This window comes from Vicugna pacos, unplaced genomic scaffold (assembly GCF_048564905.1).
Source record: "Vicugna pacos unplaced genomic scaffold, VicPac4 scaffold_112, whole genome shotgun sequence".
NCBI classification, from domain to species: Eukaryota; Metazoa; Chordata; class Mammalia; order Artiodactyla; family Camelidae; genus Vicugna; species Vicugna pacos.
Window position 1 is genome coordinate 1 of NW_027328792.1, and position 144,179 is coordinate 144,179.

Sequence of the window (144,179 nt, forward strand, 5' to 3'; positions counted from 1 at the left end):
GCCAGGGGAGATAGAATATTGTAGAAAAATGTGTAATAAGCCGAATGGAAAATGGAGGTCTCCACACAGTATACAGGCACACATTGCTCGCTGGTTTTTATGACAGAGGTAATACACACTGATGAAAAGAACAGAAAATAGATGTTAATGTGTTAATTATTATCTCTGAGTACTGGCACCAGGATAGATCCATTTGACCCTTTTTTCATACATTTATATTAAATACACACTATTTTTCATCTGAAAAATGCATTTTTAGATGTCTAGTACCACACATTGGAAAATTACACGAGTACTTACAGAAACAAATAACTAGGAGACACCGCAGCAGCGTCACAAAGTGTAGAAAGGGCGATCCTGAATAACACCGCGCAGTTACATAAGGACCCACAAAGTGAGAGCACCTGCTGTAACAGGGCGCGGCCCCCTTCCATTTGTCAGATGTGTCTTCAGGGCTGAGGCAGTTCTGAGCACGGCCAGTGTCAGTGCTGGTGTCTGGATGGATGCCACTGGAGGTGAGGGCACCTGCAAGCCGAGAGGAAGAACAGAAATCATCCTCTGCTTTTTCTGTCTTGTTTCTTTGTTACTTTTAAAGAGAGGCGGAAATAAGATAAACTGGATCTTTCCTACTGAAATTTCAGTAATGAAACCATTTTTAAAGTGATCACAACTTATATTCTGCCTATGACTGTCTTTTCAACAAAGCATCATATTTATAAAATGTTAATTAACTCAGTTAATTAACTCCCTGTTGAAACATTCTAGTAAAGAGCATGAACTGCAGTATGTAAAAGAACCACACCTGCAGTGACTAGCTCAGCTGTCTTGACGGCAGTGCAGTCAGCCCCCACCATCCCGTGGCCCTGAGCTCCTGATGCTGGTAAGAGAGCGCGCTGCTGCCTCAGATGGAAAGAAAAGGTGAAAGCATTTTCTGAAATCTACAGCACTGACAAAACATAACTGATAAATCCCAGGCTCCTTTGAGGCTGTCATTTTCCGTTTCTGGCCAACACCCGTCAATGAGCAGAACCACCCCATTCCCGAGTCATGGGACTCACGTGGGCAGAAGTTTTGGAGAAATTTCCAGGTATAGAATGTAAACCAACTATACATAAAACTCTGAAAAAGAAAAGATGCAATAATCTGATTTTGGAAGACACTAAAATATTCTCCTAAGCCTTAGTACTTGGAAAGGCTGGGCTTCTACTAAGCCACTTATTTATTTCACAGCCAATGAGCATCTCCCACAAACCCTGTTTCCCTGTGTCTGCTGGGAGCTTCAGGCACATTGATGTTGTCTATCTTATAAGTCACAAGGCAGAGGCGTGTGTCTCACGCTGGCAACTCTCACACAGGCTCAACTCCTAGCCTCACTGTATGAACTTGGCCCCATTTTCTCACCTGTTTATTTGGTACCTGTTCTTCTGTAAGCTGCCTGAAATGCTTATTGAAACAAGTCAGAAGAATGAGTGGGTAGAGAAATGGACAGATGGACAGGTGAGAGATGGGCAGAAAAACAGAGAGTCTCCAAGAGAAGGGGAGCAATCAAAATTACCTATGCAAAACCCTCTTCTAGTCAGGGAAGGAAACCACCACGGAGAAGTGTGAAGAGGCAGGTTGCTTAGGACTGTTTCCTGGATTCCATGAAAAGTCACACCAAGAGATGAGAGGGTAGAACTATAAATAATAAAAGAAAAAATCATGCATGTTTGAAAAATATATCTACATTATGTACTTTCTAAAGAATAGAGTCAAATTAGCAAGGCCCAATAACACAATCCTTGGGTATATACAGAAGTGAGAATCCCATCTCCAATCTGCAAGGCATCCCTTTGGAGCACTGAGAGTCTACACGGTGCAGTCATAAAGCCATCACCGCAAAAGCGATGCTATCCTGCACTTACGAGGAAAGAGCAGCTGTGCTCGGTCTGCCTACACGTGTCTTTTACACCCCTCAGCACCTCTACGGGGGAGGGACGCCTAGCGAGCCCCATCTCTGCAGGACAGAAGACAAGTCCAAGAGAGGCTAAGCCGACCTACCAATTCTCCATCTCACAGGACTTGTCACTCCAGACCAGGACTCGAACTCGGACCCACGTTTGTAACCACAGTACTACCGTATTTTATGTGCTTTTTGTGTGTATAATACATTTGTTTCTGGCATGAAAGGGTATTTAATAAATGATCGGTTGTCTTGTCTATCTCATTAGTTCACAATCTTTATATTTTTGAATTGTACTCTTCCCCTGGAGAAAGGAACGGAAAGAGCGGGGGTCAGAATGAGGTGGGGCTCCATTCTTTATCTGTTGCCTCATCTCATCCAAGTCCCCAAACAGGGAGAAAGAGCAAATGTTCTCTTCATCATTTAAAGAGAGGGCTCCAGTGACGGTGACTTACTCAACCCCAAAACCAAGTCTGGGGGAAGGGCACATGCAGCAACGAGAGCAGTATCACCTGTAGGAAGGCAAAAAGAGCTCAGGGGATGGCTCAATGGGTCAGCCTGATTTCATTTCAATCGATAATACAATAGCACACTCTAAAAAAACTAGAATGCAATGGATTTCCTCTTTCTTGACATCTAGCAAGTTTCCACATCTCACATGTAACATTATCACGAACTAGTGAAAGGAAGAGTCCACAGACAAGGAAAATCAATGCCACAGGCAGGCTGAAACACAGGCTGGAGGAAAGGAAGGGAAAGGGCATAGTAAAGAAGAGGGGAAATTCTGGGAAAAAGACATCATCACAAGGACCCTCAAGCATCATCCAGCAATCATATAATCATTCTTTCAAGAGAGAGTTACTTAGGTCCTATTTTGTGCAACATTGTACAGTGGGCGAAGCAAGAGCACAGCGTCCATGGTGGCAGCAAGCTGCGGAGCTCCAATACACTTCTGATCCCGGTACCTTGCACACTTGTCCTCAGTATAAAGGCAAAATATATAGTAAAATAATCCAATGTAAACTCTATGCAATGCTGAAAAAAATTAAAGAATACCTAAATACCTGGACAGACACACCACGCACATTCCTGAATCAAATGACAGCATTCTTGGGATGGCAGTGCTCCCCAGAGCGATCCATATATTCAACGTGGACTCGATCACAATCCCAGTGGGTTCCTCTGCAGAAACTGACTATCTGCTGCTACAATTCATATGGGAATTCGAGGATCTCAGTAACCAAACCGTACTTGAAATAGAAGAACAGTTTGAGAGGACTTGTAATTCTCAATTTCAAACCTTACAACTGTATCTCCAGGTGAGATTAGAGGCCATTTTTAAGTTATAATTGTGTTTATCCTTATTTTCTAAATTCTGTACAACGAATATACCTGTTAGAATAAGAAATTTAAAAAGTAAGGTATCTTTTAAAACATGCAAACCTATTCATTCATTGGGAAAAAAATATTTTGACTATAAAGAAGTAAACAAATATCTAGTGAAAAAGGACTATTTAAAAACAAGAGTGCATTTACATTTTTTGTAAATTGGAAACGGAAAAGCACAAACACATCAAGTTTCTAGGGAGAGTGTTGCAACATATTAATTGTTATTTCCAAAATTCTAATTGAACAATGAAAACTCACGAAAGAGAAAATCTTGATTGACAGCCAACTGCAAACACATGGAGAGCAAAGGCCTAGAAATCACAGTTCCTTTAACTCTGCTACTAACTCAATAGGAGAGGAAATTCCTCAGTGAGGGGACAGTGGAATCCCATGCATAAGACAGGATACACAGTACAAACTGCACTAGAATTGGGGGTGATTTCCATAGAAGAATTCTAAAGTTACAACATTGATGAAAAACTATAAAAACACTGACAGACAGATTAAAACACACAGTCATATATATTATATAAAAACATATGAAGTCTGCCCCCACGTTGCATAGAAATACAAACATATTTGTTCATTTATGGGCACTGATTACTTTATCCCAGGTAGAATATTTCAACTAAAATAGATAATCAATAGTACACTCCTCTTGTCAAAACTAGTTGATAAGTTACTCTGCCATGTATGCATAATGTGTCTAAGATAGATTTAAAATTAGTGAAAAAGATTTTTGTATGGTTTCTTGAACCCTTCTCAAGACACCAAGCTTAATTTTAAAATAAATCTGAGCAGTATTTCTATATGATCTTTTCCCTTGTGAAATGAACAACACAGTCTGTTGTCAAAATTCTTTCCTTACAATGATTCACGAGCACCGTATACTCACAAAACTGCTGGACAGCAAGGCACTATCCAGACACTGTGACAAATCAAATGAAACACAAGGAAGACAGTGACCCTATTCTGCAGGGCTTATAATCTGTTCCAACACCGGGTTTTTATTTGATTTGTTTGATTGGTTAGAAAAATAAAATCACTCAAGTACATTCTTCTTTGAGCATTATGTAAATCATGACTCTCTTTTTAGTGTCATGAGCAGGAAAGACTTGAGTATGAATTGATTAGATCAACTAGGCACAATCATCGCTGGAGCCTGTGTAATAAATAAGTACATGAGATCTAAAATAAACCTACACAGATCTCTGCAAGGAAAATGAAGAGGTGAGTTCCCCAATGAGAAAACAAACAATCAAGAAATCAAAAAAGGAAAACTTTTTCATTAATGATTCCAGGCAGTAGTGGAGCATGGTGGTGAAGATCACAAATGCTGGGGACAAACATGAGGGTCTGAAATCCCACAGCACTGGGTAGCTGTGACACTGATATTTCAGTGAAATTTTCTGCACCTCAGTCTCCTATCCATAGACTGGGGACAGCCACAGCACCCATCTCCTAGAACAGTCTTAAGAATTAAGTTATTTTTTATATAAAAGTTTAAATAAAATACCTCAGATTTTAAATATTACCCCAAAAGCTCAAGGAACAAAGAAAACAGTGATAAATTGGAGTTCATCAAATGTTAAAAATTTGCTTCAAAGGACACCATCCAGAAGGTGAAAAAACATCTGAGAGGAGAAAATTTTTTCAAATTATTTATCTGATTAAGTATTTGTATCTTCAAATAAAAGAAAAAACTCCTACAACTCAACAAGAAAAAGAGAACTCAATTAAAATGTGTATAAAGTATCTGAAAATGTATTTTTCAAAGAAAATATACAAATGGCCAATAAGCACAATCAAACGATGTTCAATATCATTAGCTGTAAAAGAAATCAAGTCAAAACCACTAGGAGAAACCGCTTCACACTTACTACAATAGGTTATAATAAAAAAAAATGTGTAACAAGCACTAATGAAGACACAGAGGAAGCGGAGCGCGCAGCCCTTGCTTTTGAGGATGTAACACAGGGTGGCCACTTTAGAAAACAGCCTGGCAGGTCCTCAGAGAGTTGAACATTTGGTTTATGAATGACCCAGCATTTCTGCTCTCTGGTCACACAAGTAAGAGAACTGAAAACAAATGTCCACATAAAAATTCCTACAGGAGTATTCACGGCGCCATTACTCTTCACAAACAAAAAGCAGACACAACACAAACGACTATCACCTGATGAATGGGTAAACAGTAGGGCCCAGATATACAGTAGAATATAATTCAGCAATAGCAAAGCATAGAGTACTGACCCAGGCCACAACCTGGAAATACATTGAAAAAGTTACTCAGTGTGAAAGAAGTCAGTCACAATAGACAGTTCCATTTACATGAAATAACTTGTTTTACATGAAATGTCCAGCACAGGCAAATCCATAGAGAGAGAACAATGGCTGCCTGGGGCTGGGGGAGGATGAGGAAGATGGGAATGACTGCTTGTGCATACAGGGCTTCCTGTTGGGGGATGAAAATATTCTAAGATTGACTGCGATGCACAATTCTGGGCTTTGAGTAAAAACCGCTGCACATTTTAATGGGTGAATTGTATTAAAACTGTTAAGGACAAAAGCACCTAGGGCCAGAACCTTCAAATAGTAAATGCAAATTGCTAACTTTTATTACAGGAAGAAGAAACTGCCCTCAGCATGAAAGCAGGAGATCGGCAAATATGGGTTAACAGAATTGGACAAGAGCATTTCACTTGAAAGAGTTGCTGAGTGTACACGAAATATTCAGAAATAGGAAAATCAGCTTGACATCACGAAGAAGCATTCTGCTTCAAATGCAGATCAAGGATTCGGCAAGCCCAGCTGCTAGAAATAACCAGAGAAGAAACCTGGTTCTTACAACAAGCACCAGAGCCAACAAGGAAATGGTGGTGAGGAAAGCAGGCAGCCAAAAATCTGGAACAGTTTGCTACAAATAATTTCTCCACTGAAAATTCAAAAATAAAATGAAAGTGATGCAATGCTGAGCTGGCCTCACGTTAAAGGGCTTCCTCTGCTGCTCGACAGTTCTGTAACCCCGAATGAGAGACTCAGGAGAATCAGCATGGCTCCTGGCAGTCCCCAAGTGACTGCCCTCCAGCACGTTTACCACCATCACATCTGCCAGGGTTGTATTGCAGAGAAGAGACCAACTTCTAAAAGGCACAGGAAATGTTTACCAGGGAAGAAAAGGCTGCTGTCAGTCCTGGGACAGAGGCAGTGTGAGCAGAGGCCAGAAGGCTGCAGGTGAACTGGAGCAGACCTGGGGCAGGAAGGGACCACGGAAGAGCAGATCTCAATTTTCTACTCTCTCTCCCTCGGGTAGGAGAGATAAAGCCTGCATCCTTCTCACCTGGAACTGTGGGTTCTGGCTGGCAGAAGTCTTACGTACAGGGAATGAATACTCAAGACTCTGTGGAAAAAGTCACGAAAGAGAGAGGGCGTAGGGACCCAACTCCACGAGCCTCTCAAATGATCCCATATTTATTGTGTATAATCAAAGGAAAACGTCATTAACAGTTGTGTGATAGTAAGCAGGAACTTGGGGAAAGAAGGATGAGACAGAGATTGTAGAATCCACCATGAGTACAAAGGCTTAGTGTATCTTTAGGTAAGTCATGGGGTGAGGGGAATAAGATACATCCTTTAGACATGTGAATTACAAAGCAGACCACCAGACCAGCTAGGTCCTTGCTTGGGGGATAATAGAGTATCTAACTGCACACAAGCCCAGCCTTTATACCTGTGGGCCTGGGTCATTGCTTTGCGATGAGCAGAGTGCTATCTAAAACATCATCTACGCAAGCAAAGCATTATCTCTGCTTTTTAAGGCAAGGAGACAGGAGTGAGGATGCACAGGCACTTGCTTGCAAAGCAGTTACTAAGCATACGTTTTCTTCTTAAATTTGACAGGCGGCTGGGATCTGTTACAATTTGTTAACCCAATCATGGGCTCCCACATGGAACCATTATGGAGGACACCCTAAGGTGACAAATCCTGGCTCTGGGTCTTTTCCTGCCAGCTTCAGCCACTCTAGCAGAGTCTAGGCACATTCCTGAATAATGATCATACAGAACCACCCACACTGTTAACTCCTGGTGCTTGAAACTTAATTTTAGCTCTACACAACTTAACGTAGAAAAGTTTCAGAAATAAAAGATATTATATTTACTTTATATCTCATCATAGGACTGATTTTTCTGATTGCTCTAAGCTGCTTCTTCTTGGTAAAGCACCTAATTCTGCAGGTGAATTCAGTACTTTCTTTGGGCATAACTAGCCAGTTTGGGCTCGCTAACTTCTATTGGTCAAATACCGATACACTTAATTGATTTCATTGTTCATCAATTTCAGCTGGGAGCAGAGGGAGTGTCACTCTGTTCCTCAGCCCACCCTCAACCCTTATCATCAGCAACTCAGGCCTCCGGAAACCAAAAAAAGCTTTTGTTTCCCTTCTACAGTTTCAACAAACCCAACAGGATACATAAGCCTGGAGAAAGAATTCAACACAAATGTTAAAACAAAAATCAATAAACCTGAAGCAACTCCATCTCCGAATCATGATACACAATGACATGAGATTAAGTGTGTCAGGCCCAAAGCATGGGTGAGCCTGACCACCTGATTTCTATTCTTCAAAGGAAGGAAAGTTTTCCTATTTTTTATTATCACTCTGTCATTGTTTCTGATTAAGCCAAAAACTAGTTTATGAAATAATTAAGCATTGAAATAACAGATTTTTGTTGTATCAATTACAGAAGGCATTCAGAGGTGTTAGGAAAAACCACCTCTGTAAAAAATGCAAAATTTCTTCCACTGTGAAGAACACGTATACAAAATGCAACAGAGAATTCAAGCTCTTGTGGAGAGGAGCAAAAGCCACAGAATCAAAGCAAAGTCATTACTATGAGTCAACTCAAAATTCACTGGACAATCATGTTCAATGCATTCAATGAAATTTAAAGGCATACTGCAAACCATACACTTAATGATCTGCAGGCTAGAGGAAGAATTTCTCTCTTTAACAGACAAGAGTAATCAATAGGGTGCCCCACCAAACAAGGACCAAAGAACAATCAGGTTTTTAACAGTTCTGATATATCAGCATTTTCTAAAGATCAAAATCCAGAAATTTTAAACATTGATTCACACCACAATGAAACAAGCACTTAAAAAAAAAGAAAAGAAAATAAGCACATAGAACATGTACATAGATCAATGAGAATTTCTTGAGACGCTGGAAGAAACAGGCTATAGTCTTTTACTTGAGAAATAAAACTACTTTTAAAGATAAATGCTAAAACACATTTCATCATTCATGTTGCCTTGAAAAATCTGAGGCACTTGTATCTGATTAGAAAAGCAATTCTGAGTAATAGTGTGTTACAATTCAGAGCCAGTTTGCTTTAGAAGAAAAGAGAAAAGAAAAGCTACCGTTTCTCATATACTGCACAAAGTGTGAAGTGTCTCCCTGCCTCTTTCTCCTCCCGTTTTCTAAGCTCATGCTTCCCAACCCTTCTGAAACAAGTATGAGAACCTCTTATTCCCGCCAATATGCCAAATGACAAAAGAAAATCAATTTATTTGTGTAAGTATATGCTTAAACCTTGAACTGGAAGAGAAAGATATCAGAAGTCTATATGGAACTTATTTCTACATTCCTGAAATCACACACACAAACGTTCACACAGACACAGACACAGACACATACCCCCTGGATTACTGGGAAATTCACAAGCTTAGGATTTCCATCTTCTAGAAGATAACTTTGTAGTTAGTTTAAAATACAAAACTGTCAGCTTTGGAAAGCCTTGATCACCTGCTAAACCATCCAAATATCAAAGAGACCCAATTAGCCTTCTCGGTAGAATGTAATTTCCCATGATGGCAAAACATACCCTAAAAAGTCCTTGATCTAAGTCTCGTGTTTATCACTAGCTATGATCGTTTTTAAGCACATTAACAGATTCAGAAACTTATGTCTCAACAGCATTTATTCTTATTGAAATAGTATACGTGTTCATTTGCCTATACAGAGACCAGGTCCCATGATGGAGTTTAAGAGCTATTTTGTGTATTGCAATATTTATTTTTAAGTGCAGAAAAGGAGGGTGGGTATTACTCAGTTGTAGAGCACCTGCATAGCATGCACAATGTCCTGGCTTCAGTCCCCAGTACCTCAAAAAAAAAAATAAATAAAATAAGGGCATATTTAAAAATGAGTAAAGTTATAAAAAAATGCAGACTAAAAACCACTGCAATCTAGGAGACACAATTACAATAAAAAAAACAAGAGTTTCTATCAATTATTGGCTATTTGCCAATCGCAGAGACAACCAGAAATCACACCTGATAACCATCACGTGTGATTCTCAGCAACCCTACTAAGTAGACACGGATGGGAAACCAGGCTCTGCAGATGAGGAGACGGAGCTCAGAGGAGCCGGGGACGCTGACCGTCCTGCTTCCCGTGACACCACATCAGCCCAGGGCAAGCGCTGACGGAGCTGCAATGAGGGGACACCCAGCTGCATGGAACCTTGGGGCACTGGGGAGTCCCAGAAAACACTAAAAACTGTTCAGTGAAAAACCAGCTCAAATATAATACACTGTGCCACATTCTCTAAACAGGGAACATGAGTGAGACCTTTTTGATGCCTCCGTGTCCTTTCTGCCATCGTCAGTTACTTGCCCTCACAGCGTGACCAGTGATGAACTGGACCCCATATGAAGCGCACTCAGATGGCAGAGCATTTGAAGCTGTTTTATGAAGTTTGTAAGACTCTGTCTGTGCCTCACACAGGCGGTCATCCATCACTTCTCACCGGTGTGGATGTACCACCTGAAATCACTCCTTTCTGCTTTTTAAAATCCCTTCATCTACTCCAGACTTTTCAATAGCAAAGCAGCAGCTAAACCACAGACAGTGGACAGCTTTTCACCAAATTTCTTGAACAGCCCATCGGACTACCTGGAAGCCCTTTACTTTTATTAAACCCACTTCCAGGTACTTCATCATTTTCGGATTGGTGGACTTGGCCTCTGACTGAGCTACTCAGAGAGCTCCCAGCCTCACATCCGTGAGAGGACCCTGCTGTTGGGAGAAATCAGTGAGAAAGGCGTACATCCCCCAGTCATGTCTGCATGGCTAGAAGTGCCACAACGTGCTAAAAATTTATACCATCATAACCCCTGGGCTCCCATGGTTTCACATTAACCAAACTCATGAGACACTGATGCAAGAAAACCAGAAATTTAACTTATTAATGTAACAGAAGATGTAAAACTATGAACCAGACTGCAATATCAGAGTTCAACCATGAGTATATGTTCTCCTCCACGGCCCAAACACGGGCAGGCAGTCACATGGCAAGTGTGGACAGAAGCAGAGCAGGAAGGATTTCTAGATGAATTCAATGGACTAAATTTCTGTTATACCAACAGATCTGCTGCCTGGAAAACAATTAATTCTAATCACGGTGCACTCTTCGTGGACAGTTGCCGAGACACGACTGTGAGCACCTGTGTAACTCTCCTTTCCCTGTCCTTTCTGGGCTAATTGATGCACAGACGTACAGAAATCGAGGGATGCAGATACATCTAAACACCCAAAGCCCATTCTGGGAGCCACAATACCATACAGCCAGGGTTAAAATACTTGCTCTGCCACTTACTAGTTCTGTGACCTTGGTCAACTTACCCTCTGTGTGCCTCAATTTCCACACTGTGAAACTGGGATAACAATCAAACCTTCCTTACTCGCTTGTTGAGAAGATTGAAGGATTCATTTCTGTAAAACGCTCAGAAAAGAATGTAGCACATTTTGGGTGCTCAACAAATGTCAAATTAATATTACAGTGGTTTACAAGTCTCCTTCCTAATCATCTTCTGTGTTTCCTGGCTAGACTAATACCCAAAGGAAATTCTTATTTCTCCTTTTATAAACTCATGGGATGAACCCTTCTGTTCCATCCCACCACCTGTTTAAACTGATGGAAGGGATACCTCCTCCCCACTCCTCTGGGCCATGCAGAGTGCTACTCCCTTCACAGCCCTGACCCCTGGCCCACAGCTAGCCCTCCTCACATTAACAGATTGAGTTGTGATTCCGGGGAGACAAGCAGGGCATGTGAAACCCTTCCTTTCCCTCCAGTGTTGACTACCCTAGGGAAGCACCCTGGATGCTCAGCTCCATTGCAGAACAGCCCTGTGCATGATGGGGCTCATTCTCTCAAGGGAAGGCTTGCTGTGGCCCAGAGATACCTGGGACAGGGTGAGTCTCTACTTCTGGGACACAGTATCATGACACTCATTTATCCACAGCCCTGAAGTTCATGGAGAACGTGGCTTCATCAGTAACAAAGAAGACATTTATCGCCTGCCTACTCTTTTGTGTCATCTCTCAGTTGGCTGCTGGAGACAACATGTGTATAAGTATTGGTTCCCCTTAGGCCCCAACATATATGAAGTAACAAAAATTTCTGTGGCTTAACGTTGGTCCAGGGCGACTGTGTAACAGTTCTGACTCTGCTGATGCTAAATTATGGGTGTAGGAATTATGGAACGTCCTCAAATATCTTTCATCATAAAATCAGCTTTTCTTATTTTCTTGTTTCTTTGTAATTACCAAAGACTATAAAATGATGGCTGCACACAAAACAGCAGCTAAAGTTTATGAGCTCTCTTGACATACCCACTGTGGTAAACATGTTACATAATTACTAATTCTCACAATTCTACAAAGCAGATATGAGTGTCCCCTTCTCACAGACGAGGGGAAAACTCAGAACGAGCTGACTCAGGATCACATGGTTCAGTGTCAGCACGTGCAGGCAAACCCAAGTCAAGAAACTACACCCCATCATATATGTACCAAATCAACTCCCACCAATTAACACACAGCGGCGGGGTCAATACTCAGGGAACTCAACACACCTTTCAGCTTTATGGTGCTCCAGAGGCAGCTTCTAGCTGTTTTATAATATCCCGGCTCACTGGTTTCTAACACTAGAAGAAAAGCCCGATTTTGCCATTGTTTGCACAGCAAGTCTGAAATGTTCACAGCGAGATAAAAGAATAAAACTATGATATCAGCAGAAAAAATTTTCCAGGTAGAAAGACATAATGGACGTTGTGCTATTCTGAAGCATTAAGCAAAGGAATCAAAATAAAATCACATTGTTTAAGCCTTATTTTACAAACAGAAAAATTAAGACTGTAAAAAGTTGCAACAGCGCCACCTATGGCTAAAAAGACCTTCCAGGTTGCCGGGAAACATGCAACACAAAAATTGACTGTAAGATGAGAAACGAGAATCAGATAACTAGAAGCTTATGTAGCATATACTGCACTTTGCTTCGGGGGGATGGAGGGGTATTCAGTATTTAATCTGATATTGCTAATACTCCTAAATATAAACAAAAGACATAGGCTCATGGAAGCTCATCTTAGAAGAGGAAAGAATCCAGTCCAGCCACTTCATTTTACACGAGGGGAGACTGAGACCTGAGATCTGTCCTCCTGGCAATCAGCAGCAAAGCTCTCCTAGGTCTCATGTCTTGCACTGTAGTAAAAACCAACAGAACTGTACTAGGCCTATATTCATAAAAGTCACGTCTGTATTTTTCCAACAGTAGGTAATCTAAGTATCTTGCAAAATACTTCTCAAAGAGCCAGGAAATCATAGAAGGGTATTGAAATACAAAAACATTTATTTACATATTAAAACAGCATGAGCTTTATTCTCTCTATTAAAAAAGTGACATGTCAAATCAAAATTTTGAAATTTTAAAACCTGAAAAGAGTGCAGAAAAAAATCAAAATTTTCTTTAGTCACAAAAGAGAGAAGCTTATTCCCTGATAATAATCAATGTGGATTTTTCTAAACTTAATGGTTCTGGTCAGAATCCCGAGAAATTAAATGTCTGATGGATGGTTACACGGCAACATGAATTCTGAGCTTACATTCTGTGTAAATAATCTTCAAGGTCGTCTGCTTAAGGCAATTTAAGTAGTCCCTGTCTCACTAGAATGACACAGATTTCATTAAAGCTTCATACTGCACTTAAAAAAAACAATCCTAGTTACTTTAAGCCATATTAATGTATATCATATATACACATATTGAATATGCATCAGAAATAAGCTACCCTTTTTAGTATTCAGAGTTGATACTTCTAAACTATCAGTCACTGTGAAAGCACATTTTTATTAAGCACCTCTACGGTGCTTTGTATACAAGGCGTCCAGCTCTCACAGTCAGACAAGGTAAACCATATTACTCAAATTTCACAAATGACGAAATATACTTAAGCCATGTAAACAACTAAGATATTCATCATCAGGAAAGAAAAGAGTAAGGATTTTACTTACAATACTCACTGACAAAGTTTTCTTTCATACTAAGACTACATAAAACAAATTCAGTGTTTGGAAATTTTTCAGTAAATAAGCACCACTAGAAAAAACAAGTAACATCATTAGCAACAGTTGGACTTTCAAAGACCACTTCTCTCTTGCACAATAGTTATTTTAAATGTTTTGTTTTTAGTTCTCACAAAGCACTAAATTAAAAAACTATTTCCTTTACAGTCATTACCTGAGAATAAAACATTTGTGAAAATGTACAATTTTAATTTATGCCACTCTGCCTCTCATTCTCACTGGTGTCTCTCCTTTGAAGACCTCATCAGGCTGAGATAGCTAAAATCGGTCATTTATGGGCTCACAGGAGTTCGGGAAAACACTCAACGGGAAGCTGATTAGAGGAGCAATTGAGAATTCATCCTGTGCAGCCTGGATTCCAGCATCGAGCTAGCCACCGCCAGCTGCGTGTCATTTGGGGCAAGCTGACCCATCTCTCAATCCCTCAGCTACAAAAAAGGAGACACTGATACCTACAATCAAACACTTGCTATGAAGTAAAATATGAGCAAAGCATTTTAGCCTCAGTTAGGCGTCCACTCACAGCGAGTTTGGTCATTATGATGATGAGGATGGCTGTTAACAAATTAAGCTCGACCAAACAGGAGAAATCACCTTAAAGGAGAAACATTTTAAGTCCATGAGTATTTCCTTTTGGGTGGACTGTAGAATATTCTATAGATTTTTTTTTAATAAACCAAATTTTGTCCATTAATTGTAGATTTACAGGTTCATGGACAAGTCTCCAGAAAAATAATTAGAGGCCTCTAACCTCTGAAAATTAAGATGTAAATTTAAAAAAAAAATCAGGGAAGAGATTATACCTCATTTGGGAGAGTATGTGCTTAGCATGCATGAGGCCCTCAATTCAGTCCCCAGTAACTCCATCTAAAAACTTTGTTTTTTAAGAAATAGAGAATTAAAGCAAAAGGATGGAGGAATACGGAAATTTTTAGAGACTCATCTCAGATTTAAGATAGGGAAGAAACCATCCAATTCTCAGAAGAAATCTTGAGGACTATGTAAACTGGATCTGAGATGTCTAGTCTTTTAACATTATTCATGAAATCATATTACCAAGTCTTAAAACTACCTGATAACCCACAGTGGTGATACTGATCATAACAGCTACCATCACGTATCGAGCTCCGGCTAGGACTGTTCTGTTCTGACATCTCTACCCCTAAGGCCTCACCAGGCGGAGAGCACTAAATTCGGTCATTTATGAGCATCTCGTGTAAGTCCTCCATTTGTGCTTCTCACTCTCCCCTCACCAGCTCCTCTGAGGGAAGCACTGTTATCATCTTCCCCACCCGCAGATAAGGCCACTGAGGCACAGACACTAAACCCGTTCCAGGCCACATTGGAATTAAAGGACGTCTGTATTTCTGCTGTTTTGCTTTTGACAAAGGAATCTGAGATATCAATTCAAAGCAGACTGTTAAATAATCAAGTCTGTCAGGTCTTCACCTCAAAGAGCAGATACTATAAATTCCTGCTGTAGGATGAGGCTGCCGTCACAAACTGACTCAGCTTGAAATTAATATCCAAGATGAAGCAGCGGATACACGTAAATATTCACGATTGTCAAGTCTGCCCACGGGTCTGGGCCCTTCACTGCCTGAAAGGGGGTGAAATCCCCACCCGTGTCTGGGAGGGAAGTGCGGCTCTTCCCGGGCTCACCCAGGCTTCATAGGCTATTTACCCCCACAGACTAGCCTCAACGGTTAAAAGCTCTCAAGATTTTTACACCAGGCAAAACTGAAAGACATTTCTGTAGATGGAGCACTTTCTCAGGCTTAAATATTTTTGCCTACACTCAGCCAGAGGGAGAAAAGAAACAGGACTCTACAAAGTCCTGACCCTCACCACTCACAGGAGTAGAATGACCACAGCAGAAGATGGCCCTTCACATTGCAGGATGTGAACAAAATAAAGATGCCCCAACAACAGGCACTCCCAGACACAGCGCTCAGCAGTCTTCTGCACAATCACAGTTGTGCAGCCCTCAACACCTTCTATTTCCAGAACACTTCATCAGCCCAAAAGAATCCCCCTATCACTAGCATTCACTCCGTAATCCCCCTCCACCCAGCCCCTTCCAACCATCACCTGCTCTCTGCCTCTGCATGTGCCTTTTCTGGGCTTTTCCGATCACTGAAATCAACAATATCTGGCCGTTTGTGTCTGCTTCCTTTCAATTAACATGCTGTTAGCAAGGCTTGTATATTTTGAAGTGGCATCAGCATCTCTTTATTTTTTATTTTTTTTGGAAACGTTAAAGATTATTAGAAGGTGGTAAGTACTATCAAAAAGAGTAGAGTGGAGCATAAGTGATTGTGTTTCAAAGGGAAAAGTGTGGGTTGAACAGTCAGGGTGGACTTCCCAAAACAGGTGGCATTTTTCATTTTCCTCTTTTTTTTTCTTTTTTATTCACTCTTACGTGTGAATAATGTTCCACTACATGGAGATACTACATTCTGTTCATCCATTCAGCAGCTATGTATGGACGAGGTCCAGAAGAATGAGTGTAAGGGGTGACTAGCATGGATGGCATTTAAGCAAAGGGCAAAATGTGTTTTCAAAAAAAAGCCAACAAACAGAGGCGCAAGGAAATTCAGTGCGTTTCTGAGCAAAGTGCTTGCTTGCTTCGGCAGGACTACCGTGCAGGGCTGGGGCGGATATTGGCAGGAATCACGGTGAGGGAGTCACCTGAGAAGACATCCCACTGCAAGCAGCTCAGCCAATCCTCCTCCCTCATCCTGTATTGTTAGAGCAATGTTTCTAGGTTACTCTTATTTCAATTAATAGCATTTAACTGCACGTCTGATCATCACCATCAGACCACATTACCTCCAAGTCACAGAAAATCATTCACTGACCGGAGCAGCACCAGGACATAATGGTGATGGATTAGGGAGTCCTGCAGCATTCCAGCCTGCAGGCACAAACCCCACATGTGCCCTGGTGATGTCCAGAAAATAAAATGCATGGAAATATCTCACTGCTGGAACACGACAGCTGCCCTCAAATTGCCCGAAAATCATGCTGGCAAAGCACTACTCAACCTTCTCAGTACAAAAAAAAAAAAAGCTAAGAAGGCAAATTTAGGCTCTTCCATTGAAAACCAGCAGCCACCACTGCCAGTATTTGAGCTGGAATGCTCCTGACTTTGAGAACCACTGCGCAGTTACTTTTCAAACGTGAAACTCATATATATATACCACGTAGATGATATTGCAGTAGGATTTTTCTTTTCAAAATTTCCAGTTGCAAAATTAGCACAAGAAAGTTTATGTTTAGGCTTTAAAAAAAAATCAATTATCCTCCATTTTCTTAATTTTGAACTTATTATTATTTTATAAATGGAGCTATGGTGCGTATTTAAAACCTTTTGATTTCTGAAAACAAGACGTTTATGACCTCACTATTTCAGAGCAAACTTTAACGATTCTTTGAGAGGTGGGGCCTGGGGTGCTCACTAACAGCTCTTTAAATACTGACAAGGATGTGCTATTAAGTAATACAAAGGCTCTAAGTCCACATTAGCTCAGAAAGCAAAGAAACCACACCAAAGACTTCCTTAAATATTTTATATATTCCTATTCTTTTGAATATTAAAGCTCTTAAAACATATGATTTTTTTTGAAAAAGACAACAGCTGTAATAATTTTCCTCTCACCAAGAAAGCAATCTTTATCAGGAATAAAAACCCCTATGGAAATCGAAATGACAGGACGTTTCTAGCTAAGTGAACATCCAGATCTGAACACAAACCTAAATCCTATCAGATCTCACTCGAAGGAGCTCTACAAAGGCCTGGGCAACCCTGGAGATTAGCTCTTTTGTTCCAAATGTTGGCTGAGCTAAGATAATCACACTAGGCATGGAAAGAGAGAAGAGGAATGTCCCCCTGGCAGCCTCCATCAGTTTTCTTCCAGCCACAAGGTGCCTCTAGGGCAGCCCCGCTAACAAGTCCCCCATAAGAAAAGCCGGCATCCACACTGCCCCTGCCGTCCCCAAGTAGCCCCGAAGCCCATATCCCAGCCTGTGAATGGTCTTCAAATGATCCCCCAGTTGGTGGCACCCTCCACCTCTTCCCCGCTACACACACACACAAAGCCACGACAGCCTTCCCAAAGCACAAATTTGATTACATCAACCCCACTTCAAACAGTTCAGAGGCTCCCTGGTAGAGTTCTAGCCCCACCCCAGACCCTGCTCGCCCAGCCTCATCTCAGTACATAGGTCCCCAGTGACCTCAGGAGCCCCCTGACCTGCTCCTACTTCCCACTTGCCTCCAGGTTCATTTTGACTGTTTCCCAAGGAAGCCTTCCCTCCCTCCAACCTCCACAATTTGTTCCTCTCTTCCTAGAACATTCTAGGCTAACTGACAACGCTAAGCTCTCAAGAAGCAAATACATTTTGCTTATTTATGTGGCTACACTCTCTCTCCCCTAGACTCACTGAAGTGCACGTGTTATGAATAAATGAATGACGGGTTGGATCTCAAAGGGACAGACATACCTGCTCTCGCCCGTCCCGACCCTTTTGTCTGTAGTATATCAGAAGCAAAACCAGAAGTACCTTTCCTGAGGGTCACTTCTGTTGACACCCTTCACTGCCTACTGTGTCAGTTCTAGTAAAACTCAACTTCTTCCAAAGCCCTACACCCCGGACTCTCTCCAGTGTCCTCCCCAGCAGGGGCTCCCTCCACCCTGGACCGCACAGGGCACTCTCCCCGGGTCCCCACGCCAAAAGCCTCCAGGCCTCTGCCCGGGCTGCCCCTGCGATCTGAGACACATTCTTGACTCCTTCTCCTGGCTGACTCTTACTCTGTCCTCACAACTGAATGTACAGCCCATTTCTTCCAGGAAGTCCTCTCTGATAATGTCCTTTAGGTCTTGTCTGGGCTCTATCTATAGCAGCAGTACATGGTGACCAACTGGATGTTTGCCCGCTCCTTTGAGACCACGAACACTTGGGAACCACGTGGGAAGGAGTGAGAGATTACAAGACAGGTGGGGGAAGCAAAAAGCAGAAATCACAGCCCAAGTCCCAAATTCAAGGATACTTTCTCAGAAAAAGGTATAAACTATTTCACACGTGTGCAATTTGGCTACTATTTTTGTGGCTTGTGGACAGCAAGAACTTGGTGTTCTAGCCCAAAACCCAGGTTACATGCAAAGAAATGTATATATTCTTATCCAAAGGAAACCAGAGCTGCTCAACAACAGTTTTCATTTAGAACTGAAAGGAAATTTGATAAAGGCAATCTCTCTCTCTCTCTTCTTTCTTTTCTGGAATCATATAATTTTAGAAGTATTTGCGTGACTAACAGACGTCTACAGCCCGTGATTCTGCACTGAAGTGTTTGGGGCTGAGGAAGCCCAGATTACATTCACTCTGTAAATGCAATCACACCAACACACTGATAGGTGCCGTGAGTGGTGGAGCTGATGTTCCAAAGCAGGCAACATTATTCTGTAAGAGAACTCTAAATAGAAAGTAAGAAATGCAATGTCCTGTACTCAATTTCATTTGCTATATGGGCCATTAACTGATAGTATATTTTGACTAATGAAACCCAAAAATAAATTGTCAACGTCGATTTTCTTCATCTGACCGTTTTATGCTAACATCGGATATTAAACTCTCACTCCATATGGAAAGCTCAGGCCTATGCTGCAGCACAGATACATCCCGAGGAAGAAAGCCGACCAAGGGAGAACTGGAGAGTTTCCCTTCAGAAGCTGCAAAGTCTGGTTTTGCACCTGTACACCATTTGCAACCACGTCATCATCAAAGGAGTTAGACGTTACCTCTCTGGGGCGAAAATCACTGCGTGCTTCAGAACCATCAAAGAATGCTGAGCTTTGTGAAACAGTCCAGAGGCGCTTAAATCATACTTTTTCTGAAAGGCTCCAAAACTGACCCACTTCACCATTCCAGGTATAACAGGGAAGTACTGGAAACAGTAGAGAGAACATGCCCTTGAATTCTGACAAGGCCCTGCTTGAATCCTGCTACAGCATTTACTAGTCACTAAATGGACCAATTCTTTAACCCCTCTGAGAAGGCTTCCCAATCCCCAAAAGGGGGCTGTCAGCGCCCACCTGGGAGGCATGGATGTGAATGCAACACGCAAGTAGGGCGGCTGACTGGTACCTGACACGGGGCCTGGCTAGTTTCCCTCCACTGCCCTTTTCCCCCTTTAAACTTGCACTGTTCCCCCGGTAACGATCAAGCCCCCGGAACAGACTGCCCGTATCTTCTGTGTATCCCTGGATACATGCCTTACCCTTAGGAGGCCAGAAAAACAACTGCCTCCTCCCAAGTCACTAACAATGTTCTTAAGAGTCTGGGTATTTTTAACTCTATTTTTCAGGGAGACTATTCCAGAATTTTGCAAGCACCATTCTCCAGGTTGGCTCCCCTCCCAGTGCCCATCCCTTCTCACCTCAGATCCTCTGTCTGACTGCCTTCTGTTCATGGGAAAGCGAGTCCGGTAAGGTGGGGCTCCCTAGACCTCCCTCCCTCCCTCACAGGTGATTGTGACTAACTTCTCCCCATTCCTCACTGCAACTCTAGCATCTGAGGAGTCTACCCTCCCGTACCCTGCAGACTCTGCACCTTCCCAAGATGCACACGTGGCCACGACCCTCCCTTCAGATTTCTTCCTGGCTGGCCCTGCCCAGCCCCTGGCCCCTTAAGGATAACTGGCATTGCTTTGAAAATGGCAAACGCCACTGACTGACACACCAAAGCTGTATGGTCTGGGCTTTCCTCCAACCAAGACACAGCCCTGCCCCCCCTCAGCCTCAGTCTGCAGCTCTCGAGATGATCTAATTCACATGCAAGGCTGTGAACACCAGCTAAGAATGACGACTCCCAACGTGTATCTCTAGTCCGGCTCCTTCACCTGAGCCCCAGGCTCATCGACCCGAGTGCCTCTTTGAAGTCCTAATTTGGATGACAAATGGCATCTTAAAAATGCCTCATGTCCACCATTTACTCTAGAATTCCATTCCTGGCAGGTATCTCCCAGACTCCCCATTTTAGTAACAGCCCCAGCACCCACCGAGGTGTCTGAGGTCACATTCAATTTCCACTGTTCCCTCCACCAGGCCCTGCCCTGGAATCAGTCCTGTTATTTCCATCAATAAGCCCATCTCAACTGTAGTTCTGTAGGGACCATGGCCGGAAACACACAAGCTCACAGCATGGTGCACTAACAGTCCTCCGTATGGTGCTCCCTGGAGGGGGAGGCATCTCCTGCTGCTGTTCACCTCAGAAGGCAGTGGATTCTCACACAGGATGTCCAGGAGAAGGGACTCAAGGTTCTCCCATGGTCTGAGCTTTGAAGGGCCCGAGGTCTGGGGGAGCTCCTAATTAGCAGACACACTTGCCAATGAGCAGATGAGGATGGGGGAATCCACGCAAGGCTGTTATCACTTCAACTCATGGGCTCTCAGGAGCCACGGGAAAGGCCTGTGTCCAGTGTACAGCCCAGCCATCACAGATCCCAGCCTGCATTTGCCAACCCGGACAGCCTAGACTCCATCTACTTGTGACACTTACTTCTGTTCTGTTCCCCACCCAGAATGTGATGGACTCATTCAGATATTCTGGCCTGTCTCAAGAGAGACAAATTCAGTGAAAAATGAAGTGTCCACATTTGGACCAGAGCATGAAAGGAGAAACAAGGCCTCATGGTCAGCATGATGGTGGTGGCCAAACCCTTCCACCGGGTGAGATGAACCATGGTGAGGGTGAGAATCCAGGGTCCTAGGTCGGCCAAATCATCTTCCTTCACGGTTGTCTGGGGTGTTGGAGACTGACTACCACAAACTAACGACACGGCTGTCAGTGGTGGATGTCAGCTGCAACAGAAACGGATTCAACTCTTTACTGCCAACATGGGTTAAAAGTAAAGGCCGGGGCAGGGAGGTCTGCACGGCTGCTGAGGCAAACCACAGACCCAGCTCTGAATGCCCACTGGCTGGAGTAGAGAGGAAGCTACGGCCCTTTTAGCTGTCCCTGTGTCCAACAGATCCAGGTGAGCCAGCTACTTAGGAGAAGGTCATGTTGTCCTGATACCCAGAAAAACCAGCCTCGTAAAGGGAACAAATAGTGTCATGGATTTTAGACCCAATTCTGCCCCTTTATGAAGGCAAAGTAAAGTAAATGGCACGGGGAAGTTGAATGCAAAAAAAAAAATTAAAGAACCAAACGGTGACCGCTTCCTCCAACAGCGTCCCCTGCAGCTGTCACCTCCGTGGCGACCACTTCCTCATGACGGCCAGGAAGCGCCGTCATGCACGTCACACAGCGACAGCCAGGAACCGCGTGCCGAGCACGTTTGTGTAAAAGCAGGAATCGAGCAAAATGCTGCAGAGTTTGACCTTACAAGTTTAAATACTCCATGAAAAGAATCCCTGAGCACCCGACAAAATCAATTCGCATCTTACTTCTTCAAAACAATCAAACAAATTTAATAAGGGCGCATTTGTCACCAAATAAAAGGAGGACCAAACATGTTCCTCAAAAGCAAGGATTTCAACAGGTATCAAACACCAGTGGGTGATGAGCTAACAAAGCAAATATTCCAAAAAATTAGAAAATAAAAAATGACTAAGATAATAGATGGATCAAAACAGCTGTTAAGTTGTTGCTTTTTAAAGTGATGGAGACTGTACGGAGGGCAATCTGGCTATTTCCAATGCAGGGTGTGCACAGCCCACATTTTCAGAAGCAACAACATGCTCACTGGGCAGTACAAGTGAAAAAGGAGTAAAGAAAAAGGAAAAGAGGAACAAGAGAAAATTAGAATCACACAAGAACAAAAATGATTTTGACTGCATGTACAAGAATTTATGTGAGTGTGTGAGGCCAGGGACGCGGGGATGGTGAGGCCCAACCTCACCTCCTGCTCAAGGGAAAGCAGGGGCCTGAGGGGAGCGGCGCTGCCGGGGGACCACAACGTGTTCAGCTCCCCTAACCAAAATTCGACCTACAAGCGTCTAGGCAGCTTTTGAGCTACAAATTGTTGTCGCATTTCAGTCTGGACCGTTTTACTCACTTCCACCAAGAGTAGCAGGAGAGAATGAGGCTCTGCTCCTGCACCAAAGCATTGTTTAAAAAATTAATGACTGTGGAATAGTAAAAGAAACAATGGAGTAAAAGTGACTGGAGGAGAATGTGCTTGACCCTAGCTCACTGGCCGCGTTATCTCAATGACGTTCAGATGCTGGCTGAGCCCTTATGGTACCACAATAGACAGACCCACAAGGAGGCAGGTTTAATGCGCTGAACCACTGTGGGCTAAGTACACATCCGGCTACTCCGCCAAGTCCCAAGGGCAGAGTTCAAAGGCAAAAACAAGCTGGCATTCTCTGGTGGGTCTGCAGACTCAGAGACAAGCATTTGTTGAGCAAAAATATCACCAGTGCCTCCTATGACAAAAGAAGTGGCACTGGCGTGGGGGCTGGGGCAGGGCTCCAGGCTTCCACTGCTCACTCACCACTCTGCCCAGGGGGAGAAGGTGGTCCCTGCTTAGGTTTCGCTGATGCACCTACCTTGACTAATGTCTGGGGCCTCAGCAGGAGTTGACGGGTGAGGTGAACAGAGCCAGACTCTGTGTAGCACGGTGCTGGGAGCTATGCCCTCAGCAGTGCCCAGGCTCCTAAACATGTCAACTCATCTCCAAGAAGCAGATGGGGAGTGCGAGCATATAGATCACAGGGCCCTGTGAGGACAAGTACAGATCATGGCCACGACATGCCTCTCCTCTTCCTTAAGCCATAGAGGTATTTCCGGGGAGGAACAGAAAATTCATCCAGAGCCTGCTAGGTGGGCTCTCGCAGGTGGGACTAGTGTCCCCTGTGCTTCTCACTCACAGGGCTGGTCTAGACATTCTTTTTATCAATTCTCTAGCATCTTCTCCTCCAACTTACCAACAACCAGAAAGTAGGATCTGATCTTAGGTAAGTTCAAGAATCACAGAGCACCACCTCCAAAGCGGGCCCGGTAGCACATGCCAGGTCTTCTGACCGCCACCTGTGGGACCACCATGAGCCCTCTCCAGACTCAAGGACCGAGGCCGTAGGCCGGGGGGACACAGCTTCCCTCACTCACCCCAGCAAAGGGGGACCACGTCTCGGCAAAGGCATCTCACCCTCTTCAGCCCGAGGGACAACACAATAGATATATGGGGAAACAGAGCAGAAGGTGGGGGGTAGGCAGCCCAGAAGAGCTCATCTGTACTTCCGAGGCAAAGTGGGGCCATTGACTTAATCACAGGGACAAAGTGGGAATGAACATTTCCCTGCTCTGTCCCATACACCGTGATACGCCTTTCCCTGCATAAGGAGTTCATTAGGAAGTCCCTGGCGGTGTTTCTGATGTCCTAACTTGGCATGGTGGCTGTCGGGCAGGAAGAGACGGCCTGAGCTGAAAAGGTGCTGGGCCTGGGAGGCAGGTGACAGCGGCTCCAGCCGCAGCTCAACCAGCGCCTCGTTCTGCCTCTCGGGGCTCAGCATCTCATCTATAAGCAAAGGGATGAGCATGTACCAGGACAGGCTGCCCAACAGAAATGAAATGAGAGCCATGTAAAGAAAGTTTCCCAGTTGCCACGTTTAAAATTTGAAACAAAGAAACAAACCAACAAACAAAAAACAAATACTAGAATGTGATTTTAAGAACAGATCTTACTTAATCTACTGTATGTAAAATACTATTATTTTGACATGTAATCAATATAGGAAGTAAAGAGATAGTTTATGTACTTTTACTAGACAAGCCTCAGCGTCTGATGTGCATTTGACCTACAGCACATCTCAGCTGAGTCCAGCCTCCTCCCCAGTGCTCCTAGCATCAGTGGCTTTGGCTACTTTATTGGACAGCAACTCCAGGGGTCCCACCATGTTCCTGGCTGTAAAGCGGGAGTAAGTGTCCACAATAACCCTAAAAGGATCTCTCTGAAATAAAGGCGGATTCACTTTGAAATGTCTGGAAACCGGCGGGCTGCACCTCCCTCCCCCCTTGGCTACAAGATTGACTTCTTCCTTGCTGATCCCTTTCTGGATGTAGGGAAGCAATCCAGCACACAGCCAAGGTGGACTGGCTTCCAGGTAAATTTACCTGCTGTCTGTGTCCAGTCCCATGAAGTCCTCCTTCTCAAACGGGATGTAGGGGAGGGGGATCTTGTCCCCAGAATTCTTGGGGCCACCATCCAGCCACTTGGACTTGAGCAAGACGAAGAGTGACTCAGTGAAGTCCTCGATCCTCTTCTCCACCACCCTGCAGTACTCTTAGATTGAAGGCAACGTCGGTGCGCGTCTGCTCGGCTACCTCCCCATGCTGCACAAAGACAAAAAGCTGAGAGTCATTAAGCGATGTGCCATACAGCTCCTCTGCATGTGGAGCTTCTCGAAGGCCTTGGCAGAGAGACATTCGGTAATGGTGACAAGGCCCACGACCTTGGGGTGTTTCTGGAAGACGCTCCACCGATTCTCGGGCACATAGCGGTGCCTGTAGTGGATACAGAGTGTCCACTGGGAGCCACAAGGGCTGATATGGCTAACCGAGGTGAGTAGCTGATAGATGCAAAAGAAATTCTCCTCTGAGATGATCTCTATGGATTGGACCACAACGGGACGAGTCTGGTGGTCCTCAGCACACTGCACGTAGTCAGGGATGCTCATGTTGCAGGCCCTGCCGAGAGGGGGAGGAGATCGAGGTACATTCTCTGCTGTGTGCTACGGGCCCATCTGGGTTGCGGTGACCTGGTGCGTACCAGCCAGAAGACAAGGGAAGCCAAAGCAAATCCAAGGGTACAGTTTGTCCTCAGAGTCTGCATATGGCTACTGTAGCTCGATCACATTACCCAGCTTTTGGTCTAGGCTTCCTGCCTCTGCAGAGAAAGGTCATTTCTTATTTTCTATTTCCAAGCACCTAGCAAGGCCCTGATGCAAAGTCACTGCTCAAAAATGCTCAATAAAGAAATGAACAAAGGAAATGCTTCCCCAACCCCCTTCAGCAGAATATAAAGAAAAGGACCACAGTAGGATCAAAAGATCTGGATTCCTATTCAATTTATTTGAACTCCTAAGCTTCATAATAATGGATAAGAAAACTTGCCTTGGGGTAGAGGGTATTGTTCATTGGTAGAGCATATGCTTAGCATGTACGAGGTCCTGGGTTCAAACCCCAGTACCTCATTTTAAAAATGAAACAAGTAAATACACCTAATTACCCAGCTGAAAAAGTATTTTTTAATTCAAAAGTCAAAAAACACCTTGCAATTGACACAACATTGTAAACTTGACTATACTTCAATTAAAAAAAAAAGCCTTGCCTTACAAGAATATATCTGGATTACGGATGTTTGAAAATGTAAAATGCATAGGGTACCACCTGCATAAAAGGAGGTGACTGTACACATGTTCTATCCCTCCTTTATGAGTTATACTTCCTTTGGGGGGGTTATAACCTCTCAGAGCTAATTTTCTCAGATTAAAAAATATAAACATTACCTGATTCTCAGTACTGCTGAAGAATCAGATAACTCTATGAAAGCATCTGACCCACAGAGTTTACTCAATAAATGTTTGTTGAATGAATGAATAAACAAGCAAAGTGAATGCTGCTCCCTGCCACAAACCATCATAATGGTACTGCCTGGAAATCCCAAGCCCACGTTCACCCGACTCTGCATTAACAATGTGGGTGACCTGGACAGGCCTGCGTGCTTCTCGAAGCCCCAGTTTAATCGTGAATAGAAATAAGGGCAATAACACAAACCTCAAATTGTTAGTGAGTCAGTAATGAATTGTACCCCAACACTGCAAGATGGAACCATTAAGAAAACTGGGCAAAGGGCCCATAGGCCCTCTCCATATAATCTCTTACTACCACATGGGAATCTACATTACATCTCAAAATTAAAAGTCTAATATTTTAAAGAGGTTATCGAGGTTAGGTGAGCTCACTGTCTCAAATAAGGAACACACAGTACAAATAGGACAATGCCCAGCCCATGAGATACACTCAGTTAACATTCCCACTGAGCCCACTAGCCCCTCCAACTTCAGAACAAGAGGATGGGTCCTCGTGGCAACAGGCCACAGCACCTGAAGCTAACAAAGCTAATGGTGTCCACTTAAAAGAGCCCCTGTCACCACCCTTGTTCTAATTTTCTATTTGTAATTTTTTTCTTTTCATTAAATTGGAACTCCAAATTGCATAGAATTCTTACCAGATATCATGATGGCAGCCCTTCAAAACCTGACCACAGAGATCATGATGGCAGCCCTTCTTGGTGAAACAATAAAATGAAAAGCCATTTCCACAAGACCTCTGTGTAAATCTACTAGGGAACTTCATCCTGGACTGAGGAAGAGGACTGGGGAGTAGGGGGTAAACTGGGACACGGAGAAATATGGGCCACCTGTCCCACAATGGACTTTAGACTCACCCTCACCCTCCAGGAACGTCTAAATACACACAGACAGAGTGCTATGGACAAGAATTTTTTTTAAACAAATCCCTGAATCCCTAGCAGATCTTGTTTCTACCGAGACACAAATGTCTTATTTGTATAATGTTTCACAGAAGCCTTAAAATATTATCACCCCAACTTGACACATCAAGAAACTGAGGTAGAGAATTTTATCACATTCTACAAGATTAGAGAGAGGCCACGTCAGACACCGTATTTAAATCCAAGTCCCTGCTCCGTTGCTCACACTAGAAAGTGTCACATACTGCCTCTTTCCTGCCCTCTCCCTGCAATAAATCTCTGAAGAGTCTTTTCTGTGTCACCTGCAATCAAAATCACATCAATTTTTCACAAAGAGCTATGTCACTCCTTGGAGGACATACCAAAATCTAAAGGGTTGGGTTGAGAGGAGATATTTGCATTTTCTGTTTCTCAAAGGAAACATGGCTTTAAAAGAAACTGAAAAGTATTTATCTAGTCTAAGCGCTCATTGTGCACAGAAAGAAACGGAGGCTCAGAGGAGAAGAGGAAAGGGCGTTATTAACAAATATTGCCTCAGTGCAGCACCAAGCCAGCCCTGGGCACTTCTGGGGGAGGATCTGGAAGGCCCAGGAGAATGAGTGTTAGAAAATAGAAAGAGAAGAAGAATATAAGGCCCCGTCTCTACACCACCATACCATGAATTTCCACCAAATTACCCAGTATGGGTGCAGCCAATAGTAAGGTTGTCTAAACAGGTTATTGAAACCTGGAATTCTCAACCATAGTGGAAATTCCAGCATTTACTGTGCTTTTTTCCCAGTTCAATCATCAATTCAGTGGGCATTCTGTACCAGGGACTACACGAGACCTGGAGTTCTCCCAAATAAAGATCTCTATTACCACGTGTGCAAACCACATAAAGGCAACCAGAAGAAAAGCGCCCACAGATAAGATGGAATTACTGAAACTGAAAGCAGCCAAAGAGCATATATTACTAGGAAAAATGGTGCTCCTATAAATGGACTCATGGACATAGAAAGCAAACTGTATTTAGCAGGCAGGAAAGGAGGGATTAACAGATACAAATTAGTAAATATAAAATAAATGACAAGGACCTGCTATATAACACAGGGAACTATATTCAATTTCTTGTAATGAGTTATACTAAAAACAATCTAAAACATATATATATACATATGCATATGTTTATAACTGAATCTCTGCTGTACACCTGAAACTAACATTGTAAATTGACTACACTTAAATAAAAAATAATTTAAAAAATAAGTAAAAATAAAAGCAATGCCATTAAGAAAAAATAAAAGAACACTCTAATCCCCTTAGCTGTAGGTGGTGGAGAATTCTGGTTGCAAACACCAAGTCCACTGGATCACTCCAGCAATGGCTGTCACTCTTTCTGACCATCAGTGAGTCACTTGTTTCACTGAGGTTTCTTTTCTCTTCTGTGAAAGGCTACAGCTGCAACTAACGATGTATAGAATCTCATCATTCACAAGCCCAACAAGTAGTGAGGACTTCCCATGGGCCAGGCTCTGGACAGAGGAAAATATAGGGTCCGAAATATATTCATGGGTAGAAGAAGTTTGTGCCATAAAGACGTTAATTCTTCCTGTTTTGATAGACAGATTCATTGCAATTCTGATTAGAATTCCTACCAGATTTTTCTTGGAATGTAACAAGTGAATTTATGGTCAAGATTAGCCAAGAAGTTTCTTTAGAACCACCACTGGGGAGGGGTGGATAGGCCATTAATTTCCACTGCTCTTTCTGAAGTGATAAAAACGTTCTGGAATAATAATGGTTGCACAACTGTGAATATGCTAAAAGCTGCTGAATTTTACCATTTAAATGGATGGAATTCATGGTGTGTGAACTATATCACAATAACGCTGTTATATGAAAAAATATTTCTTGACAAATATTTTTCTTTTTATACCACTAGTCTGTCCCACAATTTAAGAAAAACAAAAAACCAATACAAACCAAACTGTGCCAGGAGTTCTTTAGGACTGCAATATCCCTGGGTCTCCAAGGCCTCTGGTGATGCTGTTCCTGTTAACACACACTAGCTGGGCTGGGCTAGTTAGGGACTGTAACTGTCTTTTTAAAATCGACGGTCACACGTTTCACCCTTGGAGAGGGAAGGAAGGAGGATATCACAGCTTCATGCCTTCAGCTCATTTTTAACAGAACCAAGCCCTGCTTTCACCACTGTTAATCCCTCTCACTATAAAAACACGTGACATCAACAAGCACCGCCATCATAATACCTGAAAGTGTTCAAGGTACTTACCTGCGGCAGAAACACTGAGGGAGGAGACAGAAGCTTGCTCAGCACTGATGCTCCCTTTTCCCGACTCCACCAGGTGAAGCTGGGCGCTACAGCCAGAGGCCCTCAGCCCCGGGAGCAGCACACACGCCACTGAGCTGGTCCTGAGGGAGGGTGAAAGGGAAAGGAGGGCAGCCCTAGGGGGGAGGGAAAGGGGGGGTGCGGGCTGCAGCCCCGCTCGGAGGCCAGCCCCAGCACCAGCATAAGCCGCCCGCTCCCGTCCAGGTCCGCAGACCATGCCCACCCGGGAAACAGCCCGCCCATTGGTGGGGACGGGCAGGCGGCCGAGGAGAGGAAGACCGGGAGGGGAGGACTCGCCGGCGGGAGAGGGGAAGCGGATGCCAGCCGCGGACTGAGGGGAGCCCGGCTGGGTCAAGAGGCGGCAGGGGCACACCTGGCCCTGGGCAGCTGTGGCCGGTGCGCCGGGGCAGGTGGCGCGGGCAGAGGGGTCTGGCCCGAGCAATCGAGCTGAACACACGCTGACTGGCGCCCTGGGGGGCTGTGACACGCCGACCGCCCTCCCGCAGCCGCCTCACCCCTTTCCCGATATCCCCTCACCTTGCACTTCCACAGCCAGAGGCCCCGGCCCCAGGCAGTAGCCAAAGGCCTACAGGGCGACAGAGCTGAGAAGCCATTGGGGCCGATCCCCGGCTCGGAGCTGGAGCTTCCAACCCGCGGTCCAGCTGGCAGCAACTGCGCATGCGCAGGAGGGCCAGCGATCCGCTCTGGGTCCTGAGAGAGAAGGGGAACCGAGGGAGGGAGAATAGGGGAGGAGGAGGGGAGGCGGGGAAAAGTGGAGGGAGACACATGGACAGGAGGAGCAGAGGGAAGGCAGTTATCTGGAATTGGGAGGGGAGTAACAGAGATGGGGAGAAAGCGTTTTACCTCTTGTGGCACCCCGAAGGAGGCAGCAGTCCTGCCTATACACCCTTCTCTTACCCGTCATTGCCCACAGCTCATATTTTACGTCCCTGGCCCAGCCCTCCAGCTAAGGTCTCTGCAGAAACCCTACGGGTATCATACCCGTTGCCCCCACAAGGAGCTAGGTTTACTGTTGCTCAGGGAACCAAGCACCCGCAGGTGTTGTTTCTCAGAACTACCTTGGGAAGAGTACATATTCCCCTTTTACACGCTGGGAAACAGGCAGGCACGATCTCTGCCTTAGCTCCACTGTCCCAAATGTTGGGCTGGCAGGGAGCGGGAGGTAAAATGTCAGAGCCCCAGAAGGAGCAGACTGCCTGAGTGTTGGTGTAGAGTCCCCATCCCTCCTGGGTAAACCACACCCCAACCTCGGGGAATAATCAAGGGCTCACCGTAGGCCCCTGTGTGTGGGAGAGCTGCCCTCAGTCCCAGTGTCCAACTTGCTAGGTAGGTAGAAGTGTTATTGAGTCCAAATTCATTCTCCTCAGTGCAGGACAGGCCAGTAAGTTGGGAGACCAAGTGTTGGGGCATGGAATAGCAAGTTTCTGTAGACCTAGATGGCAAACTAATGTCCTGGAAAACCATCTCCCCAAGTCACAATTCAGGCTGCTTTCCTATGTGCTTGGTTTTTGCAAACTTCTTGGTGTAGGAATTCCTTCTTGTTAGAATCCTTTGTTCTTGCAGCTATCTCCCTGGGTCAGATCCCTGTAAACCTCCAACAAAACAAACGTTATTTTCTATTCTGCAACGTGTTATCTTTATATGATTGGAAAAGTGTTAAATACCCTTAAAGGTCAGAGCCTTCAGAATAGGCTCTCCTGTATATTTTAGGCTCTAGGCAACATTGTTTTACAAGCAAGAAGAAGCCTAGGAGACAGAGCACAGGGTTAAAGTCAAAGGAACAGATCTAATATGGAGTCAGATTTCTTCTTTTCTATTACTGTGGCAGAAGCCACTTGAGGATTTAAATCCCTTAAAGTTAAAAATAAGTAAAACTTTAAAGGAATTTACATACATTGGTGGGAACTTGCATAGCATATCTGGAAAAGCACACAAAGGATTGTAAACATTGGCATCTCCAGGGAGGCATGTAAGAACAGAGGATGAGGGAAAACTTCTTTCACTTGAGTATTTTTTGCTCTGTTTGAATTTTTTTAACCATATGCATATATTTCTTTTTCAGTTAAAATAAATGTGTAATGGAGCAAAGGAGTAACTAGCTCAGCAAATACAGCAGCCATAGACTCACTGAGTCATCATTTTCGATTTAAGCCAGGAAGCATTGATTGTCTCTCTCCTATGTGCCCAGTGCTGTTTTAAAACTCTTTTATATATTTTTTTAATAAAATAATAACATGCTATCCCTCACCCCTGCTCAGGGCTGGTGGGAAACCAACTGAGTTTTTATTGAGTTGTTTTCCAAGGAGTAGAGATGAGTTATAAACAGAACACAACTTCAGGGCAAAACAGGCGGACTGGTTTTCCAGCAGGCCAGATAGCGATGACGGGTTTTCAATAGAGGCGCACAGAGGCTGAGAGAGAAAGCCTCCAGGACCCTACAGAAAGCTGCCCACAGTGCCTTCTCCATGGCACTACTGAAATAGGAAAGAACAAATCTGACTCCATATTAGATCTGTTCCTTTGACTTTAAACCTGTGCCCTGTTTCCTAGGCTTAGTCTTGCTGTTTCTGCACCTTTTGTGAAACAATGTTGCCTAGATCCTGAAATATACAGGAGACCCTATTCTCAAGGCTCTGACTTTGAAGGATATTATCACTTTTCCATTCGTATAAAGATAACAAGATACAGAATAGAAAATAACATTTGCTTGTTGGAGGTTTACACGGATCTGACCCAGGTGAAGAGCTGCAAGAACAAAGGATTCTAACAACAAAGAATTCATACACCAAGTTTGCAACAACCAAGCATTCCCGCTTCCCCTTTTTAATATAAGAAGAGCCTGAATTCTGACTTGGGATGATGGTTCTCCAGGACATTGGTCTACCATCTTCTCCGCTGGCTTTACAAATTAAAGCCGCTATTTCTTGCCCCAAATCCTTGTCTCCTGATGTGTTGGCCTATAATGCACGAGTAGAACAAGCGTGGACTCGGAAACACAAACATACATTGAAAGTACGCATTTGGTATATTAAATGACCTGCTTCCACTCGTATTCCTGAGGTTTTCTTCTCTTGACCACTCCTACTATATTTATGAAAAACCTGTCATGTGGACACATTTCCTTCTCTAGCCACTACCCTTCCATGTAAAAACTGATGCCAAGAAGGCAATGGAAGTTGCTAGAAGGTATTACCTGGCCAAAAAAGAGCAGAAGTGGGTTCTGGCTGATGTTCAGGAGCAGGCCGGGGCACCTGACAAGATGTCATAAGTACGGATAGACAGCTGGGCACCAAAGGAGAAGCTTCTAAACTTCCATGAGGGAATTGTTGGATAGGAAGGAACAGTCCCAGACTATAGCTCTGATCCCACCACGAGCTTCCTGGGCAAGGCTGGGCAAGTCATTTAAATTCTCTAGACCCGTGCTGTCCAACACGGGAGCCACCAGCCACATGCAGGATAATGATGTTATTCTGTAGCCAGACAGAATTATAAATAAACACTTTATTGCAAAGGGTCAGCAGGTATAATATTTAAAAACATTATTGGTTATCTTGCCCTAACAAGTTATTTTTGTATGTCTAGCTTTCTGTGGGTTGTAATGCCTGCAACTAATGTTTCCCTTACAGTGAGGTATTTTGAAATTATAAGTTACTGGACACAGTACACTCATATCACAGTTGAAAAAAAACTGATCTAAATAAGCAAGGTGATCTGACTTAGTAGTTATGAGCAGGGGCTCTGGGGCCAGCCTGCATAAGTATTAATTCTCACTCTCCCTCCAGGGAGTTCTGTGTGAATCTTGGACAAATTATTGTTGCTGTTGTTGTTGTTGTTGTCATTGTCATTGTTATTATTTGTGCCTCTTTTTCCTTACCTTTTAAATAGCGAGGAAAATGTAGACTCTATCCCCTACAGTGTTGGCAGGATTAAATGAGTAAACGTCTGTGCTGCCCACTTCCCTGGGTTTCAGCATTCTCCAGGCAATCAGTGCCAAACGCAGTGGCATTCTCCACTGTCTTCGTCAGTCTGGGATTCTGTAACAAATTACCGTGTGTCGGGTGGCTTAAACAACCAGCATATTCCTTATGGTTTGGAGGCTGAGGCTTTCAAGGTCAATGTATCTGGGAGAGGATTGCCAGCTCGAAGATGGCTGTCTTCCCACTATCTTCATGGCCCAGAGAGGAGAGAGAAGCAAGCACTTTGGGGCCCTGTATAAGAACACTAATACCATTCATGAGGGCAATACTCTCATGACCTCATTTTATCCTACTAATCACCTCCCAAAGGCCCCGCATCCTTATATCATCAACCTGGGAGATGAGGTTTCGACATATGGATTTTGAGGGGATGCATTCAGTCCACACATCGGCTAACTCTCCCAAACATGCAGTCATCAAACCTGTAGCTAATTTCAAAATAATGTTTATATCTCTCTGCCCATTTCCATTCCTACATCTACTAACACTGAAGCCCTGCTACATTTTATTTCTTATTTTCCTTGTAGAGGTTTAATTGATTCCTCTAACTCCAAGGATTCGCTCACTCCAGTCTGCTTGACAGCCCTGCCAGGTAGGACTTCCTTAAAACACCTTCCCACTTCACCTGGTTGTTTTTTAGGTGTAAATGTCAGAATTCTCTCCACACCCCATCCTAGACCTTTAATCCCTTACACTACCGCTCACTATGTTATTTTCCTATTACCACTGTAACAAATTCCATTAAGCTTAATAGCTTAAACCAGCACAGACTTATCAGCTTATGGCTGTGGATGTCAGAGATCCAACACAGTTCTCATTGGGATAAATTCAAGATACCAGCAGGGTTCCTTCCTTCTAGAGGGTCTAGAAGAGAATGTTTCCTTTTTTTTTTTCCAGTTTACAGAGGTCACCCACCTTCCTTAGCTTGTGCCCCTCAACTTCCTCCATTTTCATGGTCAGCAGCCTTTCTGAACATTGCTCCATCGCTACACCTCCCTCTGATTTTAAACTCAGCTGGGAAATATCCTCCAATTTAAGGACCCCTGTGATTACATTCAGCCCACCTGGACAATCCAGACTACTCACCCTATTGTCTCATCTCAGGATCCCCTTGTCCCATCCCACTCAGGCAGTATGTATGTGGCTGTGACATTCACCTTGTGTAACATTTCCTCATGAGCAATTTATGGTTCAAGGCACTTATAAGTGACTTTTTGTTTTTCTTCCTTATCCTTTCTACATTCAGTTTGTCTGGTGAGATTATATGAATCCTTTTTATTTGTGCCCCTGCACTAATCTATAATAATGTATCATGGGTTTAAAGGCTAACTAATAGACAATTTAGGAGACAGAAATCCTCTAAGATTTTTAATCCTAAAATATCTGTCATCCCTTTTGCCATGTACAGTAACATGTCACAGGTGGCTACCCTGTGGCTGGGGAGGGACATGATTCTGCCATCACACTCCCCTCATTCTTACCAATGTGCTGATCAACTAACCAAGGATCTATGCTCTCCAACTCACTCACTTCCTCCTCCTTTGCATTGACTATCCTGTTCCCACCGCTTCCTTCATTCACCACATCAGGATTTCATGACCACATTCTCCCCTAAATGAAATGGGTATCTTGCATCTAATGCCTGACAGCTGTTCTTATTGTACATGCACACACTGACCTACACATAATCCCGTCCATCTCTTTATTTTCCTAGAATCTTCCAGAAGAATCAGTTCCATGATGATAATGATGATACTGACAATGATGACAGGGGCCTCTCAAGGATTCTGATAAAGAGGGAATCGATAAAGGGAGGGAATCATTGCAAAATTGCCCCAGAAACAGGCTTAAAGGTAAATAACTCTTATAGTGTTTAATGAAATTGACTAATATTTAACTATTTTTAAGACTTTATATCACTGAATTTAAAATTTTAACGGGAATTTTCATTCACCACTAACCAAGATTCAACTCTGGGACCAAAATCTAAGGATTTCTGTCTTCTAAAAAAGTGTCCACTAGCCTTTTAAACACGTGATCCTTTTAAAAAGTTTAGTGCTGGGCTGAAAATAAGCAGGATTCATATAATCTCACGAGACACAGTGAATGTGGAAAGACTAAGAAATAAAAATAAAAAGCCATTCATAACGTCTTGAACTTTACGTTGCTCACAGGGGAAAATGTTTGCCAATGTGTGTGTCACATCAACATGACGACTGAGTGGGATGGGGAAGCTGATCTTCCTCATCAGTCATTTATGCTGATTTGTTAGATGCCAAAACAGTTTCCTCATTGAAATTGCTTCTAACAAGTATGGAAGAATTTAGGTTCTACCAAAAGCAGGCTGAACATTTTCCCCTGCTTTCAGGTCTCTGGACTGAATGTCCCCACAAGAAGGACATGATTATGTTTCATAGGGAAGTCTTCCTGAGAAGCAACAGGCTTTTCTAGGGCAGAACTGCAGGGCCCCCCATGGAGGGCTGGAGGAGGTCTAGAGGGGACACTGGAAAAATAGCAGGAGTGAATTCAGATACTGCTGCTCAGGTCGCCAAAGACAGCATTGCTATCTCTAAGGATATGACATTCTCCCAAATTTTCCATGAGTGAAGGAGCCTGTGAACACTAAGCAGGTTGTTAAGACACAGCAGCACATAATTTGCGTGACAACACAATTAGAGTATGATTTGATATTTGCAAAATAACTAGCCCATTGTTCTTTGAAACTGCAGCAGTAGCAATAGAAATAAAAAAGACTGAGCCGTCTTGGAGACAACAATCAATAAACAATTCTAAATCTGCAGAATTCCTTGACAATATTCAAGCAATGAGCTAGATGTGTGCTGCAGATACCTCTTACTGCAGGGCTCACTCCTGCAAAGCATAGAACTAGTTTCTCAGCACACAGAGGGAACCAAGTCAAGAGTCCTAATCTTTTGAGATTTACTAAATGGCTGGAAAGATCAGACAAGTACATACAGGCAAATATGATTAAATGGAATCAAATAATATCAAATGTGATTTGAGCACAGACGAAAGGGAAATTCCTTTCACCTGGGATCTAGAGAGACTTCTTCAGAAAATGTGGCTCTGGAGACGGCCAAAGACATGGGTGGAATTTTGGCAGAACAGGATGTAAGGAATTTAAAAACTTATTCTATAATTCATATAAAAATTCAAAGGATCCCAAAAATCCAAAACAACTTTGAACAAGAAAAACAATGTTGGAAGACTTGCACTATCTGATTTTCAAACTTTTTTTTTATAAAGCTACAGTAATCAGAAATTAGGGTGTTGGTGTAAAACAGGAAAATAGAATAATGGAACACAATAGAATGTTCAGAACTAAACCAAGACTTATACAGACAATTGATTCTCAAAAAGGATGCTGTGGAGAAAGGATCTTTTCAGCATGTAGTGCTGGAACAATTAGATAGTGATACGCAAAAAAAAAATGAACTTTGATTCACACCTCACAAAATATACAAAATTTACCTCAAAATGGATCATAGATCTTAATAGGAAATCTAAAACTATAAAACAGCTAGGAGAACAAGCATAGGCTTAAGCTTTATGGCCTTGGGTTTGGCAAATTTTTCTTTGCTATGACACCAAAAGTATCATCTATTTTAAAAAGAAACTGATAGAGTGAACTTTATGAACATGAAGACTCTTCAATGCTCTTCTAAACACTGCTAAGCAAATGAAAAGACAAGCCATAGACAGAAGCTATTTGCAGATCATATATCTGATAATGGTCTCTCTTTGTATCTGATCCAGAATAAAGAGGTCTCAAAATTCAATAATAATTCAAACACCTGAATGAATGAGGCCAGAAAACACACTTCAGTAAAGATATCCAGATGGATAATAAGCATATGAAAAGATGCTGATTAAAGGTGTCATTAATGATTAGAGAAATACTTTTAAAAACCACAGTGAGATACTAGTTCACATACATACTAGAATGAATACAGTTAGAAAGACTGACCTTACAAGGTGCTGGCAAGGAAGTAGAGCAACCAGAACTGATACACACCACGAGGAATTTACAATAGTACAACCATTTTGGAAAAGTCTTTAACAGATTCTTTTAAAAAGGTAAACACCTATGTACCATATAATCCAGACATTCCTCATCTGGTGCTTTAGAAAGGAAAAGCATATGTCCATACAAAGACTTATAACCAAATATTCACTGCTATTTTATTTATAATAGCACAAGTTGTAAATAACCCATGCATCCATCAAGAAGTAAATGCAGAAAGAAATGATGGTCTATACAAACACTGCTCACAATAAACTCTTCAGTAAAAACTCAGCACTAAACAATACTCTACTATAAGACAAATAAGCTATTAATACAGCAACACAGATGATTCTCAAAATAATTACACTGAATGAAAGAAGTCAGACAACATAGAGTAGATACTGCATGAATCCATTCATATAAGGATCTTGAAAATGCAAACCAATATGTTGTGATAGAAAGCAGATCAATGGTTCCCAGGGGAAGAGACGGGGAGGGAGGGAGGGACAAAAAAAGTCAGGAGAGAAGCTTTGTGGGTGATGGGTATGTTCACTGTCTTGAGTGTGGTCATGGTTCCTTGGGGATATTCTTACGTCAAAACATATTAAGCTGTACACTTTAAACGTGTGAAAATTATTTTGCCAAGTATACCTCAAAGCTGTTTTAAGAAAAAAGGCACTTTAGTCCTGATCCACCTCAGCGCCTGATTGGAGTGACATGATCAGTCCCTCACACTGTCTGCCTAACGGGAAGGTAGAAAAGCTCTCACAGAAGATAACATGGATTTTTCATTTGCAATGTCTGCCATGTAATAAAGAATTTCTAGACATGCAACATGTCCAGACTATATGACAGATAACATGAGAATAAGGAGCATTAGACAAAGGATGCAAACCCCAGGTGATGTAGGCATCAGAGTTACCAATAAAGGCTATAAAATACTTTTAATATATTCAAGAAAATAAGGAAATGATGGGACAATAGATAACAGGGTAGAGACTTTCACCAGAGAAATATACTGGAATGTATTTTTAGGAAAAATCAAACTGATACTCTAGAACTGAAGCTTTCAGCTCTGGAAACAGGTAAACAGAGCTAATTAGGATCCCTTTTAAGTAAAACTTTCAGTAATTCTGGGTAAAATATAACAACAAAGTAACACAGAGCTAACTATGGAAAGAGAAGTTCCCTGATGACAATACAAAGAGGACACTTAAAGCCCAGAGTGGTCATCTTGTGAGCTGATGCCACCGCACCCTGGAGGGAAGGGGTTTTCATCTGCACATAAATAAGGATACAATGTCCATGTAGGAAAAAGGGTCCATACCAGATGTAGAAGACTCTTCCTCTATATCTATATAGTCAGAGACAGAGATGTAAAGTGGCAGCAGAGGTCACAGTGACACAGGGCCCTGGGCCAAGGAGTGTGAGCACCTCTGCAAGCTGGGAAAGGTAGGATGATGAATCCCTCCCAAGAGCCTAGGTGTGGAACTTAGCCTTGGCCACTCCTTGGTTTTAGCCCACTGACATTGACTTTGCACTACTGCACCCTAGAACAGTGAGAAGATGAATGTGTATTGCTTTAAGCCACTGAGTCTGTGGTCCTTTGTTACAACAGCAATAGGAAAGGAACTCAGGAACCAATATGAACTTGAACCACAGGCTGCCTTCTGTGCTGGCAGGGAGTCCTTTGTCTCTGATCCTGGGGGAGTGTCCTGTCCTCTGGCAGCATCCACAAACTACCTCATGCTAACTTGGCAGTTTGCAGAGGGTTAAATCTTATCCCTGCACAGTTCTTGATATTTAGTTAATAAAAATGATGGTGTCATCATGGGTATTTTTCCATCTTTTAAATACCCTTCAGTCTTCTAATAAAGCTACTTCTAATTAAGAGACCATGTAAATAGTTTTCAATCTTCATAATAAATAACTGTGGTTTTATCTGGTTACTTAAATTATGAATAATAATGTTCACATTTGTAAAAGTTATTAAAATCAACATTGTTTAATGAAAATATCATTTCTTTTCGCATGAACATGTATTAACTACAAGAAATGTTCCATGCTTTCTTCTACGATTTACTGTTAGAGCCTTAAAGAATAATATTTTCCTCAAAAGATATTACGGCAAAGGGATTTCTTTTGGTGGAACTGTTCCGGCATCAAATCTGGTGCATGTCTCAGGCCACTGGCAACATAGAGATGATAGAAATTAGGAGGCATTATAAACACAGAATCATTTTTAAAGGAATTAAAAAAACTGGATGTGTGTAAACAAAGAATCAGGGAATATTCTGGTGAAATAAATGTATTTTTCAGCTTAAGCAAGACATGGGGTGAATAAATCTGAAATGAAAAAACCACCCAGAGATTAGCAGCGAGTCATGCATGCAGTGTGAATGATCAAAACCAAGTTGTTTCCAAACCAGTGTGCAGGCTTGATGCCTTCATGAATCAAATCTGTGTGGCACCAGGCCACCTCGAATACATGTTGATGAGGTATTTATAAGCCCTTCACCATCCCAAATCAAAGCCCACGCACGAGCCACAAGACCATCACCTACACATTTGGAAAACACACAACATGGTGAATAGCACTTTTCTTGTTCAGTAGCCGGTGGCAGCGAACTGTCAGCAGACAGAGATACAGGGACACAGAGGCACCTCCCCTCACTCAGCTGATAAACTTCCGTGCATCCCTGGGGACAGGATTGTCATAAAATGCACCATGGATTGATCCTCCTCCTAGGAAAGGAACCGTAGTGCTGTCATTAGGTTTGAGCAGGGGTGGGTGGAGGATCTCAGAAGAGTTGTTTCAGCACACCAATAGAATTCTTGGCCACCGTGACCACGAAAGACAAGTCCCCTGCCATCCCGGTAGGCACTTGGGCTCCTGACAAAAGCTGGGCTCAGTAAAGGGTTGAGTAGAAGGCACAGACCTGAGGGATGCCCCAGCAATAGGCAGGAGGTAGGGCCTGGTTTATACTGATCTGGGTGTATCCCAGACTCATCCGAATACGAAATCAGAAATTTGCAAAACAGCAGAGCTGGGGTGGATCATCTACTCCAGACTCCTCACCTTACAGTTAAAAGGGTGGCAACCCTGACAGGCAAAGCAACGTGCTAAAGGCAGAGCGTGGAAGTGGCAGTGCCAGATGAAACGCAGCGTGCAACCCCCGTTCAAGGCCGCTGACTCTGACGACGGGGCCAAGGTTTCCAATGAGGAGAATAAGACAGTGTAAATACTTTGTTCCCCCTAAAACCCCAAATGTTTTTTAAAGGCACAAAAACTCACCTTAACTAGATCTCTTCTGAGGGGGCTCTCTTCTGCTTCTTCGTCTTTCTGTCTCCATTTCCCTCTCTCAGACACAAACACATTCAGTTTTGTGAAAGGGGACTTCCTTCCATACAAAGACAGACTTCACATCTTCAGAAAGATACCTGAGAAAGCACGTTTCTCAATTCAAGTCTTTGTGTGAGTTCTGGGCAACTGGCTTATTTTCTAGAACAATCGGTAGTTACAAAATCAGGAAATCATCTTCCACAAAGGCAGAGTTCTGGTCCGTGTTGATAAAGTTGGGGATGTCACATTTCATGAGTCTGTTCGGCTCCTCCTCTGGCCACCTGCTGCATCTGATGGCTTCCTGGAGCCGAATAACACTGTAAAGGGCTATGGTAGGGATACCAGCTTTGGCCTTGTCCAAGTGGTCCACTTCATTGATGTAGCAGTGAAAGAGGGACCTAGATTCGTCATTGCACTGCCAGAGAACACCTTGGGCAGCAGCGGTCTTCCAAAGTCTGACACAAAGCTGTTGAGTCTAAATCTCTTCTCGGGAGACTCTGCATTGCTACAAAGAAAACCAAAATAAAATATCGTTCACAGTGTAGCTCGGTGACCTGAAGAATCATAGTTTTTGCCATCTACTGAGAGTAAATCCCTGCACAGAGCATGCTGACATGCACTGGAATTGAAAGACATCACTTCTGAACACATAAAATTAAACTCAAGGCAAAAGTCTAAAGTGAGGGCCCATGGACCATCCTAAAAAGACATCGTTCCCTGAGAATCCTCAATATTGGTGCCTCGCACACCAGTGTTTCTCCGTGGGACACTCAGATCTCTTCATCAGGATTCGTTAAAGTGCTTCTTAAAATGCAGAATCCTGGGGTGCACACCCTCAGAGTCTCCAGAGGTAGCGACTGGTAGTCTGTATTTTCATAGCCACCAGGATAACTAAACATGCTCAGGTTTAGCACCGCAGTCTACATCGGGTCACCTGAGCATCGACAATTCTGTCTCACGGGATGGGGGGTGCCATGTGTGTCAGGGTGCTGTCCTACCCATGTGTCTCCCCTGATTCTCAGAACTGACAGTGCTGCCCCATTGGGCACGAAATACCACCGTTTCACAATGCATACGCAGGGCGCCCGACTGAAAAACAATCAGTGATAGGAGAGGGGACAAAACTCAGCTTCCTGTTACCTTGTTTCACTTACTGTGGGACGAGTGATCAATTCAAGGGTAATAAATCAGTGAATGAGTGAATAACATGACTCGCGTTAGTCCCACGAGTGCCTGGAAGAGCAAGCCTGGGCACATTGAGAACCATAACAGCCCATCTACTTAAATGTCATCCTCCACAGATCTATGTAAAGGTTACTTCCACCCAGGCAGTGACTCCAGAAGGGCAAGAATCATGTATGAACACACTCTCAAATCCAGAACAGAACCTGACAACAATTAGGCTCTGGAGTCTGTGTTTAGCGAGTGTGGAATCTCAGTGATTCCAGCTCTTACACCTTGCCTTCCCATCCCACCACACACGATATGGCCCTTATGTCCAGTTCTCCCGGGGCTGGGGCCACGGAACCCATTTATAGGACTGGAAGAATCTGATCATTTAAACCATCCCCCAGATTATCATCAAGAGTCACCTGCATTTCAGGGATCAGTAATCCCAGAAGCTTTGCAGTTCAGGCAGCTGAGGGATTTTTATATCAGCTCTGTCTTCTACTGTGACTGCCTGGGTGACATCAGACAAGGAATTCTGAAAAGCCTGAACTTTTCCTTTCAGGAATAATCTAATTAACAAATCTCGTTGACCACTCAACAAATGTGATGTGAAGATCAATGATTTTACACAGGAGTACAACATTCACTAGGTCGTGGATTTAGAATCAGAGGAAAATCATTTTAGAAAGATTGACAGAATGTAGCTTTAATGCGAATTTAAGTATTCTTACCTTTCAGTAAATCATCTTCCCCTACTTATCACTTCACCCAAGTTTAAAAGATGTCTGAGAACAGGGATGAGTGTGCCAGCAATCTGAGACCCAATAACCTAAAATGTCACCTAGGAAAAAGAGGGGAGTAACACATTTTTAAAAAGCATGGCAAGGATGGCGGGGCCATCCCCAACCCCAGACTAAGAAGCTCTGAGTAATAGCTTTCCTGCCTGCCTGGGGCATCAGCTGATGTGAAAATCCACCCAGAAACCTCACTGTCCAGCAGCTCTTCCATAACACAGGCTACACTTTCTCAGAATTAAGAATTGCGTCCAGTAACCACTTCGCTGAAGAATAAAGACAAAGGAGAACAAGAGAGTTCTGCCCCTCCCAAGGGAGAGCCCAGACCTCGGGCTGCATGCACTGCGCCCACCTCCCTGGAGAAGAATAAACTGGAGAAGGGCGTTCTGCGAAACTGGGGCAGCAAAGGTTGAGATGGGAACAAATTGACCAGCTGGCCAGGGACAGCCCCCTCCGTCGCTGCCTTGGCGGCTGCCTCAGCCCTCTCAGCCCATCCTGCCCACCTCTGGTGGCTAAGCTGTCAGGGAAATTGCTTTGCGATCTGGAGCAACAGAGGCTGCCCACAGGCCAATCTGCGGAAAAGATGGGCGCTAAACCCCCAGCTCCCGAGTGACAGGCTCCATACCCCCGCCAACACCCCGACGCCCCCGCACCCTACCGCAACCCCGGGGAAATATGACCCGAAGAAGTGTGACCTGGGAACGAGGGGCAGCAGAGGCCGCCCCCACGTCAGGCCTGCAGAGAGATTGGAGCTTATCCTCCAGCTCTCCAGGGGCAGCCCCTGTCCTCTCCACCTCCTGATCTCACCGCGCCCACCTTCCAGGAGCAATCAGACCAGGTGTGGGGTGTCAGGCGAATCTTGCGCCAGAGAGGACGTCCCCAGGCCAGGTCAGGGGAGAGGAGAAGAAGTGGCCCCATTAGGCGGGGCAGCCGGCCGTCGCAACTGCCTCTGCCCCTTGACCGCATCGGGCCCGTCTCCCAGGAGCAAGCTGACCTGGAGACGGGCATCCGGCTTCTTGGGCAGCAGAGGACGCCCCCAGGATTGGTCACGGGGAAGAGGAGAGCAAATTGACAGGCTCCGCGCTGCAGGTCTTCTACCCCCGCCATCGCCACCCCCGCACCTTAAAGGCACCGCCCAGGGCGCCCCTCCCCCAGCAGGCTGAGTGGGACAGGTGCGTCTGGTGACCTGGGGCAGGAGAGGCCACTCCCACACCAGGCCATCGGGGAGACGGGAGCCAATCCACCAGCTCCCCAAGGCAGCCCCTACCCCCGCAGCAGCCACCACTCTTGCCCATGACCTCACAGTGGCCTCCTCTAGGGAGCAGGCTGACCTGGAGATGGACGTCCGACGAACTTGGGACAACAGGGACCGCCCCCAGGGCAAACCATGGGGGGAAGTGGGAGCAAATGGACAAGTTCCATGGGAAAACCTGCCGCTGCTGCCACCACCCCCAAAGTACCAAGTCCAACTCCCGGGGTCAGGCCGACTAGGATACACGCGTCTCATAACACAGGGCAACAGCGACCGCCCCCAGGACAAGACGCGGGGAAGATGGGAGCAAATGGTCCGCTCCCCCGCTGCAGGCCCCCGACCACCGCCACCCCTGCACCCTGACTACCCTGCCTCCCGCCCCCAGCAGACAAAGTGGGACAGGGGTGTCCCGGGACCTGGGGCAGCAGAGGCCGCCTTCAGGCCACGCGGTGCAGACATGGAGCTAATCCACAGTCTCCTCCGGGGCAGCCTCCCTATGCCTGCAGCCACCACCTTACCAGCCCCCTGACCGCACCGCACCCATCTCCCAGGAGCAAGCTCGCCTGGAGTCGGACCTGAGGCAAATCTCCGGCGGCAGACGTCGCCCCCAAGCCAGGCCGTGGGGGAGAGAAGAAATGGAGCAACTCCCTGGAACACATCCCCTGCCCCTGCCGCCTCCGCCGCCGCCTCCCAGGAGCAAGTTCATCTGGAGACCCGCGTCCCGCCTCTAGGGCAGCAGAAGCCGCCCCTGGCTCCGCCTCTGGGGAGAGCGGAGCGAATTGATCGGCTCCCCCGCGGCAGCCTCCCTCCCCCCGTGGGTCCCGCACCTTAACGGCCCCGCCCCCACTCCGCACTCAGCAAGCTGAGTGGGACAGGAGTGTCCGGCGACCTGGGGAAGAAGAGGCCGCTCCCAGGCCCAGCAGCCGGGACAAGGCAGCTATTCCACCCGTTCACCAGGGGTAGACCCGCTCCGCCCCTCTGCCGCTGCCACTGCCTTCTGACCTAACCGCCCCACCTACCAGGAGCAAGCTTACCTGGAGTGCAACATCTGGCGAATCTCCGGCGGCCAAGCCCCACCCCAGGCCAGGCTGCAGGGAAGAGAAGAAATCGATCGGCTTGCCCGGGCAGCCTCCCAACCGCCACCGCCGCCGCCGCAGCCCAAAAGCATTGCAATAGCCTACCGGGGTCAGGCTGACTGCAAGGATGTGCACTTGCCTTCTTATCCTGGCCAGGTCCCTGAGCACCTCCCTGCATCCCTACACTCCCTGCACCTCTGCACCCCTGCTACTCTCTGCAATTCTGCACCCCTCCACCCCCACATCCCCTGAAATGCCTGCGCCCTCCACAGCCCCTGCACCCCTGTCACCAGTTACACTTTTGCACTGCTTACACTCCTGCACCCCTGCATGTCCCACACACCACCTCTTGGGCCTTTGGCAGAGTCTCTGCTGTTAGACCAATGCACAGTGACTCACTCTTTGCCAGTATATGATGCATCAGTGGACGTCAGGGTTTGCCTGCAGGAAGGTACATGTTCCCGGTCACTAGCCTGGGCCACTAGGGTGATCTCTGTGAGGTCACCCAGGACGGGTTCAGAGATGCTGTTCTCTGGGAAGAGAGGAGTTGAAACCGGTCTTGAGGGCAGAGCTGTGCTCACCAGGCCGTCCACGCTTCATGTTTTACACAGGGCTTCGGAGAAGTGAAATGGATCCGGCCAAGTAATACCGGCCTGCTGTGAGCCCACCTCAGTCCTGGGCTCTGAGTCAGACCGACTGGCTCCCTCAATCAGGGCCCAGTTTGGGCACCTGAATGGTCCCTTTGAGGCATCCCAACAGTTCTCAGGATGAAGTCTGGCTGCTTCCACCCCATGGCCCTCCCTCCTACTGTGCTGGCCTCAGGAAGGTTCCTTATATGGGGAAGAAGGCAGCCCACACCCTACCCCACCCCTCACCTTTCTCTAACCCAGGCTGGTGCTCTCTCTGCCCCTCAGAGTCTGGGAAGCCATCCCTCTTCAGTTATGTCCCTTCTGAGATGGACTTGCTTCCACTCAATTCTAGGCGAGGATGCACCATGGAATGCACTGGGTAAGAGAACCAAAATAAATAATTTCTTCTGTGAGGTTGTCTGTTTATCTACTGGGGCTGGGCTGTGTGTAGTTTGCTACAGCTATTGGTGTGAGAGGCTAAAACAGCCTGTGTGTCCTTGTTTTCATCTCCCCGCTGTCTTTGGGTTTTCCCTAGACACTCCTGAGACATTTACTTCTGTTAGTATTATTCCTGTTATTACACACGGGCCCTACTGACATGGAGGTAAGGTGTTGGGGGAGCGGGACAGAGCAGGGCATCTGCAGTCCTGTGATTAGTTCTCATTGAGCCTGTGCCCTGAGCTGTGACCTCCACAAGTGTGTCTCTTTCCCCCCACCCCAATTTGGGTGACACAGAAGGGATTTCCCTTCTCCCAGGTTGGTTAGGCTCTGGTAAAATAATTTCTCATTAAAAAAACAAACAAAAAACAACTTCCCCCAATGAAACAGAATGTTCTGGGTGTATTTCAATACAGTTATTTTCTCCTCTCCAGGCAGGAAGCATGAGGAGTTATCCTCTGACCTTCATTCTGAGAACAGGACACGGTCCTGGATGTAAAATACATGAAAAAGAGCATGGGGCCCCTCTGACTGGCCCCCTGGAGTTGTCACACTCTGATTTCCCCACACTGAGCCTCCTGCTGGCCTCAGGGACCTGTTAAATCTGCCTGCCCCCAGGGTTCTTACAAAAGCAGGTTCTGCCTTGGGAGCTGTGACTCTCCAAGCCTGCCCGCTGTTCCCTTTGCAACCTCTCTGGGTTGGAAGCAGCTTTCCCCCTCAGTCTTCTGGGATCTAAGAAGAGCAGTGGGTTTGCAGCTCCCTCAGATTTGGTGTTATTTTCAGGACAGGAGGAAGAACTTCTGAGCTCCACACGAGCTGGACCAGAGGCTGGAATCCTCCCTTCCTCTGCCACCGTGCAATCAGTGGCTGTGGTTCTAGCCGAGTTTCTGAAGATGTGGACTTAAACACACATATCCCAGCCCTCACAGGAGCACACAGTCCCATAAATCCCCCTAGTTTCCACTGGTAACTATGGAGCCGATGGGGACACGGGTTTCGGGACCACAGAGGCCTGACTGCACGACTTGCTCCGTGGCCTATTTACGTGGTTGCTCCGGGCCTTGTCTGAAGTGGCTTGTTTACCACACCTGGTACGTGGGAAACACAAAATAAGTACTAGAACCTTCACTTTTTCTCCCTCCAGGGCCTTCAAACGTAGAAAGTAATAAGTGAACTCAGACAGCCTAGTCACCACAATGAGGTCCGTCCAGCCTGGCTCTCCTGAGTGATGGGCACTGACTTGCACCTTAACTCGGAACAGTAGGGGAACTGCCTTCCTCTAACTGGGCCTCTCCCCACACCAGGCACGCCCGCAGCTCAGACGGGGCCAGCTCCCCAACTGAGGTGTGTGCTGGTGGCTTCAGTGTGACCTGGCCCTGCCGGGACATGAACCTGCAGTGAGTGAGGTGGAGGGTCGGGTGGAGGGGGGTCCCTTCTGGGGTGGCAGGGGGCCCGGTAGCACCCCTCCCAGCCTGGTGCCTGGGGCTCCCTAACACCTCCTACAGCTCCTGGGTTGGCTCCGGTCCTGGCCACTCCACACACCCTCCCAGTATCTTTTCATTATGTCCCTTTTCTGCTTTTATCAGCGAGAAGTGGCTTCTGTTGCTTGTTCAGTGAAACAGTACATCGGGAAACCAGACTACTTCTAACATCAGTAAAATACCAACCTCGGTCAGCTCGCCGGGCAGACCGTGCAGCACAAAGGCCTGAACAGGGCTGTGCGAACGGCTTACGTGAAGGGTCCTCAGCATCTGTCTTCAGAGATACAGAAGCTGATGGTTCAGGTAAAACCTCAGGGTGGGATTGAGGAATCCAAAGCTGGTTGGTTTCAAAGGCTAACTGGTCAGACCAGACCCCTGAGCTGTGGTCAGAAGCCTGGCTCAACGTCACGCAGACTCAGCGCCCTAAGTGCCGGGTGGGGCCGGTGCTGTTCCCTTTGCAGGCTCTCGTTGGGGATTCACTGTAGCCCCTTAAATACAGCAGAAATTCCAACCCCATTAGCCCCCACCCTGAGTGTTCCATGACACAAATCCCGGGAGTGTTTAATTTTCATCTTTGTTTAGGAGGATGAAGGTGGTTCAAGAGAAGACATAAATTCACACTTAGTGACACAAGGTCACAGCCAGTACTTCCTCCACGGAGAGCTATGTGCTCCCACAGTGGTGGCTGGGGGCTGGGCAGAGACCCTCTGCTGGTCCCAGAGGGACTCGCTCATCTGGCCACAACTCATGGGTTGGACAGAAGATCCAGAGGGTGACAGAGCATCTTTCCTGGGAATTTGGAACTGACACATAGAAATCAAGTTCACTCATCTGGAGTTTGGCGGAGGGGAGGGGCGGTGGTTGGAAATCAAATGAAACCAGAGCATGAGAGAAACTTAGAAGTGAAAGAGCGAGAGACAGAGAGACTGAGCTTGTGAGAGCAAATAGTCAGAAAGAAGGCAAACAATCAGGGGACAGAAGAATTCCAGCTCCTGACTGTGTAGTCTGTCCCAGCCCATCAATGACCCCGCGAGATGTTTAATAACATTCCAGTTTTGCAGATTAGGAAACAGGCTGAAAGAGGTGGGGGCTGGGTTTGGGTGCACAGTTAATTCAATTGCCACTGGACCCCACACTTCCCATTGCCTGAAGGCACCCTAATCCTCACTGGGACCCCTGTGGTCCCCTGACAGCCCAGCACCCTGATCAAAGGGACCCTGCGGGAGTGGGAACCCCTCTTGAGTGTGGAGAGTTCCCTGCCCCGAGATGCCATGCATCAGCAAGCTCCCGCTCACCCCAGGTTAACATCAGCCCAGCTGTACAGTCTCCCAACCCGCTTCCCTCCCTGCCAGGCACCCCCATCCTTACCACCGAGTGTACTGCAGGAATTCAGGCACAGGGATGCCCAAATCAACACGAGCCCATCGGCAATAGAAAAAGCAGACTCCCAGGCCCACCTGGGTTGCGAGGGGACAGAAGGTGTCCTCAACTTTCATGTGTCTAAGACAATCTTCTTCAGCTGGAGGTTCTAGAGAAAAATAAAAGGTCCAAAACATAGTTCGGTGAGGAATTCCTCCAAGGACCTGACTCCAGTGTCTACAACCATGTGTACCTACCCCCGGAATTGGGGTGAAGGTGGATTATTGATCAGCACAACCCCTGGTGGCCCAGCTCCTTGGCTTGGCTGCCCAGAGGGGGCTGGGGGAATGGGTAAGGCCAGGGCACTCAGGAAAAGCACAGAGGACCTGACCTCTCCCTTCTGCACTCGTAAACCCTTCCCCAAATCTCAAGGCATTGGACAGAGATCCGCCACAATAATGAGATGCTCCCATCTCTTCACTCACTCCTGTCGGTTCACTTACATGCTGAGCATCCACTGGGTCCCAGGACAAGACACATAGGATGGCTGATGGGACAGGCTTGGTCCTTCCCCCTGGAACCTGTTCAATCTGATCAAAGAATGATCACTTATAAAGAGTTTCTCAAAATTATACAGAGACCAAAGACCAACTGCAGAGTGAACCAAATTTAAAAATATATATGAAGATCCCCCAGTCTCCCCGCCTAAGGTTAACAGCATAAAGCAAAAAGTTCTTGCCTTTAATCAGCAGGGAAGTTGTCACCCCCTCTCAGGTGGAAAGGAGAGTTATTCTTTGAGCACGTCACAGAAGTGCTCCATCGGATTGGACCAGGGCATCTACATTCATTCAGCAAATGTGTATAAGCTCCTACTACATACGGGAATCTCCTAACTAGACCGTTCCCAAGGCTCTCGGGCTTTATCAGTCAACAAAATAGACATGACTCCCCATCACTGGGGGCTCAGAATTTTAGCAGAGGAAACAGGCAGCATGTTGGGGTAGCAAGAGTTTGGATAAATTTTTAAAAAAGAGTGATATGAGCAAACTCGGGTGATGGCGGTGGGGTGGGAGGCAGGCAGGAGAGAATAAGGCAATCCTGGCAGATCTCACGGAGTAATGAACTTGAAGCAGAATAGATCCGGAGGAAGAAGGAAGAGCCGGAGCCAGAGGCCCCCAGAGTGAGGGGGAGAGTGTGGGCAGAGAGGCAGAGCACGCCGGGTCCTGAGGCCTTTGTGACGACTTTGGCTCCTAATGACATGGTGACCCGTTTAGTGAGTTTTGAGGGGAGGGGTGATGTAGTCCAACTTATGCTTTTGTGTTTGTGTTTTTTGGGGGGAAGTAATTTATTTATTTTAATGAATGTGCTGGTGATTGAACCCAGGATCTCAAGCATGCTAAGCATGCGCCCTACCACTGAGCAACACCCACCACCCCCAATGTATGTTTTTACAGGCTCCCTCTGACTCTGTGTGGATGAGAGATTGTAGGAAAGCAAAGATGGAAACAGAAGGCTATTGGTATCCAGGAAAGGCTGAAGGTGGCTCTTAGGAGGGCGGGGAGCAGAGAGCAGGTATTTAATTAAGACAGAATATCCAGAATTTTCTAACAAGCTGGATTTGCTGTCTGTGAGTGTAAAAGAAAGAGAGAGAAAGGACATGGTTCCAACATCTGGGCCTGGACAATGGGAGGGATGTCCTCTCCGGATGGGAAAGGGGATGGGAAAAGGTGGGGCTGAGCAGGTGGAAAGGGGCTGGTATCAGCTCAGTTCTTCAATGTCATGGTTAAGGGGTGTGTTACATATTGCCACAGAAGTGCCTAATAGGTAGAGGAATCTGTTTTCTTTTTCTTTTTAACATTTAAAAAATATAATTAAACATATTAATTGTATTATGTGAATGATTTGGGAATTTTGTTTCATGCCAAGTTATATGTTATATATAGCCAAATGGAGCATATATCAAAAAGGGGAGAAATGAGGGCTTTCACATAAACTGACTGTCCGTAACGTAGGTAAAATTTCAATAAAACCAGTCTTCAGGGCAAAAACCTCATCTCGGTGTTACATAAAAATAAATGAAAAACGACTATGTTGATGTACCATTATTTCATGTTACATAATAGCCCCAAACTAACAGTGTTTAACTATGAGGCTTGTAGAAATACTATTCGCTTTATTCACATAAATACAGAAGTGCAGAAATGTTCTAAGGTAGAATTAGCATCTTAGTGGAAATAATACATATTTGAGCATTTTACATGATATATATGTACTGATTCAAAATTTGGAAAAGTAATTTCATAGTAGAACATATGTATGAATGTGAAAGCAAGATGAATGAAAGGAAAAGAATGTGATGTGAGTCTCAGGGATAAAGGCTCAGATGGAAAGGGGAAATCAGGGAATTTTGGAGAAATCGAGAAATTGATGGCATGCCAATTTCCAAGGCTGGGTTGCTTCCACCAAAGGAATAGCAGAGAGAGAGAGGAGAGGCCCAGGAACCCACCCTGGGGAACACCCACAGTATATGTTTGGAAAAAACAGGAGACATTGGCAAAGGACCAGCCAGCAGGCCAAAAGCAGAAACAGACAGAGAGATGGGCTGGGGGTTGAGTGAAGCAGGAACACGGGGTAGGAGGGATGGAAGAGCTGGGTCAAATGCTGCCGAGGGGCCAAGCATGATGAGGAGTCAAAATTGACCACTATATTTAGCAACATGGGGTCACTGATGGCCTTGACAGGGCAGTTTCCATAGAGCGAGGGATCAGGCGAAAAGCCAGAATGGGTGTAAAAGGGGATGGCTCAAGAGAAGATGCAGACAGTGAGTTTAAACAACTCCTTAAAGATTTGCTGCAAAGACACAGGGTGGCAATTGGTGGGGGTGAATTAGGGTCAAGGAGTGCTGTTGGTTTAAGAGGATGGACGTTTATATACTGATGGTGCCAACTAGCAGGAGAACAAAATAGATGAGGCAGTGAAAGAGAGGATGGTTTTGGGAGTGACAACCCAGAGAAGATGGGAGGGATGGGGCCTCGGGGACTTTTGGAGGAACTGGCTTTCGATGCCACTTTTAATAAGCGGTGGGGCACCGAGAGTGAGGTCACAGACATCAGAAGGCGAGCGGATGTGCTGGGAGTTGCTTGTGAAATTTCTCTTCTGTTGGCTTGTTTGCTTGTTCAAAGTAGAAAACTAACCTTACCAGCTGAGGAACAAGGAGGAAGAAAGAGTTACTGGAGCCATGAGCAGAAGATAAGAAAGAGCCTTCCAGGGAGAATGGGACAGTAAAAAGGGCAGGGGGAGGCGGGGGAGTGAGCTCCCAGAAAGTTACATTTTCTCTTTGACGTCCCCAAATGTGTGACGTGTTATTACCCTTCCTGCTGTCTACAAAATAAAAATTAATTATGGTTCAGAGGAAATGCTATTTCATTCTAAGAGGCTGCCTGTTTCTCAGGAATGGTCATCTTAAACTGCAAATATTACAAACAATGTTGAAAAGATGAACCTGTGTACCTAAAATCCCCTATTTTCTATTAATCTGTTTACTACTTAGTTCCCCTATCAATAACACATAACAAATACTGCCATGATGGAGGTACACCGATGCTTAAAAGGAAATGAGATCTGTATCCTTTTGCTAAATTCCATGGCTTCCTTAATATGCAGTTCCACTTGGAATTTAGGAATGTCTGGTATAAGAAGTGAGAAACAGTTTGAGAAAATCCCGGCTCAGAATTATACATCACAACCACATCTCACAAGTATATACAGCCGTAAAAAAGTTTAAAAGCAAAACTCCGTAACTACTCTTAAAGACCTTTGCAAACCTGGGCCTGCCAAGATGTTTCCAAACTGGAAAGGAACTCCAATCTCTTGCCTGGTACCGGACCAGAGGCTGGCCAGCCTTTTCTGTAAAAGCGAGAGAGTAAATATTTTCAGTTTTGCAGATCATTTTGTTGTAACCATGCAGGTAGGCAATAAGAAAGCTAAGAGCACTGGGAGATAGGAAACAAACGGGCATGCCCACACTCTCCCTTCCACTCAGGGCAGCTTCTCTGTGGTGGGGAGCTTTGCCACAATCACTTGCTTCTTTTTTCCATTGGTTTCTTTGTTTCCACCTTACTGCTCGAGCTCAGAACTTCAGGTGGGCCTGGTCCTTCAGCATCCATGCAGAGAAGGCTGAGCGGGGTTGGGAACCCCACCTGATGGAGAAGAGAGATTACTGGGAGGGACATTGTGGAGGCCACCATGACACGAGACAATCACACCTTCCGGGGTGAAAGGGAACGAAGACAAGGGAAGGACACAGTAGTGGGACCCCTAGGTCGCCTGCCAGGCTTGTTCTCCCTCCACGGCAACCATGGGGGCCTGGGGGGTGTTGGGCTTCAGCTACGGTGATTAGGATGAAGGGACTCAATATAAAGGACCCTCCAACTCCTCACTAGGTTCCAAACGCAGCCCCTCTAAGTCCACCCTCTGAGTTTCTGGAACTCTGCTGGAAGAATACATGAGCAGGCCAGAACCAGAGCCCAAGCCAAACATGACAGGGGTCTCGTGGGGCTGTAACCCCATGCTCAGTGGTCGGGGACTCCTTGCAAATCTGCAGAAATCCCTGTTCCACCTCATTCCTGGGAGAAACCCCAGATCTCCTCCTGCTCTGTCTGTTCTTCTCTTGAGGCTATTGTCCTGGAGGGATGCTGAGTCATTGAACCTGGTCCTCCAAACGTACATAAGCAGCCTGTTCAATAAAACAAATTATGCACTTTTTCACATTTGCCAGTTTTTTGATTCCAGAAAGGCTGTGGGACTCATTCTCACAGTCTCCTGTGCCCCCACCACATGGTGGCCCTCTGCTCATGTAAACACGATTTCCCACAACTGCACCCTGCCTCCCAGCTTGTCAGAGGGGAGTGTCCCACAAAGACACAGGTGTTTGTGAGGATCCTGTCCCCCAGCAGAAAACCTGCTCCTGGAGCCACGGTCAGGGATCTGGCCTCCTAAGCCGCTCAGCTCTAATTCAAAGCCTAAAGTGGGGGCCCCGAACATTGCTGAATGACTTTCTGAATCACCTGGACTGGAGGGGACTGATTTTCTTTCCAGGAATGGAGGTAGCGCAGCCTCCATTTTCAGGGCTGACCTTGACGATGGATCTAGTTCCCCCGACTGCAACACAGGAAGGAGTGGCCCTTCCATCCCACAGGTTGGAGACCCAACCCAAGGGAGTACTGAAGCAGTGCATTGCTGCCAGGTCCAGCATCCCTGCAGAGTGGCCTCTGCCCTTGAATGACCCCCTTCCCAGGGCCTTTCTTGCCCGGACACCACCACACCCCAGGCTGTGCCAGAGCTCTGGGGCTCTGCGTGTCCAGGGCACAGAGGTGGCACCTGAGCCAGGTGTCCCCTGGGCCTCAAGGGAGAGAGGTCTGCTTCTGCATCAGGGGAAGGTGACCCCACAAGGCTGGCAGGACACTCTCAATATGGACCTCCAGGAGCCCTGGGAGCAGTTTCCCTGCAGGTGTTAAGAGCCATCATCAGGAGGGCAGGCCCCTCTTTGTGCAGACCATCCAGCAGTGCTGGGCCCACGTGCTGACCTCAGAAATCTACATGCCCCCACGATTCCCCAGGCAACCTCACAACTTCGTCACTTGGTGACCTGGGTACCACGAGCTCCTTGGCCATCCCATGAGGGTGGTCCTTGCAGGCATGGTCTCCAGGTTCTCCTGTTGAGAAATCCCCCTGGGTTTCTGTGGTCACAGAGCAGACACCAGAAGATTCTAGTCCTGCAGTGACCCCCACAGCAGTCAGCTCCCCTGTGCATGTCCAGGGACAAATGACAGCAATTTATTGCCAGGAACCGTGATTCCATACTAAGTTCAGGATCCTGGTAACTCACTCTGCACCCCAAAAAGCTTCCATGAGAAATGTGTGTATTGGGATGTCTGTGCCCCTAGAAGAGCTGTTCCTGAGGGTTCCTGGGACCCTCCAGCCCCTCTCAAGGTTCTCAGATCCTGGGTCTAAATTTCTATCTGCCTCTTTTGGTGTACGGCCACCTGTGTCTCGTGGTCACGGGTCACTTTATTGCATGACTTGGCATGTTCTTAGTGCTCGTCCTCCACCCCTGCACTAGACTCCCAAGATGTTCCCACTGACCCTTGGCTCCCTGGGTGGCTCAGGGGGCCCTAAGTCTGCACCCTTCACTCTCCTCCTCTACCCCCACCTCTGGGGCCACCCCTAGGTGGACTTGGAGGTGTTTGTAAATGAGTCTTACACAAGGACATATCTGGACAAAGCAGGACCCCACCCCCGGAAAACTCACCTGCTCCCTTCTCAGAAGAGGACCCCACAGCCCCACATTGCCTCCCAGGGGTCTGCTCAGGACACAGTCCCCCAGTTCTGGGCAAGGTGTCTCCCTGGAATCCTTGCTTCCAGGAAGAGTCTCTCTGTCCTTCTTCAGAGTTTAGAGGTGTTCCCATGTCCCTGACCACCAAGATGCCCAGCACAGTCCCTTCAGTGACCTGGAGAGACAAGGAACTTATGTGGCCACAGGTCTCACAGGACACACCTGCTGGGACCCCAGGCTAAAGGGCTGTCCTTCTGCCTTCTCAGGTGTGGCTCCCGTGGTATCTTTTTGCAGGGGGCCCAAACGGGGAGTGTGGCCCAAAGCAGTTCATGGGGCTCTCTGGGCAGGGAAGACTTGGGCCAGGTGGCCTTGCCTGGTTTCCCTGCTGGGCCACTCTGAAAACCCCCGCTCCTCTGGCTGTGGCTGGAGGCCCCTCAAACCTCAGGGCGGGGCTCTTTCTCTCAGCCTCCACTGACTCCAAAGCCACGCTGGTGCTGGCGAGGGGAAAGAGCTTTCTTGCCTTCTTTTGGCCAAGTTGCCACAGGTGGATGCTGCGGGGAGCTGGAGAGAGAGGTAGCACTTGCTCAGATGTGAGTGGTTAAGCAATTTGACACCCTGTCAACTAGCCTTAAACATTGGAATGAGGTCTTTCCCGGTAAAGCTGGAAGTTACTTTCAGTAACTTGTCTAAAGATTTCTTTTTTTTTTCCACTTAAAGACTCATAAAACCTCTCCCAGGTCATTCCTGGTATGGACCATTATCCAGGGATCAATCAGGAAATGCAGGAGGAGAGGGGTGGGGGTGGGGGAGAGGGGAGGTTAGATCAGAGCCCACGGAGAGGAGATGCCCCTCCCAGGAGCCTCACACTGGGCAGTGTCTTCTGGCATCCAGCTCTCCTGTTCTCAGGCCCATTCCATCTGCGGGGTTTTCCAAAAACATAATGGTGGAAGGGCCATGGAGGACACCTAGAACTTCCAGAATAGACAGGGGGAGCAGAGTTACCATGCTGGCCCTGGGTTTGGAGACAGACCTGCAGTGGAGACCACAGGCTTCTGAGAAGCCAGTTTCGAAATAAAGGCAGTATGCACTGGAATACCCGGCTCGAGAGAGTGCTTCATCGTAGACATGTAATTTACATAGTTCTCACCACTAAATTCTGTGTTCCCAACACGCTACATGAATGACGGCTTCAACACACATTCATTTCTGAGATGTGAAAAAGTGTAGAGCCGCTCTTTCATCCTGCATAATGGGCATGGCTACACTTAAGAACACTTACCAAGATTTCTCAGCAAGAGCCAATTTCGAAATAAAGGCAGTTTGTGCAGGAAAACCCTGTTGGAGTGAGGGCTTCCCCATACACATGTAAGTTATAGAGTTCCCCTCACCATGAAACGCTGTTCCCAACATGCTACATGCATGAAGGCTTCGACACACATTCAGTTCTAAGCTGTTAGCATGTGGAGAGCCGCTCTTTCATTCAGCACAAAAGGCATGGTTACACCCAGGAAGATTTACCCAGATTTCTCAGCTGCTTCCTTCAGCCAGATTCAAAATAAAGGCAGTTTGTGCTGGGAAAGCCTGTTGGAGCGTGTTCAGAGCTGTTTCGGGCTCTGTCCCAGCTGGAGGGTGCAAAGCCCAACCTCCAGAAAGAGGGACCAGGACCCCACCCGCCAGGTGGTGTTGCCTTTGTAGGGGAACAGTGATCTTTGGGTAAGATATATTGCGGCTCTCTCTAAAAACTGCTTTGACTTAAGTTTGCATCCTAGTCACCAGTTCCAGGACAACAGAAAAGGCATACCCTACATCCCTTTGCACTCAACTCTTCCCAAAAGAGCAAATATTTGTCCATGAAAATACCAGCTGCTCTTCTAAGGCCCACTAAATACCCAGCAGTGTGGGCGGTGCACTCTTGATCAGGGACAGGTGGAGAGGGAACAGCGGTCCTCCAGCAGGCTTGGCCTGGTGTGGCAGCTGCGCTGTGGGTGCGTGGTGGGGAGGGAATGCAGGGAATCCTGTTTGAGGGGCCTCTGTGCACGCCTGCATTATAGTCTGAGGTTTCATACAAAGGCTCCAGGCATCCTAACTGGTCAGATACAGCCCCCACCCTTGGGCTGGAACCACCAGGAGATAAGTACCTGTAACAGGGACGGTGCCTGGTGTGGGGAGAGGTCATGGGACCCTCCGGGGGCAGGGGCGGTGGTGCTGGGGAAGGCAGGGGATGCAGTGAAGGGTGGAGGGAGCAGGGTCCTTTGCTTGGGGGTGCGAGTTCTTTGGGAGACCACAGGGAATGGCACACATCATCCCCACCCTATACCCCAAATTCCTAGCCCCGCCAACACAGGGGCTGCTCTGCACCCTCTCAACGTGGCTCTCCTGTAAGACCGCACCCAACCAGGCATCTGGCACCCTGCCCTACCTCCCCTCTTGGGACAGATCCCGTCTTCTTGGAAACTGCCTAGCAGCGCGTATTCAAGGCCGGCAGCCGGCCTGGCGGATCTGCACTTCAGGTGCCCTACCTGGCCAGCCGTGCCTGCCTGGGCTCAGTCCTCTATCTTGCCCACAGGTAGCCTGGGTCCACTTCCGGTGCAAGCGGAGGCCGCGGAGCCCAGGCTGAGCCCCGCACACAGACAGGTGAGGGTGCCCCCGCCCCGCTGCCCCGCCGCCGCGCCCACTGTTGGCAGCATTGCCCCAGCCTCCGGCCGGTGCCACCTGCAGCTGAGGACCTCCGCGCAGCCCCGCCCGCCCCGGCCCCGCCCAGCTGCCCCATAAGCCTCCCCCCACCCCCGTCCTGGCCGCGCCCTTGCTCCCATTGGCTCCGAAAGTTCTGCCCTTGCACGTCTAGCGTCGGGAGGACGCAGACGCAAGCGCTAGGGGAGGGCCCCGCGGCGTTGCCATGGATAAAGACGCCGCGCTCCTCGCGGGCTGGCGTGCGCTTCTGGGGCAGGCAGCGGGCTCCGGAAGTGTGCAGCTGCCCGGGGCCATGGCGGTGTTTGCTGCTGGGGATGGCGGCTTGCTTGGCCGGGCCACTAGTTCTGGCCGCGTCAGTCGGCGGCCGACATCCTTTCTGGGGCGGCGTCTCACAGACGGTAAACGTACGGCAGCGCCGTTGGCGGGGCCAGTGGACATGGACCGGGGTGGGATCCGGGTTGGTGTGGCGGCCGGGGAGGGCTGTGGTGCCGGGGAGCGGGTTGGGGCGGGGGGGACAGGGCTGGGGCACAGCCTCCGGCTTTCCTCCCCCTCGGGCTCTGGGGCTTGGACCGCGACTCCGGGTAGCCCTGCGTGGCCGCGGCCTCCCAGAACCCCTGGGAAGGGCAGGTGGAGGACCCGTCTTTTATGAAGCGGTGCCTTACCCGCGTTTTGAAGAGCCCCAGAATCAGATGTTGGAATAGGGTGGTTTATCAGCCTTGTATATCAGCAGGGAAATTTCAGTTCCATCCAGATGTTGGCTCCTTCGCTAAAACTCAGGAATAAGACAAGGGTCAGTGTCAATTAGCAGTTATCTAGGGCTTGACTCAAAATAGACTGTGCGGGGTGTAGAGATGGTAGATGGGCCCTCCCTTTCAAGGTTGGTAGTCTTCTGGGATTAGAGGCCTCAGTTGAGGATTACATCCTCATCTGCAGTAATGGAGGTTGTGGGAAACATTAACACAGAGAAGGGAGGGGTGTTGCTGCGGTAACTCATTAAAGAAGCCAGGACACTTGCCTGGCTCTTGTGTAGGAGAGTCTCGCCTAGGGTAGGGCAGCAGTTATCAAAGTGAGTCCGAGGCCCCTGAGATGCAAGACTATTTTCGTAGGAACGCCGGGAAGTCACCTGCCTTTTGCACACTCTTGCACTCCCGAGTTTCCTGTGGGGTTTTCCAGGGAAAACCTAGTCTGTGATATCACAAAACAGGTAATGTAGAGGCAGATAGAATTAAGCTCTCACCAGTCCAAAAGAGATTCTCAGAAATTAAAATCACTGCTATTCCTCTCATTAATGATTTTTGTTTAGAAAAATATACTTATTTTTTGCTTAAGAGTATTAATGGTATCATGTAGTAGGTTGTTATTATTTTTAAGTGAACTCATAAGCATTTTTTAAAGTTCTTATTTAACTTCTAACACAGGAACTATTGATAGATTTAACCCACATAAACAGCAGCCTTTTGAAGTCCTCAGTATTTAAGAGTGTACAGGGGTCTTTAGGCCAAGAAGTTTGAGATTCCCTGGAGAACGGGTGCTCAGGTACTAGTCAGGTGCTTAGCGTTGATAGACAGATGCCAAGATGTCTTCTGCATGTGCTCCCGGACTCGAAATAATTGGCCACACAGAGATCGGTGGGCAGTGCCTCCACTATACAAACCAGAAGCTGCTGAACGTGTCTTGAGTCTAGGCCATGTGCTGTGCAGAGATTCCCATTGTATCTGTTCTATCTAAGCCGGGATTCCTGTGCAGAGACCTGGCTCTGAAGACCCGCTCTCCTTTGCTCCCTGCCAGGTACCTTCTGTGTTATGTCAACCCTCCGGAGGGCTTCAGCCTCCGTAGGGGCGTCTGTATCCACATCGCCTTCCTCCTGAAGACCCTGCTGAAAATGGAAGAGTCGGTGCTGGTGATACCCCCTTGGGGCCGCCTCTACCATTAGCAGAGCCTGGACATCCACCAGGTCCGGATTCCCTGGTCTGACTTTTTTGATCTCTCAAGTCTCAACAGAAACATCCCTGACAATGAGTACGAACAGTTCATTGCAGGTGAGATGGTGATCGTTTAACTGGGGCCAGACGGTTTTTGTTCTGGTTCCGATGTGAACATCGGGCCGTCTTGCTTCGGGTTTGTCAGTCTGCTTAGGGGCCGTGCTCATGTTTCCTGCACTGCAGGTGAATTTGGTCTTTCCACAGTTTTTCTCAGGAAATATATCTGAAGTGTATGAGCTCTGTGTTCCCTCCCCTCTGAAAACCCTGGCCTTCTGGTGAGATGGAGCGGTGACAAGGAGGCCACTGCCACAGAGGCCTTGTCCCAGCAGGACTCGCTCCCTGGGCAGTAAGGGCCATTCTTACCTGAAGGAAAACACGATGTATGTGTACCATGGGCCACGTGCTGGAGAAGGTATGTAACCTCTCATTCAGTATAATTTGGTCCTGCTCAAGCTTCCCATTTTACTTTTTGTAGGAGGTAAGATTTGAAGATTTTCTTTGAATACAGCTATTTAGAGCTTATCTTTTTTTTTAATTGAAATGTGGTTGATTTACAATGTTTAGTTAGTTTCAGATATACAGCTGTTTTGTTAGTTTCAGGTATACAGCATAGTGATTCAGTTGTACATATACATAGTCTATTCTTTTTCAGGTTCTTTTCCATTATAGGTTGCAAGATACTGAACATTTTCCCCTGTGTTCTACAGTGAATCCTTGCTGTTTGTCTGTTTTACATATAGTAGTTTGTAATTGTTAATCCCAAACTCCTAAGTTTGTTTCCTAAGTCTGTGAGTCTGTTTTTGTTTTGTAAATGTTTATTTGTATCTTTTTTAAAAATTCCACATATAAGTGGTATCATATGTTACTTGTCTTTCTCTGTCTGAGTTATTTCACTTTAGTGTGATAATCTCCAAGTCCATCCATGTTGCTGTAAATGGCATTATTTCCTTCTTTGTTACAACTGTGTAATATTCTTTTATATCTAAATACTACATCTTTATCCAGTCATTTGTCAGTGGGCGTTTAGGTTGCTTCTATGTCTTGGTCATTGAAAACAATGCTGCTGTGAACATTGGGGTGCAGGTATATTTTGAAATTAAGGTTCCCTCTGGATATATGCCCAGGAGTGGGATTGCTGGATCAAATGATGTCTTTTTTTAGTCTTTTGTGGTATCTCCATATTGTTTTCCACATTGGCTTCACCAAACTACATTCCCAGCAATAATGTAGGAGGGTTCCCTTTTCTCCAAGCCTCTCCAGCATCTATGGTGAGTGGATGTTTGAATGGTGGCCATTCTGAGTAGTGTGAGATGATAACTTATTGTAGTTTTGATTTGCATTTCTAAGATAATTAGCGATATTGTGCCTTTTTTTCATATGCCTATTGGCCATTTGTATATCTTCATTGGAGAATTGCTTGTTTAGTTGTTCTGCCCATTTTTGGATTGGGTTGTTTATTTTTTTTTCTTATTAAGTTGTATGAACTATTTTTATAGTCTACAAGTTAAGCCATGTTCAGTCTCATCTTTTGCAAATATTTTCTCACATTCCATAGGTTGTCTTTTCATTTTGCTTATGGTTTCTATTGCTTTGAAATAGCTGATAGGTGTAACTAGGTCCCATTTGTTTATTTTGGCTTTTATTTTCTGTTGCTTGGGTGGATTGCCCTAGGAAAACACTGCTGAGATATATGTCAAATAATGTTTTGCCTATGTTTTCTTCTGAGAGTTTTTTAGCGTCTTGTCTAATGTTTAAGTCTTTAAGCCATTTAGAGTTTGTTTCTTTTTTGGTTTTTTTTTTTTCAACTCTATTATATGCTTTCGATTTGTGGTTACCCTATTTTTCAAGTATATCAACCCATTATCATATCTATTTCCTTTAGACTGATAATCACGTAGGCTCCAACACATCCTAAGAATAATGAGAAAAAGGAAAAAGAAAGAGAAAAAAATCTATCTTTTCTTGCTACCATCTCCCTTTCCCACCTTTTTGTATTTTGATATACTTTTTCTTTTTTACATCTTCATGTTTATTGTCTTGTAACTCGTTATTTCATTTCCAATGATGGTTTTCCCATTTCTATAGCATCCTGCTTCCTTTCTGTTTAGAGTAGAACCTTTTAATGTCTCTGTTTGGTTCCATAATGCTGAATTATCTCCCTAACCCCCTCCACCCTGAGCCTCTGAATACTCAGTACAGGGAAGCCAAACCATCCTAGCCTTCATCAGTCTTGGGATGCAATCTTCAGAGTGGGAAAGAAGAATCATTGAAAAATAATATTCTGTTTGTTGCTTTCTACCCTTGCCCAGAGAGTGAGAATCACCTCTGAAGGCGGAGGAAGAAAGATGGGGGCATGGGGCACAAAGTCTTTTCTCCTTTTGCTACTGAAAAAATGATTTCTTTTGTAATTAGTGATGATGCCCTTTAAATTGGTAAGATCGAGATTCCACAGCTTCAGCGCCTGTGAATAACCAGCTGGGAGAAAGCTCTCCAGGGCCCCTGCAGTGGGAAAGGCAGCCCCTCTGAGCACCTGTTGTTCTGTATTCTTCCGGCCTCCACACAGTTTCGCTAGGCACTGTGCAGGACGATGCAGTTCCCCAAGGTGGAGGACTGGGAGACCCCTGCTTGGTGGCAAGCCACAGGAGCCCACACTTGAAGGACAAAATGAAGAGTAGTGGGGCGGGCATAGGAACAGAGGATGGTTGAGACCCAGGATAGTTTCCTGGAGGCCAGCAGGTGAGACTGGCGGGGCAGATGGGGCCCTGGTGCATGGGCAGTCCTTGAGGGATCTGAAGCAAAGATATGAACCAAGATACTGGATTCGTGTGGGGGTAAATCGCCCCCTGGAGGCCACGTGGCAGTGCAGCGAGCCCAGGAGGAGAGGGCATTTCCCCAAAGTTGGGTTGACAGATCACAACCAACTCACTGGGAACCGAGAGGTACAGAGATATTGTTAACTTTTTGTCCCTCTTCCTGGAAAAAAAATTGCTTCCTGTTGAATAGCCTGTGTAGTTAGTGAGAATTAAAGACATGAAGTAACATTTCCTCAAAAGTCATCCATTGTGCAGTTGTTAATAATGGTCAAATGCAAACTTGAATAGATTAAATCAAACAGTCATCATCGTATTTTAAAATCTTTTAAAATAAAAAATCTTGCTGTCTTTGTTCTTCATTTCAGGGTTCACTTGGTGATAATAGTAACAAAAGCAACAGCAAACCTTTAAAGAATTCTGTCCTGCTGTTCAAGGAACTCTGTGTTCATGACAAACAAATGAGGTGGCACTTTACAGGAAGGACAGTCATTAATCACACAGCTAGTAAATGGCAGGGGTGGGACTTGAACCCAAACTGTCTGACCCCAGAGCCCCCTCTCAGGCCCTTCAGTGCAGCTCATCACTTGGTATGCCCAACAGAGGCCAGCATTAAAGAGCAGCATGACCTTGGCTGCTTGGCCTCTGTTTCTTCATCTGTAGAATGGGGGTGTGGGCAGTGAACTCTGTGAGCTCAGTGGTCACTTCCTCCAGCTCTGCTATTCTACTGCTTTGAGTTAATTTAAGAAGTATCCGAGCCCCTGAATGGCCCACCCATAGGCTGGCGCTTTGCTAGGCCGTGGGTTACGGAGAAAAATAAGATCAGCCTGCTTCTCCAAGGAGCCTGTGTCCCTCCACGGCAAACGGCTTTGAGGCCCAGGCTCCCTCGCTGGCAGTCGGGGACTGGGCAGGAATGTCTGATAGAAGATGGAGGCAGAGCCCTTCCGGGAACAGTGGTGGCCACAGAGCTATCAGGAGCGGGAGCATCTGTCCAGGCTGCTGAGAGGGGGGCCCTCATGAGGCCAGTAGCCCCCCCAAACTAAGCCCTCAGGACAAAGATCCAGCCATTCCTGCAGTGTCACAACAGAGCCAGTCCATCCTCATCACTGTGCCCCTGTGCTCCTTTGTCCTGGGGCCTCTCTTCCCCCTACACCCAGAAGACTCATCTCTCTCTCTTCTCTGAGTGTCCCCTCACTTCACCCATGGTCCCTGCTTCCTAGGCCACCATCTCTGGAGTTGACGATTTGCCCCCTCACACTCTCCGTTTGATCAGGAGCCTGGGTTGACCTCCTTGTGCTCACTTTCCCCCATGAGGTGATTTCTCCTCCTCTCTTGGGAACACCTGGAAAACCCAGTCCATTCCTAGCAGTGCCTGCCACCCTGGCCTCCCTGCTCATCTGCCTCAGTCAGGAGCAGCTGGACCACCAACTCTGTATTGCCTCACCGCCTACCATCAAGACGTCAATGTTGATTCTCCCTCCACCACCCAGTATGGTCATTGTAGGGTCTTCTTCTCCGTCAGCCTGAGCCAGACACCTCCCATTCACCCTACCCCCGGGCTCATACCCGGGCGTGTCTCCACCCCAGGTCCAGCCTCTCTCCTTTATGTGCCCAACTCTAGCCATCCAGCTGCTTCTCCACCAGCCTCGTTGGCCCTCCTTCACCCTCACTGGGGCATCATGCACTGACTCCTCTGCTTTCCTACCTGTCCACGTTCCTCTTACTTCCACTTCCCCACCTTCCAGCTCTGCATCCACAGTCAGCACTCTCTTTATGACAAACAAAACTCCCTTGACCCTTGATCTTTTCATTTCCTCACCAGGATGACTTCCATCTCGGTTCACCCAGCTCTATTTGTTCTGAGCCTGCAGGCAGCAGGCTCTCCCAGCACAGAGTTCTAAGACTACAAATCAATGCCCAGCATGTTGCCACTGCCAGGCAATCCTCCAGGATTTCTCTAGTGAGCACATTTCCCCACTTGCCACACAGTGGTGTCAACATTCTATGCTCTCTGCACACCTCTAAGCTTCCCTCTGTCTCTTCCCTGACTCCCAGCAGATGGCCTTGCCTCCTGCTTCAGAGAGAATGACATGTTACTTGAAGGGAACTCGCTCACCTGCAGCAAATCTGCTCACCTCACCTTTTATCTGTCCCTCTCCCACCTGGACTCTAGCTGTAGTTGTTCTTAATTTAGTGAGTTTAGTTGACATATATATACACAGTTAAAAGCTTAGCACACTATAGGCTACCTTCTTGGGCTTACTTTTTCAATTTAACATAGGGTGTATGATGCATCCACTTCGTTGCATGTACCTGCAGTTCATTTGTTTTAACTGATCTTAAATGTTGTGTGTGTGACAGTAACACAAGGCAAGTGTAAGCCAGGATTCAGGATGCTGGTTACTTCCTGTGAGAAGAGGCCTAGGGCAGGATAGGACACAGTATGTCACTGTCAATAGTCCTGTTCTGGTGCTGGGTGACAGGTTCACAACTGTTTCTTATAATATTAATTTTAATACATAAATACTTCTGACAGGCACCTAAGGTGAGAATGTGTCATGAGCCAAGATATACAATGGATAATATTACATCATTATTGTTATGTAATCTTGTTATAAAATATAATATTCATAATCCTACATTGTTATGTGTTATATATTATATAGATGCATGAATTATATATTATGTATATAAATAACTACATATGTATTATATACTATCTGATAATAAATAAACAGAACATAACATGCTAGTATATCTACTATTATGTATTATTTAATAAATAATATACTATATCCTGTTATATGACATGGCACCTAATCTTTAATCAAATAAAAATATGTCACTATATGTAATGGTAATTAATAAAATTAAATGAAAATGCCCGCAGCTTTTAACGCCAACACCGCTCCAGCTGTCACTGTCTATCTTCTTCCCTTTCATGGTCGAGGTCCTCACGGTGCTATCTGTTCCCCTTTTCGTCTCGTTATCCTGAACCTTCCTCCCCCTCCCATCCCATGCTGCCTTCTTCCCCGTGGTCCCTCTAGTCACCAGCGGCCTCTGGGGCACTGATTTCAGGGCAGTGTCTCAGGCCCAAGCTCACCCGCCTGTCCTCCACCTCTGCCACTGCTGGTGGGGACAGGGTGGGGGGCAGAGTGCACCTGTTGTCCTGGAAGAGAATACAGCACAGACTCCGTGACCAGCAGGAGGTGTGGCCGGAACCTGCAGGACTGGGGGGAGAGCCAGACTGTCTGCATCCAGACCGGGGGCACTTGGAGTGTGAAGAAGCCCAGTCCTCACTGCCCCTGAAGTGAGGAAAACACCCTCAGGTGAGTTAAAGTGCTTATGACCTAGGTCTGTTGGCTGCAAAGGACAAAGGGGTCCCTAAGGGGAGGTTAGTTGATGTTCCAGGCCCCACAAAGGCCCTAAGGGCTGGCGGGGAAGCAGGCTGGACGCTCCACTGGACCCAGTGTCCCCTCGGGGGTGGGGCCTTCCGGAACAAGCAGAAAGCCCTCAGTCTCTTGGGGAACGCGGCAGTGTGGGAGCATCCCTGCAGTGAATCAAGTGACGTCAGGGCCTGTGGGATCCGTTTTTATGGCCACATTGAGCCACAGCAGAAGCCACAGCAGGAGTGGATTCCTGTCTCTCCAGCTGACATCCTCGTGTCTGAGTGCCAGGCTTCAGACCCGATCCCCTGGGGTGCTAGGACAGTTATACACAGAGGCGGCTCGGGGAGGCCTCAAGAGGGCTGTACTGGCCTTGCTGTCGACATGATTACACAAAGATCAAACAATCCATCGATGGGAAGAAAATAAGAACCATGGTCACATCTGGACCGCAAGCTTAGATGTGGTATATGGGTGATATTTATCGACAATCTGGCGAGGATCTGGTCAAAGCTAGAGGCCAAGGCAGCAAACCGGTAGTGACACTAAGGAACATCGTGGTGCAGAGGCTGGATTGGGGGTCTGAAGGCTCCTCCCAGGAGGAGCCTCAGTGTTTGGGAGGTGGCTAATGTGCCTGCTTCATGTCACTAGCAAGTGATGCCACCTGCGGAAAATCAGCTATAATCCTGAGCCGGGTCAGCCCTGGGTGATGTGATAAAGGCTCCTACAAGAGGAGGCGCCAGACGGATAGTGAACCAACCAACAGGCTGATGAGTTTCTGGCCTGTGTTTATCGTGCTTTCGCAGCCAAGAATGAGGAGAGAGTTGAATGGTTCACCATGAAGATTTTAACAACTTAAGAGAGTTCCGTGTCTCACTGCATTTCAGTGTCACCCGGAGGAATTCAAGAGGTGTTTAGACCCAGAAGGGACTAACAGCCTCTTGGTTCCTCATCAACCTGACAAACCCACCAGCCCTCTATGGCCAGACCTTGGCAAGTGCCTTCCCTTGTTCTAACAAATCCCTTTCCACTCACGCCTGTGGTATGCTTTTATTTTTGTTTAATTAATGGGAATGAAGATACCTTACAGCCTCTTCAGACCTTTCCTTAGGCCTTCTGCTCTTAGACCCTGGCAAGGGGGCCCGCTGCCCTGGGTCCTGCACTGCAGAGGGTCCCTCTGGCCCTGACACTTCCTCTGGCCACGCCCTCCATGGGGTGGAGTCAGCAGGGCCAAGGGGGCAGGGTCATTGGCTCCATCCCATGCTCTAGAAGCCCAGGACCCCAGATGCCCTGTCTCAGCAGCCCCTGACCCATTCCTAGTGCCTGCACCGGCTCTCCCGGAAGCTCAGATTCCCAGGACTCACAGAGAGGCCAAAGGGCAGCTGTATGTATGGAGGGTATGAGCAGATCCCGAATGTGAGTTTTGAGTGTCCCCCTGTGAACATCCAAGGCCACTTGTGGCAAGGGATGGACCCAGCATTGGGAAGAAAAGGATCAGGCTAGTGGTCAGAGACTGGGAATCAGCTCTCCCCACACGCTCACTTTCTTTGCCGGACTCCCCTGTGTCTTGGAATTCTAAATTTGAACCTGGTCTTCCCCCTTATAATGAACGTATATTTGTAAAGGCAGGACTTTAGAACCTACTGCACTTAACATGTTTACATGTACAGGATGTGAGCTCCCAGGTATGCTCTGGCCTGCACTTCCAAAGGTCCAGAGCAGTTATGTTGGCTCTACTGAGACTGTAATTGGTAAAGACCATCTCCAGAGAGGAGAGCTCCTGCTTCACGTTCCAAAGTCAGGACCTTCTGAGTGGATAAAACAATGGACACTGTGACCCTCAATTGTAAATTGATTTAGAATAACGCCAAAGTGTGTAAGACGTGTGTGTGTGCACGCGCGCACCTGGGGACGTGTGTTGTACATGACTGTGTGTTTGTGTGTGCTCACGTGCACCTGGGGATGTATGTGGTTCTGTATGTTATGTGTGTGTGTGCGCCTGAGGATGTGTGTGGTTGTGCGTATGTTATGGGTGTGTGGGTGGTACATGACTCCATGTGTGTGTGCCCGTGGGGATGTATGTGGACTAGAGCCAGTGTGTCTGCACGTGTGTTTGTGTGTACGTGCATGCATTACTTTTAATAGTAGAAGCTGTCCTTTAGAAATACGATGTAGTAAAAATTGTATGATGTCCTTTGCTGTATAAATCAAAATTAAAATTATCTTCAATCACCAGAAATTTAGTCCCCCTCAGATTCTGGTTTTTTTTCCATATTGATTATGTCTTCATTTTACTGATGAGGAAACTGTAGCTTAGAGATGTTGACTGACTCAACCAAGGGCATGGAGCTCGCGCGCCCAGGGCCAGGACCCAGTCCAAGCCGCACTGCTCCAGAGGCCTGGAGCCCTGCTCATGATCATGCGTGGCCTCTTGGTGGGGGAACAGATTCTGATGGGCTGTGGCCAGTGTGCAGGCTGCCCGTGCCGGGGACTCGGGAAGCCGGGTGGAGAGTACCAGACAGCAGACAAGAGTGAAGGGCTGCTCAGAAGTCAGATAGTTTCCTAGGTCTTGGATGAGGAAGGAGGCTCACTGCTCATCCTTGATCCCTTTGCTGGTGGCCAAAAGGGACCAAGGCCCACGAGAGCACTTCTGGGAGCTGCCTGCCAACACCTGGAAAAGGACTGCTCAGGACTGGCTCTGCAGTAGGAGCAGAGGAAGGAAATGTCGCCTCCTGGTGGACATCCTTTGTGATGGCAGTAGGAGGACTAGGAGCCTTGGTATTGAGGTGGCAAGGCAAGGTCCTAGTGGATGATCGTTTCCACGTGTCTTAAAAATCATTGCTTCATATATTTTATCCATTTTGTGGTTTATTTTTGGGTGGTAAATATGGTCAGTGTTACTCCATATTACCTAGATTAATTAATTTTTTTATTGTTAATTTTCTCTTCAGTGATTTGGAAGCTATATTGCCTCTTAAAGAAAATTCTCTCTAAATCTTTATAAATCATCTCTAAGTTCATAAATTTTTATGCAATTGGACCAGTATTCCTATAAGAGTCTCAAAAATGAAATAATCTATTAGATCCTGTTCCTCAATAATGATAAATTTAGCATATTTTACCTCTCTGTTGTTCTAAATTGTGTGTGTGTGTGTTTGTGTGCTCCAGTTACTACTTTTTAGACAGTTGCTTTAAGTTTGTTACATTAACAAAGAAAATATAGGTATATACATCTTGGATTTCATTGCTCACTACCACTATTTAATCCCATGTCTTTCCCACTTTTGAGTTATTTACTTATTGGGATTTCCCAATCAACTGGACACATGATTGACTAATTGTTTTTGAGTGGTGGACTTGGAACACTTACATATCTATATGCAGATTTATGTTCTCCTCGTCAACAATTCTCAGAGTGTTGTTGATGGCCCAAGCCTTGTTTTAAATTAAGGCATTGTTTTTCATCACCAAAAAAAAAAATTATTAATTTAAGGTGTTGTCTTTTTATGGCTGGCTAGTCTTTTATGGTGAATGGATATTAATAGAGATTTCCTTAACCTTCCTCCTTCTTTTTGCCATAACTCGAATTCATTGAGAAACATGTTTTTACCATTTCTCAGATGGGCTTCAACTTTGACTTCTGCTTTAAACCATCACCCCACTCTTTTTCTCCATGCTTATTCCTGAAAAAGTGAGCTCTCTATTGGTTTATAGGTGGTTCCCGTCAAAGATTTGTGACTCCCTGTCCAAAGTTCCAAAGGAAGAGAAAAGGAAAGATTCCTGTTTCTGGTGGTTACATTTTGTCAGGTTAGAGATCTAGTTATCCATGTGGCTGCAGTGGAATCTGCAATATCTTGGCTCAGAGTTTCGTTTTGCTGGCTTACTAGGGGAACCGCATTAGCTGGGGTCACGTCGCTGTGGCCGTTGTCAGGATCCTGGGACTGAGGCAGCCCCTTTGCCTCCTTGTTATTTTGATCTTGCAAACTGGGTCCCAGTTATGTGAACCCTGCACCTGGTGGCCAGGATCGCCCCACACGTGACGTGTACCCAGTTCCTTGGCGTCCCTCACTGCTGTCAGCTAGTTCCAGTAAGAGTACGTGATGGCTTCCACTACTGTCCTTCCTCCATCCTCTCCAGGCAGGCCCTCCTTTCCCACTAGTTGGCCCTAAACCTTCTCTCCTGCTCTACATACGCTGAGGGAATTCCTCAGGGTTTCCAGCAGGTAGATGGGTCTCTTCTATGTTTGGACCCCTTCAGTGCTTGCAGTGAAAATATAGGATGTGGGAAGGAGGAGCTTGGGGATTCTCCATATCTAGGGCCTCCCTATCCAGCAGATTCAACTAACGGTGGATTGAAAATATTGTTGAAAAAACAGAAAGTTTCAAAAAGCAACACTTGAATTTGCCATACACTGGCAACTACTTACATAACATTCATGTTGTATTAGATACCATGAGTAATCTAGAGATAACTTAAAGTACACAGGAGGACACAGTGAAAGAGAAAGTGACAACAAATATATGTGTATACTCATGTATAACTGAAAACTTGTGCTGTATGCTGGAATTTGATACAACTTTGCAAAATGACTATAACTCAATAAAAAAAGTTTGTATATATATATAAAAGTAGATGGGGGGATGTACATGAGTCCCATGCAAGTCCTATGTCATTTTATACAAGAGGCGTCAGCATCCATGGATGTTGACTTCAGGGTGAGTCCTGGAACCAGTGCCCCATGGTTACCAAGGGATTACTGGAAGTCCAGGCTCCTTATCCCAGCCTGCCATGTCCCCACATGGTCTGACTCCTACCTGTACCACACTTCCCTTGTCACTCTCCTCCAGCCCTGGCAGACTGCCCTCTGATTCTTGAACAGGCCACACTCACTGCACTTCATGTCTGGCCCTTAGAAATACCCATTACTTTCTGAGCATGGCTCTGCTTTCACAAGATGGGCTGCATTGTCACTAGAGAAGTCAGTGTGGAGGTTCCTTTAAAAACTGAAAATGGACTTAACTCATGATCCAGCCTTCCCATTCCCGGGCATATGTCAGAAGAAAACTCTAATTCAAAAAGTCACATGCACCTCAATGCTCACAGCAGCAGTATTTATAATAGCCAGGACATGGCAACAACCCAAATGTCCATTGACAGGTGACTGGATAAAGAAGTAGTAGTATATTTATACAATGGAATACTACTCAGCCATGAAAAAACAAATAATGTCATTTGCAGCAACATGGATGGACGTAGAGATAGTCATTCTAAGTGAAGTAAACCAGAAAAAGAGAAAAATGCCATATGATATCACTTATATGTGGAATCAAAAAAAGAAACATATGAACTTAAATACAGAAGATAAACAGACCCACAGACATAGAGAAACAAACTTACGGTTCACAGGGAGAGAAGGAGATGGGAAGGGATAAATATGGGGATTCGAAAAGTGCCCCTCTTGGGGAGTGATGGAAATGTTAGCTATCTTGATCGTGGTTATGGTTTTCTGGGTGTAGACATTTATCAAATTCACCAAGTAGTACATGTGAAATATGTGTATTTTATTGTACAGGTATCATACCACAATAAACGTGCCCTTAAAAAAAAAACAGGAAAACACTGGCAGCATTTTGTCCTACGTTTTTATGTGTCTTAAGTGAGTGGGTCTTCAAGATTCTGGTCTGCCATATTTTCTGAACCAGAAGTGCCCTCCTTCCCTTTTCTTTGGTAAACTGTCAGTGGGTGGCATTTATTCCCATGGCTTCAACTGCCCTCTGTCCAATGATTAACTGTCAAATCTTTTCCAGCATGGACATCTCAGTTCAGTCCCAGAAATATATTTCTAATTGACAAGTAGACATTCACATTTGGTTAGCACATAAAAATCTCAAGCTCTGTTTGTCTGGATTTACACTCGCCCAGAACTAGTTTTACTTTTTCAAACAATGGCATCACTGTCCCATCTCTTTTCTGTGCCAAACATCTGGGAGTTTTCCTTTACTTTTCCACTCCCTCACCCCCATCAGTACTACAATTCTATTCCTTAATGTCCCCCAACTAAGTCCCTGCTCCTCGCTCCCCACTGCATTAATTCCCACCCCTTTCTAGTCTCCCCAGTGCTGTACTTTAGAGTGAACAATCCACTTTGCTCACTTTTAATGACTAATCTGTGTCACTCTCCTCCTTAAAACCGCAAAGAATTCCACGCTGCGTGTGTGAGGAAGTCCACGCTCTCTGATTTAACGTCACACCTTCTCATCACCTCATTGCTGCTTTTTTTCAGCCTCAGCTTCCGTTAGTTCCTCACAGCCTCTAGCCTCACTGACGTTCCTTCCCTAAGTGCAAAGTGCTCTTAGACATGACCAGGGGTCTGCACGAGACACGCAAGCTGCTGAGAATCCCGTCCCCACCATGCACTCTCCTGGTCTACAGATTTGCTGGAATCCGTCAGATGTCAGTGCAGAAAGCATTTCCTCTCTGACACCTTCCCTATCTTCTAGAACACAGCCCCAGGCAGTGCAAGAGCCCCTCTGAACATATAGTATATATGATGCAAAGTGACTCTTACCACATTGTTTTGAAAATCTATTTAAATTTGTATCTTCCACGACACACTGTGATCTCCTTGAGGGATGGGGGGCTGTGTGGTATTTGTCTAGACAGCTAATGTCTGGCATAGACCCCGGGCCATCGGAAACAGTGTGCTGACTCATCAAGAAGACTTGTCGTCTTTGCGATGTACGAAAGACTACATGCTCTCTGATCTTACACCATCCGGCAAGGGTCAAAATAATTTCACATAGAACTACAGAGGCAAAATATGTGTATTCTTTTCCTCTTTGTGAGCCCGAGATCATAGGCATCCTGGAACGGAGGTGTCACTCAAAGCTGTCTGTCCCCTAGGCTGTTACGCCCAGCTTCAACATATTTTTTGAAGTTGTAGGGATACGTGTACATCACCCCGTCTTAGAGCAAATGGTGCTTCAGCCTGACCAAGTTTAATGTCCATATAAAAATCAGAAATCTTCCAAACTGAAGCCTGAAGAAACATTTCCCTTTTCTCCTTCCAGTCTGTGTGTCATCTGCACCCCACATCCCCACTGCTCATCTGCGTCAGGCCACGTTCTATCTAGAAACATTTCCGGTGGGACACTTGGACAAGAACTAATTACAGCAGTAATGAAACTGGTCCCATGAACGTAGGCTCTGCACAACAAGGATGTTTGACGGGAGGCCTCAGCCGCGGCCTGCAGGGTCTGTTCACGTTTTCTGCCTGGCTTCCCTGCAGATGTTGTGCAGAAAATGAAGCCTGCAGTTAAAGTCATAGAAGGCCCAAGAAATCCAGAAAAAATGGAGTGAGATTCATCTCCTTGGGAATATTTTTGAAAACCATCCACTAATAAGAAGAAGAGATTTAAGAGGTACGTTTCAGACCAGATGATGTCCAACTGCAGGTGGGTCAGTTTTGTCATTGTTGCTCGCTAGTTGGCTTTCTGCTGCTTCTAACATGCCGCCTGTAAGAGAAGTGGCCTGAGTCGGCCCTCAGAGCAGAAAGGTGAGCTGGGCCTGGAGACAGCCAAGCTCCTCTGCTGTGTAGTGACCCGCTGAGAAGGAAGGGTTGGCCCAGAGCTTCCTCTGACTCTCTCCCTCAGTTATAAACTCTATGAAGGGAAAATGGAACAAAAATCTTAATTCAATATGGTATTGTCAAAGTATAAAAATAATTGTCTTTGGAGGGGATGGTATAGTTCAAGGGGTAGAGTACATGCTGGATTCAATTTGCGGTACCTCAATGTAAAAAAATAATAAAAAAAATCTTTAAAAAAAGAAAAATAACGAAGAAGAAAAGAGATCTCAAACAACCCCAGTTTAAAAAGAAAAAATTCCTTTAAAAATAGTAGTCAGCTAGGCCTTTTGCTAGACTAGGAGTTTGGGATTAACAGGTACACACTACTATGTATAAAATAAATAACCAACTCTCAGGTCCTTAATAAATTAGTTCAACCTGAATCCTTTTTCTTTTTTCCCCTAAGCAACCCGTGGAAGCCTCTGAAATTCTCATCTTATAAAAGAATTCATTTAAAGGTGGTTTGAAAGTTACTGGTTAAAACAGTTATTTGTGGTTCCATGAATATAGGTCTAGTAAGAAAGACAGACAGTAAACCAGTAAGCAAATAAATATATGATGTACTGCCAGGTACTAATAATTGCCACAAAGAAACATAAAGCGTATTAGGAGAGAAAATGTTTGAATAGGAAATATGTGTGTGCTATTTTAAATAATCTGGTCAGATAAGTCCTCTCTGAGGGTAAATAATTTGAACAAAGTCCTGAATAAAGCAAAAGAATAAGCCACGTAGGTAACAGACAAGAAAAGCCTCCCAGGCCGGAAGAAGTGTAAGTACTAGACTTGGAGTTAGAAACGCAGCTGTCCTGGTGGGGACCATCGGGGCGGTGAAGATGGGCTGGAGCAGAACGGTGAGAGCTGAGGCTGCAGAGATCGGTGAGGGCCCGGATCACATAGGGCCTTGGTAGGGACTCTGGATATCCTTCTGAATACAATGGAAAATCACGAAAGTATTTTGCAATGCGGAACTACTTGATCTGATTCATACTTTAATAAGACCGTTGTGGGTAACGTATGGGGAATAAGCAATGGAAACAGGGCAAGGTAAGCTGATGGGAAGCCAGTGGGAAGAGTGCTGCTGACCTGGAGAGAGACACCGATGTTGGACTGGGATGATGGCGGGAGACGGGCAGAAAGGGGGACACGATTTAACAGTAACGGTCACAGGCCTTAATGCTCGAGTTGGACACAGACACAGAGTGGTACAGGGTGATGGGTGTGTGATATTTGGGGATGAGCCACAGTTTTTGTGCAGAGACCTGACAGGAGAATAAAGTGGGGACGTTGACGTCGGTAAGAAAGGTTGGTGAGTTTTGAATTCCCCCTAGAGTCGCGTCTGTTTCTCTGTACATGACGTCAGCAGAGCAGGGATGGGTGTTCCTACTTCTGCAGAGAATTGCGTGTCCTCCTCATCGACTAATTCGAGAGGCCGACCTGCCCATCCAATTGCAACATCTTGAATCTGCTTCTTTCTATCCAGGAGGAGATTTCCAACTAAGATGCCAATCAAAAATTCCCGTGTCCAGAGTTAGAGATTTGTGCCTTTGGGAGGGTCTCAGAGATGCCTCCACAGAGGCTCGGTGTGCTCTCTCTCCCTCAGAGAACACAGTTACCTTCAGTCCGCTGGGTCTCAGCAGAGAAGATTTCACACATAGCCCCTCTCAGGCCCTGGGGACCAACCTCCCGCTTGGCCGAGCTCTGAAAATGAGCACGAGTTCCGGGCAAAGGGCCTTCTCCAGGGGGCCATCTGGCAGATTACATGAGGACAGTGTACAAAAGGGTGGGAGGGTTGATGGTATAAATGCATTTTAATTTTTGCTCTGAAACTGATTCTGTCCTTCCGTTTTGTTAAGCAAGTGTTCTTAGGCCAGACATGATTCTCCTTTTTTCTTTATATTTGATCATCCAAGAGGTTTAGATAGGGGATTTGTTTTAGGGTAAGAATCTTTAAAAAAAAACCCTTGCAAATAGCGTCTTGTTAGGCATTTTGACAAGTGAATTCTCCAGGCAGTATTGAACCCCCTTGTTCCTCCAGGGGGTCTCCAAAGGTATACATGTTCCAAATCTGACCCAAAACCAATGAGACTTTTCTTTTTTATAAGAACTTCACCATGGACAAAAGATGTCACTAAAGAAGGTGAGAAAAGAGCAGGTCCCCATAATCCAGAGTCCCTCCCAAAGAGCCCACAGAAGTAAAGAGGAGATGAACGAGAGAAACGTTTTATTTATGCACACGCAGGAGCCAACCAGAAAAGTAACTACCATGTTAAATGGTGAAAGTTAAAGGCTTTTTTATCAACCTAACTTAATAGGGAAAAGGGAAAGGAGAGAATTGGCTTCCATGACAGCTTTTCTTCTGCATCTTTTGAATCTCAGTTATCTTCAGCTTAAAGAGGTTTTGTATTAACCGTGGGTTCCATCTGACTTTCCATTCCTCAAACTTTGTTCTTCTTTTTCAAGATTCACTCATGTATTCTGACCTCCTGGATTTTCCACGTGAATTTTAGATTGATTGTCAATTCCTGCAAAATACCACCTGGGATTTGGGTAGGCATTCTTTGAATCCTTAGATCTATTCGTGGACCTTTGTCATCTTAGTAGAATGAAGCCTTCTGCTCCATGAATATGGGATTATTCTCTTTGAATATAGGTCTTAATTTCTCTCAACACACTCTCTCATCTATTGTAGTCTTCAGTGTCCAAGTCGGGTACTTCTTGCTCACCTGTATTGGATGCTGATTCAGAAGAGACATGACCTCCTGGAGAACCTCTGCTTCCACTGAGCTGACATGGAACTGAGTCCTGAGAAGGCTTTAAATTCTTTTAAAAATAGGATTAATGTACTTTAATTACTCCATAGATGAGTAATGAATGGGTCACATTAGCATAGGATTTTAATCCTTTTAGAATTAGTAGAGTAATACAGACACAGTACAAAAAATTGAAATATTGCCTAAAAAAGAAGTGATTTGTAATTCCCACCCACAGCGGTGTCTGTCATGAATGATTTGGTGCTTATGTCTCAGTCTCTGTGTCTCTCAGTATGTCTCTCTCCATCTCTGTCTCTCACACACTCACAATCAGGTCAATTTCCATCTATATTGATTTCACACACATGTGGTCGTGCAGATGGGACCCTGGATGCAGAGAGTGGGTCTGCATACTTCCACCCTGAGGCCTCCCTTGACATTGGGTTGAGACCAGGCACCCACTTTTCCAACTGAACAGCATTCATTCATCCACATGAACCAGAATGAATGGACCCCATCCCCTCTCCATCAATATTAGTGTTGCCTTAATTCCGACTGTTTCAACCAGTGCTGTGATGGACACCCTTGAAAAGGCATCTTTGAATAGGTGTGTAAGGATTTTATTGGGATGAACTGTAAGTATCAGATCTTCTGGGGAAGAGATGCATCTGTGGCCCTTTGATGCGTCCTGCACCCTGTTCTCCTGAAGAGGAGTGTCCCTTCACTCTTCCCTCCAGGGGATCTGCTGGAGCCTCTGCCTGCTTACATTGTCACCAGGGCTGGTTGTCACCTGACTAAAGAACTGCCAGTGTGATGGTGACCGATGCTGTCTCTGCAGTGTTTCTCTCTGCCTCTGTTCTCACCTGAGAGGTCAAACATCTCTAACACACACTGGCCACCTGCATTGCCTCTCATTGGAACTGCCCATGCCTGTTCTGTTTCTGTTTAGAACACTGAGTTTCAAAAGGATTTTGGACTACAGGGATGGGAAAAATTTCTCCAACCTTTGGTTATGAGGAATGAATTTTCCAGGTTGTGGTTTGCCTTTCAAGCAATTTTTCTGGGCTTTTACTAATTTTTTTGATTCGTTTTGTTTTGTTTTTGCCACAGGAAGAGCTAAGCATCTCCCTTGTGTCTTCTGGCTGTGGTGTCACAGGGGGAACAGCAGTGTCTACCCTGAGATTATGCACAGAGTTACCAAAAGGGCTTAATTTTGTGCATCACATCTTTAATCCCCCTGGATATCCCCTGAAAATAATAAAAATGCTGTTTCAAGTGAAAACAAACAAAAATCCTCAGCCCCAGGTGAAAACATGTGGGCAGGAAGGAAAAAATCCTTTTTTAAAATTTCATTGGCAGGGAACAACCAGTAGAGGTAAAGACACGCAAAGAGAAAGAGGACTTGGGGTTGTCAGGGGCTGGGTGAGGAGGGAGGGGAGTGCATGCTCTGGATCCAAGGTTTCACTTTGAGGAAAGAAATAGTGTGAAACTAGATGGTAGTGATGGTCGCACAACATTGTGAATACCCCTAATGCTCCTGAATTGCATAATTTAAAAGGGGAAAAGTCTATATTTTATTACATGAAACTCTAAAAAGAAAAATAAAGGATTCATAAATGATGTGAAACAAGCAAAGGAAACTAAAGAAAATGAAACAAAAACATCTCCAGTGGAAGGGACGTCAAGTTTGTGGGGGGACTGACGGTGGGATTTTGGAAAACATTTTGGAGAAGAAGGTGTGGGTGGGTGCAGAGGGGGCTCTACCCCAGGTGGTGGTGATGCCTGAACTGGTTCTCCATTGCCCAGCAGTCCAGCTGCAGATGCAGGTTCAGGAAGAGCTGCAGGAGCGGCAGGAGGTAGCTCGAGGTCTCCTGCAGGATCCAGTTCGTCCCATTTTTGGTCTCTGACATCTTCCCCTGCCCCTGCCTCCTCTGTAACTATTGGAAGTGGAGAGAGTTTTAAGTCTTGTGGAAGACCTCATGCTGTGAGAGAGGAAAATTTTACGCACCTGCCTCCCTTTCCATGTGCCTCTACAAGGACAGAAATCTTCCCAGAGCTTTCCAGACAGCTCCCACCCAGAAAGTGCCCACAGGATGTGTTCTGTGACTGAATTTTTCCAGACAGGTGGTCTGAGGCCATTCTTTTTTCTGGTCCCAACAGTAGCCTCTAGGGACACCTCCCTGTGTGGCCCAGCCTTTGCCCCACCCTCACCTACACACATACACCAGCCCTGCCTTTTTGACCTTTGGTCTCTGCTTCGGGGGCTCCTGGTCCTCCACCTGACTTGCAGCGAGGTGGGCACGGTGCTCCAGGTCAGACCAGGGTGTGCTGAGCTACCCGTCAGCCCCGGGTAGGTCCCTGGGAGAGCCCTGGGTGATGTCTGGGTCGGAGGCCTGCCCCACTGATTTGTGGGCCATGGTGGTGGGGACCCCTCCATATCCAGACCCACCAGGAGTCTGCGCTGGCCCTCAGAAGAGTGACACACCAGCCCTTCACTTGGGGAGGGGGCGTTGGTGTTCTTATTCATCAGCTTCTTTTCAATATGTGGTATCTGGCTCTGCAATGATAGTGACCAGCAGCTGACCCAGCATGGAAGTCTCAGAGTCCTTCCCGGCCAGGAACACTCCTGATTCCTTAGACTCTACCCTCTGCTGCTAGATCAGACCAGAACCTTTTTCAGCTCAGACATCCGGGAGGGAAAATACATACCCAGAGAGCATGGGCTCCACCTCGGGCAGCAGGACCCTTCCCAGCCTCTCCACATCTCAGCCAGCCAGCTTTGTCCTGGGCTGTCTATGTGACTGGGCCCCCCAGGCCTCTGTCCTTCTCTTTCTTGAGGCAGATACCCATCCCCAACTTGACTGCTCCACCTCCACCAGGCAGGATGGGGCCGTGTGGCTACCTGGATGGGATCTGAGTGGTGGCCCAGCCTGGAGGGGCCTGCCCTGGGCCTCCCTGTGTTACCTTTGGGTCTCTCTGTCCAAAAGGCCAGAGGTGCCTTGGGTGAGACCTGACCCAGTGCCGGCAGCGTTGGTAGAGACCCTCGCTGCGGGCTTTCTGGGGCCTGCGGCCTCAGGATAATGGAATGCAGCAGAACATGCCTCTGTCTCCAACCAGGTGAGCTGAGTAGGGACTTCTCTACAGAGTGGGTGCCTGGTGACTTCGGTTCCAAGTTCTGTTGGGCTCTATTGCCAGGGAAGTGAGGTCACTTCCTGGGGTCCACTTCTCCAAGCTTCCTCCTGACACAAAGCTCCTCAAGGGCCTTTCTGGGCTTCCAATCTCTCATTTCTCACTCCATGCCATGTCCACACACAGTGACACCAACTCAGGCCCCCCCCATAGCCCTGGGGAGGCCTGGATGCAACCAGTGCCGCAGCTCTGAAGACACAGCTGGGTTCAGACCTGGCTCCCCCTACTCAGCAGTGTTATCATCCTGGACAAGCCATGTGCCTCTCAGGGCCTCCCCAATCCCCCATCAGCACAGTGGGGATCATTCTGGCCCCTGCTTCCTAGAGAACCCATCCTGTCTCTAGACCTAGAAACACCTATTGCTTCTGTCACCCCCACGGGCTCGCATCACAGGGAGATCGTGCACAGACTCAGCAAAGGAAGGACCCCACAGAGGGCTGGCAGAGTTCAAAGCACACCCCACACAGGCCGGGGTCTGCCCTGGGGTCTGGAGAAAGTCACTTTCCTTGCTGCTTGCTTCCCCGCTCCCAGTCGTGAGACTGAAATTAAATACAACTCTGACATCGTCCGCTCTGGCATACAACCTCCTAGGTCATTCTGTCATGTTGACATACAGGCCCAGTGTCCCATCTCGGCCTCTGTGGTGGGCTGCCCCACAATGGATTCCTATTTTTTGCCTTCTGTTCCCACACCCTTGTGGGATCCCCACACCCTCCCCTGGAGGGTGGATCGACTTTGGGACCAGGTTCTGACACATAGACTGACTTGTGAAAATGTATGTGAGTTCCACTCATTACCAGCTCCAGTGTTCTTTCTCTCGGTCTCTGTCTCTCAGTGCCTCTCTGAGTTGTCTCTCTCTCTGTTTCTCTGTCTCCCCGTGCTTCTCTGTGTTTCAGTCTGTCTGTCTGTTTTCCTGTATGTATGTGTGTATATATTTATGTGTATATGTGTGTATTTATGTGTGTGTATTGTACGGGTCCAGGGCAGGTCACTTCTGAAAATCCCTTGATGACATATTGATTATTTTGAATTCATGTTACTGAAGAAACATTATCTTTGAAAATTGTGCAAGCACTTTGGTGGGATCTTCTCTAAGGCTCAGCACTGCTAGGGAAGGGATGCACCTGTGGCACTTTGATGTATCCTACACCTTGTTCTGCTGGAGAGGAGCGTCCATTTGCTCTTCCTTCCAGGGTACCTCCTGGGGCCTCTGCCTGCTCACATTGTCACCAGGGCTGGTTGTCACCGGGCTAAAGACCTGCCAGGGTGATGGTGGCCAATGCTGTCTCTGCAGTCTGTCTGTCTGCCTGTGTCCTCACCTGAGAGGTCGAGCATCTCCAGCACAAACCGGCCACCTGCACTGCCTCTCGTTGGAACTGACTCTGTGTGTTTTGTTTCTTTTCAGAACACTGGGCTTCAAGAGCTTTTTGGACCACAGGGATGTGAAGCTTTTTTCCGACCTTGGGTCATGAGGAAAGGTTTCTCCAGGCTGTGGTTTGTCTTTCCAGCTGTCTTTCTTGGCCTTTGTTTTCTGCTTTTGTTTGGTTTGATTTTGCCACAAGAAGAGCTAAGCATCTCCCTTCTGGCTCTGATTTCACACTTAGAACAGCAGTGCCTACCCCGAGATTATACACAGAGTTACTAAAAGGGCTTCATATGGTACGTCTCATCTTTAATCCATCTGGACTTTCCTCTCAAAATACAAAAATGCTAATTCACGTGAAAAAAAATAATTCACCCGTCCCTACTTAAGATATGTGGGCAGACAAACCAAAAAAAAGCCACCTTTTATACGATTTCATTGATAGGGAACCTCCAGGATAGGTAAAGACATAGAGAGAGAAAGGGGATTAGGGCTTGTCATGGGCTGGGGGAGGTAAGACGTGGGGTGCTCTTTGTATACAAGCTTTTACTTTGAGGAAGGAAATAGTCTGAAACAAGTGGTGCTGGTCTCACAGCACTGTGAATGCAATTAATGCTCCTTAAAATTGCACAATTTAAAATGGAAAAAGGCTAAACTTTATTCTTATATACTTAAAACAAAAATAGAATATAGTATAATAGAAAAGAAAAAATCTGACTCCATAGAAGATCTGTCCTTTTGGCTTTAACCCTTTGCCCTCTTTTCTAGGCTTAGTTTTACTAGCTCTGCACCTTTGTAAAACAATGTTGCCTTTAGCCTTAAATATACAGGAGAGCCTACTTTCAAGGCTCTGATTTTTAAGGATATTAACACTTTTGCACTTATATAAAGACAACAGGTTGTAGAATAGAAAACTACTTTTGTTTTGTTAGAGGACTTACAGAGGCCTGGTCTACATAAACAGCTGTAAACCAAGATAATGGCGGACTAATATCTTGGAGAACCATCTTCCACATGTCAACTTCAGGCTCTTATTCTGCTAAAAAGTGGAGGGGCTGTGGTTGGTTGTTGCAAACTTGTTGGTGTAGAAATTCCTTGTTCTTGGAATCCTTTGCAGCTGTCCACGTGGGTCAGATCATGGTGTTTCTGCAAAACCTGCAACAAAACTAACTTTTTCTATTCTGCAACTTGTTATCTTTATAGGAGTGCAAAGTGTTAATATCCTTAAAGCTCAGACTTTTGAGAATAGGCTCTCCTGTTTATTTCAGGCTAAAGGCAACCCTGTTTTACAAAAAGTGCAGAGCTAGCAAGTCTAAGCCTAGAAAACACTGCAGAGGGTTAAAGAAAAGGAACAGATCCAATATGGAGTCAGATTTGTTCTTCTCTATTACAGTGACTTTTGGTGAGAGCTAAGTGGATGATTCCTGGGTGGGTCCTCCACTGTCCCAGGCTGGATTTCAGGCAGGATCCTTGCCAGATTCACCATGATTTTGGACCTAATCTACCGCAGAGAAACTGACAATTATTGGATTAAAATTACCTTTCAAAATCCCTTCAATTGCCTGTAAACTATACCACAGCAGGGGATGTCTCATTGGCCAGTCAACTGCCAGTCTCCCCTGATGCAAGGGACAAGCGTCGCGGTGAGATCCATGGTGGCCTGGCCAGTGCACCTTCCTACTTTGCTCTAAAGCTTTGGATTCCTCACTTTGACACTTTAAAAACTCCCTTTCCTCTTCCCTCTGGCCTGGTGTGAATGAACAAGGTCCCTGCACCCACCTGTGCTGAGTCCATGCCATGCACACAGCCCCATGCACACAGCCCACCATCTGCTGTGTAACCCTGGGATCAAGTGCAAACTCTGAACTCCCCCACACCAAAGGTCCGCGTGCCCAGTGCCTCCGCCCTAGGGGTCCAGATCACCATCAGTACCATCAACCACCCAAAGCCCAAGGCCAGTGGCTGGCAGCCTGGGATCAACCTGACCCATCGGGTCAGTTGAGGCACAGGCTGCGGGGATCAGGGTGCCAAGGCGGGAATTGGAACCACCTTCAGCCCAGCCTGCCTCACCCTGTAGTCTCAGACATTAACTATGAAGGTGCACACTAGGCTCGATCCCCCACTGGTGGCAGTAGTCATCATTACTGGAGCACGGATTTCCCCACCCCAACCACAGGGTGGGGGTGAGTGAGTGAGCTCAGAGTAGGGGTGCACTCAGATTGAAGGGGATCCCATGGTGTGGGGGTACAGGTTGAGAGGTGTGGGGCCCGATCAGAGTGGAAATGACCTGGCTGAGAGGTGAGGGGGATAATTTCAGGTTGTTGGGTGTCCTGTGTTGAGGCATGAGGGGTAAGCTTGTGGGTGTAGGGGCCATAGGTTAGGACCTAGCAGGATGGAGTGTCAGGGCAGGGACAATGGTGTGAGGAGAAGGAGCCCTGTCTTCAAGGTCTGGTGGGAGACTGGGCCTGGCCAGTGGTGGGAGGGTAGTAACAGGGAGGGGAAGTTGATCAGGGGAAGTGGGGCTGGGTGGGTGAGGCCTAGCCTAGGGCAGTCGTGGTTCTAGTTCTGTGCCAGGACCCAGTCGGTGGCTGGGTGAAGGCTCTGGGGATGGAGACCCAGCGGGACAAGCAGGAGGGGCCCCACCTGGCTCCTCCCGGCCCCAGCGGCCAGGGCCGGTAAAGCAGGAGACCCACCCGAGCAGTTTGCGCTGCGGGCGGGAGGAGGAGGGGCGCGCACGCGCAGACGGACAGACGCGCGGACGCCGGAACCCACCCAGAACGCGTGGAAGCTGGCGGCAGCCGGTTGCTCCTGGACCAGCTCCTGGAAGAGGAACACGGCCTGGGGCCTGGGCCGCCGCTTGCCCGCGGCTCGGCTGCCGCTGCCGGACAGTTAAGAGGGCGCTGGTAGGGGCGCGCTTCTCGGGGACCCGGCGGGTGACGCCTGTGCTGTGCAGCTGAGGATGCGCCCAGGGAGGGGTGCGGAGGTGAGGTCCCGGCCGCGCGTCCCGTTAGGACCCAGAGGCGGGTCCCAGCCGCCGCTGTGGTTCGTGGTAACCCCGGTATTAGTAGTTCCTGAACACCGCGTTTTTGCCGCCGCTTCTACCCGGGTTTAGGAGAGCAGGTACAGCCCCGGGAGTTGGGAGGGCGCGTGGACGGTTCCAGAGCATCTCCGACTGGCCCTCAGACGATGGCCTGCTCCTGGCAGGCGGGTGTGGTGCGGTCGCGGGGCCTCGGATGGAATGGGGACTGCCCCATGAGAGCCCCTGGATTTGCTCCCATCTTACCCGCGGCCTGACCTTGGGGGCGGCCTCTAAAGACCCAGGTTAGTGGGACTCAGGTTACAGGTCAGTCTGCTCCTGGGAGATGGGCTCGGTGCGATCAGTGTGCTGGGATGGCTGCAGCAGCAGCGGGAAATTGTTGCAACCCCCGCTCTCACAGGGCAGCCCCAATCCCGCCATAGCAGCCGCCACCTTTCCCTGACAGCACAGCACCCGCCTTCCAGGAGCAGGCTGACCTGTAACCTGAGTTCCACGAACCTGAGGCAGCAGAGGCCAAGCTCAGGCCATGCGCTGGGGAGTTTGAAGCAAATCCAAGGGCTCCCATGGGCAGACACCATAACCCGCCACTGCCTACGACCACACTGTGCCCTCCTCCCGAGAGCAGGCTGACCTGCGGACCGTGCCTGGAGCAGCAGAGGCCGAGCCCTTGACAGGCCGTGGGGGAGATGGGGGCAAATCTACCAGCTTGCCAGGTCGCTGCCCATCTCCCTGCCGCTGCCCCATGTTCGTGGACCACTTGTTTTCAAGTCAGTGGTTTCCTGAGAGGCAGGCGTGGTGCAGTCAGGTGGCGGGGGCTGCAGGGAGGGGTGCTGCCCCAAGGGGAGCAGGTGGACTTGCTCCCATCTCCCCTAGGGCCAGACCTGGGGACGGCCTCTGCTGCCCCAGGTTTGCAGGACGCATGTCATGTCCGCCTGTCCCTGGAAGGAAAGCTCAGTGTACTCGGGGCAGCCTCAGTGGCTGACAAGGATTTTAGAAGTCGGCTCTAGCCCAGCATAACTAACTCTCCTTTCTTCTCTTGCTTCCTCAGTTGGTGGCTGTATCGGCTTTTTCATTACAGGTTATTGCTAGATAATGAACATAGGTTTCTGTGCTATATAGAAGAAACTTAACTTAAAATCTCTTTTTATATATAGTGGCTGACATTTGTAAATCTCGAACTCCCAAATTTATCCCTTCCTATCCCCTTTCCCTGGTAACCTTGACTGTTTACTAAGTCTGCAAGTCTGTTTCTGTTCTGTAGATGAGTTCACAGTGTCTTTTTCTCTCTTTTTTTACATTGCACATATGAGTGGTATCATTTGGTATTTTTCTGTTTCTGGCTGCTTTCACTTAGAATGATGATCTCTAGCTCCATCCATGTTGCTGCAAATGGTTTTATTTTGTCCTATTCATGGTAGAGTAGTATTCCAGTGTATAAATATGCCACAACTTCTTTATCCAGTCATCTGTTGCTACATTTAGCTTTCCTCCATGTCTCGGCTATTGTATACAGTGGTGCTGTGAATACTGGTGTGCAGGTATCTTTTCACATTGGAGTTCTTTCCAGTTATATACCCAGATGTGGGATTGCTGGGTCATAGGGTAAGTCTACTTTTAGTTTTTTCAGGGATTTCCATGCTTTCCATAATGACTACACCAAACTAGATTCCCACCAGCAGTGTAAGAGGGTACCCTTCACTCTACAGCCTCTCTAGCATTTATCATTCATGAACTTCTGAGCGATGGCCATTCTGACTGATGGGAGCTGATACTTCATTATAGTTTTGATTTGAATTTCTCAGTTTATTAGTGATATCGAGCATTCTTTCATGTGCCTATTGGCCATTTGTGTCTTCATTGGAGAAATGCTTCTTTAGGTCTTCTGCCTATTTTAAGATTGAGTTGTTTGTTTTTTTGTTATTAAGTTCTATGAGCTGCTTATATATTCTGAAAATTAAGCCTCTGTTAGTCGTATCATTTGCAAATATTTTCTCCCATTCGTAGTTTGTTGTTTCCTTTTGTTTTACTTATGGTTGTCTTTGCTGTGAAGAAATTTATGAGTTTAATTACGTCCCTTTTGTTTATTTTTTTCTCTTATTTCCATTGCCTGGGTAGATTACCCTAGGAGAATGTTGCTAAGATTTATGTCAGATAATGTTTTGCCTATGTTTTCTTTTAGGAGATTTATCATGTCTTGTCCATCTGCATCTTAAGTCTGTACTCAACATCTGTGCTTCAGTTTTGAATTTTGAGCTTCTTAGAGAAAACCTACTCTTAGCTCATACGTCAGATTCAACATGTCTAAAGCTGATTTCATAATCTTTTTTCTTGCAGCGTCTCCACTTATTCAGTGGGATAATCATTCTTCCGGTCTTGAATACACAAAGGCTTGGAGTGGTCTTTGATTTGTCTTTCTCTCACCACCCTCCACATTTTGTCAGCTTCTTGAACTGTATGTTGTTGGTTTCAAGTGTCTATTCTGATTGCTGATACTCTGATGAAGAGCTTTCATCCCTGATACACGAATTTTTCCTTCTGCTGAATTCTTGGATATTCTCTCCCCCCCTTTCAGTCAACCTAGAGTTTTGGTGCTCCAACATCTACAGTCAAGTCAAAGACTTAACACAACCAGATCTCAGCCAGGGAGTCTCGACCCTTCATCATTTTGGACTTACATTATTTTTTCCAATCATTATGTAACTTAGCCTCCTAGGGTAACCTGTGCCTTATTAAAAACCAGGAGTCACCAGCCTTTTCCTATCCAGTCCTCAGTTAAAACAGATTAGAATTGCCCTGAGAACTAGTTGGAGCCCCATCCCCTTCATAGAGTCTTCCCTATTTATTCCAAATACTTCTAGCTCTTCTTTGTATTCCTGTACTGTTTATGATCAGTAGCCTGTAATCTTGGATTTGAGTACTGACTTGGTACCATTCCTGGGTGATTTCCAATGTGTCTCCTCACTTAGCTGGTAACTGGAGAAGACTCACTTGTTCAGCCTCCTTTATACCCCTCACCCTGCTTAGCATCGGGCAATAACAGGCATCCAGGCAGTGCTTGCCTTCTTTATTTATTCGCAGTGGTGGTGGTGTGGATTATAGCTAATAACTATTAATTCAGTGTTGCAGTTAAAAAAGAAAGCCAAGAAAATCCAAAAAACTTTATCTCCATGTTCAGTTTAGCGCTTTATCTCAATAGTTTTCTTAAGACTGTGTTTACATTCACATAGTGTTCAGTGCTTGTACAGTTCCCTGAGGCAAGCAGGTGAGATGTCATTATGTTTGACTTTCACGTTACATTTCATATTGGATATATTTGTGTAATGACAAAACCTTATTTTATAAGTAAACAGCCGGAAGCCCAGAGAGACTAAGAGCCTAACCCAGGATCACCTGGTTAGTGTTTGGCACAGGCCAGGACTGCAGTGCACATCTTCCAGCTGATCCTCTTCCAGTGCCTTTTCATTCCACTGCTGGGAAATGTAGCCCCATCAGCCAAACGGCCAAGTCACATTGCTGCCCCTTTACGTGCCAGTGATGGCAGTGCTACAAAAAGTGGCAAAGGAAAGGTCAGAAATAGGAGTGATAAAAGACATGGAAGTGCTGGAAATGGATCCTCAACCTCCTCCTCCCTACTTGAGCGCCTCACAAGTGTCCCACTCTGAGAGTGCTGTTCATTGTTTATAACATAGCCTTAAAATCAGACTGATCTTTTATAGGACATGCTTTTATCCTGGTCCCTTTCCTGCTAGTAGTCACCGTCATGGGCAGAAAGTGCCTGGCTGTGCTCTGTTTGTCACGTAGGTGGGAGGGAAAGTGGGAGAGGGAGTTGGTTGAACTGAAGCCGAGCTTTTTACAGCTCTGTTGTTCTAGGACCAGAGCAGTTCCACTCTTGCTTTCATCACCTCTCCACCTCCGAGTCCCAGCCACCCATTCCTGCCTGCTTCCCCACATGCCACGTCCTGGGGGAGGACAGAGTGGTGGGCAATGCCCCCTCCGCCCTCTGTTCTGGGAGGTGCAGGAGTCTGCTTTAACTTTTGAGCTGTTTTGGTAATTGGGCTTTTCCAGCTTTTCTAGACATCTCCTTTCCAGCTCTGAGAAATTGGAGATGTAACTTAACCATACATGGACTATACTAAAGTATTCAGTGACATTAGTGTCATGTTGTCTGTAATTGTGTTCTGTGACTGGATAGGAGGTTTTTTATCTCACAGGATGCTTCACATCCAATTCTAAAGGCCTAGAGGCTGCAGGTGTAATCCAAGTCCTTACATGTCTGTAAGGTAGACATGAACATTATTTGATAATATGACCATATGTTCATAGATTACGGTTAGTCCACTGGCTCTGTATCTAATGAAAGTTTAAATATCAAACGCTTGAAGAAAATTTGCGGGCCATGTCTTTTTGCCTGTAAGTAGTTGCAAAAACTGAAATCACAACTCTACCACAAGCCACAGTGTTTCCCAGTAGAGAAAGCCCTCTAATTTTACAACCTCTAAGTAATGCAGTGGTTCTTTGAGTGAGATGAGGGATGCCAGAGTATTTTTTGGGACACTAGAGTGGGATGACAAGCATTCTGGGACTGGTTACAGTTGAATCTCTACTTCCTATATCCTGGACTGATTACAGAGGCAATGTTAGTGCGGTAACCATCTTGTGGATGCAAGTGTAGCTAGGAAGACAACAGAGAAAATAGAAGGGATATAAAGTAATGGAGGGACTTCATAGCAGTACAAATGGCGACTTTGACACCACCAGCTGCTGATGTGAACTTTGCAAGAATTTGTGAGAAGTGGTGGGTGTCATTGCAAGCAGGAGAGTTCTGCAGCTTTTGGGGTGAACAGGCAAAGGGGAGAGCAGATATGGTGGCTATCCAGGGGCTACTTTTGTCCTGAATGTGAAAATGTCCAGTCCCCTGTTCAATTTTGCAGCCACAACTTCACATGACTCAGGGCGTTATTTCCACCAGAATACCATAAAAATATAAACAACCTGTTTCCCAAAGTGTTTGTTCTCGATCTGAGATGATTGTCCTGTGGTGGTAGGTAAGTGGGCGATGGGGCCTATTACATCACCCCCTTTCACTAGAAGTCTACCTCGCTACTTTTCACCCTACTCCTAGAGGTGCTGTCATTCTGTTACACCTAGGCCTGTAAGACCGTCTTGCCTGAATCCTCACGTGAAGAGGGATGGTTATGTGTAGTTTTAAAAAATTGCTTGGGTCATGTGGTCCTTTGTTCCTTCCAATGGAAATCACTATTCCAGAGCAAATAGTATGCCTCCATAGAAAGTATATTGTTTGTAAGTTGTCTTCAGAGGTTTTGCAGTTGGTTTAAATATTTGCTTGGTGATGGCATCTTGATTGATTGAAGGAGGCAACCCTCACTAGGGGCATTGTGTGCTTTCTGTCTGAGAGTTCCTTTACTGGCAGCAGAGTGTTCGTAGGCAGAGTTAGAAAGTTACCTGGTCTGAGAAGCCGAATTTGCCCGCAGCTGGGAATTGGCAGAAGAGTCTGTTATGGAAGGAAAGCTTTAGGATTATCTGGTAGCAGAGTTCTGGGATCCAAACCCCGGGAAACCTCAGCTTTTGTAGAGTATGTTCTGTAACAATAGGCTATAGGATAATTTTTACACTTGTTATAGGATGTAGAGTTGGGGAAAGGCTTAAAAGTGAAAGAACCTTAAAAGAGAATCTCCGAATATTTTAAAGAAGACAGTTCTCAGAATGAGAGCTTTTCTGGAAAAGACTAGCTCTTCACTTCACAGGGGAAGCAGGGAGCAGGTGTAACTGCACTTACGGTAACTTAAAAGGTAAACCTTACCCTCCCACTTAGCTGTTTCCTGGTGTAGGTTCATCTCCCACATCTGTAGTTTTAGACCTGATGTGTCATTTTCTGGTACTCCATTCTGCTTCTTAGTGAGAGACTGACCCAAAGTCACATAGCAATTGAAAAATTGCGCAAAGGTCTTTATTGTTAAAAATGTAGACCTGTGGCAGGGTGCTGCATTTGCAATTGACTTTCAGTACAGAGAACACTGAAAAGAATGCAGTGTTATTTCTTTTTTTATTCCTTTAAGCCTTTGAATAGAAGGTTTTCTTTGCAGAGTTTCTGGAGTACATCAGAACAAGCAGGAACTAAAATAGCTTTAAGAAATCTCCAGTATAGACGTTGCTTATAGTGTGGTATCTGTCTTATGTTAATTCTTTAAAGCAGGAAGTTGTAACTCTCAATTTCTTAAGCAAATATAAACATTCTTGACTCTTATTGACATTCTTTGTGGGGTGAAGCTGCTTTTGCTTCCATTCTGAGCATTGAAAGGCCTTCTATGATACTTCTACCAGTCCTCAGTATTTTATTTTCCCTCTGTTGTGAACTTGTTTTTAAATTTGAAGCAGATATAAATATCATTAACTTGCTACATATGTAGATATTCAGTGTTACATAGTCAGAAAGTTTGTGTACATCACACGTATCTACATAATTCCCCCCTTTCCAACTGTGTTCCTGATGAAAGGATGGTGGGAAATGGCATTATGGGCATATGTCTTACAGTACACAGTGTTTCCCCTGTTCCCTCTACCATATCTGGATGTTCTTTCATCTTTCAGCTTCTAGACTTACTTGCTCTTTTTCTTAAGCAGGTGTATCTCATCCCCCTGCGCACACACACATGTGTACACACACACACATTCTACCGTAGGGAGTAGCGTGCACCATCCAATTCTCCCACTCCAGCTCTGGACCCACCCACTGGAGGCAGTGTCTTGCACGAATTCATTTGTAAGTTGCTTTTTAAAACTCGAGTGGTCAGGAATTAGGACTGATATCCACACCTACTAGGCAGGCCCTCAAGGACAACTTCTATGGTTAATGCCAGGTTATCTTAATGTTTGACTACCTGGGTTTCATGTCTTCCTGTGCCACCTGTGTGACCCATGATTCCCACATTTCTGTCTCCTGCTAGAATTTTTCTCTCCAACTCTGGACTCTTACAATCTTCTACTGATTTGACACCTTCAATTGAAACTCTGATATCTTAAAAGCAACATGTGTAAAAACTGAGCCCTTTGTTCTCCTACCCCCCAAACTGGTTCTTCCTGCAACCTCCCCCATTCAGTTAGTGGAAACTTAATCCATCCAGCTGCTTGGGTTAAAAAGCTTAGAGTTACTCTGACTTTCACTGACATACCACATGAATTCTGTCAATAGATCTGGTTTAACACTGCCTTTAAACCATATCCAGAACCCAGCCACTTCTCACCATGGCTCCTGCCTCGACTGCTGCTTCCCTGCCCTGAGCCACTGTCCTCTCCTCCTGCACAGCCCTTTTCAGAGGCTTCCCACCTTTCATCTCTGACCCGTTTTGACTATTCTCACCCGGCAGTCAAGTGAGCCTCGAAAACCTAAGTTAGATAGTGTCGTCCTTCTGCAGTGCCTCCCCATTTCACTCTGGGTAAAAGCCACAGTCCTTACAATGTCCTCCAAGGCCATGAAGGACCTGCACTGACCCTTCTCTGCAGCTCCAGCCGTGTCCCCATTCTGGAACATGTGAGGTGTGCGCTGCCCTTGGTGATGGTTATTCCGTCCACCTGGGACTTCTTACCTCCAAGTCTTAGTTCTAACCTCAGTCCTCAGTGTGGCCTGCTCTGGTATTTAATACAACATCACCCTCATCCCATACCCTCAACTCTCTTTACCTTGCCCTTTTTTGATTTTTCCATGGTTCCTCTTTCCTAACATGCCACCTCCTCTGCTGCTCTGTTGTGTGAATTGTCATCTCCACCCCCATCCCAGCTAGACTCCAACCAAGCTCCGTGAGGACAGGAATTTTGTTTTGTTTATTGATCTATTCCAAGTGCCTAGACTAGTCCTGGGTACATAGTAGGCAGTCAAAAATTATTTGCTGAATAAATTTAAAGACTATTTTAAAAATGAATCATCCTTTCAGGAACGGGTGAGGATCGGAAGCTGCATGAAGGAAAATGGTGCTGTAAATATTGATATTTGCCTGTTGTTCTTTGTGTGATATATATATGTGTTTTAGTCTTAATTTGGTATCCCAGTTTCTTAATTTAATAGCTGTATTAAGGTGTAATTTACAGGCCATAAAATTCACACATTATAATTGTACAAGTCAGCCATTTTATCTATTTCTAGATTTGTGCAACTTTGTCCTCATAAAGTCCCCTTGTGTCCGTCCATATGCAGTTTGCCCTCCCCTCAGTGGCACCCTGATTTTATTTCTTTTTTTCTTTTGGCAATCACATCTCAAACGGATAATTTACACAGCAGTACTAATATAGCTTTGCACTTTTTGAAATGACACACTTAAATATGAAATTAGCGGTCATTGCTGAATGTAGGTAGCAGTATCCGACATTGGTGAAAAGAATGGACTTGAGTGTCAGACTGGCTGCAGTCTTACCCAGCTCCACCATTTACCAAGTTACCCAAATTATTTTCTGCCTCAAGCTCTTTATCTGTTATATGGGGGTAATAATAGCAGCTTACAGAGTTGTTGTGAGGATTAAGCAAACAGGGAAAAAAAATTTAGTATAGTGGCCTGCTTATGTTATTACCTAAGAAATGGGCTTATGTTATTACCTAAGAAATAGCCTTGCAGGTAAAGGGCAAAATTCAAATCAGTTTCTAAAGTATATGTAAAATATAATCCAGTTCCTGCCTGGTTTGTAAACACGTATGCCTACTGAAGAATTTAAAAGCAGGCTAATTTCCAACAGAAAAGATCATTTCTCAGCATTTCTTTCAAAGATAGCTGCCAAATCACTTTTACTAAATGTTCCATGCCCAACTCTTACAGAAATTTGACACCACGGACGTAATTATCTACATTTTTGTTAAAATGATTCTGACCATCAGGAAGTGTTCTCAATTATATTTTAGCCTTTATGTTGAGAAATACTGTGAGACTTCTTCTAAATTAATGGGTGGGGGCATTCATTGTAGCTCTTGTAGCCTGATAAGCCTGCACTAAATTATCTTTTTTTAACTTTTAATTAAAGTAATAAATTAATTTTTTGCTGGGGGGTGGTAATTAGGTTTTTATTTATTTATTTTATTTTTAGAAGAAGTACTGGGAATTGAACCCAGGCCCTTGGGCATGCTAAGAACATGATCGTCCACTTGAGCTATACCCTCCCCCCTAAATTATCTTAAATAAGGTCTTTTTCTCTGTTTTGTTAATTTATGTACAGATGCACAAAGCAGGGTCATCAGAAGCCTCTCAATCACGAAGATGATAATAGTGAAAAACATTGCGCAGTGACAGTGAATCCTTGGCATATGAAGAAAGATTGTAAAGTCCTGAATGAATTAAGAAGGTATTGTTACATTAACATACGTGTAAGCATGGCTCTCTTACCTTTATTTTTCACTTTATAATGAAGATAATCCCCAACCGTCACGGTTGCTTTGTTTGATAGAGGCCATATCTAAACCCTTTTCTGCAAGTTTTTTAAATAAGAAAGAGCAGCTAATTTATCAGAAGTGTGAATGGTGTAATCTGGTCTGTCTAGTATGGTAGCCACGAGCCACATGTGGCTATTGTGAATTGAGATGTTCTATAAGTGGAAAATACATAATAGATTTTCAAGACTTCGTACAACAAAAATAATGTAAAATATTATTAATAAGTTTTAAAAGTGTCAATCACACTTTTGAAATGATAGTGTATTGGATATTTTGGGATAAATGTAATTATTACTGGAATTAATTTCACTTATTGCTTTTTATTTTCTAAATGGAATTACTAGAAAATTGTGACTTGCACTATGTTTCTATTGAGAGTGCTGGCTTCTAACTTATTGCAAATAATATGAAAAGAAAACTTTGATTAAAAATTTTGTAATTGAGTCGTTGATTTACATCATATTAGTTTCAGGTGTACAAAATAGAGGCTCAACATTTTCATAGATTATATTCCATTTAAAGTCACCATAAAATAATGGCTATATTTCCCTGTGCTGTATGATACAGCCCTGTAACCTATCCATTTTATACGTAGTACTTTTTACCTCTCAATCCCCTAACCCCTCCCTGCCTCCCCTCTTCTCCTTCTCCCCATTGGTAACCACAAGTCTGTTCTGTGTACCTGTGAGTCTATTTCTGTTTTATTATAGTCATTAATTTGTTTTATTTTTTAGATATACATATAAGTTAATACATAGAATATTTGTTTATCTTTCTCTGACTTATTTCACTAAGCATAATACCCTGTAGGTCCATCCATGTTATTGAAAATGGCATTATTTTATTTTTTAATGGCTGAACAGTATTCCATTTGTGTGTGTGTTCATGGTATGTATATATGTGTGTGTATATATATGTATACATGTATATATACATATATATATATATATAATATACCACAACTTCTTTATCCAGTCATCTGTCAGTGAACATTTGGGTTGTTTCAGTGTCTTGGCTATTTTAAATAGTGCTGCTGTGAACATTGGGGTGCATGTGTCTTTTTGAATTAAATTTTTCTCCAAACATATACCCATGAATGGGATTGCTGGATCACACGGAAGTCTATTTTCATTTTTTTATGGAACCTCTCTTCTGTCCTCCATAGAGGCTGCACCAATTTACATTCCCACCAATCGAGTAGGAGGGTTCCTTTTTCCTTAAAAGGTAAAAAATTCTCTACATTTACCTACCTTCCTTTCAGTTTAGGACACAGTTTGGCAAAAACCAGATAGAATTTAATAGGAGTAAATACAGTATTTATTTTGAATGTCCATGCATTATGGATAGATATGTTATTGATGAGTTGGTTCCCTATTTTTGTAGGTGCAGATGTTTTTATAGCTTCACAGACATTTCAGTCTTGCAGAGAGGAAAATTTCTTTTTATTTTGCTGAACTTGTCCGGGTGTCTTTATCGGACTTGGTCCAGGCCTGCAGAGGTGAATACACATCCAAACCTGAACCATTTGAATGTCTGCAAGATATTAAGAGTCTAGAATATCAGATCTGGACTGTAACTCTGGTAAATGACATCAGTGACTAGACTCAAGAAAACTCCATTTGAGGACAAAACCTTTCATAAGCCAAAAAGGCTTTGAAATTGTGGCAAAGCCAGAGACTTTTGTGCACCACTTATGGCCACAAACCCATGAGGACAACCACAGGCCTTCTGGAGTGCCAAGGAAATTCCATGTGAGGAGTCCAGCACTCACAGGAATCCAACAAGTCCCTGTCTGCCAGAACACTTTCATTGCTACTGTGCTGTTTTGAGTAAATGTCTTTTCATCAGGTTCAAATTGGTTTGTTGTTATTTTTTTGCATAAAAAAACAACTTCTTGTTCCCTGGTGAAAGTAAAAGCCTAACATTTTCTGATTTCTTTTGACAGAGAAAACATGAGCCTGTGGATCTAACCTCATCTGTGATGGTCTGCAGCTGGGAGCAACCAGATCAGTGTCAGTCCCCTTGCAGCCATTGGCTGGGAGCCTGCATGTTCCTTGGAATGGTATTTGAAACATGTCACACTAGCCGTGCCTTCGCTGTGGGCTGGGAGGCGAGTCACTCAGAATCTGCATTATGGAATGTATGTTTCAGATCTACAGTTAGGAGATCTTTTTTAATAGCCAGAGAATATAGTCATAAATATATCTATTAATGTATTTATGCAAGAACATTTTTAAAGATTTTTTTATTATAAAAAGTTTCCCCCCAAAATTGAAAATGAAAGAACAATGGAATTAAAAATCATCTGTACCTTAATTATACATAAAGAATCATAAAATCCTTCTAAACTTTTTTTGTTCAAATGAAGATATTTTTCCCTTCCAAAAAGGAAAATTATCATTTCACATTTTTTTACTTTCTCCTTTTATTATATATTCCATATCAATAAATATAAATCTTTTAAATCCCTTTTAATGGCTGTTTAACACTATATTGAACAGATATGTAAATAGTCCTAGGTTTCAGAAATTTAAAAAATTGTCATTACAATACCACTGCAAAGAATATTTTGGTGTTTCTATTTTTAGTTACTAATTTGGACTAAAAATTAACAAGTTTGCTTTTCTTCATCTAAAACATTGGTTATTTTACGAAGGAACTGTAAGGATTTTAAATAACTTTTCAGTAATTTCAACAAAGAAATTATCTTTAAGGCAAAAATGTATGATGGATTGCAAATCTATTTTTATTATATCTTCACTTTTACCAGTGTGACATATGTGTGTGTTTACACAAGTGCTTTAACTACCAGCAACGTAAGAAAAATCTGTGTACTAAAAATGTGAAAATACTTTCCCGGTTTGTGTTTTCATTCTCCCAATGTAGGTTTTGGATGACAAGCTTGTATTTGCAAAAGTACACCCACTGTGGGAGGTGTTCTGTACATACGCTGAGATACTGCACATAATATTGCCTCTGAAGCCCAATGATCTGAAAACCCGGTCCTCAGCCTTTGATAACTTGAGATGTTTTATGAAAGTCCTCCAAGTGGATGAAAGTATCAACAACCGGAACAAGAGCTTTTCTTTGCCCTATTTGAGAAGAGCTCCGTGAATGACTTTTATATTCAGCATAGAGATACATTCTCCAATCCAACCACCAGAAACCGCATTGTAAGTCTAAACCGAGTTTAGCTGCTGTCTTGGGGGTGATTTAGAACCTGCTGTTGAATTATCAGTGATTTGGTTTGGTTGGTTTGATTTGGTTTTTAAAAGCTGCCCATAAAAAGGAAAAAAGAGAAAGAAAAGAAATATGCCTACAGATTCCTGTTAGGATAGTAAACAGTGGCTGGTTAGTTACCTTGTATAAACCACAAGCTCTCTTAGAACATTTTTAGGTTTACTTCATCCTTTCTCAGATCAAGTATCAAGTAAGGGACAGTGTTAAAAAAAATTCAGGATTAACAGGTTTGTGAGCTCCAGGATTTGCAAGGCAGCTTTCCCTCCCCATGGTGTAAGTCAAATGGCAGAATTGAAATAAAGCACCTCATGTATCCTCCGGTGTTAACAGGAAAAGGCTAATCTTCTTGACCTTGTTTCTTCCTGGGTAAAATGAAGATAATATATCAGGAGGCGACAAGCTCATTTAAGGCAGGAAGCATGTTGTCTTGTTCACTGCTGAATCTCAGGCACTGGGAAGGCTGAGTTTAACGAGCGAATGAATGAACAAACTGTACTTCCCCCACAGTTACCATGTGGGACAGTGAGGATTAGAAGCTAAGAGCATAGACTCTAGAGGGGAGGGCACAGCTCAAGTGATGGGGCGCATGCTTAGCAAGCATAAGGTCCTGGGTTCAGCCCCCATCACGTCCTCTAAAATAGACATATAACCCTAATTACCTCCCCTCCCCCACCAGAATTACCTTATTATCTCCCCACCACCAAAAAAAAAAAAAAGAGAAGTGGCCAAGAGCGTAGACTCAAGCTGGAACACCTGTGTTGGTTTCTCGCTGTCGACCTTGTAAATGTCATTTACCCTCTGTGTCTATCAAGTTCCTCACCAATAAAATGGGGATAATTGTAGTACCAACCTCGTAGAGATGCTATGGGGATTAATGAATCTGTGTCAGTGATACAACAGCCCTGGCTTATATTAAGTACTATGCATCTGTCAGCTCTTTTCATAATTACTGACAGATGTTATTATCGACAAAAGACGTATTAGTTCTTTGAAAGAGAAATGCATGTTAGACCATTTCATTTATCACTTTCTGTAATTCAGGCTTTTCCCTCTGAAATAACATTTTATGTCTGTGCACTAGAAAGCCACAGGGCTTTCCAAATTTCATCTGTCTGGGTTCTTGTCATGATGGCAATACTGCAGATTGCTGACATTTTTTAGGGACTCCGTCTGAGATGACAGCAACCCCTTAAATTTACGAGCGCTTCTCTAACTGATAACATCTCGCTAGAAATGAAGTTTTTATAATGTAACAGCTTCAGATGCTTAATGATGCCATAAATGCAAGGATGTTATATCTAAGCTCTTTAAATAAATCTTGTCATTGAAATAAAGGAAATACTATATTATAGCCCTCTATGACTTTGTTATCTTTGCTATCTGTTTATCTGACTCTCTAAGACCAAAGAAAGCAAATACTAAGATTGATCATTACTACTGTGTGGTACACGTATTTGTGGATGAAGACAATATTGAAATGCACTGTTTAAGATATTAAAATGGACATTAAACAGCTTCTTGATGCACATGCATGAACAGAACAGGGAGCTGGGTGCAGGGAGCAGACACTGAGCTTCCTGGATTAGAGACCCAGCTTAGCAGTCCAGCCCAGCAGTCCACATGTTTCATATTTATGTCCCAGCAAAATTAGCAGTGAGAGTCTTAAATGAACTTTGGGGACACTTGCAAACAGCTGTCATGATTACTAATGTGGGACACCAGGATTCTACAGTGTTTAGTTGGCATCTGTGCATAACCAGTTCTTTTCCACTAAAGCTTCTTGTAATTGCTGGTCCCACATCCAGGTTGAGGAATCATCTCATGTGGTGTTTGGGAGGGAGGTAAGTGGAGTCAGGACCCATGTTAAGGCTGGGTGGGTAATAATCTGGTGCTAGTACAAGAGAAAGGAAAGTAGGTCAGGTGGGAAGGAGAATGACTGGATTTAAACTTTGTTTCTTGAGTAAGCTAAATATATGACATCATGTCAAGTTACTTTGTTGTTTATATTCCATTTGCTGTCACCAAATTACTACTGAATTGTGGGGACAAAAATGCCTGGGTTTTAGAATTGACCCTGCCCCTAACCTGCCAGAGTCCAGGTTCCTCTGGGTGCCCAAAGAGGGGGCTGGACCATCAGGTGTCCCTCCACTGCAGCAGTTTGGGCACTTGGGTGGCCTAGATTTTTGCTGTGGAAGACTGGCCCGGTTGTAGGACATTAAGCATCTGCAAGGTGGTCCCAGGACTGTGACATCTAAGCGTTCCTTTCCACCCACGTTTGCAAATGACCCTCAAGGGGTTAATATTAATCCTGGGTGAGAATTATGAAAAATTATATGGTACCTCCATCCCTCCTGGCAAGTGAGGGCCCCTTATTTACAAATGACCATGAAGTATTAGCACCAGATTTTATCAACAGAACATGTGAACATTTTGTGACAGTGACACTCACCTGTTTGCTTCTGATTCCCAGTGCCACTTCAACCTCCATCAGAGGACTTCAGCTGCCCCAGCGATCAGGGCCTTCTGTACAGGGAATGGGCTCCTCCTCGAAGCACAGACAAGCAGCAGCCCTTAGGTCTCATCAGGTGAGCTGTTGTGGAGAGCACTCCAGTGGGAAGGGCTCAGGGTTGTCCTCATGGCATCTGAGTGTGACAGTCCTCCAAGAGTGTTAACAACCAGGAAGCTCACAGGAGCTCTGAACTTCGTTGCCCCAAGTTTTTACTGCAGGCTTTATTACAAAGCCATGATTTATTGGGTCACTACCGACATGGCTAACCCAAACCCTAACTGTAAGTCAAACCTTTCCTTAGCCCTAAACTTTGAGCCCCTTCCTCTCCTGGTGGCCACTCACTTGTCACAAAGCTTAAAGCCCCACTCCTCTAACCACATGGTTGGTGTCTCTGGCTGGCCAGTCCCCATCCTGAGTCATCTCATGAACACAAGCCATCCAAGGTTCCACCATGAATAGCATAGACACTCCTATCTTGGGAAATTTGGAAGCTTTAGCGGTTGCTGCCTAGGAACTGGGAAAAAAGACCTACCAAATTCTTCATTAAATAGGAGTAAATGTTATATTTCATTTAAATTATAAAATAAGAGAGAAATTCTCACTGCTTTTCTGTATCTGCTGTTCGACACCGTTTCACTACACCACGTGATTGTAATGTCGTGCTCAGCATGTGTCTTCTCAGAGCACCAGCGCTGGCTGCTCCCCGGGAGCTTATGCTGTTTGGGCAAGGCTGCTGGGGGGATACAGGCCAAGGACAACCGAGAAAACAAAAATAATCGGGCAAATAAGGAAACAATGTCAGATTGAAATGAAGAAATAACACAGTGTTGAGATGGGAGTCTTGGGGGGAAGTGAGTTAAGAAAGTTATCTTTGAGTAGGTTACATGTGAGCTGAGATGGTGAAAAGGAGGCTGGAATTTGAAGATCTGGGAAAAGTCACCCATGGAATAGAGGCAGCTTGTCTATTGGCCCTGAGGCACAAATGTGCTCAGCAGGTTTGAGGAGATACTGGAGCCAGCGCTGGTGAGAGTGATGAGACGCGAGGTTTAGAAGGGCATCAGGAGCACGGAAAGGAGTGTAGACTCTAAGCGCAGTGAGAAGCAGTCATGATAGCTTAAGCACTAAAGTAATTTTCTCTCATTCACATTTTGCAAAGATAATGTGGAGAATGTATAGCAGGGACTCAGGAAGCAGGGAGGCCAGGTAGGAAGCTCTTGGATTGGGCCAGATGAGAGATGGTGGGAGCCAATGAGGAATGCGTTTGGGGAGTGGGGCTGACAGGATGCAGTTATGGGCTGGCTGTGGATGGTTAGGAGAAGAGGAGGGTCAAGGTAGCCCCAGGTCGGTCTGGAGCCAGGTGTCTGTTCTTTCTTTTCTCAGTGCCCCATGCAGTTGCCCATCTACTTGGGCAAACCTCTTAACCTTCAAAGTGAGGGTTTTAAAACACTGAAGTCTATTTGTTGTTTCACATTTTATGGAAAGATTCAAACATGTACAGAAATAGAGAGAACAGTACAGCCAGCCTGCCTGTATCAGTCACCCAGCTCCAGAATTATAAACTCAGAGTCACTGTTGTTGCATCTTTCATCTCCATCTCCTCCCCTCCCCCACTATGGGGTCATTTTGAAGACAATCCTACATAGCTTAACCTTTCATTAGTGAAATGACAAGGTCTCTTTCAAATAAAATTGGAATATTCTTTTTTTTAGGGTTACAAAATAATTCCCTGCTTGTCACAAAAATACACTTTTAAGTAGTTTTGGGGTTGAAATCAAGATCCAGACAAGATTCAGACATTGCAGCTAGCATATCTCTCAAGTGTGTTCTAATCTATAATTTTCCTGTTTCTCATTTTCCTTGAAATTGCTGAGGGGTTTCTCTATTTCCTGTTTGGCTGATTTCATTCTCCCCTATGGTGTTAGACTTGTTTCTCCATCCTATGTATTGGCTTTAGCTAAGTGATTTAATCCTCCCCTAAAAGCTTGGTCTGATTGAGGTTCAACTTTGTGCAAAAATATTTTTTATGTGAAGTTTTGTACTCCTGTCATAAGGTACATAATATTACAGTTGACTCTCTTTTTTGTGATGACAGCAGCGAAAAATGATTGTCACCCGGGATCATTATTTCATAAGGAATTTTATTTCATGTGGTCATACTCTAATTTCCTCCCTCAATTATCAGCAGGATCAGTCACGAAGAGGCACTTTCTCCTTAACCCGGGTTATCCTTTAGAACACAGTTTTAAAGGAGGATATTTGTTAATATGTAAATATTTAAAATTGATAACTTTTTTTCTTTTTAATTTTTTTTTCTAATGGAGGTACTGAAGATTGAATCTAGGACCTTATGCATGCTGAGCACACACTCTGCCACTGAGTGTACCCAATCCCAGTTGAGATTCATATTTATTTGATATCTTCCTTCTGTTATTTTTGTTTTGTGTTATACAGAATTTGAAGGCAGGGCAATGGGTTTGACCGCTTTTTAATCATTCTTTATGGGCTTTTGGGGTTTGTGTGTGTGTTTGTGTTTGTAAAGAAAACAATTTTCCCACTATTTTAAGTATGTATTGCTAAGGCAATTATGTTGATCTTTTCCCTGCTCCTGGTCCATGTATTCCCTTGTTACTTCCCACTAGTGGCCCCTTGAGCTCTGTGACAAGACTAGCATGTCGTTAATCCATGTGGAAGGAGATCTGAAGAGATTTATTCAAGGAGATGAAATTTGTAGACAATGTATTGGAAAGTATTGTGAAAGTTGTTCATTAAGAGAAGGTCTGAGGTTGAATTGTTAAGTGCACAGAAATCTAAGCTATGAACTACCAAGACAATTATTAACTCCAGGAAAACAAAGTAGGGAAGAAAAGGTAAGACTAGCACAAATTGCTACAGCTTTGAATAGTCTGTACAGAGTAATAATAATGTAAAGCAAGGATACTGAGCTGATGAAAATTATAATGTAACTGTATTAAAAGGTTGGAAGAAAGAAGGTTTGGGTATGTAGATGAGATGGGGTTTGAAAGAGATCTGAACCCTCATTTTCCAAAATAGAAAGTTAAATAGGTGATACATAAAGCTGAAAAAGTTATTAGGCTGTGTTACAAGGATATTAGTCAGAGAAAGGGAGTAAGTATTCCAAGAGTCAGCAGTAGGAGCTGAACGTGGTTGTTTCTGGCCAGGAAATGGGGCAGTTGTTGGGAACTGCTCCTTTTTACAATCGGTGTTCGAGAACTGTTTGACTCTTTATTGAATGTATGGCATTAGTTTGATAAAAAGAAATCAAAGCTGAATTTTGAAAAATTTATGTTAAGAATTGGGGTGCTTTTGCAGAGAGAGATAACAATCAGCAAAACTACATTTGAAGGGATCCTCATTATTCCTTGCATTTCAGCAAGGACTAGGAGGCAGACATCTGTTTAAGGTTCAAAAATTCTGTCTGACCTTCCTGCCGACTTGTAACCTTTGGAAGTAATGAACTCCCCGTCACTGTAAATATCCAGGCAGAGGCTGCCTGACCAGCTCTCTAACTGTAGCAGGGTGTGTTTACCATTGGGCAGTTAGAGCAGGCAACTTCTAACATTCTTTCAGTTTTGAATTTGGCATTTTCAGGATGGATAGTTGATAAGAATGTATTACAAAAAGCTTAACAAGAAAGTCCAAGACATCTCAAACCCATTGCCAGGGTTTTCTCTGCCAGACACCATCCTAAGCCTGCCACCAGTGAGGCAGGCCACAAAGCCCAGTCACATAAGAATGAACACACTTTGTCGCTCCTATCTGATTTGGCATCAGTCTCAGCCCTTTTCCCCATGGAATGGTCCACGCCCATGTCTCTGACGATGGAGCTGGTCTCACAGCAGCTCTATGAGCACTGGTCCAGCCCAAGGGATTCCTGCGTGAAGTTTTCCAGGATTCCAGGCTATTCTCAGAGCTGAGTCCCCCTTAGGCTAAGCCCACGGAACTCATCTTAGCTCCAGACTGAGCCGGAAGCCTCAGAGAGAACTCAGAGCTGAGGAAATCCACAGGTTTTACCCAGCACTGCCGAATCATCAGTGAGCCAGTTGAGGGAAGGATCAGCAACAGCAAGACACACCTGAGCTGCCGTCTCATTGTTCCACCTCATCCCTAAACCCTCTGTGTCTGCCTGTCTGTGTCGGTCTCCCTTTTAGGATCAGCCTGGCACCACTTCATGCCCTGCCTCCTTTCTTCTAATCTTGCCTCCCTGGCCTGTTCCATCTACTCCAGATTAACTGAGAAAAGGTTTTAAAACCTAGGAACAACAGACGTGCTAGATACAAAGAATACAGGGCAATGTCTTCCTCAGCCACATCCCTCCTGCCCTCTCCCATTCCCTCAATGTCAATGAGTTTTATAAATATTTTGTCAGACAGACATTGCACTCGCAGTTGTTATCATTATCAGCCATTTCCTTATTATCTGTGGTTTATGATGCATTTGCTCCAGGGACTTTCCCGAGATAAGGCAGGAGCAGATGACTGAGCCACTTGTTGATGTCCACTTGTGTCAAGCCTGTTAAGAATGATTTTTGGGGGGATTTGTTGAATGTGCCAGACTGTCCAGTGAGTGGTGATGATCCCCTGCATCTGCTCTCGAGTTGGCCTCATCCCCTCCTTTGCTCTGTTCTCATTTATCTCTCTTCAGCAGGTGAGCCAGTGATCTGTACTTCTATGATACATAAAACACTTCTTATTTCATGGTAGAATTTGGGGGCTGCTATGAAAACGGATATGTTTTAAGAGTGAATTGAGTCGGAGGTTTAAACTTAAAGCCCCCTTGATTTAGAATCAGAAATTAATATGATGGAGGGAGGGTATAGCTCAGTGGTAGAGTGCATGTCTAGCATGCATGAGGTCCTGGGTTCAATCCCCAATGCCTCCATTTAAAAACAAATAAATAAACCTAATTATGCCCCCCAAAAAAGAAAAAATAAATTAACATGAGGATGAAGCTACAGAGTGATTATTTGTGTCTTCTGAAACTTCCTTCTGTCTTTCTGCAGGAAATTCTAAGGAGAGAAGTTCGGAATCTACTTTGCTTGGCTGGGCTATTACACTCAGATGCTCCTCCTGGCAGCAGTAGTGAGGGTGACTTGCTTTCTGTGTGGATATTTTAATCAAAATAACTGTACCTGTGGGTAACTTGTCTTTATTCCTTCTTACCGTGCTTACTTAACTTAGAATGACATTCTCCAGGAGCATCCATGTTGCTGCAAATGGCCCTATATTGTCAGTTTATATGGCTGAGTAGTATTCCATTGTATAAATATACCACTTCTTTAGCCAGTCATCCGCTGATGGACATTTAGGCTATATCCATGTCTTGGCTACTGTAAATAGTGCTGCTATGAACATTGGGATGCAGGTGTCATCCTGAAGTAGGGTTCCTTCAGGATACATGCCCAGGAGCAGGATTCATAGGTCATATGGCAAGTCTATTCCTAGACATTTGAGGGAACTCAATACTCTTTTCCACAGTGGCTGCACCAAACTGCATTCCCACCAGAAGTGTAGGAGGTTCCCCTTTCTCCACAGCCTCTCTAGCATTTGTCATTTGTGGATTTTTGAATGATGGCCATTATGACTGGTTTGAGGTGATACCTCATTGTTGTTTTGATTTGCATTTCTCTGATAATTAGTGACATTGAGCATTTTTTCATGTGCCCATTGATCATTTGTATGTCTTCCTTGGTGAATTGCTTGTTTAGGTCTTCTGCCCATTTTTGGTTTAGGTTATTTGGTTGTTTCTTATTAAGTCATTTGAGCTGCTTATATATTCTGGAGATCAAGCCTTTGTCAGTTTCATTTGCAAAAATTTTCTCCCATTCTGTAGGTTGTCTTTTTTTTACATATGGTGTCCTTTGCTGTGCAGAAGCTTGTAAGTTTCTTTAGGTCCCATTTGTTTATTCTTGCTTTTATTTCTATTGCTTGGGTAGACTGCCCTAAGGGAACATTTCTGAGATGTATGTCAGATATTTTGCCTGTATTTTCTTCTAGGAGGTTTATTGTATCTTGTCTTATGTTTATCTTGCTGAAGAGACTGTCTTTATTCCATTGTATATTCTTCCCTCCTTTGTCGAAGATTAGTTGACCAAAAGTTTGTGGGTTCATTTCTGGGCTCTCTATTCTGTTCCATTGGTCTATATGTATGTTTTTGTACCAATACCATGCTGTCTTGATGACTGTAACTCTATAGTATTGTCTGAAGTCTGGGAGAGTTATTCCTCCAGGCTCTTTCTTTTTTTTCTTCAGTAATACCCTGGAATTTCTATGTCTTTGATGGTTCCATATAAATTTTATTGTGATTTGTTCTAGTTCTATGAAATATGTCTTGAGTAATTTTACAGGGATTGCATTAAATCTGTATATTGCCCTGGGCAGTGTGACCATTTTAACAATATTGATTCTTGGAATCCAAGAGCATGGGATACCTTTCCATTTTTTAAAGTCTTCTTCAATTACCTTCACCAATGGTTTATAGTTTTCTGTGTATAATTCTCTCACCTCTGTGGTTAGATTTATTCCTAGAAATTTTATTACTTTGGGTGCTATTTTAAAGTGTTTTATTTCTTTACTTCCTTTTTCTGTTGATTCATCATTAGTGTAAAGAAATGCAACTGATTTTTGAACATTAATCTTGTAACCTGCTACCTTGCTAAATTCTTCGATCAGCTCTAGTAGTTTTGGTGTGGACCTTTTAGGGTTTTCTATATATAGTGTCGTGTCATCTGCATGTAGTGACACTTTTACCTCTTCTTTTCCAATTTAGACCCCTTTTACTTCTCTTACTTGCCTGATTGCTATGGTCAGGACTTCCAAGCCTATGTTGAATAGGAGTGGTGATAGTGGCATCCTTGTCTTGTCCCAGAATTTAGTGAGAAGCTTTTGAGGTTTTCACCATTTAGTGCTATGCTGGCTGTAGGTTTGTCATATATAGCTTTCATGATGTTGAGTTATGTTCCCTCAATACCCACTTTGGTGAGAATTTTTATCATAAATGGGTGTTGAATTTTATCAAAAGCTTTTATGCATCTATTGAGATGATCATGTGGTTTTAGTCCTTTCTCTTGTTGATGTGAAGTATTACATTGATTGATTTGTATATGTTAAACCACCTTTGTGTCCCTGAGATGAACCCCATTTGAGCATGTTGTATAATCTTTTTTATGTGCTGTGGAATTCTATTTGCTAGTATTTTGGTAAGGACTTTTTTGCATCTGTGTTCATCAGTGATATTGGTCTGTAATTCCCTTTATTGGTGGTGTCTTTGCCTGGTTTTGGTATCAGGGTGATTGTGGCTTCATAGAATGAGTTTGGGAATATTCCTTCTTTTCAGTCTTCTGGAAGAGTTTGAGAAGGACTGGTAGGAGTACTTCTTTGTATGTGTGGCAGAATTCCCTGGTGAAGCTGTCCAGTTCTGGATTTTATTTGTAGGGATTCTTTTTTTATTGTTAATTCGATTTCATTCCTAGTGATCGGTTTGTTCAAGTGGTCAGTTTCTTCTTGATTCAGTTTTAGTGGACTGTATGTTTCCAGAAACTTGTCCATCTCCTCTAGGTTATCCCTTTTTTTATGTAGTTTTTCATGATATTCTCATATGATATTCTATATTTCTATGTTATTTGTTGTAATTTCTCCATTTTCCTTTCTTATTTTGCAAATTTGTGCTCTCTCTTTTTTCTTCTTTGTGAGTTTGGCCAGAGGTTCTCGATTTTATTTACTCTTTCAAAAAATTGCTTTTGGTTTGATTGATTATTTTCTCTATTACTTTTAATCTCTATTTTATTTATTTCCTCCCAGATCTTAATTATTTCCTTCCTTCTGCTGACTTTTGGGTGTTTTTACTCTTCAGTTTCTAGTTCTTTTAACTGGTGGGTTAGATTTTTTTTATGATATTGTTCTTCTTTTTTGAGGAAGGCCTGTATCACTCTAAACTTTCCTCTTAGCACTGCTTTTGCTTTGTCCCATAAGTTTTTTGTGGTTGTTTTCATTTTCATTTGTCTCAAGGTATTCCTTAATTTCAACTTTGATTTCATCATTGACCCATTTTTTTTTAATACCATGTTGTTTAATCTCTATGCTTTCCTTTTTTTTATGCTTTGTTTCTCTGAAGTTGTTTTCTAGTTTCAATGGCATTGTGGTCAGTAAAGATGCTTGAGATAATTTCTATCTTCTTAAAATTTTTGAGGCTTCTTTTGTGACCAAGTACATGATGAATCCTAGAAAATGTTCCACGCACACTTGAAAAGAATGTATATCCTAATTTGGGGGGTTGTAATGCTCTGAAAATATCCACTAAATCTAATTTTTCTAATGTATCATTTCATTTCTCTGTTGCCTTATTTATTTTTTGTGTGGAAGATCTGTCTAGTGATGTTAAAGTGGTGTTAAAACTTCTGACAATGATTGTATTCCCATCAATTTCCCCATTTATCTCTGTTAGTAGTTGTTTTATGTACTTAGGTGCTCATGTTGGATGCATATATATTAATGATTATAATATCCTCATCTTGTTTTGCTCCTTTAATCATTATAAAATGCCTTTATTTATCTTTCTTTATGGCCCTTGTTTTAAAGTCTATTTTGTCTGAAATCAGAACTGCTACACCTGCTTTTTTGGAGTTTCCATTTGCATGGAATATCCTTTTCCGTCCATTCACTCTCAATCTATATGTGTCCTTCTCCCTAAAGTGTGTCTCTTGTATGCAGTTTATTGAAGTTTCTTGCTTTATTATCCAGTCTGCCACTCTGTCTTTTGACTGGAGCATTTAGTCCATTATCATTTAGAGTAATTAATGATAAATGAGTGTTTATTGCTATTTGAACTTATATTTGCAGTTGATTTCATATTTCTTCTTTGTTCCTTTCTTCTTCCTTTTGTGGTATGGTAATTTTCCTTTGTGTTATCTTGGATTGTATTTAGTTTTTGTTACTCACTTGTAAGTTTTTGGCTTGTGGTTACACTTTTTTGTAAGTCTGTTAACCAATTACTGTGACTGTGTGTACTAAACAGATAGTAATGTAATCTCAAACCCATCCTACCGAGAACAAAAAATTTAAGAAAAAAGAAGAAAAAAAAGATACTCTATATTTTCTTGCTTCCCTCTCCCACTCAATGATTTAGATGTCTTCTTTTACAATTTCATGTTTATTCTATTTGTAATTCATGGTAGTATCATCTTTCCAGTTATAAGCTCTCATTTCTGTATCATCCTGCTTCTTTTTTATTTAGAGTGTACCTTACAATATTTCTTTTAGCATGGGTTTAGTGTTGCTAAAGTCTTTTAGTTTTTCTTCTCTGTGAAATTCATTACCTCTCCCTCTGTTCTAAAGGATAGCCTTGCTGCAGAAAGTATCCTAGGCTGCATCTGTTTTTTCATTCAGGACTTTGAATACATATTTCCACTCCCTTCTGGCCTGTAGTGTTTCTGTAGAGAAATCAGCTGAGAGCCATCTCTTGTAACTCACTCTTTGTTTTTCTCTTGCTGCCTTTAGGATCATTTCTTTATCCTTCAGTCTGGCCATCTTGATTTTGTTGTCTTGGTGTGAGTCTCTTTAGGCTCTTCCTGTTTGGGAACCTCTGAGCCTCCTGTACTTGGGTGTCTGATTCTTTCTTTATGTTTGGGAATTTTTCAGTTATGATTTCTTTAAATACCTTCTCCATCCCCTTTGTTCTTTCTTCCCCTTCTGGAACTCTTATGATGCATAGATTGGCATGCTTTATATTATCCCATAGGTTCCTTATATTGTTTTCATTGTGTTTTATTTTTTTCTCTCAACTGTTCTGATTGTGTGCTTTCTGTTGTCCTGTCTTCTAGGTCACTTATTCGTTCCTCTGCATTATCTAGCATGCGTTGTACTGCCTTTAGGTCAGATCTCATTTCAGCCAATGAATTTACCAATTCTACTTGGCTCTTCTTTATAGCTACTATTTTGTTTTTGACATATTTTATGTCTCTAAACACTATCTCTTTTAATTCCTTCAGTAATTCGATCACTTCTTTTTAGAAATCTTGATCTAATAGGCCATTAATATCTATTTCATTGATCGTTCTTTCAGGGGATTTCTCTTTCTCTTTTAATTGGGAATACTTCCTCTGCTTCTTCAACTGCTCATATCTCTCTGGCACTGTGGCTTAAGGAGTATCAGTTATCTATTGTGGCCCTTAAAGGGGTTTATTTCTTTATCTATCTAAGGCCTATGCTGGAATAAAACTTAAAAACAAGAGAGAGAAATAGAATTTTAAAAGAATGGAGGAAAAGAAGGTTTGAAAACAGTGCATAATCAATAATAGAAGAGCAAGTTGAAGAAGAATAGGAATCGAGTTGAGATGTCTTTTTAAAACCTTAATAAAAAGAAGAAAAAAATCAAAACACAATATTTAAAACCTGTGAATAATCAATAACAGATCAAATCCAAGAGAATTAAAAATGAAATGAAAATTGTAAACATATAGAACTGTTTAAAAAGTAAAGATTAAAAAGCTAATAGAAAATAAAACAGGTATAAAAAGATTTTAAAAACAAAGATGTGTTCTCCTAGAGACTGAACGCTCTTAATGGTTTTATTGAGAGGTCTTTGTGTCTTCGCCCTGTTTCATGAACTCAGCTTGCTCTGTTGGCCCCCTCGTCTGTGCTGCTCACAGTGTCCATTGGCAAGAAGATTGCACCCCTCCAACACTGGGTCAGGTGCTTCTCTCCTTCGCGGTGGGCGGGTGGGTCACTCCCCGTCCGGATGCCACAGTCAGTGCTGTGTCAGTTGCTCCATAGGTGGGCTCAGCTTCAAGAATAACAGGTTTATGGAGATATAATTCACATACCATAAAATGCAGCCTTTGAAAGTGTGCATTAGGGTTTTATGTACATTTCAGGGTTGTGTAGCCATCACCCCCAAAAGGAACCAGTACCCTTTAGTAAGTCAGTCCCTAACCTTCCTTTCCCTTAGCCCTCAACAGCCACCACTCTACTTTCTGCCTCTATGGGTTTGCCAGTTGTAGGCATTTCATATAAGTAGAACCATACAGTATGCTGCCTTTTTTGATTATCGTCTTTCATTTAGTGTGACGTTGTCAAGGCTCATCCATCGTGTAGCATATATCAATACCCAAATTCCTTTTTGTATTCATATAATATGCCATAGTTATAAATACACCACATTGCTTATCCATCCATCAGTTGATGATGAATAATTCTGCTGTAAATGCTCATGGACAAGTTTTTGTGTGAACACATTTTCACTTCTCTTCAGGATATATCAAAAAATGGAATTGCTGGGATGTATTCTACTTTTAAATTTTTGAGGAATTGCTAATATAGCTTTTAAAGTGACTGAAGCATTGTATATTTCCAGAAATAATGTATGAGGGGTCCAGTTTCTCCACATCCTCAACTACACTTTTTATAACTGGGTTTATAAATTCATATTTATATATCATATATCATATATATTTGTCATCCTAGTTGGTATGAAGTGGTATGTCATTGTGATTTTGATTTCTGTTTCCCTAATGCCTACTGATGTTGAACATCTTTTTATGTGCTTAGTTCCCATTCGTATGTCTGCTTTGGAGAAACACCTATTCAAATTCTTTGCCCATTTTAATTATATTTGTCTTTGTATTGTCATGTTTTAAGTCTTCTTTGTCTATTCTGGATAAAAGTCCCTTATCAGGGAAAATTTTGGAAATATTTTCATCCATCCTGTGTATTGTCTTCTTACTTTCTTCATGAAGTCCTTTGAAGCACAGAAGTTTTTAATTTTACTGAAGTCCAGTTTACTTGATTTTTTCCTTTTGTTGTTTGTGCTTTTGGTGTCATATATTACAAGTATTTGTAATCCAAAATCCTGAAGATTTTCTCATTGTTCATTTTCTAAATGTTTTATAGTTTCAGGTCTGTGATTTATTTTGAGTTAATTTCCATAAATGGTGTTAAGATAAAAGTTCAGTTTTCTTTCTTTTCAGATGTATGTACAGGTGTCCCAGCATCATTTTTGTAAAGATTATTTTTCCCCATTGGATTGTCATGGCACCTTTGTCAAAAATTATATGGCTGTGTGTAAGACTTTGTTTATGGTCTCTTAGTTCTTTTCTCTCAATCTATTTTTCTGTCCTTTCTGCAAGTATCACACTGTATGGATCACAGTTTTGTTAGTGAGTTTTGAATTTGGAAACTTCAAAACTTTGTTCTTTTTCAAGATTGTTTTGACTATTTTGGGTATCTTGCATTTCCATATTAGTTTTAGGATCAGCTTGTTCATTTCTGCCAAAAAGCCAGAGCTGCATTGAATGTATAGGTCATTTTGAGGACAATGGCCATCCTAACAATAATAAGGCTTCTGATCCATGAACACAGAAGAGCTTTCCATTTATTTTAGGTCATTTTTAAATTCTATCACTAGTATTTTAGTTTTCAATATACATGTTTCAGATATTTTTCTCAGTATTCCACATATTTTTCTTAATATTACTAATTATTTTATTCTTTTTGATGCTATTGTAAATGAAAAGGTTTCCTTCATTTTATTTTTAGATTATTCACTGCTGTTGAATAGAAATGTAATTAATTTTTATATATTCATTTGTGTCTTACAATTTTGGTCAGACTGGGTTATTAATTCTAAGAGGATTTTTTTTTCTTTTCTCTCTATTTTTACTTTGTGGATTCCTTGTGATTTCAATATATAATATCATGCCATCTGGAATCAAAACAGTTTTATTTCTTTCTTTCTAATCTAGAGGCTTTATTTTCTTTGTCTGATTGATTTGACTAGAACTTCTAGTACAATGTTGATTTTGGGAGGGAATAATTCAGTGCTTCTGCATTATGTATGATCTTTGCTTCAGGTTTTTCATAGATGTTCTCTGTCAAGTTGAGGAAGTTCTCTTCTATTCCTAGTTTTTATCCATTATTCTATTAATATGGTGTATTACATGAATTGACTTTTGTATGTTGTACTGCCTTTGCATACCTGGATACATCCCACTTAATAGTGGTCTATTTTATATGTTACTGTTTTGGATTTGCTTGTATTCTGTTGAGGATTTTTGCATTTATATTCATAAGAGATAGTCTTTAGTTTTCTTGTGATGCCTTTGTCTGGTTTTCGTATCAGTGTGATACTAGTCTCATTGAATGAATTGGGAAGTGTGCCCACCTCTTTATTTTCAGACGAATTTGTGAAGCATTTTTTGTTTGTTTTTGTTTTAGTTTTTTCTTTAAGTACTTGATGGAATTCACCAGTAAAGCCATACGGGCCTAGCATTTCTTTGTGTGAATGTTTTGGATTGCTATTTCAGTCACTACTTACTGTAGGATTATTTGAGTTTTCTCTTTCTCCTTGAATTAGCTTCAGTCATTTATGTCCTTCTAGGAATTTATCCATTTCATCTAGATTATCTCATTTATTGGCTATAGAATTATCCATGGTATTCCCTTATATTCCTTGTTATTTTTGTAAGGGCAGTAGTGACATCCTTCCTTTCATTTCTCATTTTAGTAATTTGAATCTTCTCTCTTTTTTTTTCAGTATTAGATAAAATTTGTCAATTTTATTGATCTTTTCAAAGAACCAACTATTCCTTTTGTTGATTATTCTCTGTTGTTCATCTATTGTCTATTCCATTTATTTCTGCCTTTAGTATTTTGATTAGAATGTTTAATTCATTTATATTAATGTAATTTCTTATCAGATTGAAGTTACAACTGCTGTCTACTTTGTATATGTCTTTTTTTCCCATTCCTCTATTACTACACATTTTTGTACATAGTAAGCATTTTCAAGTGTGCCATTTTAATTTGTTTATTTTATCTTTTTCTTCTCCTCCTCCTACTCTTCCTCCTCCTCCTTCTCTTCCATTGCCCTGGAGAGTAAAATTAACATCTTGTTTTAAAGCAATCTAGTTCACATGAATACCAACTTAATTTCAACAGTACACAAAAACTTTGCTTTGGTATCAGTCTTTTCCCTCCCCCTCCTCATGCTGTCATTTTCATACAAATTGCACCTTTATACATTTATAAGCTCATCTACACAGTTTCATAAGTATTGTTTTATGCAGTTGTCCTTTACATCAAATAGAACAAAACATTTACATGTAATGCCCGATTTATACTGTTTTATTTTTTTACTCATGTAGTAGTGCTCTTTATTTTTCAGGCGAGTGTCCTTTCATTTACACCTGCTGGACTATCCTTAGTATTTCTTGTAGGGCAGGCCTGCTAGCAATGGATTCTTTCAGATTTTGTTTTTGTAGGAGTGTCTTAATTTCTCCTTTAATTTTTTTAAAGAATCATTTTGCTGGCTATAAAATACTTGGTGACAGTCTTTTCCTTTTATCTCTTTGATGATACCATCCACTGCCTTCTGGTCTCCATGCTTTTTGATGAGAAATCAACTGTCTTACTGAGGAGCCTTTCTATATGTTGAGCCACTTTTCTCTTTCGGCTGTCAAGATACTTTATTCTTGTCTTTTGACACACTGAATCTGATGTGCCTATTTTAGATGTCTCTAAGTTTATACCACATGGAGTTTGTTGAGCTGCTGGGATGTACAAATTAATATTTTCATCAAATTTGGGAAGTTTTCAGCCATTATTTCTTTATATATTCTTTCTGCCCCTTTTTTTCTCTCCCTCCTTCTGGCGCTCCCATTATGTGTGTATTGGTATTGTTGATGGTGTCCCACCTATCTCTGACACAGTGTTCATTTTTTTTTCATTCATTTTTCTTTCTGTTCCACAGACAGGGAAATCTCAGTAGTTTTAATTTAACTGACTTTTTCTTCAACAAGTTCATATCTACAGAGAAACCACTTATTGAAGTTTTTATTTTAGTCATTATATTTGTATCTCTAGAATTTCTAGTTGGTTTTTATTATAAATTTTATTTATTGTTATTCTCTGTACAATGAGATGAGCACATAATTTAATCCTTTAGGCATGGTTTCTGTTAGTTTTTTGAACATATGTGTAATTGCTTATTTATGTCTTTGTCTAGTAAGTCCAGTGTCTGGGCTACCTCAGGGAGTTTCTGTTGACTACTTTTTCCCCGTCTGTTATGACCAAACTTTTCTGTTTCTTTGTACATCTTGTAATTTTCTGTTGAAAGCTGGACATTTAAAATATTACAATGTGGCAGATCTGAAAGCCTGATTTTCCTCATCTCCAGGGTTTATCGTTGCTTTCATTGTCATTGCTGCTGCTGCTATTTATTTAGTTACTTTCCTGAACAAATTCTGTAAAGTCTGTTTTCTTTATCATGCATGACCATGAGATCAGTGTGTGTGAAGAAAGCCTAGTTGTCATCACTGTAGTAATGATTGGACAGTGATTTCTTTCAATGCCTGGAGACAATCGTTTGAGCTGTTGCCAGGTGGCTGTGTGTCCACGTGCTGAGGGATGCCCTCAGCACCGGCATGCAGTCAGCAGCTCTTCCGTATCCTTTAGTTCTTGCTTATGCAGAACCTCAAGTTCAGCCAGAGTTGAAGGCTTAGGATTTTCTCAGATCTTTCCTTGCCATGTGCCACACATGTATATTGCCTTCTACAATTCTCAGAATTTTTTGGAGCTTTTTAACCCTACCTTCACCCCCAGAACGTCTCATTAATCAATTTTGCCTTCTAAGTTTCCTAGTCAGCACGTAGTTAGCCTCTACTGGTCCCACTGCCTCAGGCAGTTGTAATGTTAGATACTCACTGCTGATTGTTTCCCACACACACTCTGGGGACAGGCTGTTTGCACAGCATGAGTTTGTGACAGGTCACATAGTGACAGCTCTCTGGGGGCGGATTTTTTGGGTAACTTTAAATCACTTCTGCTCCTACCTTGATTGTGAGACTATTGCTTATAAAGGCCACCATTTAGGTGAGGATACAGGGATGGGGTAGATCAAGTTACAATGCCTCAAAACTCACTATCTTTATGGAGATTTAGCTGGGTTTTTTTTCTCAAATAAAGACTCCTCGAATTGCTGGAAGTGTTGGTTTAATTTCCAGAGTTCTACAGAGGTTAATTTTGACAAATTTTACAAAGCCATTGTCATTGCTTCATAGAGGAGTAAGTTTTCCAAGATGTTTACTCAGATAGTCTAGAAGTGTATCCCATTTGCATTTGTGTTTAACTGAGTTACTTGCAAGACTAACTAATTCTACAGCTCCAGCCCCATTCACATAAGAGTCCACCTGCATGGATTCTCCTACAGCAGTGTACAACCTGTTGTCAGATTGTTGTTTTTCTTATTAAAGTGTAGGGGTTTTTAAAAATATGCTCATGAATAGCCTTTTGTCATTGTTACACGTTACAAAACTTCCACTAGTCTGTAGCTATTTTTTCCCCTCACTTATCGTTGCTTTAATGAAGTTCTCACTTTTAAGGATTTTCAGTAAAGCAGTTTGTGGATGCTGATCACACGGGTGAGGCATTTAACTACTGTCTAAACCTCAGTCTTTGCTCTGATTCACTGTCTGGAACATCTGAACACATCTACTGAACCCCATATACCAATGGATGCTGACAGACCTAATTAAAAAAATGCTTTTTAAGTAAAGCAAAAAATATTAACTTTGACACTGGAAACGACAAATCTCAAATTTCCTAGCTGATCTTGCTTTCTGTGATCATGAGCTACATCATGTTTTTAGAGCCGACAGGCATATTGACCTACTGATTTTATTTCATCGGATTTTAGAATGCAGAACACATTTCAGGCCCACTTATAGTACCATATGTGTATCTTAAATGATATGTACATATGATGATGTCTTTATTATAAGTACCTTATTTTATTTTAAGTACCTACTGCTGTGCATCTCATTAAGGAAAGCTTGAAACTGCAGTACTGAAATTTTTCATACCACCATCATCCCATAGCATCTCTTTTCCACTTATATGTTGTGTGGCAGAATATTTTTCTGCTCCCTAGAAATGATCAATGTTGAAGGGGAAAAAAAACCCCTCCTCAAATAAATATACTCCAAATCACACACTTATCTGAACGATGGCCACCATTTTAGTCCATAGTCCACACCAATCCATCTAATCATACTGACTCAGAATACTCAACATAGACAATCCACCCCTGAATTCAGGGTCCTCAACACACGTTCTATCCCCTCCCCATTCCTTGTTGACTCTGACCTACTTTTGTCCAACGTGTCCTGCCAGTCTCTTTGCTACTTGACTGCACTTTTTAATTTTTACCTTTGAGTTCCAGGCTGCGCCTAGTGATTTCCAGAGAAACGCCAGACACTTGGCTCATCAGGAGGGGCGGTGAGGATTTCAGAAAGCTGTTAAACTAACTCACTTTCAGATAGTGAGTGGCTGTTGTGCGCATTCCTTCTAGATCTCTGCCATGCCGGCTGCATCCACCCCAGCAAAATAACGTAGCTCCTCCAACCACCTCTGCCTCCATTCATCTGGGTTTCTGCTTTCAGTGACACTCAGATGCTGCTGAAGGGCAATATATATATATATTTTTTAATTGAAGTATAGTCAGTTACAATGTGTCAATTTCTGATGTACAGCGCAATGTTCCAGTCCTTCATATTCACATATATATGTATGAATTCCTTTTCATATTTTTTTACTAAAGTTTATTACAAGATATTAAATATTGTTCCCTGTGCTATACAGAAGAAATTTAGTTTTTTAGCTATTTTTATATATAGTAGTTAATATATGCAAATCTCAGTCTCTGATGGGCATTTTTAAAGCCACATCTGGAACCCTTGTTGCAGAAGTGTCTGAGAAATATATTTTCGACCTCATAGACTTTTGGTTAGGAAGTTGGAATAAAGGCTGACCTGGCTCACCTAACTTGTCTGCCTTTGTGAGTAAAGAGGTCTGGAGTTTCAAGTCCCAATGAAATGTCCCGGCCCTTCAGTAGCAAACTCTTAAAGCAACCAAAATGCTCCCGTCTACCAGAGCATGACTTGTCCTTAGACACTGCTGGACATAACCACCGATGTTGTCTAAGGCATCGTCTTCATCTGGTGCACACTTTCTTTAGATGTGTAATATCCTGATTAACAGGACAAGCTAGTTTGGATTCCCAAGGCCACAGGCAGCCTTCTGCCTGACTTTGGAGTATATATAGTCCTCTCTCAGATCAGCTAGAGCTGTCTGGTGTGTGCTTTCCCAGAGAATGTGGGTGCAGTGCTCCCCACCAGAGTCCTACCAGTTGTTTTATTGCAGGAAGAGAGAGAGTAAAGGAGACAGAACAGGAAGTTCTTGTCCAGCCTCAAACACAGTCACCCCCGTCCAGGGCTCTTGCTCTGGGACACACAGCAGTGCAGGTCAGCAGCGATGTGGCCCCGGTGTACTCCAAAACATGGTGTGGTTTTACTGGGCTATCTGTGTCTTTCATGGGCCCTGCAAAGTTCTCGGCTTTGTGAAATGGGGAACTAAGGAACTCCCACCCATGGCTGTAACTCCCAGGGTTTGCACCCTTACGGGTTTTGAGGATTTGCTGGCAACTCATTCTTTTTCACTGGGTCATTTCTCGGTTACACCTGCAATCCTGTGACTTCCTTATCAGAACTGCTCCTTACGTTCGGGATTTAGTGAAAGATGCCATTTTAGCCTGTAAGTTCATGTTCAGGGAGGAGGAGGAAGAAGCATAGATCAGAATTGCTGTTTTGCTTTTTTTTATTATTGTTTTCATAAGCCGTCTCCTGTTGTCGAATGGACACTGAGCAAATGAATGACTGTTACACTCCCATTTGAAAGATGAGAAAAACGACACTCAGGGAGAGGAGGCAAACTTCCTGAGTTTCCAAAGACCAAAAGGGATGAGCACAGAATAAGATCCCTGCAAATTTCTTGTCTGTCATTCGCCTTTAGGTCAATGACAGAGTGCCGTGTGTAGTAGTAAAGTTGTAACGTGCTTTTAAAAGGGTGCAGATGTTCTTGTTTTGTTTATAAAATCACAGTGTTTTGTCTGAGACTCTGAAAAAGAGAAATGGGTTAGTAAATGTTGGTTTCTCATCCTTGGTCCTTCCTCCCCTTCACAGATATGGACCCTTCCATCTGTAGCAGGAATAAGACAGCCCCAGCCTTGCCGTCTCATGAGATCAGTACTCATTCATTTCATTCCTGCCCACCAGTAGGTGATAAAGCACAGCGAGATTTTCATGTCCTGCTTCACTGATTCTTGTGAAATTAGGTGTTTGAAAAGGGAAGCTGCTTTTTTTTTATATAAAGTGCAGTAATTTTCCTAGCAGAGAAGGAAATTGAGGATTTTCTTCATTGAAAATCAATAGAGATTTCAAGAGCATCTGTATTTCTGATGCATAGATTAAAATGACAAAATCTAGAGGGATTACCGAAACACAAGGAAGATACCAAAAGTGTCTTTAAAGAGCTTTTCTAAGACTGGGCTTTTAAAGAGACTGTTAGTTGACAGAGACCCTCTTCTCATCCATAGTCCCTCTCCTTAGGTTGGAAAGGGCCAGCGCTTCCCATGTGTGCAGTTCTGGTGCTTCAAGTGAGTTGTAGGGTAGGGCGGTGCACGTGGTGCTCCCTTCAGTTTGTCCATCCTAAGTAACCCCTGGCAGTCAGAGGGCGAGTGTTTTGCAACAACGTGAACCATTCACCATGCTCTCCGTGGTGTGTACTCATCTCAGCTCATCCAGACTCAGGTGATGGCAGAGCAGAGAGTGGTGGCAAGAGGTCAGCCATGAGTAGCAGGAAGCAACTGGAGTCAGCTGGGGCCCAAGTGGCTAGGAGTTCCAGGTTGAATTCCCAGGACTTCCCACAGCTCATTCATTCAGCTAATACTTCTCCAGCACCTGTCATGTGCTGGTGCTTCATTGTGAACAGAACCAAATCCCTGTCCTCATGAAGATGACGTTCTAGTGGACATAAGAAATGATAAACGCAGAAGCAGATCCAGGTCAGGACACATGAGTGCTGTCTACTTTGGAGTGCACAAGGTGAGATCCTTTGGGAAGGAATGTATGATACAGGAAAATGTGGGGGAGAGGATGGCCGTATCCCAGGTCTTATTTGGGTCCCTGAGATGCACCTCGTGATGTGTGGGTCCTTGGTTTGCACAGGAACGAATCCAAGAGAGAGCCACAATTCAGTAAATGTAGATTTATTCAGAGAGATATATACTCCACAGACAGAGTGGGCTGTTTCAGAAGGCAACAGAAAGGCCATGAGGCGTGAGGGTCGGGTGCTCCAGTTTAAAGGAAAAGTAGATACACACTCCACAGACATAGTGTGGGCTGTCTCCCTCAGCAGAGAGAGCAGCCACGAGGTGTGGTTGTTAGTTTTTATGCACTCAGTATCTTCATATGCTAATAAGTGGGAGGAATATTCCAACCACTTTGGGGAAGGTGTTGCGATTACCAGAAATTGGGCCACCACTCACCCTTTGACCTTTCATGGTCAGCCTTGAACCTGTCCTGGCACCTGTAGGAGTGCCATTTAGCATCCTGCTGTATTTCAGTGAGTGTGTATTGAAGCTCAAGTTCTACTGGGAGTTGACTTTTCCACCGTCTCGGTGCTAATGGCTGTGCCAGTCTTTTAATGGCTGTGCCCTGCCCCCTTCCCTCCTGTCTCATGAAGGAGCTCTGGACTGATTGCACAATTGCAGAGCAGGGGACAGAGTGGAAAGAACTTTATAAGTGGAAGGTGGAAGGCAGTGTTGGTAGTAGAATTCTCAAGTCAATTATAAAGTAAGGGTCTTCTGTTTGCTGGGATTACCTGGTGTCACATTAGGGAGCTGTGAGCCTTGGGGACTTCAGTGAGTGGGTGGCTCACTGTATATACTGTGTTGCTTCTTAGGCGGCTCGAGAACAGTTGGCTTATATGTGACCCATTCACTCAAGCAGGGGTCTTTTTGGGGATTTTCTGCACTTGAGGCTAACATGGGTCACATGGGGGGGCAGGACCGGCCAGTCACAGCTTGGTCCACAGTCACCTAGTGCCCTCGTGGCTTTCATCCCATGGATGTGTCACCTCCCTCTCAATGGGGACAAGGTCAAAAGTGGTGGGGCAGCTTCTCAGTGGCGAAGGCATTGCTCTCCAGCCCCAACACTCAACAGCATGGACCCCTGGTTTTGGCTACAGTCTTAGCTAGATGAGGCTGTTGAGTAGCTGAGCTCATGAGACGTGGGTGCCATGCTTCCACCCTCACCAAGAGCTCTACTTTTGAAGATTCTGATCAGACAGCCACAAATACTCCCTAGCCCATAAACAAGGAACAGTCCCTTTCACTCGGGGTAGGGCACACAGAAGGAGAACGGATCATCCCGAGAGCAGGAGAGGCCAAATCAGTCCTGCCCTCAGGGGTCTGAGAGACGAGCCAGCTCAGTTCCTCTTACTAGTGGTTTACTTGGAGGATCTGGGGTATTTTGGTGACCTGCAAGTGTCAGGAAATAGTACACGAGGGCTTTGTAGAATTTCTGGTCCGGTGTTAACTCACCCCATTGTAGCTGTCGTGCAAGGAAACAAAACTTGGTGGACAACAGGCCATGGCCTCTGCTCCCTGGTGGAGCCAGGAGATTACAATGTTAAGAACGACTGCAGGGGCATCATTTCTATGTTGAGAGGCCAGATGGCCTTACATATCTCTCATGCTGGATGCCTAAGTTGCAAAGGGAAACTGGATTTCATCCAGCTCTCCAGCCAAGGAGGAGACCACAAGTGGCCTCCCCCACCAACTGTGAGCTCTTTGCCTCCACTGACAGCAGCATGTATAGCAAAAAGCTGGGCTGCCACCTGCGTTTCCGTGTAAACATCCGAGTAGCCACAACAATGGCCTCGTGAGCGATGGTGTGCCCAAGGAAGCGCTATGTGGGGCAGAGGGAGGAGTGCCGGGGTCAGACACCGGGAGGGCAGGCAGGCAGTGAGGACATCTGTGCAGCGCAGATGCCATGGAACTGAGCCAAAGGGAGGCTGGTTTTGGAGCAGGGAGCCTGGGCAGTGCCATGTTGTTCGTAAGAAGATCCTGGGCTCTGGATCCAAGAAGTCATTGGCTTGATTCCTGACCTCAACCCTCATCTTGGGCAAATGTTTGAAGCTTTCTGTGCCTCTGTTTCTTGGTGTCCCAGTTGGGGACAATAGTAGCAATTACTTCTGAGAGTCAGGAGCGCCTTTATAGATGTCATTTCATTACGCTCACATCAGCCCACAAGCACGGTGCTTGGTCCCCCGTTTTACACGTGGCAGACGAGTAACTTTTAATCAGTAATCACGCAGCTAATAATGGTCATAATCAGCATTTGAATTTGATCCCTGTGTCCAGATAATTTCTATTCTCACTCAGTATTACTGGAAAACTAGTAAAGTCAGAACAAACACTGCTGGGAAGTGGGTGCTTGAAACATGTTTGTCATCTTTGCCATTGGGGAGTGTTGAGTTCACATTCCTCACAGCACTTCTGAGGCTCCCTGCGTCTCCGGCTGCCCCTGGTGGGGTCTACAGGGCTCTGGGCAGCTTCTCCTTGTTCTCTAACCCCAAGGCTCTCTGCTCTCTGCAGGTTGATTCTCAACCCTGACTGCTCGGTAGAGCTAGTGTCTAAAAACAAAAAAATGTGGGGAGGGTACGGCTCAGTGGTAGAGCACGTGCTTAGCATGCAAGAGGTCCTGGGTTCAATTCCCAGTACCTCCATTAAAATAAATAATGCTCAATACTCCCCACAAAAAGAAAAGAAGTATTTAAAAAATAATAAACAGTACAAAGGCCCCACTCCAGGCTGTGGTGCACTATTTTTTAAAGGCTCCCAAATGCATCCCATATGCAGGAGGGTGAGAGCTATCCCTATACACTTCTTGTGAGCTTGTCCACTCACACCCATTAGCCTCTTGAAACAGTAAAACTACTTGGCTCAGCCTAGAACTTTCTCCCGATTTCTAGAGTTTTATTTTCCTACTGCACATCTCTCCTGGAGCCCACAGGAACTCAGCCAGAACTGAATCAGTTGTCTCCTCTCATGACTTGCCCCTCTTCCTGCCCTTCTTTTTTTTTTTTAACATTTTTTATTCATTTATAATCATTTTACAATGTTGTGTCAAATTCCAGTGTTCAGCACAATTTTTCAGTCATTCATGGACATATACACACTCATTGGCACAATTTTTCTCTGTGATTTATCATAACATTTTGTGTATATTTCCCTGTGCTATACAGTGTAATGTCGTTTATCTAGTCTACAATTTTGAAATCCCAGTCTATCCCTTTCCACCGTCTAACCCCCTGGTAAACACAAGTCTGTATTCTCTGTCCATGAGTCTATTTCTGTCCTGTATTTATGCTTTGTTTTTGTTTGTTTGTTTGTTTTTGTTTTTTAGATTCCACATAATAGCGATCTCATATGGTATTTTTCTTTCTCTTTCTGGCTTACTTCACTTAGAATGACATTCTCCAGGAGCATCCATGTTGCTGCAAATGATATTATGTTGTCGGTTTTTATGGCTGAGTAGTATTCCATTGTATAAATATACCACATCTTCTTTATCCAGTCACCTGTTGATGGACATTTAGGCTGTTTCCATGTTTTGGCTATTGTAAATAGTGCTGCTATGAACATTGGAGTGCAGGTGTCATCCTGAAGTAGATTTCCTTCTGGATTCAAGCCCAGGAGCAGAATTCCTGGGTCATATGGTAAGTCTATTCCTAGTCTTTTGAGGAATCTCCACACTGTTTTCCACAGTGGCTGCACCAAACTGCATTCCCACCAGCAGTGTAGGAGGGTCCCCCTTTCTCCACAGCCTCTCCAGCATTTGTCATTTGTGGATTTTTGAATGACGGCCATTCTGACTGGTGTGAGGTGATACCTCATTGTAGTTTTGATTTGCATTTCTCTGATGATTAGTGATATTGAGCATTTTTTCATGTGCTTTTTGATCATTTGAATGTCTTCCTTGGAGAATTGCTTGTTTAGGTCTTCTGCCCACTTTTGGATTGGGTTGTTTATTTTTCTCTTATTGAGTTGTATGAGCTGCTTATATATTTTGGAGATCAAGCCTTTGTCGGTTTCACTTGCAAAAATTTTCTCCCATTCCGTAGGTTTTCTTCTTGTTTTATTTCTGGTTTCCTTTGCTCTGAAGAAGCTTGTAAGTTTCATTAGGTCCCATTTGTTTATTCTTGCTTTTATTTCTTCTAGGAGAAAATTTTTGAAATGTATGTCAGATAATGTTTTGCCTATGTTTTCCTCTAGGAGGTTCTTGCCCTTCTTATTTCAGGGAATGGCACTATAATTTAGACACTGCCAAAGCCAGAAAGCTGGCCGGCATCTTTGACCTCTTCCTGCCCTTCCATCACACCTGTGGCCAATCCGTCCACCTGCTGAAATGTTTTCTTCTCTCTCCTCCTGGCAGGGCCTCAGCAGGCCTTCACATGAACCTGCCAATAGTCCTCCCTGCCTCTATCTTGTCTCTTTCTAGATCACTTTGCATGTCTCCTCTACCTTGGAGGCACACAGAGTCCTTTGTGATGTGCCCCTGTGATCTCTCCACCTGGTTGCCTCACCTGCCTCCCACACCCTGTGCTCGCTTCTAGACTATTTGCAGTTCCTGGAAGGGACCTGGCTCTCTTTGGCCTCCCTCCTTTGCATGTGCAGCTCCCCAGGGAGAAATGGCCTTAACATTATAAGTTCACCTGATCAATTCTAGGGCATCTCAGAGCTCACCACAGTGGTTCTCTCCTCTGGGAGAGCCTTGGCTACAGTTCCGGCTCCCTGCCCCGAGCACCCTCTGCTGACTGTTATCCAAGCCCTCTTAACACGCCTCCTCAGCCATCATTTCACAATGAGTCCTGTGCACCTAGGAGCTCCCGGAAGCAGGGACTGTGTCTTTTTCCTCTTTATTCTCAGAGCATTGTAGAGACTCAGGTACAATGGTGGAGGACACAGTGGTTATTCTGCAATTTCTCTAGAGTTGGGGCCTAGGGGTAACAGTCTGGTGGGAAGAAGGGCTTAGGGGATTCACCCTGAAGCCACATTTTCAATTAACATTTCATGTTGTTTTTGTCTACTATTTAAAGTTACGAGTCTTAAAACACAATGACGATTTCTAAAAATTACATTACCGATGATTGAGAAAAATGGCAGTTTTCCATATTTAAGAATATTATTTTAAGTTTGTGTGACTGGGGTGGTGGAAAATAGAAATGCAGGGGCTACTAAAGCATTCTCATCCCCTTCCCCACCCTCAGGTCCTTCGGACAGAAGAGACAGAGGGATGTGAGGAGAAGGCTTGGATGGTGAACCGTGCAGTGCTTTTAAATTGTGACAGTTACTTGTGCTTTTTTTTACTTTTTTTTAATGGAGGTAATGGGGCTTGAACCCAGGACCTTGTACATGCTTAGCACGTGCTCTATCACTGAGCTATACCCACCCTTCCCCCCGATATTTGTGTTTTTAGTGGGCATAATGTGCTGGTAGCAGGTACTTTAGCATCAGATACAGTCACCTGCCTCTGACCATCACGTTAATACCTTTCCCTTGAGCTAGAGAGCTAGTCTGTTTCCAAACGTTCAATAAATTATCTACATTTTCTTTTTTCTTAAACAAAAGGTATTAACTCATTTTTTTCTTTAGTATCGCCTATAAATAAAATGTGATTTTATTAACCATTTACCAAAGTGTTAAGTGTAATAAATATTAAGTACAGATTTCTGAAGCATCAGGCATCACTGAAGATCCACATTCTGCTGTTCTGTCTCTCTGTTAGTCACCTTACTTTTGGAGTTCTGGAAGCGGTGCCAGGCAGAACTTGAGTACAAATGGGAGACGGTTGAGCAGGAAGAACAAGTCTGGCCAGAATAGGAGGCGAGGTGTCCCCACGTGGAGATAGATGAGATTACCCAGGAAAAGCGGGCGCTGTTTAGATGCACTTTATTCTGTTTACTTCTGGACTTGTCAGCCTTGGCTGCGTGTTGGAATCACCAGGGGACCTTAAAAAATGTTGGTGCCTGGGTTCCATCACTGCAAACTCTGATTGTACTTAGTGGCCTGGGGGCGCATTCTGGCATAGGGAAGTTTTTAAAGCTCCTCTGGTTATTCTAATGTGCAGCCAAGTTGAAGGAGCACTGCCTGGAATGGTGGACACAGAAGAGAAGTGAGGTCCTTCCTTCATAATAACAGTAAAAAGGGGGAAAAGAAAAAGACTGGTATAAGTGTATATGAAAAGAGGCATTGATTTGTATCCTTTCATGACACCAATAAAAAATGCAAAATATAAATTAGCTGCAATGACATAGATGTAGAAGGAAAGACAAATTGGTTTTTATAGTTGACTCCCATTTTTTTAAATGCGCCTTCATTATTGTGGCCTCCTTTTCATCATAGACTAGGTGCCCCTTTGTCTTGAACTAAGTCCCGGTCACTGCTCCCCCTTCCTACTGGGATGTGCACAAAGCAGCATGGCTCTCATCCTAAAGTCAGAGAAAGGGTAGAAGAAGCAGGGAAACATTTGTTGAGGTGCCATCAGTGTTTGAGCAGTGTTTGAGCTAGTCATTTTACATAACTGGAAATGTAAATTTATTGCTGCCACTCCTGCTGCAAAATTAAAAAAATAAAACTGTATATCTTTGTATCAACATTCCAGAGCTATGAAAAGATGATTTTTGAGTCATTTGTATTATTGCTTCTTTCCATCAGCTGAGATAATTTAGAGCTGATGGTGCTTGCAGTCAGCAGCAGCAGGACAGTAGGTTGTGAGAATGAATAACTCTTGGGAAAAAAATGCTTTTACTAGGAGTATCTGAAAATGTCTCCAAATATAGATTTAATAAATTGAATCACAGATCTACAGAATGTTGGCACTGAAAAGATATGGAGGGAGCAGGTCAAACTCCTCTTTTTATAAATGGAAAAAAATGAGGTTCAGCTACCAATAGAAAGTGACATTTGTCTTTTACAATGTAATAAGCTTCTAATAATCCCCATTATGAATAGTTCCCATTGTTTACAACTGAAGATGGGGGTAAAAGCATATGTTGGTGAAAGACTGTACATTCAGAGATGAAAGCTGAATCTTAGACAAAATTAGATGTTCATAATGCTTTTGAGTCCTGAAAAACAAAAACTTATCATATTGGCAGCATACAAAAAATACTGAAGAGAAGTTTTTTGGTCATTTAAACTGCCAAGTTTAAATTTAATTTTGCAAGCTAATAAGTTTAAATTTTCATTGGGACATGCTTGTTGAAAAATTGAAGATGAAGACTCATTTAACTTTATCATTCTTCCTTATTTAAAAAATTGCCTTATTTTTTTTTAGTTTTTTATTTGAAGTATTTTACTTTACTTGAGAAAGCATGCTCCATTGTTTAGAGAGGCCAGCGTTGTGGTAGTGAGATCTTGCGAATGAAGTTGCCTAAATTCATATTTGAACACAGCAGCTTGCTTCCTGAGTGATCTTGGACAACTTAACTTCTCTGTGCCATAGTTTCCTATAAAATAAGAATAAGAGAGTTGCTTCTTCATGACAGTGGTAAGGACGGGTCGAAGTAATGTATAGAATCTACTTGGAAGGCTTCCTGGCACAGAGGAAGGGCCATGTACTTAGTTACAGCTATTATTATACTATATCTGGTTTTATAATCCAGTTAAATCTTGATTCTTGCTGATTTCATCTCTTAAAAAATTCTAAATATAAACTCTAAAATGGAAACTCTTAAACTTCATAGTTGTAGCTAATTAACACATAAATCTCAACCAAGAAACACACAGTGGACACCAGTTAGCTTCAGACAACTGTGATTCTTTCTGTCCTGCACAGACCCTAAGCTGTCACTACCTTCACTTCTGAAATCAAAGGCAAGCTAAGGAATAGAGCTTTAAATCTTGGCCTCATCAGGTGCTCAGACCATGGCAGGGAAACAGTTTACTGTTCACATGTGCATTTTCAAAAAATAGTATTAAAACGAACACTGTACATATTTTGTTGTGTGTTTGACATCGTTAACAGAAAAGAAAAGGAAAAAAAACAGGAAAAAACCCATGCATTTACAAACAAGGAGGCTATGTCTGAAATTTTTTTTTTATATTATGTTTAGGATTTACTGACCAGTTAGGAGAAATATCATTTCATTGGTGTAATCCCTTGATTGACTAAACTTGTTTTTTTAATTAGGAAGAAGAGCGTGTTCCCTTTACCACCTGGGGAAAGTGTATACATATAACCCTTTGCGCAAGTGCTCTTTTTCTGGGTAAGAACCTGCCACAGACTTTTAAAATCTAATGTGAAATGCTGAGAAATCTGAAAGTCAAGCTGGGAACTATGTAGTCTCATAGAGGAAACTTTTTCCAGAGAACATCTGAGCCAATGCAGGGCGCCGCTCTGGAGGTTCCACAGTCTCTTCTGCTCACAGTGCTTCCCCCAATTCTTTTCACCTCATTTGTTCAAATCAGATCAGTGGTTTAGGATTCTCCAGGGTCTGATTAAGAGACCAGATGGAGGCATTAAATTTCTAAAATTTTCCAAGTGTAACAACCTAGGTAAAATGTCTAAGAATAGCCTAACAAAAGGATAGTAGGAACTATCAAAAAATAAAAGTAAAAACTACTGAAAGATATAAAAGGTGCTTTAATCACATGATTCTAGATTAAAAGATCATATCTCCAAAATATCAGAAGTTATAAAATTGATTTGGGTTTATTGTGAATAAAATCATATTAGTAATATAAAAATTAATAAGATAATGAGAGTTTTACTAGTTCAAGAATAGCCAGATTATAAAATAAGGCAGGAAGTCCAGATATGGGCTCTGATATCAATAATAATTTAATATAAGAGATGGAAGGCATTACAAATCAGGGAGATAAATAAAGGTTATTCAGTGAATGAAACACTTGTTAGCTACTTGGGGGAAAAGAAAAGATTGAAATCATACAGTGAACCATATATTGTGATAAATTCCAGAAACATTTAAAAAGTAACACAATTAGAAAAAAAACTACAAATAAATATGGATGAGTATACAACCTCTAGATGGACAGTAAGTATCAGAGGAAATTATACAAAGATTTCCATGCATCAGAGCATCCTAATTTTAAACAAAACACCAGAGAATGTTATTTGCTTACAAATCTGACAAGGGGCTAATTCCTTCAATACATAGAGAGTTCAGATCACTTCAAAGGTAACATCAAAATATCTCAGAAGCGTAGAAGGCAGAGAAGATGAACACACATTCGCAAAAGAAAAAATAGATGTCACACTTCAATGGTAATTCACTCAGTGCACATCAAAATGAAATAGTTTTCCACTTCTCAAGTGACACAACTCTGTTTATGAGGATGAATTGCCAGTGATCACCAATCCCATGCCTAGGTTACTGGATAATTTTTGTGAAGTATGGTTGATTTACAATGCTGTGTTAATTTCTGGTGTACTCCTCAAGCCTTCTTAGAAAGCAGTCTGGCAGTTGATATCAAGAGTCAAAAATATTCATATGTTTTAATCCACTAATTCAGCTTTGAAAAACTTTTAATCAGGAATTATTTCAAAATGGCAGGGAAAAGTCAGTATGGATGCAAGTCACAGACATACTTTTATATGTGTATATATATATATAAAATCTCAGCCAAAATATTCTTCCAACTCTTCACAAAGTAGAATAGTATGCAGTCATGAAAAAGTGTGTCCATGAAAATATTTTATGACATGTCAAAGTGTTGCGCTTATGATAGATTGGAGAATTAAATTAATATATAAAATGATTTGTAATATACAAACAATGCACCATTCTGAAGGAATTATGTCTATAGGTTGAAGCATTATTCTTATTTTATTTTTTATTCATTTTCAGAGTTGGAGTCTTTTGATTGTAGGTGACAAAATCAATCTCCAATGTGTTTAAACAACAACCAAGAAATGGGGATCCATGGGATTTATTGGTTCCTGTAAATGAAAACCTCAGGTCTGAGGTCTGGCTTCAGTCAAGGAGAGATACTCTAGCCCAGATGATGTCAAGGGCTGCTTTTGTCCTGTCTTCATTCTGTGTCCAAAGATGTCTCAGCATGATGCTTCTAGGCACGCAGTATCCCAGATCATCCATCCAAACCAAGACAGGTCTCTTTTGGCAGCTTCCTCTCTTGATAGAAGAAGCTTATGTTTCACATGGGCACCAGCATGTATCTCCTCACATAATAGTGGCTCTTCCTGGGTTATTTGCCAATTCTCCAATCATGTGCAAGGCCAATACAATGAGGGGTATTATTTGTCTTAAACCAACTGAGATCTACTTCTGGTGCTTCAGAAAGAGTGGGTCAATCGAGGTTAAATCACAGGACTAAAAACAAAAGGGAGGTTATTTATCCTAAAGCAAGTTCTGGGTCCTCTTCTAAGACTGGGGACAGATCCAGGACAGCAGTTCTGTCCACTACTGAGTACTTTCAAATTTTCTTTAATGAGCAAATGTTAAATTTATGATCAGAAAAGATGATAAATAAGAAGAAACTTGAGGAAGGAGAACGGAAAGCTTTCCTGTTTCTTAAGAAATAGTGAACCCATTAAGTGCTTGGAAGAAAAATGGAAATGTGTCAAGTTTGTAAAAGTTCTGAAATGAATTAGAATTGATTTTACAGACCATGTAGGAGACAGTGCTATACAGTTAGTGTGTCTTTGGGCTCTTTGAGTATTTCAGTACTTTCACTTAATAGTTGCTTCATTTGGGGCAAATTGCAACATCTCCATGTGGCTCTATCTATTTCCACATCTGTAAAAGAGATATAATATTACCTTCCCCACAGGGTGATTGTGAGGATTTTGAAAAATAGATGTGTGCTGAAGCAATAGTAAGTATTTATGCATTCTTAACTATTATGTTTACTTAATACATAATTAAAAAATTACTATGGAGACTTTTAAAAAATGCATACTATTTAAATGGCCTATATGAGCTGTACAAGAGAGGAAGGCTTAATATACCTTCTATAATACATTTTTCTCAGCCTTAACTAATTTTCACATTTAATCACAAACACACCAAAAAGTTATTCCTTTCACAAGCATGAAGACTTAACTGTGAAGAAAAGGATGATGAAAGAGAGTAGAGGAGAAAATAAAATGCTTTCTCTACAAACTGATGGCTTAAAAACTAAGAAAAAACACCTTTTTAAGACTTTGGTCACCATATTCATAGCTTATACTTAGGTAGAGTTTTTCACATGCCTGCGGTTAATGTTCCAATTGTTTTCACAATTAGTAAATAATTGACTCATCACAATAGTCCTATAAATTGCTATTATTATCTCCCCATTATATGGGTGAGGAGATTGAAGCCCCTAGAGGTTAAGAAATTTGCACAAGGCCCCACAGCTAGCATCAGAGCTGGGATCCAGATGCAGGAGTGTGGCTCCAGGAGGGGCTTGTAAACACTCCCTCTGCTCTCCCATGCAGGTGCAAGCCAGCCGCCTGCTATTACTGTAAATAACATGATGTGGTTCACTTAGTCCTGAAATTCACATTCTTTGTAGCTTTCTGTCTGGGGCACCCATCAGGAGCAGCCAGGGACACTGAGTACATGCTTCTGGACTATGACCAAGAAGGTAGATGGAAGGAAAACTGTTTAAAAATGGGATCTTTAATGTTCATTCTTCAGTGGCCAGAAAAAAAACCTGCCTAGTGAGGAACTGAAACCCTATTAGCCACGTGCAAATTTTGCTTCAGACACCCCCGCTGCCCTTGGGTCCACACAGTCAAAACTACTGTGGATTAGGGACATGAATCTTGTGCAAATGCAGGGAGTAGGAATACCTGCCATTTCAAGATCTCAAGGAGTATGAAAAGCATGTGAAGCTTTCATCAGCAGAGACCTGCTGTCACTCCCACTATTTCCCTCAGGGCATGTCCACAGCTTCACTGGTCCTATTCAGAATGAAGACGACAGCTAGCACCTGCTGACCCCTGAATCAGTGATAGGTTCTCCCTTGAAAGGAAGCATATCCCCTTCATGGGTTACAACTAGTTCATAACCTAAGTAATTCTACAGATGTAGAAGGGCTACTTTCATTTGTTCTGCTATCACAGACTTCCCTCCAAAAGATCATGCCACCAGTTACCCCATTTTCACCCATTAAAATATACTTAACAGGCTTCCTTCTTTAGTGCAGTTTTAGGTTTACAGAAAAATTCACAGAAAGTGGAGTTCCCATATATTCCCTATGCCCTGCACACAGCTGCTCCTGCTGCCAGCGTGTTACATTAGTGGATGCACTCATTCTTTTTGACATCTTTCATTCCTCCTCCCCTAAAATTTAACATGACTGATATTCACGTCTCTTATGGCATTTACGTGCGATTTATATCACTTCTCACGTTTATGTGAAGTTTACAACACATGCATGTTTTCTGTTTAAGCTGGGTTGGGGGCAAGTTTTCTGTGTAAAAATACGATCATTAGTGAGTCTCATGCTGCTGGGTTCTTGGGTTGTCAGGTCCTGTTAACCATTGTTTCAGTTATTGGGATCATTGTCTACGGACTTTCAGTGTTCATTGTATTTCCTGCAAAACTTCCCAAGAACCTGAATGGAACAGACCCAATCCAAAAGTACCTGACTGTGCAGGTGGGCCACGCCCATCACTGCTTCCCATATCAGTTTTATCATCATGGTGACCCTGAACGCCATATATGAGAAAGTGGCAATCATGATGACTGACTCTGGTAAGCTCCTCCTGCAGCTGAGATAATTTCTACACCAGTTTTAGAACCAGGTCAAAACAGAGACTATCTTTTAGGCACTTCAATTGCAGTACATTACAGTCTTTAGTTAACTTCAACTGCAAACCTATTTTCTCTAGCCTATATGAGAAGTGAATTAGCTCCATTTTTGCATTAGTAAAAGGGACAAAGGAAGCTTTAGAATGTCCAAGCTCTGTGTAAATATGTCAGTGCTTAATAATAATTTCAATTACATTAGATAATGTACCCTGTTGTTGAAAGTAAATAGTCTCTGTATTGCAAATAAGTGGAAGAGGGTCGTGGTTCCAGTGGCAGATTTGCTTGCGCGTTACGGAGAGGACAAGTAATCACACTGTTATGTGTCTTCCCCCCATGCTGTTCCTGTTAGTGTAACTCCATTCTCATCAGCTGCAGCTTCTATAATAAATGTTTCTTCTCTCTGGCTTGTATCCCACCCAGCGGCTTAGCGGCCTAAGTTAAGTGCTTCCAACACATTGCATGTGGCTGGGTGGTCCTCCCAGTGGTCTGCTCAGTGGTCATCTTCTGAAAATACTAAGACCAATTCAAATTCTGAACTAGGAGGATGACCCGTTTTATGTTCCCCAAATGCTTCTAGCAAGTTGCCCCGTGTTTTGTTTGTCTTCTTCAATAGTCCTACCTTACTGCCTTTCAGGGAGACAAGAGAATATTATCTAGCAGGATGTTTAGAAGTAGCTTTCTTTCAAATTACACCTAACAGAGGACAGTTCTTTCCCATTGGATACTGTTGTGCTTATAAATTTTAAGGAACAGGTGACTTTTTTTTTTTTTTTGCCTTGTGGGATATCACTTTCTTAGTGGGAGAAACTCTTACAACAGTGTGTACAGTTGGAATTAACATAGTGGATATGTTAAGAAATTCAAAACAGCTGGTATGAAAACAGTGTGAATTGTGTGTGTGTATGTGTGTATATATGTATATATATATATATATATACACACACACACACATATTAAATGTGTTAACTCATGTGTCCGTGGCTTTGATTAGGGTCTCAAAGCCGTTCACAGTTTTACAGACTTACCTTTTCTTTATTCTAGCTGCAGAGCTCCCAAGGACCAGACTGACTATGAGAACAACCCAGCCATGAAGGTGTTCTTGTTCCATTTTGTCAACTACTACTCCACGTGTTTCTACATCACATTCTTTAAGGGCAGATTTGTGACTTATCCATGAGATCTGGTGTATTGGCTGTAAAAATACAGAAATGAAGAGGTGTGAATACAGCTTTGTGTTCTGACAATCTAACCTGTTTCAGGTTTTCTCTTAGTTGCCCAATGAAGAGTGTCTTTACTCTCTGCTCCTTAGATTTTTTTAGGCATAAAATAATGACTTTATTTCATGTTAGAGCTATCTAAAATTTAAATGAGATTTTCTTTCTAATATTCCAGTGTGACCCATGTGATGTCTCCTTGAACTGATGACACAGCTAACAATAATCATGGGAGGACAGCCCATCTGTAATAACATACAAGAGGTGTTAATTCCATGAGTACTCAGTCATGTGATCTTGGGTGGGTGAGAATGGCCCACCCACCCACATCATTTTCCTGCATGCCCATCTCTAGAACAGTGGAGACTCTCTGCTTATTAAATCTCTCCAGATAAGATGATCCAGCCAAAAGTATAAACGTACCTGATGTTTAATAATTATGTTTAAATACCTTCCTTTTTATGTTTAACATAAATCCCCAAGTGCTATAGTCTCTGCTTATTAGCCCACCACTGGGGACTGACTGATCAGAGCCCATTGAGAGATGGCCCTTTTTGGGGCCATGAACTTAGTTTTCCCACAATTTCCTGCAAATTTCTCCTCCTTTTATATATGCATTTAAAAATCCATAACAGGAATTTGTTGAGTGCCTAGTATGTGCTAGTCACTGTATTAAATGTTGTACATATATGTATGTGTGTGTGTGTGTGTGTGTGTGTGTGTGTGTACAAGTTAATCACCCAAACAATCCTTATTCTTATCTTCCTTTTGCAAATGAAGATCCTGTGGCTTAAAGAGGGTAACTGATATGCCCAAGCTCTCATTGCCAATAAGAGACCACTGTGGGACTCAGATGTAAGACACTATCTCTCTGAATCCATGTTCTTCTAAGAAGAGACTCTCTTAGGGTCCTAAGGCACAGGGTTACATAAAGTTTTAAGAGACACTTGTCTAAAATAATAACAACAGAGGTTTTGACTTACTGTTCTCTTCCTAAAATGAGAAAAGCAGATGTTAGCAAAGGTCACACTGTCCTTTTGATTTTCACATAAGCCCAATCCCACATCAAAGTGGACAGTCCAGTGTTATCTGCAATTTCTGAACATTTCAAGGAGCTTACTCTATTCACTTTCTGTTGCTGTTGTAACAAGTATCCCCAAACGTCATGGTAGTAGGAAGAGAAAAGAAAAAGTCTCTACTAAACAACGCAAATTTAAACTTGTAGTTTTCTTGAATGCAGAAGCCTGCTGAAGTCAAAGTGTTGGCACGGCTCTTTCTGAAGGCCTCAGGGGAACCTGTATCTGACTTTTCTGGATTCCAGAGACCACCTGCGTCTCTTGGCCTGTGACCTCTTTTCTCATTCTCAAGGTCAGCATGGTTGTGTGCCTCTGACTCTGAACCTGTGGTCAGATCTCCTCTCCTCTCTCCCCTCTTCTGCCTCTTTCTTCCTCCTTTAACGACCCTGGTGATTACACTGGGCCCAAATCTATAATCCAGCTGGTCTCTCTTAGAGTCAACTGGTTAGCAACCTTAACCACATCTGCAACCATAGGCCCCCTTTGCCAGGGAATCTGACCTCTTCCTATGTTCTGGGGATAAGGACATAGACATATTGGGGGGGAACATTTTTCTGCCTACCACACTAACCATTTTAAGATAATTTCTGGCTTTGAGTTTCTGTTTTCATGAAACTGTTGAACTCTCTTCTGTCTTGCCTTCCACACCAGCATTCTGCTCCTGGCCAACCTAACTGCAGAGCTCGCCCCTCTCTGTGGTGTCCCCCAAAACCACTTACACAAGCAGGTCTTACTGTTGTTTGGAGAATGGGGGAGAAATTCAAACAACTTGAATTTTGAAATAAAAAACCTCCATCATTTTAAAATCTTCCATGCCACTATAAAAATATTTATTTTTTTAACTTTGCTTTTTAATTTTTAAACTATTTTAAACTTTGTAACTTTTTTAAACTTTATTTTTTCTTATCATCCTTCATTGTAGGCTCCAGAAACCTGCTCTTCTGCCCACCGCATCCAAGTTCCCTTTCATTGTTTCTCCTCCCTTCACTAACCTTCCTTCTCTCTAGCTTATTACCAAGTTTCTGTCCATTCTCTTTATAGGGCAGTTAAATTATTTTTTCTTTCTTTCTTTCTTTCTTTCTGTTTTTGCAGAGTGAACACCTTTGCGTGTCAGTGTGTCCTTCCACATTTCTTCATAATGGCTTCATCTTTCAGCTTCAGTATGGATTACTGGGGTCTGTCTTGAAACAAAGGCATTTCCCTTGTCCCCCAGCTCACCACGCCCCTCAAAAAAAGATTCTGATCTTCGCTGTGAAATGAATCTTCTTTTTCCCTACTGTGCAGTAGACAATCCGTACCCTGAGCTCACAGTCAGATATTTCCAGAGAAGTAAAAGTAGGTCATGTGCAAATAATACTACTTTTCTCTGTGAAAAGAAATACAGCAGATAGAGGAAATACTTAACTCAGATTACTCAAAAGCATTTCCTGAAGGAAATAAGTAAATTATTTAACAATAAATTTTGTTGAATCTGGTTATCTGTGAGCTATTTTTACCAATCAAGGAGGATATATTTCCGAAACTGGTACTGAGCAATTCATGTGAAATGAAACTTGCTCACATGAACTAGTTTAAAGTAAAGGATGCATTATAGTATCTGTGGTCTGTTTATACCTTCGCTTAAATAAGCACATTGTTCTAGGTTCCAGTGAGCTGAACTTTGCCTCCATGTATTTCTACTATGGGCTAAAATATTTAGGGAATTTATTTTGAATTTTGTTTCCCTTTTTTGAAAACCAGGAATTCTGAATTGTAGCCAAGTTCAAGGGTGGCTTGTTTTTTCCTCACTGCCTCTTCTCTTTGTATAAGTGCAGTTTCCTTCTTAATTTTTCATATAAAATCCTACCATACCAAAGATCTATCAATTACTCTTGCTGCACCAAAACTATACCCATTCTCAAAAATACATAGGAAGGGAAAAGAAAACTTATCAAAATTAGCTACTATTTTCATGCTATTTGAATATGTCTAAAGGAACATAATGAAATGAATTTCACCATATCTCACCTGCCTCCACCCCCCCAATCCCATGTGGGGTTCTTGAGTAGGATTCTGGGAGCAAATGAAGGAAAGTGATGCCGTGATCCAGGCTCCCTCTGGGGTCTCCCCAGCACTTGGATTGGCACTGGTATAAAGTAGGTCTCAGTCCGAGCCAGCTGAGTGAGTGAGTGACTCACAGGCATCGAATGTGTAAAATCAGTGAATTAACAGCATTCTTTGTAGGACTCAGAGAATAAGCTGAGTGCCCTGTGGCCTTCCCAGCCTCACATACTATTTTGATGTTGGGGTCATTTCTGGGAATGTTATTCTGTACTGGACAAAAGGCTAGTACAATTCCAGGGTTAAGCAACTTTCCTAGGGAAATTTTATGATAAAATATTAAGAAAAATAGTTAAATGCCCCAAATGACATAGCATTGTCCTTTGGTGTTTAGATAATGTATGGCTGTAATTTTCTTACTTTATATGTTTTCTACATTTTCCACTATGTGTATGCACTACTATATAATAAGAAAAACAAATGTTTAAAAGAGAAAATCTCTCTTCTCCAGATATGATTTGGTTAGAGGATGAGTCAGATACATATAATAAGAGAATCTTATTTACATGTGTCCATAATTCACTCTTTAAATTCAGGAACAGGAAACTCAGGAATGAAATAGATTAAGAGAATCAAAGATACTTGTATTCAAGATTAGCAAGTAGGAGTGTCCTCAACAGAAATGGTGATAATCAATAATGCAGGGATTAAATGTGATAATGAAGGTACAAAGACAACATGAAGTAGAAAATGCCACGTGGCAAGCACAGAGTAAAGGGCAATTTACTATGATTATGCCAATATGTGTGGTCAATTCCCAAGCAAATGATTGTGTAACCCCTGCTAGAGGGAGAAAGCTTCCAGCCTTGGCTGAAGAGGGGGGAGGATCCAGTGTCTGTATTTTCTAAAATGCCTACAGTTGCTTCTCATGTGCAAATTGATATCCCTGCACGAGAACCATAACCCAACAGAAAACCCAAAAGACCGAGGACAATGATGGGTGGACGACAGCCCAAGCTTTTCTGCCACAGATGAGTGGTTCCACTCAGGAAGACTGAGCAAGAGGCTCAGAGTCTTAGCTAAGGACAAGCAAGTCGGGACTTCTAATACGACCTAATGCCATCGACAGGGGAGGGCATTTCAGCACAAGAAGGGAGCGCCAGGTGATTTAACATGGAAGTTTCACCCTGGATCCATACAGTGATGGATTTGGGTCCCGGAGGGTAAAAGCCCTGCTTCCCTGTGGCATGGACCGGATTCCACAAATGCTGAGACAGGAAGTATGAGGCAGAGAAAAATTCCCCCAGGAGAATCCCGAGTCTGGGTGCCAGGGAGGGTGATGGACGAGCGTAGTCCCAGCGCCACCCGCACCGCAGGGCTCCGAGTGGCTGTGGAGCTGCGCGCCCCCGGCCGGACCTCAGACCTGCCTGCAGCGCTCCGGGCTGTGGCCTGGGGAGCGGCTTCAGCAGGAGGCTGGCCCCGTCATTCTCGTAGGTGCTGCAGTGACCCCCACCCCTGTGGCCACGGTGATCCCAAGCCAAGGGTCTAAGTGACTTCAACCCTATTTACAGGTGGCCACAGCCGGATAGCCAGTGCTGCTCAAAAGGAAGATCCCACATGGGGTTTTGCTGTGTCAGGGGGGTTGCTAATACCTGGCCTGCTTTGAATCGTTTCATCGTGACAGCAGTCTGGGCAGTGGAAGTTTCATCTCTCAATTTTATTTCAACTTTTTTTGTTGAAAGTATAGTTGGTTTACAATATTGTGTTAATTCTTGGTGTACAGCATAGTGGCTCATATATATATATATATTCCTTGTCATATACTTTTCCACTAAAGGCTATTAAAAGTTATTGAGTGTAGTTCCCTGTGCTATACAGAAGGATCTTGTTCTTTGAAACAAAAATTACTAAACAAAGTAACAAAGTAAGCAGACTAAACCTAGCCATGTATATGACACAGCTGAGTTTATCTAAGGATTTAAATGTGGTTTTGATCTCCAGGATCTCTTTATCCAAGTATCATATGTACAGTGCCTGTGGAACACTTCTCAGAAAAATGTTCTAAAATCATAATATATAGAGAATAAAGAAGAAAGATAATTATACTGAAAAGCAGATATCAAAATATAGAAATGGGCATTTGTGATACAGTAATATCTGAAATATTGGAAGAACGTGTTGAATAAGAGGATCCTGTGGTGAGTCTACTAACCGCAACATTCTGCCATAGCAGTGAGTGTAAATCATCTTCTGAGATCTGCAACAATTGCATTTTGAATGTAAATAAAGTTAAATAACAAATAAGCCATGAAGTGTGGATTCAGATTCAGGGGTATCTCGAGTCCATATCCCCAGCATTTCCCAGGGCTCCCTGCTCTTCCCCTAATGTCATTGAAAGAATTGGGGAACGTTTGTGAAGCGAAGGGCATGTTCCATTGCAAAGAAATCTCGTAGCAAACCTGGGAGCATGGCCAGTGAAAGGTTAATGCTGAAATTAGAGGCCGTGGGAAACCAAGCAGAGGCAGCTCTTTACAAGTCACATCATATGCTCTGTGTGTGTCTACGTGTGTATGCATACAGACGTGTGCGCATGTATGATGTATACACCTGCCTTTCGTGTGAAGCCGCCTCACTGTCCAAATTTGAAATACATCCAAACGTGCAGTGCAGTCAGCCGAAACTCAGCCAGATGCTAAGTTGTCTGTTGTTGCTCTGTCTCTTCTGCTGAACTCCACGAGTAAACCACGCGCCAGCTGTTGCTTTCAGGGACAACAGCTCTGTAGGCTACAGGTCCATGCCTTGTTTCACTGCCAACTCTGATTTCCTTTCAGGATAAATTGCCATTTGAAAAGGGGGAAGCATTCAGTTGGCCCACAAGCCTTTGAGTGAGGAAAAAACATAACTTTAGAGACAGCTCTGTGGGACAGCATCCAGAAGGGGACAGAGCATTGGGCTGGGAGTCGAGGCTGTGTTTCTTTCAAGCTCTGCACTGAATTTGAGGTGGCATGTCACTTCTTTGTCCCTTGATTTGTTCAGCTTGTATTAGGGTCTTGGACCTGTTCTATCCAACATTAGAGTATCACATTTTTGCTCGGTGACCCTCCATGGCTCCGCAATTCCTTCAAAGGGAAAAATGCCCACATCCTCACGGCAGCCTCTAAGGCTCCACCCCCAAAACCACCACTTATTTCCTATTCACTGTGGCCCACACCAGTCTCCATGCTGTCTGTCCAGCGTGAGGGACCTGCAGGCCTGTGATCACTGTTTCCTCTGCCCCTCCTCTGCCCACCCCTTTGCTTCAGTCTTTGCCTTATTCAAAGGTCACTGCCCCATCCCCACTCCTCCCTAGCACACATTCTTCGCTCTCCTTTATTTTCCTCCACAGCACTTATCACCAGCTCACAGAACCTGTATTTCTTTCTTTTACTTATTTTCTCTGACGACTTTCAGACTGGAAAGGCCATGGTGGATAATAGGAGAGAAGTGGGGGTAAAAAAGACAAATGAGGGAAGGCATCTTCTAAAAGCTAAAATGAACACCTGAAAAGGAGGTAGGAGATAAAGTAGTAGTAGTCGTTACAATTTTGGTAAACCCAAGGCACGTAGTCAGGACTAGTTTTCACAATATTTGAGGGTAGGGAGGCAGCAATAAAAAGAAATTTATCCTGAAAACAAGAAATTAAATTCTTGGGAAGATGATGTGTTCAGCTTGAGATATCAGTAATACCTTTATGACCTTGGTCTGATAATATCCTGCCTTATAATTTGATCTGTTTGACAGCTGGATCATGAATCTAATGATGCCACAGTTTTGGGAGCAGAACAGACCAACCCACGATGGGAACGGGAAAACCATCTGTATCCCATGGGCAAACTGGGGTTATTTTATGAATACCCTGAAATGAGTAAGTCATCAATGGAGATTTCTGTGCTGTCGGTTATACTAGAGTATGCTTTGGGTCTCAGAAGCATTGGTTACCGAGCCAAACAATGTCCTAGCATACTGAAACGGAGCCCGCTTCTCTCGATTAGATGCAATTATGCAGTCAGGCTTTCAAATAGGGTGCCTGTGTGTATCTTTGTCAATATTTATGTTGCACAAAGCTGAAGATTTACTGCCAAGGAATGAAATGGAATACTCATTCAGATACGTCTCCTCCATTGATTCTCAGATCCTTCTGGTCATGTCGTCTAAGGATGAACTCAGAACCGTTACTAGATGTGACTCAGCTCAGGCTGTAGCCCGTGTGGCACAGCTGTTGGCTGATATCCTTCTAAATAGAGTCATGTGAGCCAGCCAGCCTGTGCAGAAAGCCCGCAAGCACATCCTGCCTCATTGCAGCAAGGTTCACAGGGTCACCCCTTCCACATCTCACACCTGCCTTTGATATTGTTCCTATTTCTTCTGGCTGATGGTTTCTGCCTGATTCCTTGAGTGACATCATGTCACATCACTGGCTTGAATTCAGGATGAATTTGCTGATCTGGAGTATCGGTAGAACACAGATCCCCTCCTTCTCCAATGACTTTGTCCATTTCTGTACATTTGCTTGGGCTCTGTTCCTCTTTGGTTGAACTTGGTTTTGAGCTCTCAGTTGCCTTTAAATTGTTGAATCTCAAAATAGATTTCCATAGGAAACGTTATCTTTTCTATTATGCATGGCGCACTTTTATCTACTAGAAGGCTGATGATGTGCACGTTTTGTATCTGAGCCCTTTCAGCTCACCACTGCCTTGAAGTAGTTTTTTTTTAAGCTTAGGAGACAGGAAAGGATTTTTGTCAGTAGGCTTTGCATTTATGCATGCAGGTTCTTGTTGGCAAAGGCACCCCTTTGTGCTTCCTGTTTATAAGTCTACAGATGGAGTTTTCTTTTTCCTAAATTACATTCTATATATAAAATAATTGCTTTTAACAATATACATTATACATAGAAATGCATCTGGTTCCCTCGGTGAATGAAAGGTCATCTTGTGGCATCTTCAGTCAGCTATGCTTTGTGGCCTGGTGTCTGATTTGAGTTTCATCTTTGCTTTTGTTGTGTTTAGTGACCAGGTTCCATTAAGGGTGCAGCTGCTGTCCCTGGTGTAGTAATTATGTTCGTTTATTCTTCTTATTTTCAAAACGACTTTAAACCAATGACCTGTTATTCCAAAATGAGTCATAATTGTAAATATGTCTTATTGGGGCTATTATCAGTATTAATAATAACAACAACATTCTGGGGGCAGCATATCATTAGGTATTTTAACACACACAAAAAAAGCCTTGGAAAAAAGTTATTCTAATTAAGTCAAATAAATGTCATGAAAGGAAAAGTTGTACGCTTTTGGGAGAAATTGATAAGGCTTTTAGAAATTTATAGTCTCATTAAAATATCAATTAAATAATTCAGCCTAACTCTACCCTACATAACAGGATGGAGTAACAGCTATTCTAGAGAGATTGTTCAGATTTATTCGTTTTCCTATTATCTAAATAATCCCTGATGAATTAGAAAATTCAATCCATTTCTGAGAGTAGGCAGTCTGTTATTCTGTATTCAACGCTGGAGTGAAACTTATTTTGTGTTCTTTTCATTCATGGGAGATAGAATTTCCAAGTGCTTTTTGAATTATTTTTGTTCCTCTAAAATAAATTGCCTTTGGTGGTGATCTCCTGACCTCAATTTCCTCCTCCCAGTTTTCCCCATGATCATTAATGACACCCCACCTGCCTTTTTAGTTATGCCTCTTAGCTGCTGAAGGGGAACAGCTACTGACAGATGACCCTGGAGCCCTCCATCTGTGCTTCGTTAGGCCTTGCACCCAGCCACCAACCTTAGTCTCCTTCGCCTGAATTATATTTCTCTGCTTTTCTGCCTGGAAGGACACTTGCCAAGCCTTGGCAGGGACCCCTCCACTATTTAGAGATTATCTGCTCTCCTGTCTAGGCATGAATTGCACTTGATTCTTGTCTTGATGGTGTGTGATCGTGTCCATGTCCATTGTACTCCCCGACTGGACTGATCCTGTCGGAGGCAGTAGTCAGGCTTTTCATCTTCCCGTCCATGTCTGGAGCACCACAGCCTGGACCCTGGTTCTCCTACTTGTTTAAGTGACTTGAGCTTGGAGTTTCAACACACTCAAATAAAACTGTTAGATGAGGTGGCGGTAACATTGCCCCCAATGCCCCCACAAAGTTCTATATGACATATGGTTTTTTCTGAGTGAAATTTCTCTTTTATTTGTTTTCATGAATTCCCCACTGTCCTTTGAGATTATTAGAGTAACCCTGAGTTGTTAACCACAATATCTCTCCCCCCACCAGCGAATGATCCTGCTGCCTGAGAACTCAGACATGGGACATAAGAGAAATTATCTATCAGTCTTAAAATCTGGAAGCCATAAGATACCGTTTTGTACTTAGAGCACCCACAGCACAAACACCAGTCTCTCAAGAATTTGACACTGCCTTCACAGAGGGCAGGTGCCATAAGTGAAATGCTGTGAGGGATGAAGTGAGAGCTCTTCATCTCTGGTACTGCCTTTTCCACCCTTGCTTTGTTAACTTGATTTCCCCTTCATATATTATGTTCTCCATTTAATTTACTGCATTTAATATCAGTTGTTCTTCAACATCTCCTTGCACCCGCCCCCTCCATTCCCTCTCTCTCCAGTGCTCTCCCACCCACGCCTATCCTGCGCTCTCCAGGACCAGGCCTGTCTCCCCCACGCCCTCACCACTGTTCTGTCTGCCCACCACCTGCACTCACATTTCCTTAACTCCGCAGAATGAACTTCCCAAAATGGCAGCTGAGTAACTGGGGGGGATTGTAGACCTCTCATCTCTTTACTGATTCATTCATTTATCCAACCAACAAGCATTGAGCACTGCTATGCCAAACACTGTATCAACTGCTGGGGAGACCAAAACAGGTAAGACTTGGTGTCTGCATTCCCCAGGCTAGGCGAGGCATGGCGAGTAGTTGATGGATTGCTAAGCAGGTGAACACAAATTGGACTTCCTAGAGCTGGAAATATTTGAACTGAATCTTGAAAGGTGAAAGGACGTTAGCTCTCTATTTTGTGGTAGAGGGAGTGGACACTTCATGCAGAGAGGTGGAGACATATATGTGTACACAGCATGAAGCGGCTTGGCCAGACTGAAGAACAACAAGTAGGGCTAGAACAAAGGATCCATAGGTGGGAATGTCAGGTGCACAAGGCCTCTGTCACGATGGGCCTTGTGTGCTTAGACTTCAATGTATCCTTAAGGAAGCAGGGATATATTGGATTATTTGTAAGTAAGAGAATTGCATAATGTTTATGTTGCAGAATATCTGGTTATTCTGGCAGCAGAATGGAAGATACTATTTTAGGGGGAGAGGCCCATATTTTGGGGGGAAAGGATATTTCGGGGACCAACGCAGGTAACCCAGACAACAAATGGCACACGCCTGCTGAGAGGCCGTGGGCAGAAAGAGAGAGACATGGGCGGCAGAAGTGGTGACTGCTGCAGTGGGGATTGGAGGGCCGGGGCGGCGGGCCGCAGAGCTGCTGAGGTGACTTTCCAGTGACCCATACGGAGAGCAGATCTGCAGGGGGAGTGTAAGGAGAGGAGCTGGTTTCGAGGAGATGGTTCTGTGTGTGTCATTTTGAGTGCGAAG

At 43.9% G+C, this 144,179-nt stretch overlaps 6 long non-coding RNA genes across 7 annotated transcripts; 3 read left to right on the forward strand and 3 right to left on the reverse strand.

Moving 5' to 3' along the window:
• Positions 1-3: 3 nt before the first annotated feature.
• Positions 4-29,712, reverse strand: LOC140694924 (uncharacterized). Of its 2 annotated transcripts, XR_012070587.1 has the most exons (5): positions 29,540-29,712; positions 24,885-25,103; positions 1,556-1,677; positions 301-525; positions 4-118 (listed from the first exon to the last, which is right to left on the reverse strand). It is a non-coding gene; the product is annotated as an uncharacterized lncRNA (long non-coding RNA). The 2 variants fall into 2 exon arrangements; XR_012070588.1 differs by lacking the exons at positions 1,556-1,677; positions 24,885-25,103; positions 29,540-29,712 and adding an exon at positions 803-1,064.
• A 3,112-nt stretch (positions 29,713-32,824) lies between these two features.
• LOC140694926 (uncharacterized) lies at positions 32,825-41,193 on the reverse strand. Its single transcript, XR_012070590.1, has 3 exons — positions 40,917-41,193; positions 33,492-33,651; positions 32,825-33,087 (listed from the first exon to the last, which is right to left on the reverse strand). It is a non-coding gene; the product is annotated as an uncharacterized lncRNA (long non-coding RNA).
• A 1-nt stretch (position 41,194) lies between these two features.
• LOC140694927 (uncharacterized) lies at positions 41,195-43,973 on the reverse strand. Its single transcript, XR_012070591.1, has 3 exons — positions 43,745-43,973; positions 42,866-42,975; positions 41,195-41,469 (listed from the first exon to the last, which is right to left on the reverse strand). It is a non-coding gene; the product is annotated as an uncharacterized lncRNA (long non-coding RNA).
• A 16,003-nt stretch (positions 43,974-59,976) lies between these two features.
• LOC140694929 (uncharacterized) lies at positions 59,977-63,505 on the forward strand. Its single transcript, XR_012070594.1, has 3 exons — positions 59,977-60,227; positions 60,375-60,582; positions 63,349-63,505. It is a non-coding gene; the product is annotated as an uncharacterized lncRNA (long non-coding RNA).
• A 20,507-nt stretch (positions 63,506-84,012) lies between these two features.
• On the forward strand, positions 84,013-95,881 carry LOC140694918 (uncharacterized). Its single transcript, XR_012070581.1, has 3 exons — positions 84,013-84,278; positions 93,549-93,674; positions 95,708-95,881. It is a non-coding gene; the product is annotated as an uncharacterized lncRNA (long non-coding RNA).
• A 796-nt stretch (positions 95,882-96,677) lies between these two features.
• LOC140694919 (uncharacterized) lies at positions 96,678-133,426 on the forward strand. Its single transcript, XR_012070582.1, has 4 exons — positions 96,678-96,935; positions 99,473-99,587; positions 104,532-104,616; positions 133,246-133,426. It is a non-coding gene; the product is annotated as an uncharacterized lncRNA (long non-coding RNA).
• Positions 133,427-144,179: the final 10,753 nt, after the last annotated feature.